Consider the following 144,179-nt stretch of genomic DNA (forward strand, 5'->3'; position numbering starts at 1 on the left):
CTGCCATACAGTGTGGTGGGCACCAGCTCCGTGCATCTACAGAGCATTACAGCAGGTGGAAGACCTTACTAATGGTCTACCTGGGTCATCCAGTAATGCAGAAAATCACTATTCAGGGTCTGAAACAGCTGTGTATGATATAAGCCCCCCCCCACAAAGGACATTGGATAGCAACACAAGAATCCACTTTACCAGCCACGAATTCAGGAATGGGCAGGTAAAAATGACAAACACTGGCACTTCCACCTGTCCACAGCCCCACCGCTGTCTGGCTAATTGGAAGAATGAACAAACTACCTAAACAAAGAGTTGAGATGGGAAACCTGCTCTCTCAACACAAGAAGCAGAGGGCTGACTGGAGCCCTACTGCTGTAACTGACATCCCAGGAGCAGTCATCCTGGTGCCGTGCTGTGTTAACCAACAGAGGCAACTAGTCAACACCATGTGAGTTCAACCGCTAATCACTGAGGGACCCCTGCCAACTATTGGTCAGGACAATGACTCAGGTTTGCCCTTGCCAGAGGACCCACCTGGGGGATCACATTATAAAAAGCCATGGGACAGGAGGATAGGTCCCTGGTAGTTTGGGTTTGCACCCCGTGGGGAACAGGAGTAGAAGAGAACTTAGATTTCATCTGTCTTCTACCTGCTCCACTCAAGACCATTCAGGAGGCTAGGCACCATCATAGTAACCCTGTTCTGTGCTGTTACTCCACCTCTCCAGTACTTGGCAGCAACTGAGGGGACCGGCCAGGACAGAGACCTCAGGCAGGGGCGGTGTGATCTCAGAGTACTGCCATGGCTTGTATTCTGCTTAATGATCACGATCTCCCTTGTACTATGCCTGTTAAACATCTTCCATTTCACCCCTAGTCTCAGTAGAGGGAAATCTGTTTGCAGACTGGGTGACAATGGTGGCCTCACTATGAAATGAGTCTGATGGCTGGGTCTGCAGTGAGATGCCGAGTTTTCCTACAAAGCTTGCAGGCCTGCAGGTGCAGCCCAATAGGTCCTTTGATCTCTTTTTTTTTTTTTAGATCAGATTGTTTAGCTTTTTTCGCTGTTGAGTTGTAAGAGTTCCTTTATATTTTTTGGATATTGACAGTTCATTAGATACATGGTTTGCAAATATTTTCCTCAGTCCATAGGTTGCTTTTTCATTGTGGTGATTGCTTCCTTTTTCACTGTGTTGATTGTAGATGCTTTTTTTAAAATATATTTTTATTTGTTATTTATGTTTGGCTGCGCTGGGTCTTCGTTGCTGCATACAGATTTTCTCCACTTGCAGTGCACAGCCTTCTCATTGTGGTGGCTTCTCTTGTTGCGGAGCAATGGGGCAGTAGTCATGGTGCACGGGCTTAGTTGCCCCGTGGCATGTGGAATCTTCCCAGACCAGGACCTGAACCCATGTCCTTTGCATTGGCAGGTGGATTTCTTAACCAATGGACCACCAGGAAAATCCTGTGTAGATGCTTTTTAGTCTGATATAGTCTCAGTTGTTGATATTTCCTTTTGACATCGTATTCAAAAATCATCACCAGGGCAATATCAAGAAGCTTTTCCCATATATTTCCTTCTAGGAGTTTTTATGGTTTCAGGTCTCATATTCATTTCAGGTCTTTAATCCATTTTTAAGTTGATTCTTGTTTATGATGTAGGATGAATCTGATTTAACTCTCTTGTATGTAAATATCATGTTCCCAGCATCATTTATTGAAGACATTATCCTTTTACCATTGTGTATTCTTGGTGCCCTTGTCAAAAATGTGTTGACTGTATATGCTTGAGTTTATTTCTGGACTCTCAATTCTGTTCCATTGACCTATGTATCTGACTTTATGCAGTACCATACTGGTTTTTGGTACAGTGGGCATGCATTTATTTAGAAATCTGTATTTTCATGAATACAAATGAGACTACATATAAAGATATAAAGTGGGGGGGAGAGGGGGGAAACTAACAATAGCAACAGAAATGGTAAAATACTTAGGAATCAGATTACAAAAACTGCATATACTCCTATAAAATATGTAAAACATTAGAGAAACACAATGACTTGAACAGGAAAGACATGCCATGTTGGACAGGAAGAAACTTTCCTCTACCCTTCTAGATTCTTCTGGCTGACCTAAGAATTAAACTGACATGAGACTGATTAACAGGAGAAAATCAGACTTTTAATAACATCTTCCCAGGTGGCTCAGAGGTAAAGAATCAGAAGACAGAGGAGACACAGGTTTGATCCTTGGATTGGTGAGATCCCCTGGAGAAGCAAACGGCAACCCACTCCAGAATTCTTGCTGGGAAAATCCCATGGACGGAGGAGCCTGGGGGGCTACAGTCCATGGGGTTGGAAAGAGTTAGATACAACTGAACACAACACACAACAGCCAAAGTGGCCGACTGCCCCAGGAACACACAGTGTTAGGTGGCTGAAAAATCACGTCCCCACATGCTCTCTGTCCTCTCTAAACCCTCTGCAGTTGATGAAACTGGCCAGACTCTGGCCAAAACGAATGCTGACTAGCAAGTGCTTCTAGTTTCAGATGACAGTATTGGGAATTGAGCCTGGCTCTTTCCTCAGCAAATTAAATCTTTTACCCTTATTCTTTTAAGAAGAATAAGGAGGTGTGAGGGAGGCAGAGAAGAAAACATTGACATGTTTTCCACACATGTGGATAATGTTTATCTCATTTTGAGAACTTTCTCTAGCATCTAAGTATCTTCACATGGCTTTTTGCCCAATGAGAACTGTGGAAAAGTCCAGCACTAGTCCGTATAGAGTGTGTAAGTTCTAAATCTGTGCCCCTGCGACTCCACAGGGAGCTACTCTAAACTGTGTCCAGACAGAGCCCTAGTTTGGGTTAAGAATAAAGCCGGAAGATGGAGGCTATTTTTGGCTGGTTTTCCCTTTTTCATTTTGAACATGAAAAAAATGGGATGGGAACTCCTAGATGTACATTAACTGGCTGCCCAACTTAGGATGGCTTAGGGAAAAGGAAGTTTTTCTAGAATGCTGCTGCTGCTGCTGCTAAGTTGCTTCAGTTGTGTCCGACTCTGTGCGACCCCATAGATGGCAGCCCACCAGGCTCCCCCGTCCCTGGGATTCTCCAGGCAAGAACACTGGAGTGGGTTGCCATTTCCTTCTCCAATGCATGAAAGTGAAAAGTGAAAGTGAAGTAGCTCAGTCGTGTCCAACTCTTTGTGACTCCATGGACTGCAGCCTACCAGGCTCCTCCGTCCATGGGATTTTCCAGGCAAGAGTACTGGAGTGGGGTGCCATTGCCTTCTCCCTTTTCTAGAATAGTGGTTCTCAAAGTTTGATCCATGGGCAAAGAGCAACAGCACTGTTAGAAACTTAGGAGGAATGCAAAGTCTCAGATCCACCTGGACCTACTGAGTCACACTCTGGAGGTGGAGCCTGGCCATTTGTGTCTTAACAAGCATTTTAGGAGATTATGATACATGTTCAAGCTTTAGAAAAATCCTACCCTCAACTTACAGCATGTAATTGATAATCACTTGGTTAAGTAACTAGATTGGATACATTTCATTTACTCTTGTTTGTGCACAAACAATGGTAGAAACACACAGAGATCAGGATGCGTGGCTTGCAGTCAGATAACTGCTTAGAATTAGCAGCAGAGCCTAGGTTCCTTGATTTCCAGAAAGTAGAAAATGTCTAGTCTTTTTAAGAAGAATAAGGCGGTGTGAGGGAGGCAGAGAAGAAAAGGAAAGGGAGGAGGAAAGAAAAATCATGTATTTCAGACCCGCTTCCCTAAGACATCAATTCTTAAAACAATCAGAGAATTTAAACACCAGTGATCTTCAAGACAGCCTTAAAGTTAAACATTTTCAACAACCCTATGCCCCACGACACTTAGCATTATTGAGGGCGTTGTTCACATCTTTGAAGGAACAAACATCCCACCAGAGATGTGTCTGGTGCTTCAGAACTTTCTCCCAAACAACTCATTTGCTTTTATCTCCTAGACACTGAGAAGGGAATCGTCAATTACGCTTCCTTCTTCTGGAAAACTCAGAATCAAATTAGCAAGTGCACATCAATCGGCCTTCTGTAGAAGAGCCTCGTGTGGCTGTCTTATTCCTGCCTTTATTTCCCCTGCCTGATGTTGCTCCCTGACCGTCTATCTTGCTGCATTGTTCGTAGTTTTGTCAGACATCTCAAATCCTTTTAGGAACAAGACTGGCAATATGAATTAAAAAGGTGGAGGGATTCTTTTCCCAAGCAAACTGAAAACCTGGGAGGAGCAGAAGGGTGATAAGTCACTGGTCCAACGGGAACTTCCCTGACTCCCTCCAGCAGTGGTAGCCGAGGGCATAGCAATCCGGATCAGCCTTTGAAAAAGCAAGAGCAAACAGAGGGAAAGGCAGCTCTTAGTGGCAGAAAAGTTTGTGCAAGTTGATTTCCAGAGTTGAGAAAGGGGGAGGCCAAGAGGAAATTGGGTTCTAGCTTCTCTACCTCATGAAATGGACCTATTTCTGTCTTCCTTCGTCTAAAGACTAAGTCGGCATCCACACAAGACTGGCCTACCTTCTGGATTCAAGCCTTTCTCCCTTTGGGTGTAACAAACCAGCTACAGGGACAGACCACCCTGATTCCACTAGGCTCAGAGTTCCCAGGGAGATGGGCTGGCTTCAGGACAGGGAAGTAGAGACAATTAAGGGCCTCTGGTTCAGGCTTATTGCAAAACTGGAAGAATATTGCTTTGATTTCCTATCTAGTTTGGAACAGGTCAAGGGTATTTTCCCTGGGTAGCTATCTTGGAGGGACTTATTTCAGCTTCAAGGCAGGCTGACTGGAAAGGTCTCAGGAGTCAGCCATGGAACAGGGTGGTGGGGGCTGTGTGGAGGGGCCCACTCCCCCAGCCAGGAAAATTCCCATCCACAGCTCCATCAGAACTGCAGCACCAACCTTGATCAGTCCCTTCGGAGACCAGTTACATCCATAATGACACCTCTGCACCTTCCCCTCCCCCAGGGGCATGACAGATGAGAGGCTTCGTGGAACAGGTCCCTGAGCCGCGAAGGGAATCCGTCTCGCTCCACTGCAGGAAAAATATATATCCCTGAACAGCTGGGAGGAGTTCTTTCATTATTCACCTGCAGTCTTAAGGCTAATCCTCACTTCCTCATTTTACAAGAAAAAAAGAAAACCGATTGAATGGCGTATTCTGACAAGGCTTGTTTTTAAACACCAGGCTGGATGGAATAGGGGAGGTGGTGGAGAGAGCACTAAGAACAGAGGGTTTGTGAAGCCCGGGGCCCTGGAGACAAAGATTAGAGCTGCCCCTGCAGGTGGGAGGCAAGGAAGCTTCCCAAGGTGGCCTGTACGCATGGTGAGCACACAGGGTCAGCTCAAGGATGCAGGCTTATGTCCCCCTCAAAAGCTTTTTGCTGGGAGCTGTTCACAACCATCCGACAATCAGACTAGGGGAGCTGTGTAGAGAGGAGAAGACAAATTATATCAAAGGCAGAGACAGTCACAGTGTGAATAAAGTGCAAGGTAGACACCCAAAACCACACACTCAGTGTCGTCCACAACAGAAGAAAGCACGGGCATATTGAGAAGGTGGAAATCCTTAGAGCTCTCATGAGGGTGCTTGCCCTCCAGAAGCTTATCCTAAGGTCAGGGGACGCAGGCCAAGAGGAGATCGCAGTGGAAGCAGCAGGGAAGGCAAGTTGGGTGGAGTATACCACAGTCATCCTGGCTAGGAGGAGGACCTGGCCAACTCAGCCAGTGCCCGTAGGGGTCAAACTACCACCTCCAAGGCAATATGGTGGTGATGGTGATACTTGACCATCTTGTTAAAGGCTGGAAGACTCATTCTAGAGGCAGAGTATCTGACCAGTTCTTAACTAGTCTTCAGTATTAAACTGAGGCTTAGCCAACACCCACCATACTCATTTTCTATGCCATTTAACTAATTACCACAAACTTAGCATATGGGGGCTCAGATGGTGAAGAGTGCACGCAATGCAGGAGACACGGGTTGGATTCCTGGTTCAGGAAGATCCCCTGGAGAAGGAAATGGCACTCCACTCCAGTGCTCTTGCCTGGGAAATCCCGTGGATGGAGGAGCCTGGTGGGCTACAGTCCACGGGCTCACAGAGAGTTGGCCGTGACTAAGCAGCTCTCACTAGCATCTTTAAAGACACATCCACGCTGTATGGTCTCTGTGGGTCAAAAGTCTGCACACAGTCTGAGTTCTTTGCTGAAGGTCCTCGGGTGTCACAGGGCTATGCTCTCATCAGAGGCTCAACTAAGGGACCTGCTGCCAGGCTCCTTCAGATTATTAGCGGATACCATGTCCTTGTAGTTGCCAGAGTTTGGGTTTCAGTTTCTTGCTGGAATCCACCCTTATCTCCTAGCGACTGAACACTGTCTCTTGTCACCTGACCAGCTTGCTTCCTGCAGCTCGCTTCTCCAAAGCCAGCAACAGAGAGAGGGTAGGGTGGTGAGGAGAGGGAGACCGGGGAAAAGGAAGGTGGCCGGCAAGATGGTGTCTCAGGTAGCGTAATCGTGGGCGCGACAGCCATTGCCTTTACCGTATTGTATTTGTAGAAGGAAGTCAGTCAAAAGGAGGGGGTTACACAAAGGTATAGACATCAGGAGGACAGCCATGAACAAGCCATGTCTTAAAGGGAGGTGAGAACAAAGTTACCTCTAAGAGGGAGGCAGAGAAGCGGGAGGGTGAGAGAGAATCTGGAAATTAAAGAACGTGTGAGATTTAAAACTATACCTGCAAACCTCAGTATCTGGACTGCATTTGGATCCTGATGTTTTTAATGTTTAAAAAACCTGTTGATTATGAAACAATTGGAAACTTGAATATCAACTGGATATTTGAAGACATTAAGAAATTATTAAATTTTGAAATTATATTTGTGGACTTTTAACGAGCCCTTACCTTCTAGAAATTCATACTGAAATATAAAAGATAAAATGATATGCTAAGAGATCTTTCTTTACAAAGCTACGGGAATAAGAGAAGGTAGAGCTATGAATGAGGTAGGAGCCCCAGAGGCTGATGGCTGCGGGGCTGGGATGATGGGCACACGGGAGTTCATTGAGTTATTAAGCTTTCATAGATACTCAAAATCCTGTATAATAAAAGCTTAAAAATAAGCATGAGTATATACCCTTATTAGTAATCATTATTAGTCATTTCCAGGGGATCTTCCTGACCCAGAGCTCGAACCCAGGTCTCCTGCATTGCAGGCAGATCCTTTACCATCTGTGCCACCAGAGAAGCCCCATTAGTAATCACAGACAAGCAAAAACCATGTTAGATCACTTTGCGTCTATCAAATTGCCAGAAATTTTTTTACGTGACAGTACCCATTGCAAAATGAGGATGTGATGAAACAGGGCTCGATGCATTGCTGGGTGGGGATGGAGAGGGGGTGGAGTGTAAGAAATCATCTTGATAATATGTATCAAGAGTCTTAAATGTTCAATATCCTTTGATCCAATAATTCCATTTCTAGGAATTTACCCTAAAGGGATAGCCCTCGAAATGCACAAAACTTATGCACAAAGAGAGTAATTACAGGAAGTATACCAAAGAGCAGTCCAGCCCTGGCCACTGAAAAGTCTAACGCTGTGATTTATGATGAGTGCTTTGGGCCAAGTAGGGGCTTCCCTGGTGGCTCTGCTGGTAAAGAATCCCCCTGCAATGCGGGAGACCTGGGTTCGATCCCAGGGCTGGGAAGATCTCCCAGAGAAGGGAATGGCTACCCACTCCAGTGTTCTGGCCTGGAGAATTCCATGGACTATATAGTCCATGTGGTCGCAAAGAGTCGGACACAACTGAGTGACTTTTACATTTTTCTTTGGGCCAACTGGTGTCCACTCTGTGTCTGGAGGGACTGGAGACTAAAGGGGCATTCTCCCAGGGAACCTTTGGATATGATTCACCTGTAATCTCTAGACATCAAGGCTCAGTTGAGCTTCCTTGGTTGGCAGTACTGATACGTGTTACACACTGGTGCCAGAAAAGTAACACTGTCTGTGACTCCATGGGAAGAGGACTGCTGGAAGCTCTTCCTCTAGCTGATTTTCATCTTTATTTGGAGCTGTGATAAACCATGGCCACAAGTATAACAGCCATCAGAGGGTTCTGTGAGTCCTACAGTGAATTATGGAAACTCAAGGTGGTCTTGAGGACCCCTAAATTTACAAGGGTGTCACAAGTGAGGGTGGTCATGTGAACTGTTCCCTAACTTTGCAGTTAGTGTCAGAAATTAAGGCAGTCTTGTGGACTGTGCCCCCTCTAACCTCACATGGGGTTATCTATAAAAAAACAATTCCCAGGTATGACTTCAGTGTTCCATAATGAAACAGAATTATGCAGATATTAAATGTAGCAATCATAAAGAATTTGTGTTACTAAGAGGGAGGGTATGTTACATGTCCAAACCTAAAAGTTTGATGTATGGTATTTTTACTACACTCATGTAGACTTTGAAATACAGGTAGAATAATACGTACATGAAGTACACCAAAATGCCAATGGGTAGCTGTTCTGGGCTAGTAAGATCGTGATTTTGTTTTTTCTACTTCTCTGAACAATTGATGCTTCTGAACTGTGGTGTTGGAGATTTCTCTACTTCTCTAAACTTAAATGGCCCATAGTACGCCAATAAGTATCACTTACTTTGATAATCAGAAATGTGTGCTTAATCCCTCAGTTCTAGCAATGATTCCATAGCATAAGGTAGTTTGTGATTGGGAAACTCTCAAAAGCTCAAACCTGACTATAAAACTAAAAATGTCACTAAAAGGAAAGAAAGGAAGACAGACTGTAAGGAAATGTAAGCCGCTGCAAGAGGAACTCTGACAAGCACAAATATAAAGGGTAGAAAGAAGAAACACGAAACGAGGGACCTACATAACTCTGCGAACAGTGACAGGCAGTGCTACAGAAGAGAAGTCCGTGATGACAAGGTGATGTGTGTCTATAATGGGGGCTGTGCCCTGCAAACCCTACGGATCACTTCCAGATTAACGCTAACAGCAGAGCCTTCAGTCCTCAGGTGAAGCAATGGGGCCTTGAATTGACACAGCACTCAAAACACTTTCCCAAACACTGCCTCTACTCTCAGGGGCTTCTGTTCTTCAAAATCTTAGCAGACCTGGATGTGAATAAAAACTTTAATAAACAAGATGACTTGTGGTTAAAGGGTCAGGTGGCTGAAGCCAGCAATGAGGGGAGACTTGCAAAAGAGCCAAGGCATTAAAAAATGGTTTCTGCTGTTTTAAGTTTAGGGCAAGTCAAAGAAAAAATGCCATGGGCACTGTTGTGGAATGATAGAGATTTTTATCAGAAATAAGGCAGAACTTCTACATCCCCTAATTTGCTTCCCTCTTTACTGTCCAATAAAATCTTTTACCATGGAATGTGTAACACAAATGTTGATAAGAGGGAATCAAAGCCCTGAGTGAAGAGATTATAAAAAGTGCACCTGTTTTCTAGCTACTCTAATGAATTAAAGTCACTTACCTCAATGAATTATTCTCCTAGATGCTGATAACTCTTGCAAATGGGATTGCTAAATTATTCTCAAGGATCTTGGATGTAACTGGAAGAACAAAAGATTCTAGAAGATGCAGGCTGGGGCTTTTATAACAAGCATAGCCTAGATCTAATGCATTATGTTTCACTAAATATCTTCACACAAATTCTTGCCTGTTCTTTGCAGCAAACAAGTATAGTTGGATCAAGTGAGAATTAACGCTAAATGATAAAGCTGCATACAGAAGCTTGAAATTGTAAGTGGGAGGGATTTAACTGTTCCATTCATCTTACAGATGAGGATGCTGAGGTTCTAACAGACCTGCTAAATGTCCCAGTGCTAGTTTACTTTGCAAATAAAGGAGCTTATTACTGCCACCTAAACAAGAGTATCAAATTGCAAGTAAGCTCCAAGCACGAGAATACAAAATGGTGAACCTCAGGATGCTGCATGGATCCATGTATAAATATACCCACGAAACATCAGATTGACATCATTTCTGTCTTTGTCATGATTGTTAGGCTCTCTGACATGGCATACCTGTAATTCAACAAAGGGATTTCCTGATCCCTTTCCTTCAAGCACAAGGCTGACTGTCCTTATGGAAGTGGATACGTGTCAGAGGCATCACTCAGGAAACCCAGAAAGTTGTGTTACTGGGGGCCAAAAGCTGAATCAGGGAAAGTTAGGTCAGAACCTGGTAACAACCAAAACCCGTACTTTATTTTTCTTAGTTATATTGCAACAAGTAATAGACTCTCTCATACTTTTAAGGGGAATGGTGGAAGAAGAATGGGAAGTATGGGAGAACTTGTGGAATTAGTAGGAAGGTGGAGAGGTCGGGCAAGGATGAGCAAGACTCAACTGGCTAGAGCTGTCTGGTCAGGCACTCCCGCTGGAACGCGTGCATCTGGTATTGTCTCTGGGGGAGGGGACACTATCCTTGTTTCATCACTCAAGATGGCTAGCAGTGGGACTCACTGTCCCAACCTTCCATTTAGTGGGCCCACCCCTTGAGCTTGGAGAAGGGGAGGAGACATTTCATCTAAACTTCATGAAGTGAGAGCAGAAAAGGACAGATCCCCAAAGAACAGAAATGTTGCTGGAAATAAGGTGAATGAACTACGTTTGGACCCCTGGGGTAATCTGCCTTCTGGGCCTGTGCTTACATGTGGAGTATTTTAGTGAGAAAACATTCCTCTACCCGTGAGAGAGTTGAGATAGGACTGAATGAGAGAATGCACAGCAAAGTGATTCATAAATGGAAAGGTGCCATAAAAGGCTTAATATTATTAATTGGACAGAAGGAGCGAAACTTCTCTGGCGCACTTTGAGAAGGAGCAAAGCGTGTCCATCAGCCCCCTCTGGGTTCTCTTGAAGCCTGCCTGCCCAGTGAGAGTCACCGCTCTGTTAGGTAGTAACGGGGTGGGGTGAGCTAAGCCGGCATCTTGGTCTCCATCTGTCTGATAAGTGGGTCTGTCTCCCAATTGGTCCTCAAGTTGGGAAGGAAAATGGATCTCAACCATCCACTTCTACCCCCATCAAACCCAATCTCAGGGAAATCAGGAGAGCCAATGAGCAAGCCACAGAGAAGACAGCAGGTGGAAGGCAAGCTGGAACGGGTCCCCAAGGTGGGGCTCCATGCTCACGATGACTTTAATCTAGTTCTCACACTGGCTTGCAGAAGCCTGCAGCTGCTGAAGGTCCCAGAGTATCCACACATTTCACACTGTAGTGGATGAGATAGCGACAGACGAGTGGGTAACAGTACGGACTCCATCAGAACACTTGGGGTCAAATTTTGGCTCTGCTCGGTGGCCTCAGGCAACTTAATTAACCTCTTTGTGTCTTGTCTGTTTAATGGGAATAGTGACAGTACCAACCCCACTGGGTTATTATGCAGATTAAATGAGACAAGTCTGGCACATAGTAAGGCTCAGTAAGTAACCATCATGAAGAAAACAGCATATGCAACTGGAGGTTATCACACTAAGTGAAGTCAGTCAGAAAGAGAAATACCATATGATATCACTTATGTGGAATCTAAAACATTCCACAAAACATGTGATACAAATGAAACAGAATCAAGGACATAGAGAACAGACCAAGTGTTGCCAGCGGGGAGGGGATTGGGGAAAGGAGGGGTTTCAAGGTACGAAAGTATAACACAAAGAACTATAGTCAATATTCCATGATAAACCATAATGGAAAAAAAATTTTTTTTAAAGAATGTATATATGCATACAACTGAATCACTTTGCTGAACAGCTGTAATTAACACAGCATTGTAAATCAACTATACTTCAATTTAAACAAATAAAAATTAAAAATACAACACAGCTGCTAGTTTAATTAGGGGAGTCAGTAACTACCATACCCACTGGGATTGCCTCAGAGATATTAACTAAAGAAAGTTTCTAAAGGTTATTCAAGGACCCTGTCCTGGATGCCATCCTCTCATTTTCACCAGTGATGGAGAGCAAGACACAAAAATGTATGCTTATCAAAGTCCAGGAAAACCAAAGCTGTGAATGAATGTACATGTTTGCAATGGCAGGATCTGATATTCAGGATCTTAAAAAGGTGGACCCACAAACCAATCTAACAAGACAAAATGTAATAGTAATAGTTGTACTGTTCTTCATGTAGATCCAAATATAACCAAATCATATGAGCATAGGGTAGAAAAACAGCTTTGCAGCATGTATTAGAAATGCAAAGAGATTTTAGATTAAGTTAAGTTGCTCAGTCGTATCTGACTCTGTGACCCCATGGACTGTAGCCCATCAGGCTCCTCCGTCCGTGGGATTCTCCAGGCAAGAGTACTGGAGTGGGTTGCCATTTCTGTTTTAAAACTGATCCAAAGGATGTCTTCCAAAGCCGGCTTACTGACCGCCAGTACAGAAAGTGGAAGGGGATGCCTCCCACTTACCTCTGGACTGATGATGGGGGATTAGGCAGGAGCAGGAAGGCTACTCAAGGAGTTTGAAAGGAGAAGGTCTAGGGCTATGTTTCCAAACCAGAGTCTTTGATGAGTAACCAAATATAAGGGTTAAATCTAAAGGAACTTAACAGGATTATGGAATGGGAAAGAATCAGAAGAGGTTGGGAACAAAGTGCGAACAGGATCTAAGTGAAAGTGGAGGGGCATTTGAAGAGGAAATTATGAGTGATGTCCATGAGCAGCATAGAACAGATTTGGGCTAGTGTGAGAAAATACTTTCTAAGAGTTGAGTTTTCTGACAATGGATGAGCAACACTGGGGGGCAGTAGTATTCAGGAAACCATTGGGTTTACCTGATGGGGTAAATTGCATAAATTTCATAAATCAGATGGGGCAATGGCACCCCACTCCAGTATTCTTACCTGGAAAATCCCCATGGACGGAGGAGCTTGGTAGGCTGCAGTCCATGGGGTCACTAAGAGTTGGACACAACTGAGCGACTTCACTTTCACTTTTCACTTTCATGCATTGGAGAAGGAAATGGCAACCCACTCTAGTTCTGTTGCCTGGAGAATCCCAGGGACGGGGAGCCTGGTGGGCTGCCATCTATGGGGTCACACAGAGTCGGACATGACTGAAACGACTTAGCAGCAGCAGCAGCATAGATTTAAGTCCCTGTCAATTCTGAATTTCTGTGATTCTATCATGAAACCATGAATACACAGCCTTGTTCTAACAGCAAGCATAGCATCTATCATATTAAGGGACATCAATCCATTATGTAACCCAGAAATTAAAGTTCAGTAAAGCCACTCCTAAGCTGCCATGTTTGATAGTTAGCTGAGCTCCTAACCCAAGAGTTCAAAGAAATTGAAGTCATGTTTTTTCTTGATGCCTGTAGAGAGTTTGCAATCACCTGGCTGCAGGCTGCAGCCCTCTGGATGGAAAGCATGTCTGAGTCCGTGCCTCTGTCAGGAGACAGATGGAAGCTGGCCACATGACCTCTGGTCCCACATCCATTCCACCAAATGGAGAGACATGACAAGCCTTTTATTTTCAGGACAGAGCGCCATTGATTATTCCCTGTTAATGCTTCCCTGTCGATGGCGGGCAGGGTACTAGAGGGAAATGGAAGGATGTGATATCCGGGCCCCCAAAGGGAAAATCAATGTGATATGGTTTGTATTTCATCCTAGGATAACCTCTTTCTCTGAGCTCCAGCCCACAGGCCACTGTTTTTCTCCACCAACTCCTCCAGACACTGTCGTGTCCTTTCACACTCATCAAAGGACAGGGAGGAAGGGGAGAGGGGATAAGGAACGGGCGCTGGGAATTATTAAACTCAGCTTTCATTTTCTTTTCAGATTCACAGTCACTAAACAGGCTACAGGATACACGGAAACTTCCTCAGCAGGTTCAGATCAGAGGGGAAGAGCCAACTAAGTCAGCGGAAGAAACCGTTGTCTGACTTATTACTGATGCATCCAGCAGTCAGCTAGTCTCAAAGGATGACCTTGGAAAACTGACAACCTAGAAACTGCATGCCCCCTGGCACAATGCTGAAAGTTACAAGTTCAGAGAAAGAGGCAGAGACTTGTAATGTGGGGAGGTGAGAGGGAAGGAGCAACCTTCCTTTGTGTACACACACATACACACACACACAAATCAAACACCAAAACTGTTTATGTTCCTCCCTCCCCAAAAGAAACTCAACATTTTGAAACAAAATGCTTGAGATTCTGGTATCTTCCCTGTGGGGTCTGGGGGAAGAGAAAGCAACTGTCTTTTAAGTAGAAATGCAAACCAGAAATATCGTGATACCTAGAGCTTATACTTACCCTCTAGTTCCAGACAGGGCTTTTTATTAGCATTTAACCTCCTCAGAGTTGAAGCCACAGAGACCCATAAGGCTGTGTTACTTCTGGAAAGCTACAGGATTATCTACTGCTATTTTCCCCTTTGATGTAGGAATTGACCCAGGAGAACTGAATAGACATTTTAACTCCACTTACTTTATGTCCTAGGTCTGGGAATCATGGACCAAGCCCTCTGGTTGGGGGAGGCTGGACCAGGTGACCTCCAATGAGCTTTCCAACTCTTAGCCTCTATGTAGGGTCTCTGGTGATGGCCAGAGTGGCCAGGATTAGGAGGCTGTTCTCTGCTTGTAGGTAGAATTGAGTAGCCCATGTTTTATAAACCTACACATGTGGATATCAGTTCCACTAGTTACAGGCAGTACTTCCCCCACTGCATTTCTACATGCATAGGATCATATCTGTGTTACAAACATGAGCTACTTTTAAATAACTTAGAGAAAGCATGTGTCCTTAGCAGGAGCATGATTCATTTTATGTTACTCAATTCACAAATGACTTGCAAGCGATGCCACCAGAGAGGCTGTGGATCATGAATATCCTAGAATGGTCCTGAGGCCATGTCTCCACATGTCCCCGGATACAACTTCCCTCAGTGGGTCAACTTCATGCCTTGGGTTCTAACCCTGTCCGCTGGTCACAGTCACTTCTGCCTGCGTCCTTCTCCCCTGGGCTTTGGGGCTCCATCAGTCTCGCTTCCCTATTGCCTGGGTGCTTTCCCCTCTACTCCACAACGGCCAGACAGGTGCTCTGAAGTTAGGGAGAGGGGTAGCTAAAGACCTCCATGGGCAATTGCTTGGGCCCACACCAGAGATAATCCTTTGGCCACCTGCGAAGAGCCAGCTCACTGGAAAGACCCTGATTCTGGGAAAAGATTGAGGGCAGGAGGAGAAGGGAGTGACACAGGATGAGTTAGTGAGATGGCATCACTGACTCAATGGACATGAGTTTCAGTAAACTCCAGGAGATAGTGAAGGACAGGGAAGCCTGGCGTGCAGCAGTCCACGGAGTCGCAAAGAGTTAGACATGACTTAGTGACCAAACGCCGCCACTACCAGGGATAATTCTATAGGGAAAGCAATTATTCTAGAGAAAGATGCTGGCCAGAAGCCTGGGGTGCTGGGTCCCAGCATGGCCTTCCCTGTGGAAGACCTTTTGCAAACAGCATGGAGAATTACATATGGCCTCAAGACCTATTCTGAAAGGAAATGCGGAGCCCCTCAAGGATCCCCAAATGGCGGGGTGGGAGGACCTCTCATGGTGGTCCAGGAGAGCCTCTGGGCAGTACTTCCTGCCCAGTTCCTGAGCGTCAAGGTGAGGTGAGGTCTATAGCCCTGCCCTGGCTCTCAGACATCCCCCTACACCCCTGCTCATATACATTTTTGTTTGTTTTGTGTTGTTTTTATTGACTATAACATATCTCCAGAAAAATGCACATCAGGTTTCTGAGCTGTATTCATGTTGCTTCCTGTCGTTTATCAATCTTTATATGCATTAATAGTATTCCACTGTGTATCACAATATATGAATTCATTCTGTTGGATTTTTGTGTCATTTCCAGTTTGGGCTACTGTGTATAGGGCGGCTATGTCCCTGTGGTTTGGGGCACATATGTACACGTTTCTATTTCATATATAGCTAAGAATGGTATTCCTGTGTGGCTAGGTTTGCATATGTTTAGCTTTAGTGGCTACTGTCAAATAACCATCCAGGTGGCTAGACCAGTATACACCCTTGCCGGCAGTTTAGGGGACTGTCTGTTGTTCCGCGTCCTTACCGGCGCTCATTGTCAGTACTGTCTGTCTTTTTCATTTTAGCCATTCTGTTGAGAGTGTATGGTTTTGTGGTTTTAACTAACATTTCATGAATGACTAATGATGTTTAACCCTCTTTCATACACTTACTGACCGTTTGGCTATCCTCTTTTGTGATGTTTTCTGCAAGTCATTTGCCTGGTGTTGGATTATCTGCTTAGTTAATTGATCTGTAGCCATTTCTAAAATAGACTCTGGATGCAAGCCTTTTGTCAAGTATTTGTATTGCAAGTATAATCTCCTACCCTGTGGCTGACTTTTTTTTTTATCCTTAATTGAGTTCTTCAAATAGCAAAATTTTAATTTAACCTAATACATCAGTCTTTATCTTGCTGGGTAGTACTTGTTATTTTGCATAAGAAATATTTACCTACTTCAAGATAATGAAGACATTTTCCTGGTTTTGGTTTTGTTTTTCTTTTGGAAGCCTTATTGTTTTAAGCTTTCACCTTTATAATACAATTTTTTATGGAACTGGTTTTGTTCAATTGGTAAAGATAGGGTCGAGATTTATATTGCAAGTAAATATTCAGCTGCATGAGCACCTTTATGAAAGATCATCCATTCCTCACTACGCTACTTAGTCATCTTTGTCCTTCACAAGGGATCGTATGTATATGGGTCACTTCTTGTCTCTATTCTATGCCACTGGCCTAGTTGTCTGTGTGTACGTCAATACCGCATAGCACTATAGCTTTAGAAGAAGTCTTGATACCTGGCAGTATAACTCTTCCAGCTTTGTTCTTCAAGACTATCTTCTCTATTCTTGGTCCTTAACATTTTCATATAAATATTGAAATTAGCTTGTTAATTTACCCCTCCAAACCCCCTCCCCAACACACACACAAAAGCTTTGATTTTGACTAGATTGCACTCCTTCTAAGAATTGATATTTGAGCCTTCAATTCATGAACACAGCAACTTTCTCCATAAGGTCTTTTTAATCTTTCAATGTTTTCTCTGTAAAGGTCTTGTATATCTTTCATTAGATATATTCCCAGGTATTTTGTATCTTTGATGCTATTATAAATAGTGTTTTAAATTTTCATTTTCAGTTATTATAGATATGTAGAAATATGTATTTCTTTAATCCAGAGACCTTTCTATATTTATTTTAAATAATTCTTGCTATAGATTCCTTAGAATTTTCTACCTGAAGCAATAATTTTATCTGAGAATAAGGACAGCTTAATTTCTTCCTTTCTAGTTTTTCTAGAATCCACCAGCAATGCAGGAGACCTGGGTTCGATCCCTGGGTCAGGAAGATCTGCTGGAGAAGGGATAGGCTACCCACTCCGGTATTCTTGGGTTTCCCTGGTGGCTCAGCTGGTAAAGAATCCGCCTGCAATGTGGGAAACCTGGGTTTGATCCCTGGGTTGGGAAGATCCCCTGGAGAAGGGAAAGGCCACCCACTCCAGTATTCTGGCCTGGAGAATTACATGGACTGTATACTCAGGGAGTCCCAAAGAGTTGGACATGACTGAGCGACTTGCACTTCTAGTTTTTATAACTTTTTTTCTTGTTACAATGGTTAGACTCACTAATTCTTTTTTCTCTTGTTACAATGGTTAGAATCACTAGAATTCCTAACCTAGTACAATACTGAATAGAAGGAATATTAAGCGGTATTCCTAATTTCAGGGTGAAGGCATTCAATATCTCACTATTAACTATGACAGTCTCTGTAAGATTTTTATAGATGATCTTTACCAGCTTAGTGGAGTTTCCTTCTATTCTTAGTGTGTTAAGAGTATCTGTCATGAAAATTATTTGATTTTATTAAATGCTTTTTCTATATCTATCTATATCATCTGGGGCTTGCCAGGTGGCACTAGTGGTAAAGAACCCGCCTCCCAATGCAGGAGATGCAAGAGACATGGATTCACTCCCTGGATCGGGAAGATCCCCTGGAGTAAGAAATGGCACCCACTCCAGTATTCTTGCCTGGAGAATTCCAAGGACAGAGGAACCTGGTGCGCTACAGTCCATGGCGCCTCAAAGAGTCCAACACAACCAAGCACATACTTATATATTTCATTCTATTGAGATGATCTTATCCTTTTTCTACTTTTTAATGTTAATTTGGTTAAACAGACTCATTTTTAAGCTGAGATATAATTCACATACCACAATAGTCATCCTTTTAAAGTGTACAGTTCTGTGGTCTTCCTGGATATTTGTAAAGTTGTACAAGCATCACCAGTATCTAATTCCAGGACATTTCAACCACCCCCAGAAAGAATCTCCCTACCCATCAGCAATCACTCCTTGTTAACTTCTCCCTCCCAGACTGTCGTAGCCACTAACCTACTTTCTGTCTCTGTAGATTTGCCTTTTCTGGACATTTCATATACGGAGAGTCATAAGATGTGGCCTTTTGTGTCTGACTTCTTTCACTTAGCACAGTGGTATCAAGTTCACTCATGTTGTATTATGAGTCAGTACTTCATCCCCTTTCGTGGCTGAATAATATTCCATCATACGGATGGAGTACCTTTTGTTTGTCCATTCATCAGTCAATGGGCATCTAAACTGCTGGGTCATATGGTAAGCTGTGATTAACTTTTTGAGGAACTGTTCAGCTCTTTTTCAGGGTGGCTTACACCACTTTACATTCCCACAGCAATTTGTGAGAGTTCTGATTTCTTCACATCCTTGCCTTACTCATTATTGCCTCTCTCTCTATATATATATATATTACTGTCTCCTTCATGGGTGTGAAGTAATGCATCATTGTGATTTTGACTTACATTTCCCTAATGACTAATAATGTTGAGCATCTTTTCATGGCTAGTTGGCCATTTGTATATTTTCCTTAGAGAAATGTTTACTCAAGTCCTTTACCATTTTTTTAAAAAGTTGGGTTGTATGTCTTTTTGTTGTTTAGTTGTAAGAAAAACTTAATATTCTGAATTTAGTCCCTTATCTGATATATGAATTGCAAATATTTTCTCCTACTTTGTGGGTTATCTCTTCATTTTCTTTATAGAGTCTTTTGGAGGACAAAAGTTTAAACTTTTGATGAAGTTCAATTTATCTTTTTTCATCTTTTGCTTGCTTGTGCTTTTGGGGTCATATCTAAGGAACCATTGCCTATTAAGGTCATGAAGATTTACACTTGTATTTTCTTCTAAGAGTTTTATGTCTCAGCTCTTACGTTTAGATTTTTGACCCATTTTGAGCTAATTTTTACATAAGGTATATGAAGAGATCCAACTTTTTTTTTAACATGTGGCTATCCAGTTGTGCCAGCACCATTTGTTGAAAACAGTTTGGTTTTGCAATGCTAAGCGAAGCTTGTATTCCTAAAATAAATCATATAATTGGATACTACCTGCTACTATTTTTTTAGTATAGTTGTAAATATGTTCATGAGAAATATTGGTCTATAATTCTGCTTATTATAGCATACTAGTCACCCTTTGGTATTAAAATTATGAGTTGGAAATTATCTCTTATTTTTCTATTATTTGGAAGTTTGTGTAAGATTATGGTCATTTCTTTAAATATTTAGACAAAATTGCTAGTTTCAGTTACAGATTCAACTTCTTAAACAAATATAAAACATTTAGATTTTCTTTTTCCTCTTCCGTTGGTAATTGTGTTTCCCTAGAAGTTTCATGTAGATTTTCAGATTTATAGGCATGAAGTTCTTTGTAGTATCTACTTACAACAGTGACAACTTGTGCCTTCTTTTTTCTTCTTTATTTTCTTGATCTGGCAGGTTCCCCTTGTAGGCAGTTATTGATTATATTGGTCTTCTCAAAGAGCCTACCTCTGGATTTGTCGACTTCCTTTTACCTATTTCTCTGTCTCATTACTTTCTGCTAGTATTTTCATATCTTCAGTTTTTCCTCCACTCTTCTATCTTGGATTTAATGTACTATTATTTTTCTACTTTTTGAAAAGGACACTTAGCTTGATTTTTAACCTTTATTATCTTTTATTATATGAAATTTTAAAGAAACAAATTTCCCTACAAGTACAGCTTTAGTTTTGTTCTTCAAATTTTTATATGCCATATTTTATTGTCATTGAATGATGCTAAAGCTGAAGCTCCAGTACTTTGGCCACCTCATGCGAAGAGTTGACTCATTGGAAAAGACTCTGATGCTGGGAGGGATTGGGGGCAGGAGGAGAAGGGGACGACAGAGGATGAGATGGCTGGATGGCATCACTGACTCGATGGATGTGAGTCTGAGATGGTGATGGACAGGGAGGCCCGGCGTGCTGCGATTCATGGGGTCGCAAAGAGTCAGACATGACTGAGCGACTGAACTGAACTGAGCTCAAAATACTAATGTTCACTGTAATTTCTTTTGAATTATTGTTTATTTAGAAATAAACTGCTTGATTTCCAAATATGTGAGGGTTTTCTAGTTACCTTTATGTTATTGATTACTACCTCAATCCCACTTTGGTCAAAGAATATATTTTGGATGGTTTTACCTTTTGAAACTTGTTGGAACTTACCAGCATATGGTAAATGTTCCATGATTACTTAGAAAGAATACATACTCAGATAAGGTTGACTGTAGTATGGTATGTATGTCAATTAGATTAAATTTATTACTCACGTAGTTGTAATCTCCTGTGTGTGCACTCAGTTGCTCAGTCGTGGCCGATTTTTTGTGACCCCATGGACTGTAGCCAGCCAGGTGCCTCTCTCCTATATTCTTTTTTTTTTTTCACTCTATTCCATCAGTTCCTTATAGTTCTGTGATTGTGCTTTTAAAGCTGAATTAAGTGCATCAAAATACAAAATTATTATATCTCCCTGATAGACTTGTCTTTTTATGAATTGATCTTCTATCTTTAGTAATACTTCTTGACAGACTTGTCTTTTTATCTTTATGAACTGGTCTTCTATCTTTAGTAATACTTCTTGACTGACATTTACCTTGACTGCTATTTGTATGGCTACATCAGCCTCCTTTGGTTAGTCTTTGCTGGGTGTATTTTTTCGTTGCTTTGCTTTCAATCTTTCTTTGTCTTTACACTTAAAAGTATGCCTCTTTAAAGCAGTATACAGTTAGGTTTTTAAAATGTTTTTCCACATAGTAAGTAGTTTCTTTAAGATGATTCCAAATGATTTTACCTCTTGTCATTCAAGCCCTTGTATAATCTCCTCCCCTTTGCACGTGCACTGAGCCTGACACACGTCTAGTGAATTCTAGTGACCAGCACAGTCAGAAGTTATTTCACACATACACAGTTGTATGTTAGGAGTAAAGCATGGCTTTAATTTTTTTTCCAGAATACCATTCAGTGGTCCCTACTTCCTGAATATTTTCCCCACTGAATGAAAAGCTGCCTTAACCACATACTCAACTCCCATACATATTTAGGCCTATTTCTGAACTGTTTTGTTATGCTTATCTATTTATAAAGTATGACCACACTGTTTTAATTGCTGTAAATTTACAAGTTTTAAAATATTTATGGAGTTAATCTCCCTCTATCACCATCCCTTTCTTTCTTGTATATTCTTGCTTGTTTTTCCATATGAATCTCAGAATCAGCCTGTGTAAATCTTTTTCTTTTTAATCCTATTGGTATTGATATTGGGTATCACATAGATTAAGAAGAGGTGACACCTTTATGATACTGATTGTTCCTACTCAAGAACATGGTATTTCTTTCCATTTATTCAGGTCTTGTTTTATGTCCCTCATCAGCATTTTAAAGTTTCCTATAAAATAATGTTTCTTAAGTTTATTCCCAAGTATTTTATATCTTATGTTTTCGGCTATTTTAAAATGACATTTTCTTTCCTTAGAGAATGTAATTGGACATTGTGCATACAAAAGCTATTTCCTGAAAATTAATTTTGTACCAATTTATTAAATTCTGATTTGTTTTTGGTAGGTCTTCCTTTAGTTCCTAAGTAAACAACTCAGTCATATAATCTACAAATTATAAGCCTGTCCTCTCTTCCTTTCTGATTTCTATACCTTTAACTTCTTTGGTCTAATTGTTTTGTCTAAGTCCTAGAGAACAATTTTAAATGATGGTAATGATTAGTAAATGTCTCTGTCTTGTTTCTGACTTTAATGAAATTGCTTCTCTAATTCTCATTTAAGCATGATGCTGGCTTTGGATTGAGATAAATATATTTTATCATATTAAGGAAACACTCAGTTAGCCTTAATATTAAATGTTTTCCTGAAATAAGCCTCATTTTGTCATGGTGAACTACTCCTAGCTAGGGCCAGCTTGATTGGGTTCAAATCGTACTACCATTATTGATTAGTTGAGCATTTATTAGGACATTTGATCTCTTTTTGACTCAGTTTTATTGTCTGTAAAGTAGGGATGTTAAGAATATCCACTTCACTCACTATGTTGCTATGAAAATCAAATAACTATGGAAAGTTGAGCATTTTTTCAAGTGTTTAAGGGGCATTTGCATTTTTTTCTGTGAACTGTTCATATCCTTTCCATATTTTTCCATAGGATCTCCTCTATTTTTAGAAGTTGTTTATAAATTAGAGGGGTTTCCCTGGTGTCTCTGGTAAAGAATCTGCCTGCAATGAGGAAGACCTGGTTCGATCCCTAGGTTGGGAAGATCCCCTGGAGAAGGGAATAGCTACCCAGTGAAATATTCTGGCCTGGAGAATTCCATTGATTGTATTTTCCATGGGGCTGCAGAGTCATACAGGACTGAGTGTCAGTTTAGCTATAAATTAGAGAGACTAGCCCTTAATCTGTGAAATAAATTGATGATGTTTTCCTAGTTACCACTTGTAGTTTACTTTACTTTGGTATATTTGAGATGCAAAAGGGATCTTTGTTTTTTAGCATAGCCAAATACATCTCTTTTGTATCTAGATTTTTAAGTTATCCTCAGTCTGGAGGATACATTAGCCCCAATTCTTCACCCTTTATCTGTATCCCCATGCTTGACCATGTGAATTTACAATCCCTTCTGCCTCCAATGCGGGAGACCCAGGTTCGATCCCTGGGTCAGGAAGATCCCCTGGAGGAGGAAATGGCAATCTACTCCAGTATTCTTGCCTGGGGAATCCCATGGACTGAGGAGCCTGGTGGGCTGCAGTCCACGGGGTCACAAAGAGTCGGACACGACTGAGTGACTTTACTTACTTATTACTTACTTCCACCAAATGGGTGGAGAATATTTTCCTACTGGTCCAAGGAGACTGAAAGACATGTGGTGTTATTATGCAATAACTAATCAATACTGTTAGGAAAGTTTCCTCACTCCTAGGTTATAGAGCAGGGATGACAACTTTTAAAAAATATTTAAGTAAATATTTTAGAATTTACAACCAGATATGTTCATGTATTTTTCCTTCTCCTCCTTATTAAACCTTTCAACAGTGAAAAAAATTATTACTTAGCTTTCAGCAGTCCAAAAATAGTCTCGCCAATTTGGACCAGCCTGTCTACTGAGGAATTCGTTTTATTTTTTCCAGTATGTCTTAATATTGTACAATTAAATATCTGATCAATTTGAAAATTATTCTGGCACATGGTATGAGGAATAGATCAATTTTCATTTCCATATGACTATTGAGTTATCCCAATACCTTTCATTTCTATAGTTCATCTTTCCTCCCCACTGACTTAAGGTATCACCTTTTATTTTTTATTATATAAAAAAATTAGTACAGTTGATTTACAAAATTATAAGTCAGGTGTACAGCACAGTGATTCAGTATTTTTATAGATTATATTCCATTTAAAATTATTACAAAATAAGGGCTATACTTTCCTGTTCTGTACAATATATCCTTGTTGCTTATCTATTCAATATATAGTAATTTGTATCTTTTAATCCCATCTGTTTTGAGCGCCTTCCCTCTTCTCTCTCTCCACTGGTTTAATAGTTTGTTTTCTATATCTGTGAGTCTGTTTGTTTTGCTATATACATTTTTTTTTAGATTCCACATATAAGTGACAACATTTCAATAAGTATAATATTTTCTAGATCCATCCACATTGTTTCAAATGGCAGAATTTCATTCCTTTTTATGGCTGAGTAATTTTGTTGTTTTTCAGTTGGTTGGTCATGTCCGACTCTTTGCAACCCCATGGACTGCAGCATACCAGGCTTCCCTGTTCTTCACTATCTCCCAGAGTTTGCTCAAACTCATGTCCATTGGCTCAGTGATACCATCCAACCATCCCATCCTCTGTCATCCCCTTCTCCTCCTGCCTTCAGTCTTTCGCAGCATCAGGGTCTTTTCCAATGAGTCAGCTCTTCGCATCAGATAGCCAAAGTATTGGAGCTTCAGCATCAGTCCTTCCAATGGATATTCAGGGTTGATTTCCTTTCGGGTTAACTGGTTTGATCTCCTTGCAGTCCAAAGGACTCTCAAGAGTCTTCTCCAGGACCACAATTAGAAAGCATCAATTCTTTGGTGCCCAGCCTTCTTTATGGTCCAACTCTCACATCTACATATGACTACTAGAAAAACCATAGCTTTGACTATACGTGCCTTTGCTGGCAAAGTGATATCTCTGCTCTTTAATACTCTGTCTAGGTTTGTTCATAGCTTTTTTTTCCAAGGCTTTCCTGATACCTCAGTTGGTAAAGAATCCGCCTGCAATGCAGGAGATTGATCCTTGGGTTGGGAAGATCCACTGGAGAAGGGAAAGGCTACCCACTCCAGTATTCTGGCCTGGAGAATTCCATGGACTGTATAGTCGTGGGGTCGCAAAAAGTTGGACACGACTGAATGACTTGCACTTTCACTTTCTTCCAAGGAGCAAGTGTCTTTTAACTTTATGGCTGCAGTCACCATTCACAGTGAGTTTGGAGCCCAAGAAAATAAAGTCTGTCACTGTTTCCATTTTTTTCCCCATCTATTTGCCATGAAGTGATGGGACCAGATGCCATGATCTTTGGTTTCTTAATGTTGAGTTTTAAGTTAGATTTTTCATTCTCCTCTTTTACCTTCATCAACAGGCTCTTTAGTTCCTCTTCGCTTTCTGCCATAAGGGTGGTGTCACCTGCATATCTGAGCTTATTGATTCTCAAGATTCTCCTGGGAATCTTGATTCCAGCTTGTACTTCATCTAGCCCAGCATTTCGCATGATGTACTGTGCATATAAGTTAAATAAGCAGGGTGACAATATACAGCCTTGACATACTCCTTTCCCAATTTTGAACCAGTTCATTGTTCCATGCCGGTTCTAACTGCTGCTTCTTGACCTGTGTACAGGTTTCTCAGGAGGCAGGTAAGGTGATCTGCTAGTCCCATCTCTCTAAGAATTTTCCAGTTTGTTGTGCTCCACACAGTCAAAGGCTTTAGTGTAGGCTGAGCAATATGCCATTATATATAGAGAGCAAGCTATAGATATAGATATGCACCACATCTTTATCCACTCATCTGCTGATGGGTGCTTGGGTTGCTTCCATACCTTGGCTATTGTAAATAATGCAAGTATCATTTCAAATTAGTATTTTGGGGTTTTGTTTTCAATAAATACCCAGGAGTGGAATTGCTGAACAATATGGCAGTTCTTTTTTTAGTTTTTTGAGGAATCTCCATACTGTTTTTTTCAATCGAGGTATTGTAGATGTACAATATTAATTAAATTGCAAGTGTATAGTATATTCACAATTTCTAAAGGTTATAATCCACTATAATCCCACTGGACTACCAGGGAATTCCCAACCACTAGTTTTGTTCTATCTGTGAGTCTGTTTCTTTTTTGTTGTATTTACTTGTTGTCATATTTTTCAGTTCCACAAATATAGAATTTGTCTCTCTATGATTTAGTTCACTTATCATAAGACCCTCCAAGTCCATCCACACTGTTGCAAATAGCAAAATGTCACTCTTTTTTTTTTATGGCTGAGTATTAGTAACAGTTCATTGTGTATATATATGCACATCTTCTTTATCCATTTATCTGTTGATAAATATTTAGGCTGCATCCTTATCTTGGCAATTAGAAATAATTTATACTTTACTGGTATATTTACTACTATATTTGAATCTTTTACCATCTTGTATACTTTTTATTTTTCTTAACTTTCTAGTTTTCTTGTTTTACCTTTTATCTATTATTAGTTTAAATGCTATATTCTTTATATTTATTCTTTTAATAGTTACTCCAAATATTTTAACATATCTACTTACTAAAGTCCCAAATTAATAAGGCTCTTTAGTCCCCTATTGAAAAATTACAGGGCAGTAGAAATGCAAAAAAGCAAAATGGCTGCCTGGGGAGGCCTTACAAATAGCTGTGAAAAGAAGAGAGGCAAAAAGCAAAGGAGGAAAGGAAAGATATAAGCATCTGAATGCAGAGTTCCAAAGAATAGCAAGAAGAGATAAGAAAGCCTGCTTCAGCGATCAATGCAAAGAAATAGAGGAAAACAACAGAATGGGAAAGACTAGAGATCTCTTCAAGAAAATTAGAGATACCAAGGGAACTTTTCATGCAAAGATGGGCTCGATAAAGGACAGAAATGGTATGGACCTAAAAGAAGCAGAAGATGTTAAGAAGAGGTGGCAAGAATACATGGAAGAACTGTACAAAAAAGATCTTCACGACCCAGATAATCATGATGATGTGATCACTAATCTAGCACCAGACATCTTGGAAAGTGAAGTCAAGTTGGCCTTAGAAAGCATCACTACGAACAAAGCTAGTGGAGGTGATGGAATTCCAGTTGAGCTCTTTCAAATCCTGAAAGATAATGCTGTCAAAGTGCTGCACTCAATATGCCAGCAAATTTGGAAAACTCAGCAGTAGCCATAGGACTGGAAAAGGTCCGTTTTCATTCCAATCCCAAAGAAAGGCAATGCCAAAGAATGCTCAGACTACCACACAATTGCACTCATCTCACATGCTAGTAAAGTCATGCTCAAAATTCTCCAAGCCAGGCTTTAGCAATACGTGAACCGTGAACTCCCTGATGTTCAAGCTGGTTTTAGAAAAGGCAGAGGAACCAGAGGTCAAATTGCCAACATCCACTGGATCATGGAAAAAGCAAGAGAGTTCCAGAAAAACATCTCTTTCTGCTTGATTGACTATGCCAAAGCCTTTGACTGTGTGGATCACAATAAACTGTGGAAAATTCTGAGAGATGGGAATACCAGACCACCTGACCTGCCTCTTGAGAAATCTGTATGCAGGTCAGGAAGCAACAGTTAGAACTGGACATGGAACAACAGACTAGTTCCAAATAGGAAAAGGAGTCCGTCAAGGCTGTATATTGTCACCCTGCTTATTTAAGTTATAGGCAGGGTACATCATGAGAAACGCTGGGCTGGAAGAAAAATAAGCTGGAATCAAGATTGCCGGGAGAAATATCAATAACCTCAGATATGCAGATGACACCACCCTTATGGCAGAAAGTGAAGAGGAACTAAAAAGCCTCTTGATGAAAGTGAAAGAGGAGAGTGAAAAAGTTGGCTTAAAGCTCAACAGTCAGAAAACGAAGATCATGGCATCCGGTCCCATCACTTCATGGGAAATAGATGGGGAAAGAGTGGAAACAGTGTCAGACTTCATTTTTGGGGGCTCCAAAACCACTGCAGATGGTGATTGCAGCCATGAAATTAAAAAATGCTTACTCCTTGGAAGAAAAGTTATGACCAACCTAGGTAGCATATTCAAAAGCAGAGACATTACTTTGCCAACTAAGGTCCGTCTAGTCAAGGCTATGGCTTTTTCAGTAGTCATGCACGGATGTGAGAGTTGGACTGTGAAGAAGGCTGAGCACCGAAAAATTGATGCTTTTGAACTGTGGTGTTGGAGAAGACTCTTGAGAGTCCCTTGGACTGCAAGGAGATCCAACCAGTCCATTCTGAAGATCAGCCCTGGGATTTCTTGGAAGGAATGATGCTAAAGCTGAAACTCCAGTACTTTGGCCACCTCATGCCAAGAGTTGACTCATTGGGAAAGACTCTGATGCTGGGAGGGATTGGGGGCAGGAGAAGAAGGGGGCGACAGAGGATGAGACAGCTGGATGGCATCACTGACTCGATGGACGTGAGTCTGAGTGAACTCCGGGAGTTGGTGATGGACAGGGATGCCTGGCGTGCTGCGATTCATGGGGTTGCAAAGAGTCGGACACGACTGAGCGACTGAACTGAACTGAACTGAAGACATGTTAACTCTCATTAACTCCTTTCAAAAGTATATGCTTTTTTTACCTGGTGTTTTGAAGCCTCTCTTTGACTTACTGAAATATATTTAAGACATGTGTAACATGTTTATATTTCATGGTAATAAATATCTATGTTGTTTGTGAGTGTGATTCTCCTGTATACTCTTTCTGATGATTTGATCTCACGGTATCTTATTTTCCTCTTGGGTTTGTGGTTTTTAAGTGTGAGCTAGCTACCCATAATCTTTGTGATTTTATCTGTGGAATTCTTCTGATACCTAGACTGGAGTTTCATTCTTCCAGAAAAGTGTGTGTTTGCTTCTGCCAGTCATCTGGCGTTACCACCTACCTTGGTCCACTGTAAATTAAATTCCTACTTGCAGTATTTTGGACCACCCAAGTAGTATAAATTTGGGCCACAAACCTCTATAAGGGACAACTTGTTAAACATTTTTAGGTTAAATTAGAAGTCCTTCCTCCATCCAGGGCTAAGGTCAAGAAAGGTATGTTCCCTTGCTGTTCTTTCTGCTTGGTGTGTTTATTTAGTATTTACCTTTACACTGCAAGTGTAGCACTTCCGAGGTCCTCACTCTGGGAGATCTCAGATCTTCCTGCCTTGAGCAGACCCTACTTTACCTCCTGCACTCAAGAGTCATCAAGAAAGAGACTCAAGGAGACCAAGTCTCAGCAGATACCTTCAGGGTGAAAGATGGTTTTTGTCTTACTTGACTCCCAAGTTTTGAGCTTTCACATCCCTTTTGATCTCTACAGATTCTTTCGTTTCTTGCCTCTGCTCTGTGCACGTAGAAAGCTATTTTTGACCCTCAATGATAAAACTAACGCCAAAAGTAAAAGTACTAGGTAAGTTAGCAGGATAAAAAATTAGCATATAATAATCAACAGCCTTCATATATAAGAACAATAACCAAGTAAAAGACATAATGGCAGAGAAAACCCCACTTACTAGCAACAAAGATTAAACATGTAGGGAATAACCTTAACAAGGAGCACTGCTGCTGCTGCTAAGTCGCTTCAGTCGTGTCCGACTCTGTGCGACCCCATAGATGGGAGCCCACCAGGCTCCCCCATCCCTGGGATTCTCCAGGCAAGAACACTGGAGTGGGTTGCCATTTCCTTTTCCAATGCATGAAAGTGAAAAGTGAAAGTGAAGTCGCTCAGTCGTGTCCAACTCTTAGCAACCCCATGGACTGCAGCCTGCCAGGCTCCTCCGCCTATGGGATTTTGCAGGCAAGAGTACTGGAGTGGGATGCCATTGCCTTCAACAAGGAGCACAGCCGTCCTTAAAAGGCACACAAATAGACTTGAACAGTAGAAATACACCCCCTTTTCTTGGATAGGATGTTGCAACATTGTAAAGATGTCGGTTTTCCCTGTTAGTTAATAAATGTAACATGATGTCAAAAATATCAACACATTATTTTTATGGAGTTATATGGGTTGATACTGAAGTTTATATAGAGAAACAAACGTGAGGTTAGGAAAACACTGGAAGATTATGACAGGGGACTAACTCTCCCAGACATTAAAACGTTTAAGTTTTCCTTGATTGAAACAGGGTGGTACTGTGCACAAGGAGACGAACAGATCAAAGGAGGAGAAGAGGGAATTCAGAAAGAGACACAAATGCGTGCAGATCCCGGGTTGAACCCTCAACCAGAGAAAGAACGTTATGGGAAAAGTGGTGAAATTCAAACGAAGTATGCAGTTTAGTTAACAGGATTGTGTCAATGTTCGTTTCTTGGTTTTGATACTCATATCTTGGCTATGTAAAGTTGTGAACATTAGAAACTGGGAGAAGGGTATATGTCAATTCTTTGTCCTATTCTTGCAATTCTCCTTCAGTCCCAAATTATTTAAAAATAAAACGTGTGTTTGTTAAGGTTTTGAATCAGGGACCCCAGAGAATATAGACAGAAGACTAAGTCACAGTAACATGGCACACTAGAAGGGCCACTGGTCACCACTGTTAACCAGAAACACTTAATTGGCTTTGCTTTACACAGTTCCAAAGGGTTTAGCGCCCTTTATTTACTTATAGCATGGTACCAGGAAGATGAAAATTACATATCAGCACTTAGCGTGGGCTAGCCACGTTATTTCATCCCATGGGTGTTTTCTACAGCCTTGAAACTGCAAAGGTTGTGAAGGTCCCTGATCTAAAAAGTGGGAAAGGTTGTGAAGGTCCCTGATCTAAAAAGTGGGAAGGTCCCTGATCTAAAAAGTGGGAAAGGCTCTTCACTGTCACTACTGAGAAATAAAGCCTCAAATGCATAACTGGTGGTTGACAGCAACAACTCTGTTACTGAAGAATAGTACTAGGAATTAAGACCATCACATTGTGCTTTAAATTCTACCAAGATAAAATGATTCAAGGGGAATAACTTCAGACTGGTATCACCAATAGAACAAGTAAGGGAACTGGTCAGCCATGGTATAAACAGCTATTTCCAATTAGGTTCAATGTATGTCCTAAGTATGTCAGTAGCTCTTACAAATAGGGGGACTTGATTATATTTCCCAGAAAAGTAATTAAGCAGGTGCAAAGCAGTTTACCTCTCAGTTTCAGTGCTTTGCTCACACAATGGGCCCGTTGCTGTAGGGTTTCCGTGACTGCACAGAGGACTATCACGGCTCTCTAAATCAACAAGCAAGCCCATGTCCACAGAGCCTTCTATCTTCTGTCTCCTGCCTACCATTTCCTGCTCGTCTATATGCTTTATATGTCAGCCATGCCAAAATACTTGCAGTGCCCTGAACAGACCATGCTTTCTACCTTTGGATGGCCTCATCCTAACACTACTTATCCTTCAATGTCTGTTATAGTATTTTTTTAATCCTCCCTCTGTTCGAGTTGAGTCACTTCCTCCTTGCTGCCAAAATACCTTAATACTCTTATCTCAAAGTCTTTCCACATTGTAGTATTTGCTTTCCTTGTCTCTTCTTTAGAAGACCATGAACTTCCTAAGAGCAGAAATGCCTTGCCTCTTTGCTCCCAGCAGAATGGTTGGCATACAATGTGTTCTATACACATCTATGGGGCTTCCCAGGTGGCCCTAGTGGTAAAGAACCCACCTGCCAATGCAGGAGACCTAAGAGACAAGGGTTCTATCCCTGGGTCGGGAAGATCCCCTGGACGAGGGCATGGCAACCCACTCCTGTATTCTTGCTGGAGAATCCCATGGACAAAGGAGCCTGGTGGGCTACAGTCCATAGGGTCGCAAAGAGTCAGACATGACTGAAGCGACTCAGCAGGCAGCAGGCAGGCATACACATATACTGATTGAAAGGACATGTATGAAGACCAAGACTTTAAAGACAACTATTTGACTAGCAGTTCCATAAGGTTAGCAAGATGTTACAGTCCCTCACTACCCTTAACTCAAAAGCCGTGTTCTCTCGGTTTAGGGATCAGTTTCGCTTTGGCACACAAAGGACAGTACCTTTTTAGAGCTGTTGGTTTGTTAGGTTTTATTGACTTGTGCTCTTGTCACTTTCAAAAACAAAAGTAGGTCAGGGTAGGAGGTGCCACAGAAGCTGGCTGTCTTCTTTCAGGGTCATAAGCACAGAGATTAGACCAGCCTGTGCACAGTTGCTCTCATAAACAGCCCACCAGCAGCAACACAGAAATGAAGTAAAGGAATCTCACCAGACACCCAGCCCTGGGCCCAGAGGCACAAAGTTTATTTCAGATGTACATGCCCACAGTTCATTGGTATTGTAAAAAGGGGCAGCATAGGGTATTGGTTGGGAATAGACCCTCTAGCATCAAACAGGCTTAAATTCGAATTCTAGCTAGTACTTATTAGTTATGTGACTTTGAGCAAGTTAATTAAAACTGTAAGTATATTTCACTGCTTTAAAACAGAGATAAAAGTCCCTATCTTAGAGTTGCTGAGGATTAAGGAAGATGCTGTTTACAAATAGCACATAATACTCAGTAAACAGTCACCATTATTAGGAGGGGAATGATGGGCTCTGAATAGTAGTCTACTGGTTTCCAGCAGTGTCTAAGGGAGCCAGGAATGTCCTGCTTTGTGGCAGCCACCCTCTTCTCCAAGAAGTCCCTGACGAAGCAAGCTTAGTGAGTTCTCAGTAATCACCTGTTCTATCAGTGAATAGGGCAATGATTCTAGTGGACCTTTAACATTCCTATCAGCTGTTCAGTATCTAACCTGCCCTCCTGTGTTTGGGGGATTCATCCACACTCAACAAAAGCTAAGCATTCCAGATAATCTCATTCTCCCTTCCCTCAGTCAGGACACAGGCACCTGATGACTAATCAAACCTACCTGTCCCAGACTTTAAATCAGAACCTAGTGATATGAAGAAGCCAGAAACATACGGAGTCCCTTCTGGTGAGGGTGGAACCCCTGCACAGAGATCCAGAGGAGGCACACAGTGATATGGAAAATCAAGTTCATCATTAGTAAGGATAATGCCCGAGTCTCCAACAAGAAGTCCTCTGAGAAAGAAAGCTCCAACAAGGCACCCAAGGTCAAAAAGAGGTGACAAAATGGGTCTATCTCATCCCTGAAACTCAAACTAGAATCTTACCAACAGTAGCAAGTAAAAATAGACACCTTGAGATGGCTTTCCTTACGGATGGTAATTATCAATGAAAAAGTGCTTCCCTCCTATCAGAGCTTTAAGCCAGCACATTCAGGCGGCGTGGCAAAGGAACTCATCAGCGCATGACTATTACTGAAGTAAAGCAGGTGAGGGCAGAGGCAGACTTTCAGTCTGTGTGGGACTGACCTACTGACCAGTCTGCCTGTCTGTGGAGGCTGAGACAGTACAGAAGCAGGAGAAAGATCAGGAGAGCAGGGTCAGAAAAGGCAGAATTCCAGAAACGAAGCAGTTACGTGGCATCAAGACATCAAGAGTGTCTCTTCCCATGTACCCCAGCGTTCATTACAGCACTGCTTCCAATAGCTAGGACATGGAAGCAACCTAGATGTCCATCAGCAGATGAATGGATAAGAAAGCCGTGGTACATATACACAGTAGAATATTACTCAGCTATGAAAAAGAATGCATTTGAGTCAGTTCGAATGAGATGGATGAAACAGAAGCCTACTATACAGAGTGAAGTAAGTCAGAAAGAGAAACACCAATACAGTATAGTAACACACAAATATATATGGAATTTAGAAAGATGGTAACAAGGATTCTATATGCAAGGCAGCAAAAGAGACACAGATGTAAAGAACAGACTATTACTGGACTATGCGGGAGAAGGCAAGGGTGGGCTGATATGAGAGAACAGCAATGAAACATGTATTTTACTGTATGTAAAACAGATGACCAGCGCATGTTCGATGCATGAAGCTGAACACTCAAAGCTGGTGCTCTGGGGCAACCTAGAGGGATGGCGTGGGGAGGGAAGGAGAAGAGGGTGTTCAGGGTTGGGGGGGGTGCAGGTACTCCCGAGGCTGAGTCGTGTTGATGAGTGGCAGGGGCCACCACAGTGATGTGAAGTGACTGTCCTCCAATTAAAACTTTTTTTTAAAGCGTCTCTTATGTCTCCTGCATTGGCAGGCGGGTTCTTTACCACTAGTACAAAGATCAACCTAAAGACTAAATTTTGGCAACTAGAGGTCATTGGTGAACCAGGCAAGACCAATTATAACCATTCAACGGGTGAGGGTGGCAGCCAGGTTTTAGTATGTTTGCTCTTAGCCCCAGGGGCACGTTGGCTGCACAACCTTGTTTTAAGACTGTCCCACCACCACCCATTCCTGTGTAACTGGCCTGTGGTTCAGTTGAGGGAATTAGGGTTTTTTTTTTTTTTTTTAAATCTTCCCAGATGATCCCAGTGTGCAGCCAGGGTTAAAAACTACTGCTTCAGTGGATTGAGAATTAACAGAAAGTGCAGGAAAGGGCAGTACTTTTAGTGCTAGTCAAGAGGTTCAAAGAGTATGAGGAAAGGTATTTTTGTTTGAAGGGGAAGTCTTTGAACGTGTTTAAATGCAAAGCTGTACGTGTCAGGAGTGAGAAGTTGTATTGAGCAAGGCCCCGAGTGTAGAAGGGATTCTTTAGGCGCAGGACAGGCATTTCCAAGACAAAGAGGAGGTGAGGAAGGGTGTATGTGAAGGTGTGTAAGTGGCCTTTCCCCCTCTAATGCTCTATTATCTCTTAGGGGAAGGTGAAATTCCCAGCTGGGAGTGAAAGGTAGGAACTGAAAGGGTTTAAAATGGTCAGTTTGTGAGAGCTAGTGACAACAGGTGGGAGACTGAGTAAGACAAATATTTAGAGCAGTTCAAACTGTCACCATGACTTGGTGGTGGCAGACGTTTCATGGAGAAATACATGGCCTGCTGTGGGCGGGGGTGCAGGGAGCCAGGTGCGGAGTCTATACCCAGTGAAGTGAGCTGACTTACGTCACCAAGGCCATTGGTACGTTCTTGGATAATTTCTTTCCTTTTCCAATTAAACATTTGCATGAGGGATCTGCAAGGGTCAGAACTCACTTTTAGGGGAGAAAACATTGAATTTCATGTCTTGGAAATTTTTTATACTCCCATACCTTGATAAAATCTAGTAAAACTACCATGTTTAGCCAGAGGTGCTTTTTAACTAGTTTTTGAGATGGAAAAGAAAAATCATGTCATGCTTTAATACACTACAAAAATTGAAAGGCGAGCTAAACCGTCTGTTATGCATGTGTATTAATCGTGTTTTTAATTTTCTATGTATTATGATGTCTGACATCTTAAACAAGGTTTCTGGATGGGGAGACTGCCCCTCCCAGGGGTGGCCAGTTCTGAGACCCAGCAAGGGACTCAGCCCCCAGCATGCGTCTGATGTGCAAACCAACCAGGTCCGTGGAGACATACCTCCTCCCTTTGACCTGCACATCTCGGGCTGCAATCATCCCAGGCCAAGCATCCGGCAACTGGAGCCTACAATGCAGCCTTAAGGACCAGGAATAATTGGGAATTATTCACTAGCCATTCCTAAACTGTTCTCCCTGCCCTGCTTTGCCTTTCCCAAGGAAACCCCCATCAAGGCCCTGGCCTAAAACTATCCCTTGCTCCCATCCTCTGCCTTCTAACCCAAACTTGGTGTGGCCCTGCCTGGCAAATCATGCCTCTTGTTTCCAGGGGAACTGTAACATTAGACTTTTCTTTCAATGGCACTGACCTCTTTCCATGTCATCACTCAGTTGCATTTATAAAGATCCAGGCACAAAACATGAGCATCGGAGGAAATGGAGAACTCCTCCGTAGCTACACATGTTCCCAGAAAGAACTTCGGTTCACAGGCTTTAGTAATGAAAGTCAGACACAGGCCAATTCAAAGAAATAAAATCTAAAGGAAAAATGGTCATGACTTCGTTTCAAAGCTTTAAGATTACTGTCTTCTGAAACACTGAATAGGAAGTCAGCCAAAGAAAACATATAACACGCTGTAACTACTGGTCCCCAACCCCTGTGGAATCACTAGGTGAAATGTAAAACAAAGACAATACGGTGTGATTAACTGGGATCACTGAAAATTGATTTTTACATGCTCTGAAGTACTGAGATTAATTCCCAGCAAAAGACAACCAATAACCCAACAGGTATTTATTACACAATAGCTATGTATTGGAGGTGGGTTTCTCCCTCCTTTTTTTTTTTTTCATTTTTGTGAGCCACACTTTAAAGGCTTCATCAGTATGATGCTGGAAAATACATGACATTTTCCCATGAAACTAAGATGTAATAAACAGGTATCATAAAATCATGGATGGCAGTATCTTACACAAATGCTTTACTGTCAACGGTGAAAAACAACTTATTACACACAGACTAAAAAATCCAGTTGTATTTTAACCAATTTTTAAAAAAAGCTGTTTTCCATCCATCTAAAAATGGCCTCGATGGCATTCTTCTCCACATCATCCTTTCTCACTATTTCCAGATCTTTCAGGGACCTTGAGGGGAAAAGTACAGTAAATAAAGACATTTAATAGTTTCTGCAAAGAACCATACACAAAACATTTCTATACTTATGGAGGAAAGTATAAGAGCACCTCAGAGCTTCGTGGGGATACCGGTATATTAAAACACTTCTTTCCAACTATGGCAAAGCCTGCAGTTCTAACACGTCATATGAAATCCCCTGGAGGGCTTGGAAGATTGCTGGGCCTCACCCTCAGCTTCTAATTCAGCCAATCAGGTCAGCAAGAGAATATGTGGGTGCTGCTGGTCTCAGGGGCCTAGTACGCTTGCTCTATGCATCTCCTCCTCTTCTCGCCTTCTCACTCTGGATCTTGCCAATATTCCTTTCCTTGGTGAACATCTTCAGGATCTGCCCTGCTCTTCAAATACTGTGCTGGAAAAATTTATTCCCCACATTTGGCAATTTTACCCAGTGCAGTGGCAGGAAAATGTCTTCTTTGGGCCTTAAGTTTGTTTTGCTGAGCTTCTTACAAACTTTATAACCCACACTCTTCAGCCAAGATTACTCGATATCCTTATTTCAACGTTGCTCTTTGTAGGCATTTGATGTTCATCTGTTTTGCGACCTTAACGTAGATGAAGGCATCACTGGACCACTTGTGTTCAGTGCTAACAGCTGCTGCTGCTGCTAAGTCGCTTCAGTTGTATCTTACCCTGTGTGACCCCTAGACGGCAGCCCACCAGGCCCCCCCGTCCCTGGGATTCTCCAGGCAAGAACACTGGAGTGGGTTGCCATTTCCTTCTCCATTGCATGAAAGTGAAAAGTGAAAGAAGTCGCTTAGTCGTGTCCGACTCTTTGCAACCCCATGGACTGCAGCCTACCAGGCTCCTCCGTCCATGGGGTTTTCCAGGCAACAGTACTGGAGTGGGGTGCCATCGCCTTCTCCAAGTGCTAACAGCAGAACCCACCAATTTCCTCAACTTCTTCCTCTGTGCCAGTTTTCTAATGGGGCAGAAACCCAACCTGAATGCTGTCACTGTCGGTCACTCCACTAACTGTCACGACTAGAGTGGGAGGTCAGGAGATAAGGAAATACTGACAACTAAAATGGGCATTAACCAAGGAAGCAACTGCCAGAAAGAGCAACCTGCTTCCACCACCCCTCCCACCATCATACGAACCACGATACAGTCTATAAGCTATGCCCCAACTAGAATGTAGCCACAGCTGCCAGAGAAAGTCACTCTGCTCTCATCCCAGCTCAAGGTAAAGTTCACCCAATATACAGAATGCTGAATACGGATTCTAACACTGAGATTTTTACCTCACCTGATCCCCAGGAAACAAAAGCTTGTGGCTCAGATTCATGTAGTAAAGCCAAAATAAAGCAAAGACTTGACATGAATCATGCATCACCAGGAGACTTTGCCTTAAGCCAAAGTGGGGAACCCATCACACCAGCCATGACAGTGATCGCCTGGCTTCCTCGCTCAACACTCTGTGATTTGTTCAACTCTGGATGACTTCTGCGATAACTCCGCTCCTGTACTTGGAGCATCAAAACTTGCTGTGCTGTGGTCTAGACTGCACTTCTGGTTCCAAAATGCAGCAATATCTCAGATTCATCCATTTGGGATTCAGAAATAGTTGAATTCCCTGTCCAAGCTGTTGAGCTTCACTTAGCAAAGGATGCCATAAACATCAGAGATTAAGAATCTTTATTTCAGCTTTTGGTCATTTTGTTGCCAAAATGGCCTTTTTTGCAGCCTGTCTGTACAGCCCAGCAAAACAATGTCACCTGAAATTTCCAATTATGCTTGATTTCTATAGAATTCAAGGCCTATTTATCAAGAACACACCACTCAACAAAGATCATACTCTGCTTCTCCAAATTTGGCACCAAAGAACAGATACTAATTTCTTCTGAATAGTTATCAAAATGCAACAAAAGCTCTGATGCAAATGAAGTTGTTCCCTTTAAAACACTGAATCTGAAATATAATCTCAAATTCCCTTGAACCTGGAAGCAGAACTATCCTTTATGAAAGATGCTCATGCCAGTAAACAATGTCTTGATTTTCGTCCATTGTGAAAAATACCCAAGTCTAGGATCTAGACAGACAGACTACATAGCATGCTGGGATAAATCAGAATCCTGAAATAAGGAAGAACTGTGAAACTCTGCTTCAGTTATTACTTTTGAGCAGATCATACGTATGTGGCTCAAAAATTATCTTCAAAGGAAGTCAAGCTATCGGGTTTTCTTCCAACAGATTACAAAACTTGATTTTGAAATTATTTTTTTTTGTTGAAAGGTAACAGATTTTTCTTACTTTGTAACATTACACACTTTGATGTATAAAAAGGAAACGGAAAGCTTAAGATTCAAAATACTCTTGATTCTAAGGGTAGTCCTCTGGAATGGACTCATACAAAAAACAAGCAGAGTAAGCCAGGGAGTCTTCTATAAGCATGCTCATACAGCAGCTTTAAAGGAGGAGCACAATTTACAGCCCTGTGCTGTAAACATATTTGTGTGCTTAATGGCTATTCTCTTAGGCAATTAATTTTCTTTCCTGCTTATTACAGGTAGATATGGCATTTTGGGGCTTCCTGGTAGACCAGCTGGTAAAGAATCTGCCTGCAATGCAGGAGACCCCTGGTTCAATTCCTGAGTTGGGAAGATCCCCTGGAGAAGGGATAGACTACCCACTCCAGTATTCATGGGCTTCCCTGGTGGCTCAGACAGTAAAGAATCCGGCCACAATACAGGAGACCTGGGTTCAATCCCTGGGTTAGGAAGATCCCCTAGAGGAAGGTATGGCAACCCACTCCAGTATTCTTGCCTGGAGTATCCCCACGGACAGAGCCTGGTGGGCTACAATCCATGGAGTTGCAAAGAGTCAGACATGACTGAGCAGCTAAGCACAGCACAGCATGGCATTCTGGGGTGCTCCCTGCTCAAAGTATTCAAAATATTCAGGAAAGATTGATCAAGAAAGATGATATACAGCTTGTCTGGCATACTGTTTCAAAAATATGAGTCTCAGAGTGACTCAGTTCTATCAGTGAAAAACAGAAGATTATAACCCAGGACTAAGAAAGTCTGAAAGTCTGGGAGTCTAGTCTTGGCTTGATTATGTGATTTGGGGCAAGTCACGAAGTTCTGTGACCATCCTTAACCCTATAAAATGGTAGTAATCACCTACCTTTTCATCACAGAGATATTTAAAATGAAAGTAAAACTGTTCATATAGATTACTTTTAATCACAGGTAAAAAGGAGAATTATTAGGTTATGTGTCATGAAGAAAAAGATGCTACCCAAACTACAGAGGTCTCAATAGGCCATTATCGCAAGACCCATCTCTGCATGAGCCATGGAGCTTACTGCAAAGAAAATACAAGTATTATGTTCGTGGATTTCTCCCTGAAATCCAACAAATTCTGTTAGAGATGTGTGCCTCAGGACACTCCTGGGACTAAGGAAGAATGCACATATGCCAACAAAAAGCCACCTTCATCACTGAAACGACAGAGTAGAACCACTTTATAGTCAACGTTGTTCCCTGTTCTGGTACGGGTGCAGCCTACGTAGCAAGGAAGTACACGCGCCACAGCAAGAGCTCCTGGGCGCTCCCAGGCGAGCTGGGCGGGCTTGAGCACTGCTCCGCACTCTAATCTCCACCTGCCCCTGGCGCCACAGGATCCCGTGTTACGGACAATGGCCAGGTTCTCAGCCTTCGATCAAGTGCTAGGTAAACTTAGCTTCCGGTCCCCCTTTCCCACCAGCTTCACACCCACTGCACTGACATGGGGCCATTCTGTAGCTACCACTGGCGAGGATGACAGTTTCCAAAGCACTACGAGAGCACGCCCCACCCTTACGTTCTGTGTGAGAAGAGGCACAAGGGCGCTTCAGGGAGAGGAGAGGAGGCTCTGTCCCGCCAGGTGCCGAGCACGCGCTGCTCCAGAGCGCCACCAGAGCGCTTGAGAACCGCTCCTATGTATTTCAGAGTAAAAGCACTCAGTTTGCACCAAAACAGAGCTCTTCTGCCAACCAGGTCCCGGGATGACAGACACTCTTGATACCTTTTTAGAAAGGGTGGCTTTTCTCCAGTAGCTGTAGGCAGTCACATATTCCTCATTTTGACAACGGATCGTCCAACTTCAGGCATGGCTGTATATATAACTCCACAGGCAGCTAAGCCGTCGTAAACACGCCAAGTATAAAGTCATGTCGAAAAGACATTTTCCCTCCCCAAAGTATGGCCCCAAGAAGCCATTATTACAATAAAGTATAAATTTCTGCTACAGGTTACTGACTATAATACTACCAGTAAAAGTCTCGTTTAGTACATAAAAGCTTACACTGTGACATGAAGTATTTAGACACAATCCACTGACTATTTTAAATTTGCTGTACACCTGAAGGACCCCTCGTATGTATTCTTCATTACACCCATCTGAATGTATATATATAGATCCTCTTTTGGTAGAACACAGACTTGGAGATGAGGCAACACAGAATGCAGCTGCTGGCGACTCCAACAGGCCATCTAGAAAAATGGAGTAAGTTCCCAAGGCCCATGCTGCTGGTGTCTCTTCTGAGGCTTCAAATTAAGAACTTTCTGAATTTATCTTATTGGCACTCTGCTTGAATCAAGACAAGGCTCAAAAGCAAGCCTTATCTCCTACAAATTAATTCCACACACAGGTCTTAATTCTGTGTTTGGAACTGGCTGCAAATTTAGAACTTCCTCAAATGGTATTAAAAGCACTACACAAAAAATAGGCAAAAGCAGTTACTGGTTTTTCAAGAAAAACAAGACATATCTGCAAAAAATCAACAGCTCTGTAAACAGAGCTGTAGGTAACTTGGGACAACAGCAATCTAACATATACAGCACTGGATGACCTTTTTTTTAAAACCTGCAGTCTCAATACTTCATAATAATAAAAAAAAGACCTGCACAACATGATTTTCTAAGAGAAAGAGTTCACTTCTTTGTTTGAAGAGGAGTCAGTCCTGATGGCGAAAGGGCTGGGAATGTCAATTAAGATATGCAAGACAATATAATACAAAGTCTAATATTTGTTTCAACAACATCCAGTCAGCTCCTGGTGGGTGAAATACTGCGGTCTAGCTGTAACCAGGGCTCTTTTCCTGTGGCATTTTAAAAAACGTAGCTGCTGCTGAGTCAGTGGCTTTCTCTGCGGCAGAGGTCCTGACCAGCCACTCAGAGTCTGGAGGTTTGGGGGCCTGTGACGCTGGCGTAGCTGACTCCACTGCATCCATGTGAACTGGTAAGGGTGTTGCGGTTAAATAAGGAGGAAAAAAGTCAAAGAGAGACAAATTAGAATGAGAGGCATGTCAACACAAAATTTTCTTATATTTTATGTCCTATTAAACCAAGCAGCTAAATAGGGTTTCTTTCTTCTTTTTTTTAACCAAAAACTAAAGGCAAGATTCAAGTATGATAAGTATTTCTCCACATCAGAAAACAGGTTTAACTGAACAAATGAATAAATTCAGGAGTACAAATTCTTAATGTACTAATAACCACTTATGAAGCATTTACATGCCAGGAACTATACTATATAAACACTGTATACTTACAATCTTATTTCTTAATGCAAACTCTTAGAAATAGGTATTACCATCTCCATTTTTTGGGTCAGAAAACTGAGGCATAGAGAAAGCAGATAATTTGTTCAGAGACACGGCTGTTTAAGTAGCAAGACTCAAACTCATATACTAGACTCCAAGCCCTCTGCTCTTTCTATAATGTTCCATGCCTCCAATATGACAGCGTCATGAATAAACACTGAACAGTAAGGCAAAAAAATTACACAGCCAGGCCATCTGTTTTCAGCAAGGACATTAAGACATTCTAGACAGGATGACCACTGCTTGTGCAGGGCTGTCCTATTTCTTTCAGGACACCTACCCTTCCGGACCTATCCCTGAATGCTCAAAGCATTCCCAGTCACTGTGACAACCCAACACTGCCCCCACATTTGCAAATGCCCCCTGAGCAGAGTAGTACAAACCACCATCACTCTACTGAAAACAAATATACACTAAAATAAAGCAAAACATTAAGAATTTCATTTTTATCCTGTCACAATAATTCTACTCCCAGGAATATAATCTAGAAAAGTAATTTTCAAATTATGGGTCACAAAACCAATGTAGTAGGTCATGACAAACACATTTTTTTTTTCCATTAATGAAAAAGAACAGAAAATATCAGAGGGAAGCCAAAGGTTTATTTCAGATTTTACAGGTACACCCAATATATATTCAAACATGAATTTCTTACTGTGAGTTACCAGGAAAAAATATCGAAAGCTATTACTCTATGGCACATATACAAGTTTTTTAGAGGGCAGCAGTTATTTCAGAACCTCAACCCCAGCAGCAAGAAATACATATGACATCACCACCCAAATCTCTCTTTCTCATACACAAGTATGCATGCTCATTCACTCTAATTTAAGTGAAAATAAATTTCATAAAAACTGTACCTACCATTACCAAAAGGTCATCAACCATGGGGAAAAAACTATCTGAGAAAAACTTTTTGTGTTGGCTACATATATTTTTTTTTACTATGGCAAAATACACATGAACTACACCATTCTGATAATTTCTAAGCATACTCCTCAGTAGCATTCAGTCCATCCACACTGTTGTACAACCATCACCACCACCCATGTCCAGAACTTTTTCTTCATCCCAAATGGAAATTCTCTACTAATTAAACAATAACTCCCCATTCTCCTCCTCCCCCAGCCCTTGGCAACCACCATTTTACTTTCTGTTTCTAAGAATTTGATTTGTTTCAGGTACCTCTTCTAAGTGGAATCAAATAGTATTCATCCTTTTGTGTCTGGCTTATTTTCCTCAACACATTGCCTTCATTCATACTGTAACGTGTTTCATAACTTCATTCTGATAATGAAAGTTTTCAGGTTGAATAATAACTTGTTGAATGTATAGACCACATCTTCTTTATCCACTCATCCGGTGATGAACATTTGGGTTGTTTCTACTTTTGGACTGCTGTGAATAATGTTGCTATGAACACAGGTGTACAAATACCTATTTCAATCCTTGCTTTCAATTCTTTTGGGTGATGCATACCCAGAAACAGAACTGCTGGATCACAGGGTAGTTTTGTGTCTGAATTTTTGAGGAACTGCCAGATCTTTACACATAGTGGCTGCACTATTTTATATTCCCGCCAGCAATATACAAGCTTTCCAGTTTCTCCACATTCTTCAAACAACACATGCTGTTTTTTGTGTTTGTTTGCTTATTTTGATACAGCCATCGTAAGAACTGAGAAATGGCCGAGAAAAACTTCTGCGTATGTTCTCCCACAGAATGGTGCAATACTTTCCCCAGCAGCACAAACCAGCATAAGAGTAAGAATATGACTGTCATAAGAATATGACTGAAATGCTTATTAAGAATGATTAACTGTAATATATTCATCATGCTCAGAAATGGAATACTATACATATGGCAATAATGAATGGATTCTGGTAGGATAAAATGTGAATGGAATCAAGAACTGGGTGAAACTTGTAACTTATAAAATATGACATTCCATTTACAGAAGCTTCAAAAAGATGTAAAACTAGACAATATACTGCTTAGAGATACATGTGTCTGTCAAAACTATTTGAAAACAACAAAGAATGACAAATAATTAGCAAAAATATATATTAGGATAATATATTCCCACTCTCCTTCAGAGAGTGGGAAGACAATTTTTAAAAAAGACATTTTTTTTTTTCCTAAGGGAATCTTTTTGTTTGTTTGAATATTTATTTATTTGACTGCGCCAGGTCTTAGTTATGGTACTCGGCATCTTGTGTCTTCATTGCAGCATGCGAGATCTTTAGTTACAGCATACGATCTCTTTATTTGCAGCATGCAAACTCTTGCAGTTGTGGCATAAGAGATCTGGTTCCCTGACCAAGGACTGACTCCAGGTCGAGTCTCAGCCACCGGACTGCCAGAGAAGTCCTGATGCTCTTGTTTGTAAAGCAGATGGTGGGCACATGGATACTGGCTGTATTGTTTTTCTTTACACCACGTATATATTCTAAAAACATTCTTCTGAGGACATTCAATATTTATTTTCAAAAACATTTTTAACTTCAAAAAACATTTAAACGTAATTAAAAGGCATAGTAGGCAATAAGAATCTGCCCTATGACTCCCGAGACAAGGGCCAACCTAAAAGGGAACTACTGAATCCAATCACAGGGTTAGAATAATACTGAGAGTAACTCTGTTTTAAAGATTCTATTCACTTACTTCATACATTACATATCTAACGAGACAGTTCTTTGTGTGGAGCAGTGTTTTTAGATGCTGGGGTGCAGCAGTGAGTAAGACAGGTAAACCTCCTGCCCTGGTGAGTGCACTGCTACCGCGGCTGGCCGGTATCTGAAATCTTATACAACTAATGAACAGGCTAACTGCTGGGCATCCTTCCAAGGACACATATCCTCTCCCAAGAAGGTCAAGAGAGGCTCTTGGAAGGGCCAATACAGTCAGGGCTTTGGGGACTCCCTGGCAGTCCAGTGGTTAGGACTCTGCACTTCCACTGCAGGGAGCACAGTTGGGAAATTAAGATCCCACCCCCACCCCCACACACACACAAAAATAAGGAGTCAGGACTCCCAACAGAACACCTTGTCATCCCAATTCTCCTTTACCTAAAGCTATGTGTTTACCTTTTGAAAAAAAAAAAAAAGGGAATTTGTACACCCAAAGCTCTGATTTGCCACTCTAACAAAGAAAATCACCACAAGAAAAAGAAGTCTTGTTTCCATCCAAGTTTCTTATGGTTCTTATAACTACTTAGTCTCTCAAATTTTCAAGAAAATAACCCTTTTTTCTTTTCTAGTTGCATTCTTTAAGAACATACACAATAGCGGGTTCACTTCAGCATGGGGCAGACAGTACTGGGAAGTCCCTGTTCTGGTGTATCACCCTTAAAAGCAGGTTAATACACTTACTCACTAGGATCCAGGGTGGATCCCTGTGCACTAAGCACAACCATGTTTTAAAGCCACAGAGGGAAGGGGAGTGGAGATGGATCTACCCAGCGACCCCATGACAAGGTCCTTCTCCCTGGTCTTTGCTAATATTAATACAAGAAGACGGGAAGGCACGTTTTTCTTTTTTGTTCTTCACCTTTCTAGTCTTATTAATATCTTTAAATGCAGTCAATTTCAACTCAAAACTTTCCACTAATGGGGGAGGGGGAAAGGGAAAAGATTTGTGGCTGCATGTTTAAGAAAGAAGCTGAATTCATCACGGTGACAGGGGAGAGTGTTGGCAGAGATCTGAGCTATTTATTCTTTTAGGAAAATCCTATAAAGAATGACACAAGGAAGCCTCTATCTGCAGTCTTGTTCATCACACTGGTGAAGAGTCCGATAACAGATGTATGCAGGAGCGTGATTTAGTGCCAGGAGCTGGCCCCTGATGTGTATTAATACAGCGGCAAAGCGGAACGCACCTCTCTTCATCACTCATTTCTATAAAAGAGGTGGAATCCGAGATGGCCCGATGTTAGGCAGAGCAAGCCCATTTGTTCTACTGACTGATGGCGCGGGCTTGGGCTATGTCCTTCACCTCCATGGGGCACTCAGGTTGTGGATAGGAGAAAAAAAAAGAAAATGTTCAGTGAAGCAGGCTTTAGTCAACAAGTGAGAGGAGCTGGGCTCAGCAGGGGAAATGTTTAAGGCTCAAGTCTTCTTAATACCTCCCAGTACACTTCCTGATTTGAATGGAGTAAGGACTGTGAACTCTTCTCAACAGTTCTGCTCTTATCATCAATTAAAAGCTAAAAACATAAGCTAGATATTAAGGGGGAAAAAAAAAACAAAAAGATAAAAGAGGGGAGACTACGTTTTACTGCCTCTATTAATTCCACAGACTGGATGAAGACCTGGGTTTTGACGTGGAGTCATGGTTTGGAAGCAATCCTGTCATATACAGGACCAAACACCTGCAGTGTTTAAGAGGGCAGCTTGAGAGTCACAGGGAAACTGGACTGAATCTTGGTCTACAATTTATCAACCATGTAACCTCAGTGACTATTTTAACTTCTCTAGGCCTCAATTTTCCCGTGTGTAAACTGGGAATAAAAAACAGCATCTCCTTTATTAAGTTGTTGCAAAGATTAAGTGAAATAACTCAGACAAAATGTTCAGTTCATGGCATGACCATGTGAAAACTCACTAAAAAAAGAAAGCTTCCTACAACCATCAGAACTGTGATTGGGACTGCTCAGTATGAACCACTATCCAGTAGCCATCCAAACAGAAGCTCACACAGGTCAATTTCAGAGTATGCTGAAACTTACTAGTAAGTTAAGAGAGATAGCAGTTTCTGTCTGTCTGAGATCTATCTACTCTTCTATCTATCTACTCTTTTACTCAGGTATCAAGTGCTCTGATCTATATATTATTGGGCTGGACAAAAAGTTCACTCGGGTTTTGCCTTAAGCGATAATGGACAAATCGGAACGAACTTTTTGGCCATCCCAATATCTATTTTCTGAAGAGAATAAAATAATTTATGATATACTCAATTCCCTCAGAGTGAATTCACTATCAGCAAGAAAATAACCATAAGTACTTCTGAGAGGTCCTACAAACAGATACACTCTTTTTAACCAGAGTAATTTATCCTAAAATGTACTGGAATGTATAAAGTATTTCCAAGGATTACTAATTACATCTAATTATCTTAACTCCAAAGAAAACTATTTACAGACATCCAATATTCTCGATGATATAAATGATGATATAAATAACTATATAATTATCCCGCTTTTTTCATCTAAGGATAACATACATACAGAGCATCTGAATCAATGAATCTTTGTATGTGCATATACTCATGTAATCCCCACCAAGTTCATGATATAAAGCATTTCCAGCATCGCAAAAAAATGTTTTATGTCATCCTCTGGTCTCTACCCTACACTGAGCATAACTACTATTTTGGTTTCTATAACTAGTTTTGCCCAGAAAACTTTTAAGTTTTAACTTGAAAACTTAATTAGAAATTTCATGACTAGAAAAATACTAGCACTCTGCTAGACATTAGGAAAATGATACTGCACTTACTGTCCACCAAACATGAAAGTAAATGAACCCGTGTGGCTCCTTTGCTACTGACTAAACTGCCACCCCACCAGGGTTTCATGACCACACATCTGACTTCTGGTCTGTGCTGCAGCAGAAGTGCAGATGACTCCAGACTGCTGACGGCGAAACACAGGGATTCAAACCAAGAAAGCAGAAGACAGTGAAAAGCACAGACTTTAGGGTCAGGGAGACTTCAAGCAAATTACTTTTCACATTCTCAGTCTTCCCATATAAAATGGGAATAAAATGACCTACTTTCTCATAAAGCTGAGATGAGAAGGTGTATAAAACATAAATTTACTGCCTGACACACAGCAGGTGGTCAATAAAGGATAACTACGTATCTAATTACCGGCATTTGGGCTGGACAGAGACGCTGTGGCCACAGGTTTCCGTTTCCTCTTGATGTCACGTGAACATGGGGGCCCCAGGTGTATGTTTGCCTGTCTGCAGAGATGAGGAAGAAAAAATACTGCTTTAACTGTGTAAGTCTTATTGTAAGACATGTTCAGCCCAGATGAAACGCCTCACCCATTACACACATATACTAACAAAATGGGCACCACCCTTTGCCATCAAGTGTCAGTACAAGATTATTCAGAATTAATCCTGACTTACTCTTTACACACAATATATACCCATTTTAAACTTATTACCTGAATTCAGAACAGACATTCAAGATTAATTTCAATAAATATGTGCTTCATTACATGCTGGTTTTGTACAATTATTTTTCATAAAAACCGCAATTGTTCTAAGCTTGTTAATGAAATACTTACTCCCAAGTGGTAATATATTGAAAAGTTTAATGCTGCATGAACACAGATATTTGCATAGAATTTTAATGGCAGGTTTAACCCTTCTATCACTATAAATCTGGATTTCTAATAGTGACTGTATCACAAAATAAGTTTAGTTTCTGTGATTTTTAAAAATAATAATTTATGTGCTAATAATAGGTTCCCTGAAATATTCAGATTATTTAAAAAAGAAAACAGTAAGAACTTCAAAGCTGGAAAAGCAAAAGATTCTCTGAAAGGCAGTGGACTTGACACTGAAATTTCTGGCAGGCTATTTTATATAATTTTTATTTTATATTGGAGTATAGTTGATTTAATATCTGTCAAGATGGCGTCCACCAGAGCAAGACCCAGTTTTACCCACAGCCAGTCCCTCCCACCAAGAAGCTTCTACAAGCCTCTTATCCTCATCCATCAGAGGGCATACAAAATGAAAATCACAATCACAGAAAACTAATCAAACTGATCATATGGATCACAACCTTGTCTAACTCAATGAAGCTATGAGCCATGCTGTGTAGGGCCACCCAAGAGAGATGGGTCATGGTGGAGAATTCTGACAAAACATGGTCCACTGGAGAAGGGAATGGCAAACTGCTTCAGCATTCTTGCCTTGAGAACCCCACGAATGTTATGAAAAGGCAAAAAGATGACACTGAAAGATGAACTCCCCAGGTCGCTAGATGCTCAATATGCTACTAGAGAAGAGCAGAGAATTAGCTCCAGAAGGAATGAAGGGGCTGAGCCAAGCAAAAACAGTGCCCAACTGTGGATACGCATGGTGGTGAAAGTAAAGTCCAATGCTGTAAAGAGCAATAGTGCATACAAACCTGGAATGTTAGGTCCGTGCATCAAGGTAAATTGGATGTGGTCAAACAGGAGATGGCAAGAATGAACATTGACATTGTAGGAATCAGTGAACTAAAATGGACCAGAATGGGCAAATTTAATTCAAATGACCATTATATCCACTACTGTGGGCAAGAATCCCTTAGAAAAAATAGGGTAGTCCTCATAGTCAACAAAACAGTCTGAACTACAATATTGGATGTAATCTCAAAAACGACAGTATGATCTCTATTCGTTTCCAAGGCAAACCATTCAATATCACAGTAATTCAAGTCTATGCCCCGACCACTAATGCCAAAGAAGCTGAAGTTGAACAGTTCTGTGAAGACCTACAAGACTTTCTAGAACTGACACCAAAGATGTCCTTTTTTATCATGCAAAAGTAGGAAGTCAAGAGATACCTGGAGTATCAGGCAAGTTTGGTCTTGGAGTACAAAATAAAGCAGGGCAAAGGCTAACAGTTTTGCCAAGATTATGCCCTGGTTATAGCAAACACTCTCTTATAACAATACAACAGATGACTCTACACCTGGACATCACCAGATGGTCAATACTGAAATCAGACTGAATATATTCTTTGCAGCCAAAGATGGAGAAGCTCTATACAGTCAGCAAAATCAAGGCTGGGAGCTGACTGTGGCTAAGATCATGAACTCCTTATTGCAAAATTCAGACTTAAATTGAAGAAAGAAGGGAAAACCACTAAGCCATTAAGGTATGACCTAAATCAAATCCCTTACGATTATACAGCAGAAGTGACAGACAGATTCAAAGGAATAGATCTGATAGAGTGCCTGAAGAACTATGAACAGAGGTAAATGACATTGTACAGATGGCGGTGATCAAAACCATCCCCAAGAACAAGAAACACAAACAGGCAAAATGGCTGTCTGAGGAGGCCTTACAAATAGCTGAGAAAAGAAAAGCAAAAGGCAAAGGAGAAAAGGAAAGGTATACCCATCTAAATGCAGAGTTCCAAAGAACAGCAAGGAGAGATAAGAAAGCCTTCCTAAGTGATCAATGCAAAGAAATAGAGGAAAACAACAGAATGAGAAAGACTAGAGATCTTTTCAAGAAAATTAGACATACCAAGGGAACATTTCATGCAAAGATGGGCACAAAAAGAACTGAAATGGACTGGAGCTAACATAAGCAGAAAATATTAAAAAGAGGTGGCAATAATACACAGCACTATTTAAAAAAAGATCTTAATGACCCAGATAACCATGATGGTGTGATCACTCACCTAAAGCCAGACATTCTGGAGTGTGAAGTCAAGTGGGCCTTAGGAAGCATCACGATGAACAAAGCCAGTGGAGGTGATGGAATTCCAGCCTGAGCCATTTCAAATCCTAAAAGATGATGCTGTGAAAGTGTTGCACTTAATATGCCAGCAAATCTGGAAAACTCAGCAGTGGCTACAGGTCTGGAAAAGGTCAGTTTTCATTCCAATTCCAAAGAAGGGCAATGCCAAAGAACGATCAAGCTACTGAACAGCTACACTCTTTTCACATGCTAGCAAAATAATGCTCAAATTCTCCAAGCCAGGCTTTGACAGTATGTGAACTGAGAACTTTCAGATGGTCAACCTGGATTTAGGAAAGGCAGTGGAACCAGAGATCAAACTGCCAACATCTGCTGGATCATAGAAAAAGCAAGAGAATCCAGAAAAACATCTGCTTCAATGACTACGCTAAAGCCTTTGGCTTTGTGGATCATAACAAACTGGAAAATTCTTAGAGATGGGAATACCAGATCACCCTACCCGCCTCTTGAGAAACCTGTATGCAGGTCAAGAAGCAACAGTTAGAACCAGATATGGAACAACGGATTGGTTCCAAATTGGGAAAAGGAGTACGTCAAGGTTGTATATTGTCACCCTGCTTATTTAACTTCTATGCAGAGCACATCATGCAAAATGGTTGGCTGGATGAAGCACAAGCTGGAACCAAGACTGCCAGGAGAAATATCAATAACCTCAGATATGCAGATGACACCACCCTTACAGCAGACAGCAAAGAACTAAGGAGCCCCTTGATGAGGGTGAAAGAGGAGCGTGAAAAAGCTGGCTTAAAACTCAACATTCAAAAAAACGAAGATCACGGCATCCGGTCCCATCACTTCATGGCAAATAGATAGGGGAATAATGGAAACAGTAACAGACTTCATTTTCTGGGGCTGCAAGATCACTGCAGATGGTGACTGCAGCCATGAAATTAAAAGACACTTGCTTCCTGGAAGAAAAGCTATGACAAACCTAGACATTGTATTAAAAAGCAGACATTACTTTGCCAACAAAGGTCCATATAGCCAAAGCTATGGTTTTTCCAGTAGTCATGTATGGATGTGAGAGTTAAATCACAAAGAAGGCTAAGTGCCGAAGAATTGATGCTTTTGAGCTGAGGTGTTGGAGAAGACTCTTGACAGTCCCTTGGACTGCTAGGAGATCAAACCAGTCAATCCTAAAGGAAATCAACCCTGAATATTCATTGGAAGGACTGATGCTGAAGTTCCAATAATTTGGCCACCTGATGCAAAGAGCAGACTCATTTGAAAAGACCCTGATGATGGGAAAGATTGAAGGCAGGAGGAGAAGGGGATGACAGAGGATGAGATGGTTGGATGGCATCACCGACTCAATGGACATGAGTGTGAGCAAGCTCCAGGCGATGGTGAAGGACAGGGTAGCCTGGTGTGCTGCAGTCCATGGGGTTGCGAAAAGTTGGACACGACTGAGTGACTGAACAAGAAATAGTTGATAATATTGTGTTAATTTCAGGTGTACAGAAAAGTGATTCAGTTATACATATACATGTATGCATTCTTTTTCGTATTTTTTCCATATGGCTTGTTATAGAATATCGAGTTCTCTGTGCTATACAGTAGATCCTTGATGATTATTTTATATACAGTAGTGTTTATATGTTAATCCCTAACTCTTAATTTATCCCTCCCCTCAACCTTTCCCCTTTGGTAGCTGTAAGTTTGTTTTCAATGTCCGTGAGTCTGTTCCTGTTTCATGAGTATAGTTCATTTCTATCGTATTTTAGAGTCCACATATAAGTGATATCATGTATTTGTCTTTCTCTGACTTACTTGACTCAGTATGAAAATCTCTAGGCCTATCCATGTTGCTGTAAATGGCACTGTTTCATTTTCTATGGCTCAGTAATACCCCATTTGTGTGTGTGCACGCGTGCACAGTACACATGCATCTTCTTTATCCATTCCTCTGTTGATACACATTTAGGTTGCCTCCATGTCTTGGCTATTGTAAATAGTGCTGCAATGAACACTGGGGTGCATATCTTTGCAAATTATGGCTTTCTGCGGATATACGCCCAGGAATGGGATTGCTGGACCATACGGCAATTCTATTTTTAGTTTTCTGAGAAACCGCCATACTCTTTTCCAGTGGCTGCACCAAGTTACATTCCTACCAACAGTGTTAAGAAATTTCCCTTTTCTGCATACCCCCTCCAGCATTTGTTATCTGTAGACTTTCTAATGATGGGCATTCTGACTGGTGTGAGGTGGTACGTCACTGTACTTTCAATTTGCATTTCCCTAATTATTAGTGATGTTGAGCACCTTTTCATATGCTTTTTGGCCTTCTGTATGTCTTCTTTAGAAAAATATTTATTTAGATCTTCTGCTGATTTTTTGATTGGGTTTTTTTTTTTATATTGAGCTGCATGAGCTGTTTGTATATTTTGGAGATTAACTGCTTGTTGGTCACTTCATTTGCAAATATTTTCTCCCGTTCTATGGGCTATCCTTTCATTTTGTTTATGGTTTCCTATGGTATGCAAAAGGTTTTAAGTTGAATTAGGTTCCACTTGTTTATTTTTGTTTTCATTACTCAAGGAGGTGGACCCAAAAATATATTGCTGTGATTTAAGTCAGTTTTCTATGTTTTCCTCAGAGTTTTAGAGCATCGATATCTTACATTTAGGTTTATAATCCATTTTGAGTTTATTTTTGTGTATGGTGTTAAGAGGATGTTCTAATTGTACACGTAGTTGCCTAGCTTTCCCCGCACAACTTATGGAAGAGACTGTCTTTTCTCCATTGTATATTCCTGCCTGCTTTTATCACAGGTTGATCACAGATGTGTGGATTTGTTCCTGGGCTTTTGATCCTGCTCCATTGATCTGTATTTCTGCTTTTGTGCCAGTACCCATACTGTTTTGATGAGTGTAGTTTTGTAGTATAGTCTGAAGTCAGGGAACCCAATTCCTTCAGCACTCTTTTCCTTTTTCAGGATTGCTTTGGTTACTTGGGGTCTTCTGGATTTCCATACAAATTAAAATTTTTTGTTCCAGTTCTGTGAAAATGCCATTGGTAATTTGATAGGGACTGCACTGAATCTACAGACTGCTTTGGGTAGTACAGTATTTTGACAATATTGATTCTTAAGAACATGGCGTATCTTTCCGTATGTTGTCTGTCATCTTTGATTTCTTTCATCAGTATCTTACAGTTTTCAGAGTACAGGTCTTTTGTCTCCTTAGGTAGGTTTATTCAGAAGTATTTTCTTTTTGATGTGATGGTAAATGGAATTGTTTCCTTAATTTCTCTTTCTAATCTTCTGTTGTTAGTATACAGAAATTCAAGAGATTTCTGTGTATTAACTTTGTATCCTGCAACTTTACTGAATTCCCTGATGAGCTCTAGTAGTTTTCTGGTAGCATCTTTAGAATTTTCTATGTATAACATATGTCATTTCCAATTTGGATTCCTTTTATTACTTTTTCTTCTCTGATTGCCATGGCTAGGATACTGGTATGCTATTTCATTTCCCTGCTTCCTCCTTCCTCTCAACCTAGACAAATCCTACCCCGGATTAAAGGACCAAGCTGAGTGAGTTTCACATTTGCACACAGCTTTCCTTGAACATTCTAGGCCTTATCAGCCATGAACCATTATTTAACTGGTGTATATGTATCTGCTTTCTCTAATTAGGCTAACGTCCTTGGGAACAGGGACCATGTTTACATTTACTTCATAATTTCCCAGTGACCTACCAACTTTAGCACAAGGCACATAGCTGACCCCCACTAAGTATCTCTTGACTAAAATGGCTATGAATGAATGAAAGTTTTAGAAACAAAAATTCTCAATTTTACACTTACAGGAGATTCAAATGGTAAATTTTTTTTAGCAATGCTGCACAGTTTGCAGGATCTTAGTCCCCTGACCAGGGATCAAACTTTGGTCTATGGCAGTGAAAGCACTGAGTCCTAACCACTGGACCACCAGGGTATTCCCTAAAATGGTAAATTTTATGTTATGATATTTTAATAAAACTTTTAAAAACGCAGCCAGAGTACAAAGCATATACAAAAGACTCTAATAAAATTATATCAGATGAGCTCCTAATTGGCAGTCCTAGCTGGGGAATCAAGTCTCATGGCCTTAAAAATGATAGCCTTAAAAATGAAACCTCACTCAAATCTAAGAGAATCTAGTTAGCAAGGCAACAAGACTACTGTTGAATAGGCAAATTTTCCTATTCAGAGGTCCCCAATCTGGCAACTTCCACAGTTTAAAAGCATATGGGCATGTGCACCCACATGCTGCCCTCTCGCCCTCACACACACACATAAATACTCTCTCTCTTTAAACAGCAAAAGCTTAAGAGTCAATTCAATTTATAAACAAGAAAAAATAAGAATTTGACTGAAATCATAAGAAATATTTTAGAATGCAAAGAACACTACAAAAGGCAGATATTTACAATATAAAGCCTATGGTCCAAAAAATTCCACCTAAGTCACCTTTTATTGATCATTCACATTTATATGGCAAAAGACAATAAGTTAGGTACTCCATGAATAGTTAATTCTGAAATCCCAAGTGAAATTAAGTATAAATGCGTAAAATAGTGGAAATGATCCACTTTTTATACCTTACGGAGTTCTGGGAATAAGTCTAAATCGGCATGCTGATTTACTAATCAGACACACATAAGACAGAATGTCAGGGATAGACAGGTCTAAATGTAGAGGTATTAACTGCCTTTGAAGTCAAAGACACAGGCAGAAAAGAAAGTGAAACTACAAATTTTGTTTCTCCTCAAAACAGAGAAATGTACAGAACAGAGCTTCCATCTTTTCCACAAGCAAGGTGCTTGAATAAATACTATCCAAGCCCTTTGTTCTAGTTCAATCAAAAGTGAAAGTGAAAGTCTCTCAGTCTTATCTGACTCTTTGCCCACGGACTTCTCCAGGCCAGAATACTGGAATGGGTAGCCGTTCCCTTCTCCAGGGGATGTTCCCAACCCAGGGACTGAACCCAAGTCTCCCACATTGCAGGCAGATTCTTTACCAGCCGAGCCACTGGGGAAGCCCAGCTCAATCGTGCTTCTCCTAAAGACCTAGAGAAAGAGAAAAGTCAAGCAAAGGGAAACTGTTTACAGCCATGCTCCCTTCTTCTTTACCTTAAGCTCACTAAAGGACTCACTAAAACGTTTCAGATTAAACGTTAACCCCATTTCTTCAAACTAAATAATGTTATTAGACATCAAGACCGTGGCTACCCTTGAGCTGCGGCTAGTGGAAGAAGAGGGACAGCCGCTAGAAAAGGCTTAGGCAACTTGCAGGATTCTTTCTGGGAATGTTCCATTTCTGCATCTAGATGCTGGGTTTACTTGGATGTAGCTTCATGAAAATTCATCAGGTGTGTATTTCTTCATACACTTCTCTGTAAGTATATTATCCTTCAATAAAAATTTAATTAAAAACTACTGCTTCTTCAAGGTCAATGTTTATGAAATGCTAAGTTTTGACAGATACAAAATAACATTTATAAGAAAAACACTCAAAAGGGTTTTAAGGTAGTAATTCTTAAAGTATCAACTTGAGCTAAACAAAACAAATACTGCCTTTTATTTACACACCATCCATCATTTCACAGCTCTGTGCACTTGATGTATGTCAAGAAGATGGCTGAGGGCACATATTATCACTCTTTATGGACCTAGTCCTAGCGTAACATTTATCCCACATTTTCAAGGAATGACACATTTTGGAATAAAAATGTTTGCATTTTAAACCATTTTAAATGGAAAGGCAATGGTTTTTTAAATGCTTATTTTAGTAAAATGAAAATAAGTATTACTTGCCTACTCTTCTACACATAGTTATCCACTGCACTATATAGTGCAGCATCCTGAGGAGGCTGCTGTGTGCTCAAGGTGGTCCTTGCACCACCTGCCCCCTGGGCCTTGCTTCCTGGGTCCCCCCCCAACTGGTCTCTGCTCAGTGATGTTGAGGGCTTCGGGGTTAACTGTCCCTACGTTAAATGACTTCCGACTGCTAAAGCCTTCAGCCTGCCACTTCTCTGTAGCAAACGGTCTACTTCTACCATCCCATTCCCACTCCTAATTGTTACACCTTCAAAATTCATAAATTCCTCTTAGGAAAGAACTGGAGGCTTTCTGAAACCAGACAACACGGCTGAGTAGTCAATAACCTTATTTTGTCATAAAAGTATGCAGTTCTGTGTGGACTATTTCCCTTCTACTCAGGAGGGGAATTTTGCTCCTTTCACTGTTCACTGAGTTTCTACCTGGTGGGGGAGATGATATGGTGGTGAACGAAACAGCCTCTTCCCGAATGGACTTTATAGCCTGGGCCACTTCCAGAAGCACAGCTTTCACGGTTACAGAACCTGTATAGAAAGGAGCCGAGGCAGGCCTAAAGAGACGCCATGCTCACTCCTAAAATTCAGCTTAGTGCTCCTTCCCTCTTAAAACATTTCTCTTAAGACCATTTCCAGGTTGGAGAGTCATTTCATAAGAGGAAGAATAACTTCACAACTTAGGGCTGAGTAACAACAACAAATAGTGTGTTGTTTTCACTCTGACAATGCCGCTGTCTCCCAAGACAGAAACTGAAGCAGGCCAAAACTCAGGTGAGGAGGCATCACAAAGGGCCGGGGAACGGCGTGGGCTTCCCCTTCTCCTGGCGAGCAGACCCCGATCCTTATCCACTGAGTGGCAGAAAATTTAACTACATTTCTTTTTTTAATTGTAACTCTTTTTTTTTTTCTTTTAAAGAGCAGTGCAAGTTGCTCTTGTACGGTGAACCATGTACTGTGCGAGGAGGGAGCGGATCTTTCAGTTGTGCAGAGGCAAAAAAAAAAGGCTAAGTACTAGTTAAGCTAAAGCCACCACCAAGTTTAAACTCCTTCTCAACTGAAGTGACATATGGTTAACAGAATCATGTCAGGAGCTTTTACAAAATACACATCTCCCACCACACTGGGATGGAAAAAGAATCTGTAATATGTTTATTTTGAAATTCTACCTCAGGTAATTCTGATAAGCTTCTACCTACTGTGAAAATTACTGAGCTAAAAAAAAAAAACCAAAAAAACTCCCAAGGCCAAGCTAGTCCATAAAATAGATCTAAATATTTAACTTAAAGAATAACAGAGTGACTAAATGAATATAAATGTACATGAAAAATATATTTATTATTCCCCAGCATGCAAGCAATTAACCCAGAGAAAAGACAGGCTACGTTCATTCTGTTTCGTCTAATCTGGGCCTCAGTATTCTTCGGGCACTATTTCCTTCACAGCATGAGTGCTGGGTCAGTACTTCTCCTAAACCATCACATTCAGCAGCATTTGCTGAAAGGATCTGGGGGCAGTGGGGGTGGAATGAACATTAAAAACATTAAATACACTCTTTAAAAATTCTTACTTCAGGAAAAAAAAAATCACTAAATTCACATTGTAACTGTGAAGGTGAATGCTGAAGATTAAAAATTAATTGAAAGAGTATTCTGTATATTCACACGTAAACACAACACGTCTATTTTATTTTTTACTGCAGGTAACTAAAAAGATCAGGTGAGTTGTTAAAACTGCAGTGTTACTTAGGAAACTGGGCAGGTCACTATGTCCTTGGGGCAGGAATGTACTTTTAGGGGAAGAAAAACTTACTTTGAGAAATACATGCATGTTTAATAGAATCAATGTTGGCAAAAAATAAATAAATAACTGAAGTGACTGCTTTAGATTTAGAACAAAGATGTTTAAAGTCATTCCTAAGGAAAGAAAACAGTCTTCTTCTGTCAACAGCAAGCTAATTTTTAAGGAATGGTTCACCTTCAAAAAGCACTCATTTTTAAAACTCATTGAAAAGTTCATGTTTTGGGATGAAATAAAAATAAAATTTATTTTTAAAAGATATTTATTTTCTGTACTTTTCCTTTAAAACACACAAATAAGTAACATCAGGGAAAAACTATTGATATTTCTAAGGACCAAAGGTCATATACATCATATTTCCAATTATTCTCCTTAATTACTAATCTATTCACCTCAATTATTTTTAACAAAAATTTATGGAGGCCTACACTGCGCTGGGTGCAGAGGTTATACACAAAATGACAGCCAAGGGCCCATCCACCAGGAGCTCACAGCAGAGGGAGGGAGGCTGACACATAAAGAACTAACAGGTGTCACAAGACACTGAGCTGTAATCAAGGAGCAAGGAAAGTGAGAGGGGAGCATGAGGGAAAAGAGGAGTAAACAAACCTAAGGAGTACAGGCCCGCTCCTCATGTGTGACTTCACCTTCAGGGTTAAGCGACATTTATTAAACACCCGGTCGGGGAAATATATCTTCACAGACTTGCACATATGACAGGATCCAGGCCTAAGACACTAGAAACAGGAGTGTCGCAGGGAGGAGAGAAAACCACCTCCTGATCAGAGGACACAAAGGAGGTTTTAGGAAGAGATCCTGGCAATCCCACTCGTGTTTTCACTCAAACCAAACCCTCAGCAGTTTGTGACAAACTGCTCGCCAGCACCTGAACATTCTCTGTAATCTACTTACTTCCCTTTGCTGGGCAAAGGCTGGCATATCATGAAGCTGTCTCATGCCACCCAAAGGAGCACAACAGTTCCATATCCGTTGGAAGGATGGGTTTATTACAGTAGCAAAACGAGAGAGAGAGAAAATGCTTTCATCATTCCATACCTGGCAGTAAGATGCCAGCTGGCTGAGAGCTGCTATAAATGAGACTGTCCAACGGAGGACAAGATTCCAGAACTGTGGACTATAGAATGAGATGTCCCGGTAGGAGTGGGCAGCCTTATGGACAACGTTACAGCACAAACATTTCCTAACACATGACCAAAACCAAGCACTAAAAGAGGTGAGCGAGAGCTGCTGTGCATCACAGCATCCCCAGCAGACAGAGGACTAATAAAAGGTTCTTTCCCCCAAGCCCTGAGGTAAAACCTGAGGCTGTTTACTATGGCTCCAAAGGTCAAAATTAATAGCATGAATTGAGTCTTCTTTTTGCTCTTTGAAACTCCTTGTCAAGTGGCACAGCCAGCTGGGCACACAACTCTGATATGCAGATCACAGCATTTGTGAACAGATAAAATGAATTACAATGAGTGCAGCCTATCATATTTCAACTAACAGGAAGGTCTCTCTCTCTTACACCCAGGCACCCAAATGCCTTCTCTTATAGTCCACTTGGGGTCATTTTAAACACCTCAAGAATCTATACTAAATACTCATTAGCAAATGACTCTGGAAACCAACTCAAGTTTTGTAAAACTGCAGTTATCCTTAGAACAGGGTAGTGTAGTTAACTATATAACAAAAATAAGTATTAGCTACCAGTATGCTAAATATACAAGTATATTATTTCATTTTGATCCCGGACCAGCCCCCAAAATATTGATATTTTCATTTTCAAGGTGAGGAAATTGAAGTATGGGGAGGTTAATTCTTTTGCCCAGTTATCTGAGTCTGCCTCAAACTAATATGAGATTAAAAACTTAAAAGAAAGAATAAAAGAAATGGTGATATACTACAAAGTGATCACTGAAAATAGAGGAAAGATCAGGAAAGTTGAAGAAACTCAAAACTGCCGCAAGATATTCAAAAACTACAACTGGCGGCTTGTGCATCATACAAAGAGATGTAGCAATTTATAAGTTCCAGTTATGGTTCTCTAAGACAATAATGGTTTAAAAAAAAAAACAACTACCTTTCAATCAATAAATCTCTCATTTTGGAAAAAGCTGCCTACAGCACTGGCTCCTTATTGCCATTCTGGGACTGTGTCCTTGACAGCAACACCAGCGCTTCTACCAGAACACCAATCACACCATCTGCTGTCTGAGCAGCAGCAACTCTCAACACCAGCACCCGGTTTCACTACTTTAATAGCAACAGCCCAACACCAGCAACCGAACAACCCAACCCCAAGAGCTGGCTTCCGAAGTTTATCCCTATATCCCCTGCCCACGGTCCAGCTACTCACACACTCACCCATCAGCTCTGCCCATCTGCCCACCACTAAGTATTGGGCCTACTGCTCTCCTCCTCCCCTGCAGCAGTTCTCCAAGGCTCAGAGAAGCCCAGAATGGTCCCTTCCGCACAGACCTGTGCTCACAACACCCAAGCACAGGCCAATTATGAAATGGGCTTTCCTGTTAAGTAAATTACAAAGCACCAGTTCTAAAACCATATGCCTTTAGGGCAATAGTTCCCAATCCTGGCTGCATGTTAGAGACACCTGGGAGCTCCAAAATACTGCCAATGCCTGGGCCTCATCCCAGGCCAATTAAATCAGAATCTTGCAAAGTGGGGGACCAGCCCGGATATACTTTTTTTTCTTTTAAAGCTTCTCAGGTGATTCAAAAGTACAGCCAGGGTTGAAAATCAGAAAACTTCAGTATTTCTAGGGTGGTATTTCTGAAAACCTCTTAGCCCACAAATGAATTAGGCGATATAAAGACCACAAAGGTTCGCTTTCACTGCATCTGCCATCTGGGCGGTATTAAAATGACACATTGATCACATTTCTCTTAAAATCATGCCCCCATTATGTCTTGTTTATGGCAGTGGAATGCTAAACAAGCGAGTAGCTTGAGGTCACTCACTACCCCCCAGCGGTCCCCAAGCCTCACTTGGAGAAGGCTCTAGCAGTGAGGAGGTGCTTGAACCCCTCTCTCGCAGCTGAGGGTTTGGGGGGGAGTTGAACTGGTCTCATCCAGGCAGGAAGCAGCCTCAGCTCAGTAACGACAGGAGGAAACCTTCACAGTTCAGGCATGATCATCAAACTCTTTGTGCTCTTACAGGAGAGTAATTATAGGCATGTGAAAAAAGGGAAGCACTCCCCGAGGAACTCTTCCTCACATGCTTCCCAAGAGGCAGTAGGGCCATTAAAAATTCCATGATGAAGAGGAAAAACAGCCTGGGAACAGCCAGGAGGCAATACAGCAAATTAATACACCAGGCCTCCTCGGGGAAAGCTGCGATAAAACAGGAAACACTTCTCTCTTCGCAAAATAAAATTATACCACTAATGATAACATAGTCACCACACACACACGCACAAATCGTTCTAATGATGGGTGTGAAATTCCCAATGCTGCCCAGATGCTTTGAAAGGAATCTTTACGGCAAATAAAATGGAACAAGAAGACAAAATTTCCATTCGAAACAGTTTTTAATATGGTCATTCACCTGCCTCTTCCCTACCACCGCTGCTCTCTAACAGTCCTTCCCTAGGTACCAGGTTTTGTTAAATGGTCCACCCTTTGCAAAGCCCACCATCCACTTCTGAATCCGATAGCATCCATCAGCCACACTGGAGCTAGGCTGCTCCTTCTCTGCTGACCCCTTGCTGGGCAGGGACCTCACTATTAAGGAAAACAGGGAGCCCCGAGGGAAGTGTCTCATCACCCACATTTCCTAAAACCTGTGGAGGTCACTTGTGCTGACCATTTCCCACAGATCGGGGGTTTCCCAAACTTTATTGCTCGTGCGCCCTCATCAGTAAAAAAAATCTGAACACTCCTTATATATGTAATACGTACACATAAAACAAAAATATGTGCTGCTAGACTAATTAATATATGTATAACTTAAAAAAAAATTTTTTAAGGATAAAATAATAAATAAATGTAAGTTTAAAAATGTTCTTCCCGTGCCCCAAAGATCCTTCATGTTTGCAACCCCGCTTTGTGTCCACGGACCCAGGAATGGACAGGCAGGACAAGGATGAGCTGTAAGTGTCCACACTCTCTCATCCTGCTTCAGCAATAGTCGGAAGCAATAAGCGCTATTTCCACAGAGCTGAGTGCACCAGAAGCTCAGCCTCGGCTTCCTTACGTTTCCAAGTCTGGCCACAAGCACGGCCGGTAAGAGAACAAAGATAATGATGTGAATAATGAGATACACAAAGAAACATGAAGCTCACACCCACTCCAACCAGGATGAGGCCTTAAAGGCAGCAGGAAACCGCACAAAAGCATGGATATGCCAATCTCAGCACAGCTCAAGGCAGCAGAAGTGAGGGGGGAGGACAAATGATCCACCTGCAATATCCGACATGACATGGTGCTACTCACAGTCTTCCTAAAGAGCACACGTGGACATTATTTTATCTGGTATTAAGACACGTAGCTGGAGGACTGCTTTCCCATGGACTGAAATTTCATTTTCCAAGACAGCCTGAGCACTACCACCTCTAAGAGAAGCTCCCTGAGCCTGAGTTAGGAGCTGCTCTTCTGAGTTGCTATCACTCCGGTACACACATTTAGGTACCTGTCATTCCTAACTGTAGTTGTCCATTTCCACACCGGAGCCTCCCATGAGGATATAAGCTCCTTTAGGATAGTATTAAATGTTTAAACAAAGTACCTGGCACATATAAAGTGAAAGGAAGTGAAAGTGTGAGTCACTCAGTTGTGACGGACTCTTTGCAACCCCAGGGACTGTAGCCTACCAGGCTCCTTTGTCCATGGGATTTTCCAGGCAAGGATACTGGAGTGGGTTGCCATTCCCTTCTCCAGGGAATCTGTCCCACCCAGGGATTGAACCCGGATCTCCTGCATTGCAGGCAGATTCTTTACCATCTGAGTCACCAAGGAAGGCTTCCCAGGAAAGCACATAGTAAGGAGTCAGCAAATGATGAATGAATGATGGCTAAATAGCATGTGACTGAGAAAAGGCTTTACAGTAGTTTACTAATATCCCCTGATTTTCCAAGCTCTTACTTAACACCATGCGTGACAGTCTCTCTTTTCAAAAGTTTTTCCTACTGAAATACTACTTTTCCAGTAGAAGGTCAGGAAGGCGGTTATAGTGCAGAGCTCATTATTATAGGCCATAGCAAATATCCTAACTATATCCATGAAAAAAATCATTTCTTAGTGCAGCCTGCCCCCCAAATCTATGAATATATCCATTTAACAATGTGTTAGGAAGAATAAAGAAAAAAAAATCATTGGAACCTTGGAAAGAAATTCTTTGTGCCACAAGAAATAATAAAGGTTCTATGGTTCAGCCTATTAGCTGCTCCTTGTGCGCAATAACCCGCTAGGGCATGCCATCATAGAAACCACATTTACTTTGCATTCACCCAACTTGAGAGAATGTATATTCAGAGGCACTGATTTCATTCTGCTATGCAAGTGCAGGATTTATCCTGACAAATTCATACTGAATGCCCCGTAAGCACCAGACACTGTGTTAGGCGTGGGGGATGGGCAAGGTCCCAGCACTCTGAAGCTTATAGTCTAGTGAGAGACAAGGGGGAAAGTAAGAAGAAAAACAAAACAACAATAAAGCCATTACAGACTGTAATTAAAGCTCTAAAGGAAAGAGAGAGATTACGAGCGGTGAGAGGTGCAGGCAGACGCTGTCACACAGGATAGCCCGAAGGGGTCCTCCCAGAGGAGGCGGCCCCAGCTGGGGTGAGAAAGAGCCAACCGCGGGAAGAGCTCTAAGACAGCGGTCCAGCAGAGGGAACGTGTGCCAAGGCTCAGCGGCAGGAAGAGTTGTGAATCTGAAGAATAAAACAGAGCTCCCAGGCACAGCTGGACCTCTCCTTCGGTGAGGAGGAAGCAGTCTATGAGAGGAGGCTGGACGAAAAGGCAGGAGTCAGATCACAGAGGATGAGTCAGAACTTAGGTCAAAGCTGAGGTTTTAAATCAGACAGTAAGCCATGGGACCACAGGAAAGATACTTCAACACTCTGCCTCAGTTCCTGCCTCTCTAAAACAACTCCTAACCTCAAAAAGTTGTTGAGAGATCAAAGTGGACAGTATACACTAACATACTTTAATCTGAAAAGGCTTATAAAAGGCCAATAATATCATCTAGAAAAGACAGTCACTAGGACACAATTACCTGGCAGAGCAGTGTGCTGGTGAACATCTTCGGTGAGAAGCGTCAGCAAGAACATCCAGGGAGTAAAGGGGAGAGAGAGGATTAAACTGCAGGAATAAATGAGATTATTTCAGTAAGGCTTACATGAAACAGACCTGATCCTAAAGCGCTACCTGCTACTTGCTAACTTTCCCCCTTTGACTTTTCAACTCTCCTGTCATACCACAGACACCGTTCAATCAATTTGTGCACAGTCAACAGTGTACCCACAAATGTAGTGTAACTAACCTAGCCAGCCTCAACAACAGACTCTTCCCTGGTAAGCAGCAATTTTTCAAAAACTTCCGATACATAATAATTACTTAAGTGGCAGAATACAGTACTTTCTAACAGACATAAAGGGAACTTATGCCTACTGATTTTCAGCCCTTGTTCCCAAGAATACCAGCATGAAATTACCTTGTCCTTATCCTGGCAGATGTTTCCAGTGAATAACTGGTTAGCACAAACCAGCAGCAGTGTAGTGGAAACAGAACTAGGTTAAGAATTAGAATATCCAACGTTTAGTTCCAGCCTACCACTGAGCTGTCATATGGTAAAAACTACAAAAGCTCTTCGGGCTTTACCATCCTCATCTGTGAAACAGATGTATCACTATCTGTCTTACCTATTTCGTGGGATTACTGTGAGGGCTACATAAAATACCGCTTTTGGTTTAGAAAGTAATTTCAGTCTCATCTGTAAAACACCTATTCACCTCAAAAGGGGGCTCTAAGGATCCATTGGGACACTATATAAAAGTATCTCACTTCATGTTGGCTAGTCTTTTGGATTTTTTTCTGCACTAGATACTCCTGCCCCCACATTTCAGAAATAAATATATATGAATAGTAGAAGAACAGTGAATGGTGTTAATAATTTCAAAAGAACTTGGAAAGTACAGGAATCAAGCAGCTGTCTGTCATAGAGCTTCCAGTCCCAGTGCTGTGTGACTCTGGGCAAAGGGTTTAAACCTCGTTTGTAGATGATCCATCTCATCTGTAAAGTAACAGATCTGGATGAGATGATCATCACAGGTCTCTCTGCCTTTAGATTCTGATGCAAATACAATTAACACTCCAGCGTAGCACTCCCCAAACTGCACTCTCTCACGTTCCACCTTAATGACTATCTTCCGATCACCTGCTCTACTACTTATATCTTCCTTCATATTAAGTTTTACTCGGCATTGCCATCACTGTATTTCTGTGAAATAACGAGTTTGATAAAATGATTACATTTTTCTAACATAAATTATTGTAACTAAAGTAAAAATTGTGTATCCACATGCCATCTAAAATCATATAAATTCATACCAGTTAGCTCTATCACTGTTCTAGTTCATTTTGAAATAGTAACTTCAAGACGAAAATGCCAAGTCTAAAAAGTATTACCAACTTACTAATAAGATAATAAGCAGAAAAAACAAAAAACCTATCAGTATTCATCTATTTTACAACTAATCATGAAGATGAAGCAAACTCTCTCCCAACAAAACACAAAAGGCTAGGACATTCAAGGAACACAATGAGAGTCACTGTCAGCAATTTTAAAATTAGGACCCTTATAAAGGCCTAGATATGCCAAGGGCCCCCTCAGGGGTAGCTAGAGAAAAGAGTAAGAGGCTCTAAGGCCTCAACCCCATTTCACCCAAAGAGGCTCTACCTTCCTCTGCTTCTTGTGTTTAGGATTCAACATTGCATTTCTCAGCATGGGATGCTAATACTGAACTGAAAAATAGGCAAATAAAGTTTATTCTGATTTTTTACTGCAAAGTTCAAAACCAGAATAAAAGCTGGATTCCTATGAAATATGTTACAAGTAATAAACTGAAGAGCACAATTGAACCTAAAAAGGGGAATTGGCTCTTGTTCTTATTACTGAATACTAAGGTATTTTCGGAAAACAGTTCTCCAAGAAAATCAGAATAACATAAGGAACAGGAACCTTACCTCATGTGCACAAGCAGAAATGTGAGGAAAATCAGAAGCCAGGGCTTTATTCTTTCTAAAGAAAAGGAAATCAAATGATAAAGATGACAAAGAAAAATAATCTTACCTGATTCCGTTCTCTTTTCCCAGCTGATGGTAACCAGAAACTAGAGAGAGGGAGGGAATAAGAGGAGAGAAAACAATAAAAGAAGTGGTGAGTGGAGTCGTCCAGTCGTGTCCGACTCTTTGCGACCCCATGGACAGTAGCCAACCAGGCTCCTCCGACCATGGGGTTTTCCAGGCAAGAGTACTGGAGTGGGCTGCCACTTCCTTCTCCAGGGGATCTTCCTGACCCAGGGATCAAACCCGGGTCTTCCGCATTGTAGGCAGACGCTTTGCCGTCTGAGCCACCGGGGAAGTCAAAGAAGTGGCAGGAACATTATTAGAGATGAGAAGATAGAAAAGATATTGGATTAATGAAGTGAAGAAAAAAGAAATGAGAAAAAATAACGGAATCAGAGGAGAAAAGGAGATGTTAAATGCGTATGAACTTTTTTTTTTTTTTTTTTTTTTTTTAAATGACTCTTCAAAGTAAAAAGTCAGAATACAGAAGACTGGGCACTGAAACAACTCAAGACGATGGTGTGAAACCAACACACTCTCAGCTGTGCGGTGAGAACAGGATCCCAGTTCAACAGGGGCACAGACCACACCTTGTCAATTTCATAACAACCAACCAGGCTGAAAGGATACGGGGTCACGATTGGACACTGACCACAACACAAACTAGCGACACCAAAGAGCCCGTCGTGTCAGGGGCAGAGCCGTCACAAGAAAAGGCAGACGATTCTTCTAGGGCTACACACAGGCTCTCCAGCAGCACTTATCACAGCAGTTACAACAAAAAGATACTTCTTTGTCTAGAGGTCTAAAAATGGGAAGTGCATACAGAAGAGAATACAGAAGCAATCACACATTTTGAGCAAAAAAATTTTAAGAGATGGAAAAACTGATTTAAAATACAACATTCTCATTAGAGGCTACTTTCACAATGTAGCATCTAGAGACATAAAATGCAAAGAAATAAAAACTAGTCTAGAAAGGAAAAAACAATCACTCTGATGAACTTAGCATGTTAGCCATGTTATAAAGTACCAATCTTTAAGATGACCTCATTCAGCTCTACAACAGAATTTCCAGGTTTCTTCTTAAAACGTTCTTCTGCGGTCTCCTCCAAGGAACAGACTAGGGGAGCACCGGTAAATACAGAAGCACTTACTCTTTCTGCCGAGGGTCACTAATGAGGTGGCCTATCCTCTCAGTACCCAGATTACTTATGCTGGACTCCTGAAAAGGCAAAGAAGATAAACAAGCATTAAGTATGATCTGTCACCAAACTCACGCTTTCCCACGATTATACCAGCAACCCCAAAGCACATGTCAGATATCAATCTTAAAATCCAACAGCAACTAGACAGCTTTTTGCGGAACTCTACTGCAAAAGTATTGCATGTTATTCTAGACTTAGTTTTCTTTAGTGCTCAGAAAAAGTCTTTTTTATAAAACTGTGTATAGCATTTTAATATACCTCCTGGACTTATTAAAAAGTGGCAAAATAGAAAGAGTTTTTTTAAAAATCCAACAGCAGCTAATTTTTAACAGGCCAGCACACCAAGATTCCTAGAGTCATTCACGTATAGCCTCAACAGCCTTCATAATGTGACATTTACGGAGTCCTCACTAGGAACACCTAAGCATCTACTGACTAAATGTATACACGTCAAAAGATTTTTGTAACTTACAAAAGTTGTCACCCTGTATTTTGTCTGTTAAACATCATCTCCTAAAGTAAACATACAAGTTTGTATAAACTGGTTCATAAATTAGCGGTCCTCAAGATTGTAATACAAAATCATACCCATAACACAAGCAATTCAGAAACTAATCTCAAAAAAACTGGAAAATGGCAGAAGGCACTCACCCTTCATTTAACTTGAGTACATTTACAGTGAATATCTATCACAGAACTTGGGCAAGCGTATTGACAGTACATGAGCAAGAGTTACACGCATATGAGGACGTGTTAAGATGAAAGAGCATAAGTCACGGGCATGAATGTCAAAAATGTCAAGCCTGTTACTCAAACACATTTGTTTCTGGGCAAACACTGTTATCTGTATTCATCTGTGTGTGGATTAGCCTAAATATGAGGGTACACATTTCAGCAGAACTGGCTACAGAAAAATTAACTTGGAGGTCAGATTTTGGGTGGGTGTGGAGCTAAATGAAAAGGCTTCTCATTCTTCCTATTTTTCACTCCTTACACCTACGCCTCTTGGTCACAGACACAGCCATGGTAATGGGGCCAAGAGAAAAGATAGGTGAAAAATGAGCTATTTGTTACAGCAGAAAAATTATTAACTTAAAGTGCCGTAATGTTTAAATTTACAGTTTATTACTGTGTAAATTACAAGCAGTACTTTGCGTAATTAGCAGCTCACTGGCAGGGAGCTGTGAATGAAACTCATTATTTATGATTACAATTTAGAAAAAGAGGAGAGAGATAGGGGAGGGAGAAGAAGGGGGGCAGAACAGTGACCTCTGCTAGAAATGACAAATATCCCTTTAAGGTGATGAAGATGAATTAACCAAGTAAATATTATCCTATTCATTTGAAATCATTACAGACACATCCAACAGGCTCTACTTTCCTTACAGGCAAGCTAAAGGGGGTCCTCCAGTTTGAAATTATTTACTTCCATGGGCGTGGAAGGCTCTTATTTTATAAGAGCTGAAACAAAATAAGGTAGGTGTTAGGGAGAACACTATGTGTCAAGCCTAACCAATCAAGAAAAAAAGTCAAACCATTGCTCTCTTCCCCACTCCCAACATCCTGGGGCCTCCCTCCACTCCATGTATTCCTACCTGCTAGCTGTCCTGTTAGAATAAGCTCCCACAATAGCAAATGCAGCACTGTGTTGCCTATAAAATGAGTAATCCAAAAGAAAAGGTATTCTTCCAATAATCAAATATTTTTCTAATTAGAGATATGAAATAGAATTTAAAGGCAGATAAAAATATGAATTCATCTGAAAATAAACAGACTCATTTCTTTTGCAGAAAACAGTCCTCTGATTAACCTATATAAACAGCAGCTTCCTTAAGGGAGGAAGACTGTAGCTCTGATCACTACCTACCTGGTTGGGCATAGGGCCTGCCACACTCAGGCACTCTAGACACTTACTGAATGAACAAACATATTAATGCTCTAAAAATGCCTCTCCCACCCTTATTCTTTCTCCACCACAATCTTCTCTGACTGGTATTCAGCCTCAGCCTTATTTTCAATCTCAAAGCCAGAGTGAAAAATAATTAATTAAATTTAAATTTAAAATGATAAAAGAGAAGTAGCCCTGGGTTCAATTCTCTGTGTTTTGCCACTTCTACCTGGATAACATCAGACATTCCGTAACACCTTTGAACCCATTTTCCTCATTCTTTAAAGAAAATATCACCTTTTTAACAAGAGTTTTGGGAGGAATAAATGAACCGAGTGCCTAGCAGAGCTCTGGCAAAGGGAGAACTGAGTAAATGGTAGACAGTCCTCCCTTATGGCCAAGGAGGGACTTTCGGAATCTGGTAACAGGTCTTGCTTCCCTTTTTTTTTTTTTAATGAATTAGAATAAAAGACCAAAGTTAGAACAAAAGCAGCATTCGTGAATTCAAGAGGAGTCATAAAGAAGCCAAGAGCATTTCAACTTCTACAATAATAATATAATCAAAAGAGGAGAAGGGACAGAGAGCGGGCCTCTGGGTTTACAGACCACCACCACTGCCACGACAGTGTTTGCTTTGTCAGAACTTCTGTACGAATCAAGCTTCATTTTTCATGTATGTATCCACTCATGTCCTATATAATGTTCACTCCTGTGAACGTGCAAAATACATCTGGTTTAATTAACCCCAGGGAGTTCTTCGGCACCTTTGATTACCAATAGGATACAAATCTCTTGGGGAATATATTATCCTCCCAGTGAGCCCAGGAAACAGTGAGAGCTATCACCTTCCCCACAAGCCTTCTTCGCCCTTTTCTGAGGCATCGAGCTGCAGCTCCAGGCAGACGATTAAAGCGAGCGTGGTACCCTAAATAAAAAAGAAGACAGACCTCAGTAACTGAATGCACAGGATTCATTAGCAGTGATATGCTTTTAGTACACAAAGGCCTTCCACCTGGGATCTTACTAGACTGACCCTTAAACTAGTATCATTAGGCTATCTGCCAAGGATTCACTATTCCTTTGTCTTTGTCACCAGTGGTATGATCTTAGGCATGTCATTTACCTGCGACCTAGGCATCCTTGTTTATAAAAAGGGAACAATCATTTGCTCAGTCCTCTTTTACAGGACTTCAAGACTCCATGAAACAGCACATGGAAGGTACTTTATAAACTGAAAACACTACACAAACATAAGGTATTATCAACAATTTCTAATTACAAATTAAATGTTAGCTATCATCTCAAAAACATTCTAACTCAGGGGCTTCCCTGGTGGCTCAGTGGTAAAAGAAATCGCTCGCCGGTGCAGGAGACACGGGTTCAATCCCTGGTCCAGGAAGATCCCGTGGGCTGCAAAGCAACTGAGCCTGTGTGTCACAACTATTGAACCTGAGCTCGAGAGCCCACCATCTGCAAATCCTGAGCCCGCATGCCGCAACAACTGAGGCTGACGTGCCCTAAAGCCCATGTTCTGCAACAAGACAACAGAGAAGCCACAGCAAGGAGAAGCCTGTGCGCCACAATGAAGAGCAGCCCTTGCTCACCACAGCTAGAGAAAAACCCGCACAGCAGGGAAGACCCAGGGCAGCCAAAAAAATAAACAAACAAAAGTATTGAAAAAAATTCTTTTAAAGACATTCTAATTCATGAAACAGGTTTTAAAAAATAGCATGTATAATATACTCCCATTTTTCTAATTGCTGTATACGTTCTATACACAGAACAGACTACTGGCAGAATCCACATGAAAATATTATCAGTGACTCTGGGTGTGGGATTACAGGCCATTTAAAGTTTCTTCTTTCTAGTCTAGCTTATTTGTATGTGCTTTAAGTGGTCCATAAAGAACTTTTAGAAATGGTCACTGATGTGTTTATGAAAACTATTAAGGTACCAAATGATGTGCCTCGGCCAGGCATCCTTACCAAGAACCAACTGCTTTGAGAAGGCGTTTCAATCACCCAAATTCATAACGAAACACTGCAGAAGAATTCACAACTCTCAGTGCAATGCTGCACCAACAAATGCTCAACATACACCTGGAAACTGGATGATTTTTGGTTTCTGGGGATCTTTTCATCATAAATTTATAGAGCTAAAAGAAACCTCTGAAACAACACTGTTCAATGTCACGATATTCTAAGTCATCACTCTGATGCCCCAAGGGAATGAAGTGACTGCCAGTCACAGAGCTAGGAAGACAGTACCAGAGAGTATTCCCACATTTCCTTCCCCTGTCCTAGGCTCCACCCACTCCACTTTGTTACATCATCATCAGTGGGAAAGCACAGGGAAAGGATACACATTTGTGTTAAAGCCCATAATAACAGAATTACTAACATAAAAAAAATTTTTTAGTATTTTAAAATCATCCATTTAAAATAATGTCATTACGCCTGTTGTTGTTATGAATGTTGTTACTGAAATCTGTTCTCTTCCAAGATTCACTATCTCAGGCTTCCACTGGGCACTCAGGAGCCCATCGGTTTCACAGGATAAGCAGCAGTGACACACTGCTAGGCTTCCTAGATCTGGCACAGATGGCAACAGCAAGCCGAAGGAATACCCTGCTAATATAAATTCTGAGAGTCTCCGTGGATTGATTCAGCTAAGAATGGAGAGAACCTCAAGCTTTGAGACTGACCGTTGAACCTTCTGGACAACTCCCTGGCCTAGTTCTAAAATTCAGACAGTCAATGCATGCTTACAGGCATGAGTAGGCTGGCCATGGGTGGACTCCCCCCAGAGAGAACATAAAAGTATGAAATGTGTTTTGGTCTCCTCAGAACTCACCTCTTTGAGCTGGTCGAGAAGGTAAAAGGAATGTGGAATCAGAAAGTTTATCCAGTCCAGAATCCATTCTCTCTACCTCGGAGCAGTGGTCAGGAGCCCACTTGGGCAGCAGATTAGGGACAGTGAATCCTGGGACGCATTCTCCTTCATAGAACCAATCACTCTGCTCATCGTCCCCTAAAGGAAAGAGATTCTGTCATAAGCTTGAATTTTTAATGTGCTCTGAGAGAAGCCAAATGGGAAGATGATGTCTCAGTGCTATTGGTTTGATTATATTTTTCAAAACAAAGTCGAAGTACAAAAAAAAAAATTGTTTGCTACTTCTTGATCCATATTATGACAAAAACCAGGACATCAAACTAGTTCCACATAAATGTCACAGTGAAACACACTGGGAAGCTTTTGATAGTAAAAACTAAAAAAGTTACCGCTTACTAAGTCCTGTCCACCTACCAGAACCCATGTTAAAAAAACCTGTAAATTTGTTATCTCTTCCAAACATTACACTAACTTCAACTTATCAATTAGACAACTAAAGCCCAGAAAAATCAAGATAGAGTTAGTAATGGTGAAGCCACGGTACGAATCCAAAGCCTGAATAACTCCAAAGCCTTTAACATAAAAATGAACTGCCTCTCATGTACTATTCTAAGGGGCATAAATGAACTTGGAGGTTAAAAACCCACAAATTATTTCTCAATTCGAAACTGGCTACTTCTGCAGGATTTCTTACTGTTATTTCTTGTAATAGGTGAATAAAGAATGTATATTCTTACCTTGTTTCTTCCTTGATACCTCATTAATTGGACAGAAAATCATCTTGACAGTAGCAACCCAAGCTACCAGAAAAAAAAACACTAACCACAAAGACAATATAACCCCCCCCCCCAAGGCCTATCGAGAAGTTACACCATTTGCCCAAGGCCATACTCAATTACTGACAAAGTCAAGACTAGAACCATACAGCCAGACTCTTGGTTCAAACTTCTTTCTACCAGCTACTCCTATGACAGCATCCCAATTTCCAAAAGGGCTTATTCTTGCCCAGTAGGAGTAAGATGGACTTTCTGTCTGCTACCCCTCACCCTTTTCAAAACAGTAAGGATGAAGGAAATTATTACTAGAACATCTAAAGAGTTCACATTGCATTCATTCTCTGATGGGCACTGGATCTCAGGAAGCTGCTCAGACCTGTTAATCATAAGAAGTATCAGATTCATGGATCACTAAGGATAACTCTTAAATCACTGCAGGGATCTTTAAAAGGGAAAAGAAGCCACTAAAGAAGCTGCTCCAAATATTCCTTTATAAAAACACAACATCAACAGCTGTTTTTCAAACAGTGTTTCTCAACCTTTACTGTGTTCCTGAAGGATGGGGAAGGGCTACCGGAACACAGACTGCTAGGCTGCACTGCCCAAACTTCTGATTCTGGCCTAAACAGGACCAAGAATGCACATTTCTAACAAGTTCCCTGGTGATGCTAAACTGGTCTGGAGACCACATTTGGAGAACCATTACCAGGGGAGTCAGGGACAGAGAACCTCTTCCAGGGAGGCAAGGAGGTACCAGGAGGCAGGATGGCAAGGGAGTTGAAATTTCAAGCCCTCAGCGCATGCTTCATTGTCTCATCACATTTCACTTACAAAACGCAGATTCAATGTCAAAAAAAAAAAAAGAATGAATAAAAGATAGGCATCAGAATTAACAATGATTAGTTTCACTCCAAGTCAATACAGTCCTTCCTATTCATAAGCATTCCTTGGGCCCTTTATTAATTAGTATATTTACCTAGATCATAATTTTCTAATAACAAATGGCAGACTATAAGGGAATTTTTTTGTTTGTTTTGGTTCTCAAGCATTCACTCCAGATTTTTGATAATACAAAAAGGGACTCACTGAACTGGAAGGGCCCTTGTGACATCATTTAGACCAGTAGTCTTCAACCCTGGTTCACTAGGATTGCCTGATGCAGGAGCTCCTCAAAAGAAGGCTGCCAGAGAATACGGGAGAGGCTGAGCGGGTCAGGCTCTGACCTGCTGCTCCTCTAGGAGCTTGCTTTAACCAGAGTGAGTTTAGTTGTTTTATAATTTGAGGTTCTGTGTACAATTTTGTTCCAGGAAGAGAAAGGAGAGGGCCCCCCTTATCTGTGTTCCCCAATAATTATTAAGAGCTTATTATTTGCCAGATAATGTGTTACGACTATGGTAGGGAAAACAAAACAAAACAAAACAAAACTCCTGCCTCTGAAAAGCTTCCATGGAAAAGGCATGCATCTGTTAACAATAAATACAGTTAGTGAAGAAAGCAGTAAGTTCAAGGAAAGAAAAAGAGTTAAGGGTTCTCTAGGAGATGATGTGTACCCTGATTATATGAAAATCCCTTTAGGAGACATGTACATTTAAATGGGGTATTTGAGACTTCAGTGATTATTTACAAAAAAATGTAGACAATATTAAGAGAAGCCAAAGGGATGTTGAAGCATCCCAGAGCCAGGAGAGCAGTGAGTCTTTACCATTCCTAGACCTGAAGAAGCAAGGGGAATGAATGGTTACCAGAACATAGAGAACTGTGGTTACAGGAGAGGGATCCAAAAAGGAGCAGTAGCCTTCAGCAGAAGAACACAAACAGGAGCAACCAGGAGAAAGGGAATCAGGGACGGTTCTAATCCAACGCGGTACCCTGTGTTATTGTTTCCATCTCTTCACTGCCTCCTTGTAACAGAATGATACAATCACACTCTTTGTTTGGCCCTTTGTCCTGGGATTCCACAGAGCCTACCCCTTGAGGAAGAGCACACTTTTTCATCCCACAGACATGGGGCTTAGTCATCCGACTGGCTTCGGGTAGAACATTAGCAGATGTGATTCAAGCAAAAGCTTTAAATATTCATATATGATCTGGCTTGGTCACTTGGCATTCACATCCTCTGCCCTGAGAGGTCCGTATAACGCAGAGCCATTGCTCCTTTAGCCTAGGTCCCAGAATAAGAAAAAAATGAGTAGATACAAACCTAACTTGAAGCTTGGAAACAGGCTGAGCCCAGGCAAGAGCAGCTGAACCACAGCCAAGCCCCAGCCCCATAGCAAGAAATGAATGTACTGGATTAACCACAAAGTTTGTTCGGGTTTTCCTATAGCACCTTACAGGAAAACCTGAACAGACTGTTTGGCCAACCCAACAATAAACCACTGAAACCTAGGGGCTGCTAAACAGTACTATCATAATAAAAACTTGACTGATACAACCAATCTCATTCACCTCCCCCAAACACACACACTTCCACTGTTGCCTCCTAAACAGCCAAACCCAACCAGAAGTTGAGAGCAAAAAAATCCACGGATGTAGTCCATAAATATGCCCCAGAGGAGCAAAATGAGGACAGTCTTGGAGGATGACCAGCCATTCAAGGAAAGGTAAAGACGAGATTTAAGGCAGAGAGACCAACATAAGGAAAGACACAGAAGCAGGAAGAAACATACCTTTGTGCTGAGAACTCTAAGCATCTAAATATCACCAGAATGTGTGAAGTTGACGCAGAGACAAAGGGAAAGGCTGGGGCTATAAAATATTCTATGACCTTCCATAATATACCAAGGATTTCTTGTCATTGGAAGGTTTTCCAAAGGCCCAAAACAATCTATTGTTGTAACTCCACACTTTCTTACACCCCTGTATACACATCATAACCTTTGAAAAATGCATTATGACACTATAGTAGAAGCAAAGAAAAAGAGCAAATACTAATATTAGTAATTCTGAATGTATGCTCCAGTTCATTCATGAAAAGACAACCAAACTTTCCTGGTATGAGATAAGAGAATCAAAGCCCTAGCTACAGACTATGCAGGAGTCTATACGCACAGTTTCTAATGACACCTTGCTCCCTCAGAGCCAGAAAGGGATAGGAATGCACGCATAATGGCCTCCATTCGAGTGGGAAGCTCAACAACTCCACTTGTACCCACAACTCTGAGGCATGGGGTGAGACACCTCCCCATGGTCTCGTTCCAAAATTAGGATTTGGAAACTAAGTCTCACAGTCCTGGGATCGCTTCAGTTACTCTGAGCCAATCTGGATCACCCTAGACATACAGCCACCGTGCTCTGGCCTTCAATCACTCAACCCTCGGAGAAAAATCACTGGATTTCAGAAGGGACTTGAGAGATTTACAAATCGCTCACTTAGATTAAGAAAACCACAGTCTATCCTTTATAAAATTACATTCTCAAACCAGTCAATCCTAAAGGAAATCAACCCGGAATATTCATTGGAAGAATTAATGCTGAAGCTGGGCCACCTGATACGAAGAGTCAATTCATTGGAAAAGACTCTGATGCTGGGAAAGATTGAAGGCAAAAAGGAGAAGGGAGCAGCAAAGGATGAGATGGTTAGATGTCATCACCGACTCAATGGACATGAATTTGGGCAAACTCCGGGAGACTGAAGACAGGGAAGCCTGGCATGCTGCAGTCCATGGGGTCGCAAAGAGTCGGACGCGACTGAACTGAACTAGCAATAAAAGGGAACAAATTACTCATAAATGAAAATATCACAGACAAATTTTACATACTTTAGGTGAGGAGAAGAAACCAAACATAAAGAAATGAATATTCTGTAATTCCATTTATGAAGTTCTCCAACTGGCAAAACTAATCTAAAGTGGAAAATAAAATCAGAACATTAATTACCAGGGCAGGGAATGACAAAGAAGGGACACAAAAGAAACCCCTGGATAGATAGCAATGTTCTATATTATGAGTTGGGAGGTTACAAGACCTCATTTGTTTGTCAAAATCATATAGCTAAGATATGCACATTTCAATTTATATAAATTATAACTCAAAAAAATGATAAAAATAATAAATGGAATGTGGGGTAGAGTGTAGGTGGAAACAAATGAAATAATGGCAGAAAGTTGATAAGTGTTGAAAATGACTGGCTCATGAGGTTCATTATTCTATTTTGACACCCCTGGATCAATGATCCTCAAATTTGAACTACCTGTATAAAAAAAAAAAAAATCACCACAGGTACTTAGGGAAAATGCAGACTCCAGGGGCTAACTCCAGACCAATCTGAGGAGCTCAGGAACTTGCAGTTTTAACAGTTCCCCACATGGTTTTTGTGCCCTAAGGTTTGAGAACCACTTTCACAGACAACCATCACACGCGCAGTAAGGCACTCCTAGAACCATCCGAATCCTCCCAGAAGCGCTGAACCAAGGTCCCAAAGCTAGGATCACGACTACCTTGCCGGCCTTCATCGTTGGTAAAGAGCCCCGTGTCACTGCTGCTACACACACTGCTGGTTTCGCTGAAAAAGAGAGTAAAACACAAGAGAACACATCAGGTCCAGTCAGCACGAAGCTGTCCGTTCACCTGCTGGCTTTCAAGCTGAACGATTCCAAGTTTCCCTCATTTCACTCTAACTCATTGACCAATCAGAAATATAAATTTCACAATTAAGTACAGGGGTAAATTCACTTTCCTCAAACAAAAGAAACGGAAGAAAGGAGAACTGTAAAACTTTTACTTATAAAGTACTTTCAAGAGATCGCAAGTCACTTTGTTAATTTACCAAGAAGAAGTTATTTACTAGACGTTCATGGAAGTAAATTTCAACCTGCTTTGGTATATTAAACAACACAAATTTATCAATCAAATTTATTTTTAAATATCACAACTATCAGTTTCAAATGAAGCCATGCAACTTAAAAGGTATCCAGCATGTTTCAAGTTTTCCCATTAACAAAACAGCAAACAAAAATCCAGAAAAAAAAAATCAGTAGGACAAAAATTTTATTTTCTAAATTTAATGTCTCTTGATATCAAGTGGATACAACAAAATTCACTTTAAAAATAAGGTTAAAATGAAAATGTAAAAACAAATCCCATTTGAATTCACCAAAATAAAAACTTTGGCTCCACAGAATGCTGTCCAAGTCAGCTTCATGCTGAGCTACTTCCAACAACTGAGTCTGCAACTTCAGATGCTGCGTTTCTCCCACCTAATCATCAAATTCGATTTATCTGGCGTAAGAAAAATTTCTCTATTCTTTACAATACTAGCCATTTCCTTGATGGGATGTTTCCTTCCAAGCTAGTCAAGTTCATTCACGTGCTCTAGAAGACAGAAGCAGCATCCTCACCCTGCTGCATAAAGAACACGCTTGGCAAAATCCCAGTCTTCACTTCTGGATCCAAACTCTGAAAATATTTTGTATTTTGCAACATTTTCAAATGTCTTGCCAATATTAAATCCTAAAAATGTCAATTAAATTTTGTAGCAGTGTTTCCTCACTTAAGCTTGTCTCTGGGTAACAGATCCAAGAAATCTGTTGCAGTAAGAGCCGATAAAACATACCTGATTTCTTTAAAGCTTCTTCCATTTTCCTCTGCACTTATAAATGGGAACATTCTCAGGTGTCATTATGAGAAATGTCTCGCAAAACTTAAGCACCACTGGGTTCTGATGGATTTAGAATCTTCAAAGAGCTCTGCAGTTAAATCCAGAAGACATCCTCATGGGGTACTGCATTCTTCCTACTTCTGAGTTTAAGGAACGGTGCCTGCTCACTTTATGGTGCTGTTTTTGTTTTCAGCAAGTTCCTGAGAGTATTAGTGGTATACTCTAACTCCACTGAGTCCTACTACACATTCTCTCGTCAACTACTTTATTACTATCATCTTACCTCAAAGGTAAACCATATTTTATTTATTTTTTAGCTCCTCTAGATGTTAAGGAAGGCTTAAAAAGCACATCAGATCATAAAACAAACATGCTACTCCACCACTGTGTTATATGCATTCTTGGTTAGCATATCACTGAGATGTAAGGGTCATCAAACAATGACCTGTCAAATACTTCTGTATAGGTTGTGAGCTAAGAATGGTTTTTATAGTTTTAAATCACCAGGTAGAAGGGAAGATCAAAAGGAGACTATTTTGTGACATAGAGACATGACACAAAATTCAGATTTCAGTGTCCATAAATAAAGTCTTATTGGAACAAAATGTTCCAGTACAGTTTTGCTCATTTGTTGACTTACAGATTCTGGCTTCTTTCACACTGCAACTGCAGAGTGGAGGAACTGCAACAGAGAACATATATTACCCACGAAGCCCCCAGATACTTGTTAGCTGGCTTTCTACAGAGGAAATTTGCTGTTTCCTGCTCTATGAGTGTTACAGGTTCTACCCTGCAATGTCTATGGGCTCTCTATTTGAATATTTCCAATTAAGAAATTAAAACTATGGCCTTATTACAAAGTCTATGGATTCTGCCCCCATTCATTTCCAGCCACCTGTAAGCACTACAAGATACGTTTCTTTCTTCCTTTTTTGCATGGATTCCATTATGTCCTCAGACTCTAAAAAAGGGAGTGATCTGCTGGATCCAGGAAGGTATGGGTAACCTAAAACCTTCCTGTCTCTGTATATTTACTATTTCTGTCAACAGTATTTAAAGAGACTCACTGCTCTTGAAAGAGCTTGAACTAAACTCGTCTGTAAGTTTTCTATATATAGTTAATTAGAGTAACAGCAATGATGTCATAGAAATATCACCAAGATTTTAAGACTGTGTTCAAGGGAGATATGTATTTTCTTCATTGAGAAAATAATGTGTGCCTTACAGAACACTTATTACATAAAAGTATCATCATTCCACCAATATCTGGAAATGACTATTTCACCTGATAGCATCTGCTAATTCTATATATGTCTCCAGAAGAACCTGCATTGTGAAAATCTAACTACATGTAAAAAAACTGTTGGCATAATTTACTGAGGACAAAAAAGGGAACTTCATGCATTATTTGCACATAAACACTATGATACAGCATACAAAAATGTAGGGCTAGCTATGAAATAGAAGCAAATTTTTCCTTTTCCAATTTATAGGCTAAAGTCCTATGGCCTTCATTCACTTCTGAATCAGAGATTACCATTAAAAAGAATCAGAGTGGTAGGATTTTAATAATGATTCAGTCAACTGTAAAATGTTAATTCAGCTAATTAAACAGAATGTTTAATATTCTGTTAAAAAATAAGCGCCTATCTTCCAATAAAAACAACTGTCTTTTAGCACCTTTATAGATCACAAGGTCAAAAAGTTCAAAGATGGTAGACTACTACACATTTTTCCTATTACAAAATCGCGAAAAGAGTTTGTACCTTTTTTTGCTATGGGCAATTTTACTAGGCAAGGAAAGTAGCTCTGTTCCTCATTTTTATAAGAAAAAAAGAAAATGAGATACTACCTCTGGTATCCACTTCACTATAGTTCTCTGAAGCTTAGTCAGGAAGATAGAAACTCAGCCTTGATTAATCATCAGAAAAACTAACAAGACAAAGCCCACAAAGATGGCAGGTAGTGAAAATCTTGTCTCTTCCTAAAATGACAGCAACTCCTAGAGGCACCACGCCTCCTGCCTTTGCCTGGGGAGCTGTTCTGTACTCCTTGTCTCACATGATTCTAATCTACAGAGAGTTTGCATGTGAATATTTCAAAAATATTTTGGGACAGAAATGTATCAATCCTACAATACATTATTCAAAAATATTCTAAATTGGGGCAATAAAAATTCTCTAACAGGAAAAAGAGGAGGAAGGATTTTCCCCCACTATTTCCCCTAAATTGTCACTCATTCACTTAGTAAGCATTTAAGTTTGACTTTATACCAGGCCCTGCTATAACCGGCACTAAAACTAACAAGGAAGCAGGCCAACCACAATTTAAATGCATGTATTTTATTAAAAAACAAAAAACAAAAAAAAACCTTAGCCTAGTCTATGGAAGAAGAGTGTGAAAACACAGAAAGAAGAGTGCTTTCCAATGAAGAAAATTCTCCAATGAGGGGTAAGTGCAAGCTGAGAATTTAACCTTATAATACTGAGGAAATCACCCCATATTAGAAGCCAGAAAGTATCTCAAAAATATTCATCTGTGAGTAAAAATAGTATCAATACCTCATACTTCTCTGGTTTTCACTGAAAAAAAAAAAAAGTCCCATAATTCGGCAGCATAGACGCTATTTAAAATAAGCCCCCATCCCAAAAAATTAAAGCCTAGATTTTTGGACAACCAATTAATTGTACTAATATTACCTACTTTTTATAATATTGTTAGAAAAACAACTGAACCATATCCAACTGAAATAACATAAATGTAAAGAAAGTCAACCTAACCAGCAGTTCCAAAGGCTTTCCTCTCTCAACATTTTATTATGAAGACGTACAAGCAAACAAAAAAACTGAAAGAAGTTACCACTCACACTCTATCACCTAGGTATTGCAATTAACATTTTGGTTTTTTTGTCTTGTCACACGTCTGTCCTCCTAACCTTACCCAATCATCTTGGTAATTCAAGGCACTCTGGGTAAACCAGATGGCTGGGCATGGCATCCATTTTCAGAGGGGTAGATTATTATAGGAATCAAGCCTAATAAAATACTATTGATCTTTCTCATCCACTTAAATAATTAATTCCAGGGTAGAGTTAGCTAAACATTGCAAATTTTGGTACAAATTTTTAAATGCTTTCATCTGAACTGCTCTTCTTTCCAAGTTCTGAAAATGAATTGCCTGTCCTTTTCAGGAACAATTTTTTAAAGTATGGTTTTCAAATGAGGAAAAACTCTCCATTTTTAAATCACAATATTTTTATTCTATAGAAGAAATCAATGTTTTGGTCTTACTGAGTTTTCTAATTTGAAAGTCGTGCTTGTTGGTAAAAGCAGAGTCAATGAAGTAAAAAAAACTCCATCTCAGTACCAGAAACATCGAGAGCAGTGGTTCTCAACTGGAGGTAATTTTGTCCCCTTTCTCCTATCTTCCTGCCCCACCCCAGCCCTTGGGGTCACTTGGCAATACCTGGGAAAAGCTTTTTTGTCAGGACTTGGAGGCAGGTAGAGGGAGCTGGTATTCTATTGGCATTCAGCAGGCAGAGGCCAGGGATGCCACTAGCATCCTACAGTGCACAACACACCCCTTACAAGAGAGGATCATCTGGGCCAAAACTGCTGGCAGCATCGCAGCTGAGCACCCTCATCTAGAGTGATGAATAAAGTGGAGGGATGGAGGGGGCGGGACATCACAGTTAGGAGGGAAACCACTTCCGAGGAGGGGCAGAGGTCAACATCCTATAGAAGAAACAACATCATTCTGCTGCCAGGACTGGGTCAGGGCCTCAAACAGCCTGAGGTCTAGCAGATCCCACCATGAGCAGGTAGCTGGACCTTCAGGCTAACTGGTCTGAAGAACTGAAACTCCTCACGAGTTGTACAGGGCCCCCTTCCCGGGTTAGCCCAGACAGAAAGAATAGCCTACAGCCATGGAAGAGAGAGATCCAGGCTGGGAAAGGAAATATCTCGCTCACCTCAATGTCCCCAGTGCCTAATACAGCACCTGACACACAACAGGCATTCAGTAAATGCTGCGCAAATGAAATGAACTCATTCAAATCAGCTCTGCTGCCTCCCCTTGAATGGCTTTTGTGTCATGTCACGGCACCTCTCTAATCCTATTTCCATGCATGTTAAAATGTGGATGGACTGTTCTAAGGATGTGATATGAGGATGTATCACGTACGTTATCGTGCATGGAGTCTAGGATGGATCTGTGGAGTCTAGAGCTATTATACAAAGGCAAAGGATGAAAGACTCAAAGGCTTCTAGGGTGATAATTTTTGTATGTTTCCCAATAATATTATTTTAGAGGCTAATAGCAGTAGTAATTTCCTCACTGGTATTCTTATTAAACTAGTCATCTAAATTCAATGGGACTCTCAATTATACCTCAATCTAAAAATTCTGTAGGACTCAAATCTATTTTCACTTTGAATGGAAAATTAATATGTGACCTATGAAACCTAGTATTTTTCCCACACTGGGTTTTACCCGAGATGGAGACACTGCTCTCAGCAGACGTCTTGTCCCAAGACGGGGTTTGGCACTTGAATTATTAGGGAAACTATTAATACAGAAAGCTACTATTCTGTATGACTTAGGGAACTCAGACCAGGGCTCTGTAACAACCTAGAGGGGTGGGCTGGGGAGGGACGCAGTAGAGAGGTTCAAGAGGGAGGGGACATAAACACCTATGGCTGATTCATGTTGATGTTTGGCAGAAATCAATACAATATTGTAAAGTGATTATCCTTCAACTAAAAATTTAAAAAATTTAATTATAAAAAAAGGCTACTATTACTTATTGATACCAACAACATCATTTACTGTGTTCTACTACAGACCCAACAAAGTACTGCTTTATATTCATTATTTCATTTCTTTTACCCTAAAAGTCTATGAGATAACTATGTCAACCTCGTATTACAGATGAAGGAATGTGGCTTAGAAAGATTGAGCAACTTGTCCCACACTGCACAACAAGCATTAGAACCAGGGTAGTCTATCTCCACAGCCCAGCCACTCGCTGAATGGCCACTAAAACACAGGTGATGTAGAGCCATCTCATTCACTGAAAGTCAATTCAGGTCTATTCGGAACATAATCATGAATTTCAGCACTGCTCATTTTCACTTACCTGAAAATGCAAACAGACTGACTGAACCAGGGAGAGAGCTTACTCTTTGCTTTCTGCTACTTAGAACATTCAGATACAGCTGAAATTCTAGCTGTATTTTGATGACTACAGTTTAAAGTTAAAAATGCATCATACGTGCTGAATAGCATGAAAATGAATTACAATCTCACTTCAGAAAAGATCCTCTCTCCCTTCATGCTACATCTTAAAATTTAAAACATAAACAACCATTTTCAGTATACTAAAAATATAACAGTGTATTCTCAGGAATCTACATCTTGCTTGCCTTTATAGTTCCTGAATGTCCTTTCTTTGAAATCAAAGTAAAAACATTCTCTTAGTAAGTTCTGGGGAAATATTACTCTGAGAATATTATTCCTGAATTTAGCTTCACGCTAAGGAACGAAAAATTTTCAGAAGACCAGTAGCCTGTGGCAACCAGACTCCCGTGTGACTCCTGATGATGCCAGCCTTCTGGTATTCACACCCTGGCTGGCCTGTGTAACCAGCAGCACAGGCAGATGTGACGGCATGTCATGTCTGAGATCTGGGTGCTTAAGGGACAGGCTGCTCTCCCCCTCTCTCCTGCTCTCTCTCTCTCCTCCTTCTCTGTCAGACCACCTGCTCTACGGGAGGCCAACGACCATTTCTCAAGGATGCTAACAGCCCTGTAAGAGGGGCCCATGAAAAGGAACTGAGACTCTCAATCCAGCAGGCTATTAGGAAATGAGATCTACCAACAGCCCTGTGAGCGAGCACTGAAGTGGATTCCTCAGCCCCAGCTGGCCCTTGAGACGACGAGAGCCCTTACTGACAGAGAGACTGCAGGAGAGAGACTCTGACAAAGAATCACACAGCTAAGCTGCTCCTAGACTCCTGACTTCAGGAACTGAACTTGAAGCTAATTTTTATAAAGCTACTAAGTTTTAGGGCAACTTTTTCTGTAGCAATAAATACAGCATCTTTATGAATTCTCCTTGCTTTCTAGCCCTATGAGAAGCTTCTAGCTTTGAGAAGTCAAATCTCTGAATTCCCACAACTAAGAGCTTGTTCTCTGACCTGCGCTGTTTAGTCACTCAGTTGTGATCCCATGGACTGGAGCCCTCCAGGTTCCTCTGCCCATGGGGACTCTCCAGGCAAGAACACTGCAATGGATTGACACACCCTCCTCCACGGGCTCTTCCTAACCCAGGGATCAAACCCAGGTCTCCTGCATTGCAGGTGGATTCTTTACCCTCTGACCCATCAGAGAAGCCTCTGACCTGAGAGCTTACTAATTCTATCATATTCCTGACAACAGAAATCTAAATTTAGACCTGAATGGGAGTATTTTATGCCTGTCACCATTACAGCAAGGAGGTAAAGAGTGAGAGCTATCAGTTATACTCAAAAGTTGTATCAGTAACTTTACCATCTCGGTTCCTCACCCATTTAAGATTATTAACCAAGTAGCTTAAGTGTAAGATGCATCTTTTATAACTAACTTTAAAAGAAATAAGCAGGATGGAATTAATGGCTTACAGTATCATGCTAAAAAATAACGGGCTTCATTTTAATTTTTATTAAATAATAATAAATACATTAAAAAAAATTTTAATTGTCTTAGAATTGGCTCAGATGGTAAAGCGTCTGCCTACAATACGGGAGACCCGCGTTCGATCCCTGGGTGGGGAAGATCCTCTGGAGAAGGAAAAGGCAACCCACTCCAGTACTCTTGCCTGGAAAATCCCATGGATGGAGGAGCGTGGTAGGCTACAGCTCATGGGGTTGCAAAGAGTCGGACACGACTGGCAACTTCACTTTCACTTTCACTTAGAATTTACTAAAACAGAAAGGTCACTCCTAGACCTATCACCTGAAACACCCTGGATTTCTTTTCCTTTTTCCTAAACTGAAGTGGTATATTTGTAATCATATGTAATCAGAGTTCTGATTATGGAAGCACTCAGGACTGAGGGACAGGTTTTTCAGAGAATCTCCCACCAACTGCAAAATTATTCCCACAGTAAGTTATGAGAATGTGTAATGAAGGAAGTTATTTTTTCAGTTTCTTCAGATGGCACCAAGAAAGAAGGCAGCAACCTCTCCAGTTCCACAGGTCAGTTAACGACCACTGCAATCACGTATACTTCGTGAAGATCATGATCTCTCTCAGGATTTTGCTACTGAGCTATGGCAGTGACTTAGAACCCCCTCCTTTTAAGGCTTAGTTAACAGATTCATCATCAACAAGACGAGATACCTTTTCAGGGTAAGTTTTTAAAGAGCATGTATTTTGAGACTTGAATACCTGACAATCTCTTTCTGGTGTCTTCCCACTATCTTAGCTATACATAAAATTCAGGGTAGGGAGGGGAGAGGAGGAGGGGAGCAACCTTTCCCCCTCAAAATTCTACAGGCAAGTGTATTAGCCCCTGGCGTATCATACTCTAGGGATGGACACCAACCTTATTTTCATCCCTTTAAAGATTTTCTTTGTAACTGTTCCACTCCCACCACCGATGCAGAATGCAAAAATGTTGCTAGGATATGACTAGGTAGAGGTCTCTCTTCATTAGCTTTCCCTTTTAATCTATACGCTTAATTGTTCAACCCAGGAACATGTCCTCTCTTCAGTTAGATTTTTAAAATCATTCTTCTACCCCAATGGTTTGGTTTCTTCCTTGGGAGTATTCACCTACCTGCAGACTGGGCCTCCATTCCTGTGCTCCAGATCTATCACCTTCTCTCTCATTTTTATCTCCTCTGTGCATTTTGGGAGGGCTCAAAGTTTTCCACATCATCAACTCAATTTTCTGCAGAATGAATTGTCCTTCATTTTAACATTACATTTCAAATCTCCCTACACTCTTTCCTCCCACACTTCTGGGTTGTCAAACAGCTATCTTTCTGTCCTTATGACTTACTGCTCCTGTTTCAAAGCGATTATACTTTCTTGCATCCTTATGAAGATTTTCTAAAATGTTCTTCTGGTTTTCACTGGCTGTCATTTTCAAAGATGTGTTCTTCCTCTGAACACTCAGGAGGGTGTGCCCTTCCCCTTATTCTGCAGAACTTGCTCAAAAGCCTCTTGCTGAGAATTGGTTTACCTACAATTTGGTATCTGCCAATAGAAGGGGTAGCTAAATTACTCCTGGTCCCATTCTCTACTCCCTTGGATACAGGTAACACACTCTTTTCACATCTATGACAAGCCAGGAAGATAGGCAGAGCCCCTGGCCTAATTCACCCATAGATTTTTATCTCATACAGCCATGTGGGAGATTGAGATGAGATCTTCTTCTGATCTTCACTGCCTGATTCTGACCCCATTCCAGGAGTCTGCAACAAATGAAGGTATATAAAATACTACAGTCTCCAGAATGGACTACTACTGCTGCTGCTGCTGCTAAGTCGCCTCAGTCGTGTCTGACTCTGTGCGACCCCATAGACAGCAGCCCACCAGGCTCCCCGATCCCTGGGATTCTCCAGGCAAGAATACTGGAGTGGGCTGCCATTTCCTTCTCCAATGCATGAAAGTGAAAAGTGAAAGTGAAGTTGCTCAGTCATATCTGACTCTTAGAGACCCCATGGACTGCAGCCCACCAGGCTCCTCTGTCCATGGGATTTTCCAGGCAAGAGCACTGGAGTGGGGTGCCTTTGCCTTCTCCTAGGAGTGCTTTTTCCTTCTCTGTCTACGCCAACAGTAAACTACTCTTGGACTCTTACTTCCCAGGACTCAATATGCTATCACTGCCTCCTACTCCCAAACATATATACACACAGAAAACACTATGATTCCCTATCTGAGTACATTCTGGGAGTTACAACCTCCAGACAGAAAATCAAGGATACTGACTGGCAGGTTAAGGGTGCAACAACACCCTGGCTAAAACTACAGCTGGCCAACTTCCTGACTGAACCGGAGCCTGCCTCTTTGAACCACCGGCAGACTACAGGGAGAGAATGCAGGGCCTCACTACCAACAGTCAGGGCGGGCTCAGCACAGTGGCGGGCTTCCTATTGCTCTCTCCAGAGCAGGTCTACCAGCCTTGGAGTTTGACAAAATCTTGGCAATAAGTCAGCTTTAAGTCCTGGTCTCTGGCAATGTGACTTTGCAATGTTTCACAGCTTCGTAAATATTTTAGGGGGTGGCTGAGGTTACTTACCAGATGCTTTTTAAGGTGTGAAGTCACAATGATGTGAAGGGGACTGTGACAAAACAATTACAGAACCTCAGTGTTACAAGGGACCCTACAGATCATTCAGCTCAGCCTCTCCAACTCTACAGTTCAGTAAGTGGTCCTCAGGCCCAGGCTTCAAGTGATCTACCTGGTAAAACAACTCAATTTTTATGGAGATTTAATTTTCAGAATGCTCTATTTCATACTGAGGCAACACTTCACACTCTGCACTTCCTATCTATGGATTCTAGTTTCCTCCTCTAGAGTCACAGAATAATCATAACATTTAAGAGACAGATCTTCAAATCCAATAATGTAACATTAACTCCACCTCCCAAGTTGTTTTTTTTTTTCCAGTTATTCCTTAGCATATAATAGCAGAGCTTTGAATAAATCTATCTAAGCACGCTGTGCCAGCTATACAATACTCTCAAATGTGATGGTACAACCACAACAATGGTAAATATCTTCTTGGTCAGCATCCCTATTTACAGAATAGAAAACAGAACATCCTCAACCTACCACATATAGTTTTTTCCACAGCTCCAGTAAACCCCTGATTAATGACCTCCACTTGCAAAGGAGGCTACTTACCTTAACCATGAAATAATGAATGCTATTGATCCAACAAGCTACTGCTATAGAGTGTTATTGATCACCCAATCTTTGGTTAAAATGGTCCTCATTTAGCAATTTCACTGTTGCAAACACCTGGAGCAAAGCATGCTCATAATTAAAAAGAGTTTGGAAGAGTTAAAGTGAGAGGTGATGGACAGAGATCTCAGCTTTCCACCATTTATTCTTGCTTCTGAGCTATTATTTGTGTCAGAAGGGATATTGATTTTCTATAAAAATAAGAAAACAAGAGGCACCAAGGGGCCGCAGAAGGTCAGCTTGGGCTAGAGAAGGAGGGGGGAGGTTTAGCACTCTATCTCTGTCATTTGGCTTCCAGGAGAAGAGAATATTTTCTTTCCTGTGAGATTGGCTTCTAATACATCACCTTAGGAAGGCTCTGGACTGCGACTTCAGGCCACCACCAAACCAATTCACTTACGAAAGAAAAGAAGCTAAATTATATTCAAGGGGAACAAATGAATGATGTTAGTGAAGAATAAAGCAAAATTGGGCTATGACTCACCTAATTAATAGTCACTGTACAGACAATTTGAATAAAGATCAGTAGAAAGTAATTTTACAAAAGAGTTGATCCATTCTAGAATGGAACACACATGGATAGAAAAAATTAAAATAATAATTGAGCTTTTTACATCATAACCACTTTCAGTCCCTCAGAACTCTTGAGGGATTGGTTGGTACAGAACTGAAAAACAGAAACAGAAAAGCAAAAAGAATTATAGGTTAAATTTAAAAGTACTCTGTTTGTAAGCAGAATAAATTTTAAGGAAAGTAGAAATAAACTTCTCTGATCGAGACATAGATTTTCAAACCTAAAACACCTAATATATGCTTTTTAAAAGAACTATTTACTAAGCAAAGTAAAGCTTAATGATCAACTTCATCCTAATAATTTTACAAACTGGATCATTTATTCTGCCAACCCTCAAAAACACTGATATAAAGTTCTACACTTTGATCTGTATGCAAACTGGCACATCCAAGTAGATTTATGAAAGAGTAATAACCAAGAGGATTCTTAAAAGGATTTCTTTTAACGCAGAAAAAGTTGAAAATTTTTGACAGAATCAACTCACCAAGACAGTATAAGATTTAAATCATGAACTGCTGCCTACTTAAAACATATACTAACGCCAGTCCTGTTTACAGGATGTATTTAATAATCTAAGGCAAAGATTGTGGTTCCAAGTTACTATTGACAGGCAGAACATAACGTGCAGTCAAAGTATAACCAAGAATCACCATGAGACTTTCCTGGTGGTCCAGTAGTTAAGAGTCTGCACTTTCATTGCAAGGGACGCAGGATCCTGTTCAAAGAACTAAGAGCCCACATGTCACACGGCATGGCCAGGAAAAAAAATAAAACAATCACCCTCCTTCCTCATAGAGTATATTTAGGGGGGAAAAATACAAAGCACATTATCTGCTTGTAACTAAGATGAATCAGCATCAGCCGAGGTGAGCTGAAGACTCCTAAATACACTTTGAAGAATTTTTCTCATTCTATGTCTGCTGCTTCTCCACCCAATATTCCTTTAGCTACAAGGATTTTGGTATCCACCAAAAAACTCCTGTTCTTTGAAAGAACTCCGAAGTTACGGGCCAGGAAGATAGCCCCAGTGGGGGAACAGGTCTCCTCAATTTGAAAAGAGAAGAATTTCCTAAGAATTGCTGCCTACTTCAATTTACCCAAGCTCTCAGATAACTAGATATGTATTATCACAATCTGACTATAATGTGTGACAGATGTATTGGGGGTAAGAAGGACCTAGAAAGACTCAAGTGCCTCACTGCAAAGTTACAGGCTCTGTATCTGCAACCATATCTGGGCTGTGATCTTAGAGAAGACAGAGTTAACAGTCACTCATACATACAATTAAGTCACAGTTTAGCAAGAAATTCTCGGGAAGAAATACATACACCCGAAAATATCCCCAAAAGCAGTTGTTGTTATTTAATTGTCATTCTTAATAGTGAGATGATTATTATTTGGTATGTAAGCTTGATATTGAAACAAACTTGAACACCTCAATTGAGGGTTTCACCATTATGAAAGGATACACGTTAACTAAGCATTTCTTGTCTGATTAAATATAGCATGATGAGAAGGAAAAAAAGGGTTTATAATCCAAAATCATACATTTAAATTGGGTAAAAAGGCCCTAGAATATACAGCAGAGGAAAATCAGGAAAGCCAAATTATAAGCCTACCAAGTCTGACTCTCTGCAACCCTATGGACTATACAGCCCACCAGCTTCCTCTGTCCATGGCATTTTCTAGGCAAGAGTACTGGAGCGGGTTGCCATTCCCTTCTTCAGGGGATCCTCCTGACCCAGGGATCAAACCCGTGTCTCTTGCATCTCCTGCAGTGGCAGGGGTGCTCTTTAACACTGAGCCACCTGGGAAGCCCCACCTAGTTGTACAGCCTGGCAAACATAAAGTTAGTAAGAAAAAATTTTAAAGCGAGATTAAAAACCACCCATGAAAGGTACACCTAAACAGCTTTTCCTATTCCTGACAAAGTCCCACCTTGAAGTTCCTAAGATTTACACCTTTGTTTTTCAGACAAATGTCAGAAGAAGCAAAACCCTACGAAAGATCATTTGTTCTGTTAGTTGTAAAAGTTAAGCTGAGACAGAAAAGTGCCATGGGAAAAGCAAGCTTAAAGAGCAATCAAACACAGTGGTTACCTATGAGCTATGGAATTAGGTTTGATTCCCAGTTATGCTACTAAATGACCTTGGGCAAATTATCTCCACATTCATAAGCTCTATTTCCTCATCTATAAAATACAAACAGTGGCCCCTACCAGACTGGGGAGTTGTGAACATTAAAAAGGAATATATGTTCTGCACAATAGTACAGGGCCTGGCACACAGTTAGTGCTTAAGAATGGTAACTAACACTGTTAAGGGCTTTCCTCATAGCTCACTCGGTAGAGAATCTGCCTGCAATGCAGGAGACCCGGGTTTGATTCCTGGGTCGGGAAGATCCTCTGGAGAAGGAAATGGCAACCTACTCCAGTATTCTCGCCTGGAGAATGCCATGGACAGAGCAGCCTGGCGGACTACAGTCCCTGGGACCACAAGGGTAGGACAAACTTGGCGACTAAACCACAATAGTAACAGTAATACACTGGTCCTCAGTTAGAAGTACTCAGCCCTACGAGGGAGCACCCATGAAGGCCTTTGTTTTGATACTATGAATGGTGGTGGGAACTACATAGGATGCCAAACATGGGACATCCCTCTTCACAAAGAGCTGCCTCACCCAAAACACCAACAGCATCAGCATGGAGAAACAGACATCACCCATTAATATTCATAACAATATTAAAGCATCAAGCTGGGGAGTATCGATGTTTCTAGGACTATCTATCTATTTGAGATGCAAAAAATTTTAAAGCCATCCAAAACTACACTGACATTTTAAGCATACACCCATCAGAGACAAATTTTGCTGGCTCAATGACTTTTGGTGTAAGACTAATGGGATTCAGTACTGTTATTTTCAAAGTCTACCATGTGTTCTGACAACTTGAACGTCAGCCATTAAAATAAACTCAATACAGTTAAACTGTAAGTAGTAGAGAACACAAATAGAGCCCAGAAATATTACTATCTAAAACCATGATTCTTAATGGGTAAAGGCAGCTTACCAAGAACATTTACAAATTCCATATGCCTGGCACCAGCATTTTCTCTCCATGCGCACACGCACACACACATGCACACACACAAGTCTCTGCTGAGGCCCTGGTTCTAAAGAATAGTTATGTATGTATGAACTGCATGGCATAAAGAACAGCAAAATGTTTTTAAAATAAAACTCCTGGTTATGCTTTTGAGGTATACGTTTTAAATGACTTTCAGAAACAAATGTGTTGCTGTAAAATATAGCCTCCTTGATATAGGGTAACAGGATCATTGAGCCAGAGACAAACACAACCTGACTGGTTAAAAGAAAGCTACAAAGTCAGTATCAGAGGCTGGTTTGAAAGAAAGTTGAAATCATCAAGACTGTGGATTTGTGCTCTGGGTAAAATTAACCAGGAAAATCTTTTGACTTAGTAAGGGAGATCTCACCATTCTGACATGTTCTCATCAGAGCCCTGTTTCTGTTCATCTGCTTCACACTCCATCCTTTCTTTCCTTCCCGTTTTGCTTAGGAAAGTCCTGTTTTCTGCTGATTCACACAACCCATGACCTGACGAGGTCCAGGGAGTATTCTCCTTCCAGCGGGACAGACGCTGCTTCTTGGCCGACTTGAACCTGCAGCCTCTCTCATAGCTCCAATCTGACACCTTGAGCTTCTGCTGAAGGCTGGCAGCCACCTCTGACGTCACTCGCTTCACCTTTCGCCGGCGCCGGAGCGGTCGACAGGGTGCATTTTCAGTAAAGGAGTCAGATTCATGCCAAGAATGCTGCTTACTCTTAACAACGGCGTTGAGAGCTGGGTGCCGTTTGACTACCATCGTGTCATCAGAGTCACTGAAATTGGTGACCGGGGCCATTTCTCGACAGTCCTTGAGAGCCTCATCCAGACTGGACTCGGAGGCCTCACTGTAGCAGCAGGTATGCTCCGCCAGGTGAGTGAAGTCTGAACGGCGCTTCCGGCCTCTCCGTTTGCGAAGCTGCCGCCTCTGCTGCCGCGGGCTCAGGGCCATCTCCTCCCAGAGCTCACCAAGCTTATTCTGCTCAGATGTCTGCTCCAAGGCTGAGGCTAAGTCATGAACCAGCTCATCCATGAGGCCACATCTACCTAAAGGAGATTCAGAAGAAAAGAAAACAAGAGAAAGACTGAATAGGATCTGTTGCTTTAGGATAATTTTTTAAACAGATCGTGGCACTGCAGAGTCCACTCCATCTATAGAAAATGCACCTGCGTTCACCTGGCTCCAGTTAAGATTCTACTCCTGTCATCCATGCACCGTGGATACATGGATCATCCTTGCATCTGGCCCTTGTTAAATGCCTATCGCCATCATGTTCTTAAGCACGAAAACTCAAAATACTCACAAGATGACAAGTGGGTTATTAGTAAAAAAATTAGCAAACTCAGGGGAATAAATCACTCCTTCTTCCCAATTAAACTTGCTCAACAAGATTACCTGATGATGAGATCTAAAAGGTTTGGAGAATGTCTCTTTAGACAGGAGCAGAAAAACACTCAACTTCAAAAACATAGATGAAAAGACTGTTCTACAGTCTTGGGTCACTAATAAGTGTTCTGGCAGGAACAGAAAAACAACTTAGTGACACAGAGGGCTGCTTGCAGCTCTGGTGATCCAAGAATTTGTAGTGACCCAGGTTTGTACTGTGCACAGAAAAAAAAAAAGACGGTTTGCACCCACTCTGGTTCCAGCTACCATCCAGAGGCTATGAAGTAAAGAGCTTTAAAGAGTATATGTCATAAACTTGTAAATAATTAGCAACTTTTACGTTCTTCTCACTCTCCTTCAGAAAATAAAGTGAGCATCCAAATTCTGTGCTTCAGTGCCAGACAATCACACAGAAACAGGATACAACTGAGGCTGAAATGACAATACGTGGAGTCTCTAAGATTTCTAGGTAACAGCTTTCCAAAATTTCCTATTTTTCAACTCATCATTGTCAAACCATCATACTTCAGGGATCACTTCAGAGGCAAACCTTCCAGAGGCAGAGAGCAGGAAGAACAATTTTCAAAATGCTTTTTTAAAAAGGGAAATGTGTAATATACTTCCTACACCTAATTAAATACATGTTAAACTAGCACTTTTCCCCTAGCTCTTAAGTTCAACCTATTTCAAGACCATAATTAGAGCTTAAAACTCTATGGTGCCACTCTCAGACCATATTTCCGTTCATCCAAAAACCTATTTTCACGCTATCTCCAGGCCAACCAACTTAAAGTCAGGTGGAGCAATGGGGACACCTTGTTCCGAAACTACCAACAAAAAAAACTTCTCAAAGTGTCAAAAGCCACACTCAAGCAATAAGCTATTTAAAATGCCATGACTGGGGTTTAGGGAGACAACTGTCCCTAAAAACCAAATAGGGGAATCTAAGTCTATTTCCCTCATAGAGAACTACTGCTTTAAAAACTAGCGCAAAACTGTAAAAACTTTAACACGGAAACAACTAGAAGCTGAATGCCTTGCCTGTGCAGTCGAATGCAAGCCTTTCAAAGACTGCAAAAATTGGAACAGCAGGTGACAGAAGAACCTTGGAACTCCTACCCTCCCTGGATGCACCGTCCGAGAGGATCCGGGGCCAGGCAAGCAAAGGCTGTCCGAGTTGCGCAAAGGATGGAACCAGAAACCAGTAGAAGTAAAAAGAAAGATGCAGGCAGGCGCAGGGTCGTGTAGGCGGAGACCGGGTTGGGAGGGGAGACGTTGGGGGAAGACATGAGGGAACTTCTCACTTGGGGAGACCTAGGAGCAGGGAGTCAGCTCTTCCAGGGCAGAAACTGCCAAGATGCAAGCCCTGGTGATCTAAACTCCCTCCGTGCCAGGGGTCGCAATATGACCATATCTGTTCGGGGGAAAAAAGTGTGTTTCGAAGGGCTCTACCCACCACGACCCGGGGCCCGCCCCCGAGGACGAGGGCGACCACAGCTCGGGACACCAAGCCCTTACGCTGTCGCCAGCCCCCACAGAGCCAGAAAGTAGGGAAGAGAGAAAGTGACTGTCACCTGGCAGATGGCCCGAAACCCTCATCCCCCGGATTCGGGGGGATATGGGCCCTGAAAACCAAGGCCCGCCACCCTCACCCGCTCCCGCCAGCCTCTGCCGGCCCCTTGACGCCCCCCGGTCGGTCCCTCCCGGCCCAGAGCCCGGATCCCCGCTGGCGCCGACCCCCAGGACCCCGACCCTCTCATTCCCACTCCCCCTCACCCGCTGCCGCAGCCACCTCCAAAGGCCGCCGCTTGCGGGGCCGAGTCTCCCGGCCCGAGCTTCCCTCTCTGACCTCATTTCCGGTCTGGGCCGGAGGGGTGGGGCGGCGGCGAGATGGGAGGAACTTGGCGGCACGGGAGGCCCCGCCCCAGCATGGCGCTTCCGGCCAGCAGCCCCGCCCACTTCCGTCCCGTGGGACGCTGGGGGCCACAAGAACCCGGAAGGAAGGCAAGGAGGCCAGGAGCGGTGGTGTTTCGGAGGCAGACGAAGGACCGGGGCAGACAGGACCGTGGCGCTGAGGTGCCCATCTTGGGGAAGAGCCTACCCCGTGCAGGCCTCGTCTGCCTTGGAGACGTCCGGAAATTGGCCCCTAGAGAGGGGCGTGGGCCTGTCCTTGCTCGATGACCGGCATTATACAAGCGCGTGGAGACTTTATATAACTGACTTTATACAACTATGGGAGTTGTGTAGCCTTTGGCAGGATAGCGTGGTAGTGAGTTAGACTATTAAAGATGCACTTTGCCTTGAGTAACAAAAAAGTAGTACTGGATTATAACTTGAAGTGTAGAGTTGATGCTTTTGAACTGTGTTGGCGGAGAAGACTCTTGAGGGTCCCTTGGACTGCAAGAAGATCCATCCAGTCCATCCTAAAGGAAATCAGTTCTGTATATTCATTGGAAGGACTGATGCTGAAGCTGAAACTCCAGTACTTTGGCCACCTGATGCGAAGAACTGACTCATTGGAAAATTTCCCTGATGCTGGGAAAGATTGAAGGTGGGAGGAGAAGGGGAGGACAGAGGATGACATGGTTGGATGGCATCACCATGAGTTTGAGTAAACTGCGGGAGTTGGTGATGGACAGGGAGGCTTGACATGCTGTGGCCCACGGTGTCGCAGAGTCAGACCCGACTGAGCAACTGAACTGAAAGGTAACAGCCATAGTCAAACTGGGGTAAATCAATCACTTATACAAATAAATGTATAAATGGGGAAGGAGAGATGTCTTTGGTGCAGAATTCTAAACAATTTTTATAGATACTCCACCATGAGGCCTCACTCCTCATTCTAAATGTGGACTGTGCAGTGACTTCCTTCTGAAGAGTACCATGTGAAAAGTGGGGGAAGGAGAGTAACTTTTATAGTGGAGAAACTAAACAAGCACTGCCTCAGTCAGGTGACCAAGGTTAATATCAACAGTGTTAAATCATGTTGATAGTATGTGCACTAGCGAGGATATGACAAAAATGGCCTTTTATCTCTGATACTTTCCTTCTAAAACTCATAATCCCAGTCTCAATAAAAGGGAAAAAGTGGACAGCCCCCGCATGAGGGACATTCTACAAAATGTCTGACCAATATTCCTCAAAACTGTCAAGATTTTCAAAGACAAAGTCTGAGAAACTGCCACAGCCAAGAGGAGTTTACAGAGACATGAGGTGAGGTGAAGTCGCTCAGTCGTGTCTGACTCTTTGAGACCCCGTAGACTGTAGCCTACCAGGCTCCTCTGTCCATGGGATTCTCCAGGCAAGAATACTGGAGTGGGTTGCCATTTACTTCTCCAGAGACATACCAAGTAAATATAATATTGTATCCTGATGTGACACTGGATTAGAAAAAGGATATTTGGTTATAACTAAAGAAATCTGGATAAACTATGGGCTTTAGTTAATAATAATGTCCCAACATTGGTTCATTAATTGTGACAAATGTTGTTTACTAATGTGAGATGTTGGAGAAGGAAATGGCAACCCGCTCGTTTTCTTGCCTGGAGAATCCCAGGGACGGTGGAGCCTGAGGGGCTGCCATCTATGGGGTCGCACAGAGTCGGACACGACTGAAGCGACTTAGCAGCAGCAGCAATGTGAGATGTTAATAATGGAGGAACCTGAGTGTGGGGTGTGTGGAAACAGTAGTACCTCTGAATTTTCCTGGAAACCTAAAGCTATTGTGAAATTGTTTATTTTTAAATAACTTTGACCCTGAAAATTCTGCCTCTATGAATTTCATCTAAAGAAAAAATTAGAAATGGACAATGTAAAGTACAGGTAATTAATCTTTGTAGTGCCGAGTTTAAAAAAAAAAAAAAGCCTAACGTAAGAGTTGTGAGTTAAGTTTTATGGGCAAAATGAGGACTGTAGCCCAGGAGATAGCATCTCAGATAGCTCGGAGAAACTGCTCCAAAGAGGTAGAGGGGAAGGTCAGTGTATATGTGGTTTTGGTAAAGGGGGAGCACACGCAATCAAGCACGTTTTCTTTTGTTTGGCAGAATGTTTCTGCTAGTCACCAGGAGCAGTCATCACCGTGAAGGACTTCGGGACTTCTCTGGATGTAAGGAGATAACAAGAACTGGGCTCATAAAATCGACTCTGAAATTATTTAACCATCTGAAGACTTGTTTTTCCAGTTTTTCCCAGAGCACAGAGTGCCTCTTTTCTGCCCTCCACCCTGAATTCCTTTCAGGGATTGTTGAAAGTCAGCATAATTTAATTCTTGTAGATGGCAAGTGCCAATTTGTAGTTGACAGGAGCACTGTGGGAGGGAGGCATGAGACTACTAGAAAAAAGCCAGAAATCCTACAACAGGGGTTACTTATCTAAACTACAGTATGTCTATAGGATGGAATACCTTGCAGCCTTTTGAGAGTGATTATAGAAGAATATTTAATTTCATGAAAAGTCATCAATTTCTGATTGTGTACATTTCTGTATGATGGTTGTGCTTTAAAGCATTCCTTTAAAGAAGAAAGGGAGGGGACAGGGAAAGTTTCTTTAAAAATGTAGACTATGAGACTATTCATGCATAAAGGAAATTAAATCTATACTTGCACAGGAATATGACCAGAATAATACATCACTTATCATCCAAAATAGTTCCATTATAAGTTATTGTATCTCCTGCATGTTGTTTCTATGGGTTTTCAGAATTTTCTGTAGGTGAAACATTGTGTAAAGACTGAAGGGAGTAGACAAAGATGACTCAAGTTTTGAGCCAGAATGACTCACAGAGTGAAGTGAAGTGAAAATCAGTCATGTCCAACTCTTTGCAACCCCACGGACTGTAGTTTGCCAGACTCTTCTGTCTATGGAATTCTCCGGGCAAGAATACTGGAGTGGGTAGCCATTCCCTTCTCCAGAGGATCTCCCCAACCCAGGGATTGAACCCGGGTCTCCCGCATTGCAGGCGGATTCCTTACCAGCTGAGCACCAGAGAAGCGCAAGAATACTGGGCTAACAGAGGGGTTGGTGCCTTTTGCAGAGCTAGAGAAGTCAAGGAGAGAAAAAAGTTTGGTAGAAAGATGATTAATTCCACTTTGGACATGCTGAATTTGTGACTCCCACAGGACAAAAAGATGGAAATGTTCAAGAGGTGTCCACAGCCATCAGCCTCCTTTCTGCTTAAGTGAAGTTCTCTCCCATAAATCATATCAGCTCCCATAGTGTCACTTCCCTCCGTCAGCAATGAACGCTCCCACATTTCTTGAAATCCAGCTTTTGGTTTCAGATTTATGCTAGATAATTTCCACTTATTTTCTCAAGCAGCACCTCCAGGTTAAGATGTCAAAACAAGTGTTAGTTTCTTCCGGAGCCCCTATTATATTTGTCCTTCTCCCACTGTTCCCAGTTTGGGAAATGTCACCACCATCATGCAGTTACCCAGGTGAATTAGCCATTAGCCCTTGTTTTTTTCCTTAATACTTCTTCATCTAAATAAATGCCAAGCTTCAAGGATTCTACTTCGATAGTATTCTTGCATCCACCCTCCCCCTTTTGCTTTCTGTCTGCCATTGGCCACAGCTGGGTAGGCAGCCTCTCTTGTGGATGGCATAGCAGCCTCCTTACTGGTCTTGCCACTTCCATTCTCTCCCCCAAAAGTCATTCTCTACACCGGCACCAGAGTGGGATTCCTGAAACACCATTTCACTTCAACCATCTTTCACTATCTCCTGTGTCACGCTGGGCACACCAGACCGCTTGCTTTTTCTTGAGCACCCCTGGGGTTCAAGGGGATTTAAAGGCTCAGGGTCAGTGTCACCTCCATGAGTCTTCACCGTGCTTGCCTACTCTTTGGGATCTCTCAGAACTTGCTATCTTTTTTTTTTTTTTTCTTGTATCTTTATTACAACATTTCTTCACTCAGCCTTGAATCTGAGACAATTCTGTGCAAGTTTGCCTCCCCAGCTAAATTACTCTTACAACAAATATTCACTGAGTACTTATCACACATGTGGCCCTACGCTAAACTCTGGAGATATAGCTGGGTGAGCAAAAATGAAGCCTACTCCACTGCCCCAGAGATTCTGCTAGCCATTGTATGGCCACCAATTCCAGGCACAGTGCTTTGTACATGGTAGGTGCTCCCTAACTACTGTCAGTTGACGAAAGTAAATATTTGTTTACTATGCTGGAACAGGAAATTAGAATTGCTTGTCTTAATCTTAAGAGAAAATTTAAGTGAAAGCTAGTGACAGTGGGAGCCATGGGCAGGGCTACGCAGGGAAAGAGGGTACAGGAGCAAAAACCTGTGGAGGGCAAAGCAGTCAACTCAAAGGACAGAGAGCAGTGGGAAAGAGCCGTGTATAGAAGCCAGAGAAGGGTGACATTTACAAAAAGAGACCAAGAGGACAGTTAGGGAGAAACGGGTCTCAGGAAAGGCCATCATACTTGCTAAGTGAAGCAAGCACTGATTATAGGGTTTATGTAGACTTAGAGCAGAGAAGGCAATGGCACCCCACTCCAGTACTCTTGCCTGGAGAATCCCATGGACGGAGGAGCCTGGTAGGCTGCAGTCCATGGGGTCGCTAAAAGTCAGACACGACAGGGCGACTTCAGTTTCACTTTTCACTTTCATACATTGGAGAAGGAAATGGCAACCCACTCCAGTGTTCTTAGCTGCAGAGTCCCAGGGACGGGGGAGCCTGGTGGGCTGCCATCTATGGGGTCACAAAGAGTTGGACACGACTGAAGCGACTTAGCAGCAGCAGCAGACTTGGAGCAGGTAAAGTGGAGGCAGGAGAGAAACCAAAGGTGAAGCTCCGTACCTGATAAGATGCCCTGACGGCTTAACTTCCTCATCTGTCTGTCACAAGAGACAACAACAAAACATACTCATCTCTTGAGTGGTGGTTAAATGAAATAATGCAAAATATTTCATTTAGAGCCCAACACGAATTAAGCACTCTGAAAATGTTAGTAATTACGGAATAGAGGAAGTCAAAAAATTTCCCTTAACTGACCATCAGGATGGAACTTCAAGTAGAATGAGCAAATCACCAGCTGAAAAGGATCTGCACACAGTAAGGAACAACAGGCTTCTCCCTTCTTTGTTTCGCACAGAGGAAAAAATAAGTACCTCCACTGAAATGGCAACCCACTCCAGTGTTCTTGCCTGGAGAATCCCAGAGAAGGTGGAGCCTGGTGGGCTGCCATCTATGGGGTCGCACAGAGTCGGACACGACTGAAGCAACTTAGCAGCAGCACTGGCTGATTCATTGGATTCCATGCAGTTATAATAACTTGAAAGTCCTCTGCATGCCTGCACAACCTAGGATATGGTCCCTGCCCCATACTCCTAGTGAAGTCGCTCAGTCGTGTCCGACTCTCTGCGACCCCATGGACTGTAGTCTACCACACTCCTCCGTCCACGGGATTTTCCAGGCAAGGGTACTGGAGTGGGTTGCCATTTCCTTCTCCAGAGGATCTTCCTGACCCAGGGATTGAACCCAGGTCTCCCGCATTGTAGGAAGACACTTTAACCTCTGAGCCACCGGGGAAGTCGCAGCCCATAAACTCTCCTTCCATGCCTCCCCACTCCCACCCCAGGGCCTTGGCATGTGCTGTCCTGAAACCAAGAATGCCTGTGTTTTAGGGCTTTGCAGGTGAGGGTCATGGAATATTCTCATCTTTGAAGTTTTGGCTAAAATGTCACTTCCACAAAGAGGCCTTTTCTAATACCATCTTACTTAAGAAATCCTACTCCCCTAAAGCCATTTTCTATCTCACCATCTTCTTTATTTCACTTATGGCCTATTTCATAATCCAACATTACCTTATTTTGTGTGTATTTGTTTATGCTCTGTCACCTCCAACTAGACTATAAATATCGTAAGAACAAGGAGATTGTCTTTTCTTATGCTTTTGTGTTCCTTCATAATTCATCTCATCAAAGCTATGGTTTTTCCAGTAGTCATGTATGGGTGTTGGAGAAGGAAATGGCAACCCACTCCAGTATTCTTGCCTAGAGTCCTGTGGATGGAGGAGCCTGGTGGGCTGCTGTCTATGTGGTCGCACAGAGTCGGACATGACTGAAGTGACATAGCCATGCATGCATGCATGCATGCATGGATGTGGGAGTTGACTATAAGGAAAGCTGAGCACTGAAGAATTGATGCTTTTGAACTGTGGAGTTGGAGAAGACTCTTGAGAGTCCTTTGGACAGCAAGGAGATCCAAACAGTCCATCCTAAAGAAAATCAGTCCTGAATATTCATTGGAAGGACTGATGCTGAAGCTGAAACTCCAATCCTTTGGCCGCCTGCTGTGAAGAACTGACTCATTTGAAAAGACCCTGATGCTGGGAAAGATTGAAGGCTGGAGGAGAAGGGGACAACAGAGAATGAGATGGTTGGATGGCATTACCAACTCAATGGACATGAATTTGAGTAAACTCTGGGAGTTAGTGATGGACAGGGAGGCCTGGTGTGCTGCAGTCCATGGGGTCGCAAAGAGTCAGACATAACTGAGCGACTGAACTGAACAATTTGTTTCCTTGTTCAGAGCTTCTCTAAACTGATCCAAGACACTTTGAATCTCCCAAATATTCCAATAGCCACTGAAGGGATGTTGTTCATAATAGAAGCAGTGTCCACCAGGGAGGACAGGAAGTGTTTGCATTTACCTGAAAAATGGGTGACTCCCTGAAACTTGCCCCCCTTCCTGGCCCCAGCCCTTCTGACACCTTCTCTTTGGCAGGAGGCAGATGGCAGAAGTTTGTCAAATTCTACCTATGGCCCAGCTCTCTTACTCTCTCACTTACCCTCCTCAGCAACATCGAATCTGGTGGGTTGTCAAGGAAGCATTTATCAAAGGCTTCCTATGGTCCAGGCATCGTGCTGAAGACTTTAAATTCATTATTTCATCTTCTCGATATCCTTTTTGATGTTGGTGTATGTATTAATTTCCTGTTGCTGCTAAAACAAATCACTACCTGGTGACTCCAAACAACCCAAATTTATTATCTTACAGTTCCGTAAGTAGGTCAGAAGTTCCACATGGATCTCACTAGGCTAAAATCAAGGTGCTAAAATCCTGGCTTGTTCCTTTCTGAAGCCTGTAGGGAGGAGCACATTTCTTGGCTTTTTCTAGCTTTGCCAGGCCTCCCAAATTCCTCAGCTTGTGCCCTCCCACCATCTTCAAAGCCAGCAATGTCGAATCTCTCTGATCCTCCTGCCGCCATATCTGTCTCTGACCACAGCTGGGAGAGGTTCTCTGTTGTTAGGAACCCATGTGCACCCACATGAGTAATTCAGGATAGTCATTCCGTCTCAAGATCCTTAACTTTAATTGTATCTGCAAAGTATATTTGTTTGCCAGAGCTGTCATAACAAAGTACCACAGACTGGGTGCCATAAACAACAGTCATGTATTTTCTCACAGTTCTGGAAGCTTGGAGTCTAAGATGACGATGTCAGGAGGTTTGGTTTCTTCTGAGCGCTCTCTCCTTGGCGTATAGACAGGCTGTCTTCACTCTGTCTCCACAGTGTCCTCCCTCCAAGTGTGTCCAGGTCTCAAGTTCCACTTCTTATAAGGGCACCAGTCGTTGGATTAGGGCTCATACTAACAGTCTTATTTTAACTTAATTATCTCTTTAAAGATCCTATTACCAAATACAGTCAAATTCTGAGGTACCAGGAGTTAATACATCAACATATGACTCTGGGGATACAGTCCATAACAGATTTAAGTCTATCATCATGCTATATATTTTCAATTTGTCCCATCTGTCCTTTGTTCTTTTTCCCTCTTTTTCTTCCTTCTTTTGGATTGCTTTTTATTATTTCATTTTATGTTCTTTGTTAGTTTATTGATTATACCTCTGTTTTATGTTTTTAGTGGTTGCTTTAGGATTAACTTATCTTATTCTGCCTTCAAGTAATATTTTAACCCTTTATACCTTGTACACAACAATACCCCTCCATTTCCTCTTTCCTAGCCTTTGTGCTATTGTTATCACACATTTTCTAAATATAGCAGAAATCCCCAAATACATTCTTTTTTAAAAGTTAACTAATTAATTTTGGTTGCATTGGGTCTTTGTTGCTACAAGTGGGCTTTCTCTAGTTGCAGCAAGTGGGGGCTTCTCTTTGTTGTGGTGCGTGGGCCACTGCAGTGGTTTTTCTTGCTGTGAAGTACAAGCTCTAGGTGCACAGGCTTCCAGTAGATGCCTGGGCTCAGTTCCAGCATGTGGGCTCAGTAGTTGTGGCTGGAGGGCTCTAGAGTGCAGGCTTAGTAGTTGTGGTGCATGGACTTAGCTGCTCCAAGGCATATGCAATCTACCCGTACCAGGGATCAAACCCATGTCCCCAGCACTGGCAAGTGGATTCTTATCCACTGTACCACCAGGGAAGTTCCCCACAATACACTCTTATTTGTTTGCCTTAAACAGTTATCATTTAGAGATTTTTTTTTTAATTAGGTAAAAGAGTTATAATTTCACAAATGCCATTTTTGGTGCTTTTCATTTCTTTGTGTAGATCCAGAATTTTATGTAGTATAAATTTTCCTTCTACCTGAAGTATTTTCCCTTAACATTTCTTGTAGTTCTGGTATGTTGTTGATGATTCCTTCAGGTTTGTCTGGGGGAAAGAAAAAAAAAAAAAGCCTTATATCATCTTCATTTTTGAAAGATAGTTTGCTGAGTATCGAATCTTAGGTTGATGGTGCTTTCAGTACTTTAAAGATACTGCCCCATTGTCTTCTGGCATGTGTTATTCCCGAGATAAAGTCTGCTGTTACTCTTATCTTTGTGCCTTTTACAGAAAACACCTTTATACTGTTGCTGCTATTTTTTCCTCTGTATCTCTAGTTTTAAGCAAGCTGACTATGATGTGTCTTAGTATTCTTTTCATCATGTCTATTGTCCTTGGGATTCACTGACCTTTTTGGATCTATGGGTTTACAATTTTCATTCAATTTGGAAAGTTTTTGGCTATTATTTCTTCAAATATTATTTCTCCTCTCACTTGCTCTCTACTTCTGGGACTCCAATTACACATATTTTAGATTGCTTCAAGTTGTTCTTTTGTTCTTTCTTTTTTATTATGGTTGTGTTCTGTTCTCCACCGCACCCCCCCTCACCCCCGCCGTGTGCTTCATTTTGGATAGTTTATATTGCTATGTCTTCAGAGTCACAATAGTTTCTTCTATATCATCTAATCTATTGTGACTCTCACCCAATATATTTTTCATCTCAGACACTGTATATTTTTAGAACTTAGATTTGGGGCTTTAAAAAATCTTCCATGGTTTTCCTTAGTATGCTTATATTTTTCTACCTCGTTAAACATCAAATATAGTTATAAAAGCTGTTTAATGTCCTCATCTAATAGTTCTGTCATCTGTGTAATTCTAAGTCTGTTTTTATTGATTGTTTTTTCTTTACATTACAATTGTATTTTCCTGCTGCTTTGTGCCTGGTAATTTTTTAAATTGCTTCCCAAACATAACTAATTTTACTTTATTGTATACTGGAAAATTTGGTATTCCTTTAATTATTTAAGGTGGGAGTAAATACAGTCCCTAGCTGGTACAGTGGTAAAGAATTCGCCTGACAATGCAGGAGACGCAAGAGATGCAGGTTTGATCCCTGAGTCGGGACGATCCCATGGAATAGGAAATAGCAACCCACTGAAGTATTCTTGCCTGGAAAACTCCATGGACAGAGAAGCCGGGTGGCTTACAGTCCACGGGGACTCAGAGTCAGACACACTGAGCACACACGCTTGCACAAGCATATACTCCATTGATGCCAGAAAAAGAAGTCCCAGGCCCTGCACTGCGCTGAAAATATCTTACTGGCTTGGGACACTGGAGATTATTTTTCAATTCAGAAAGCTCTAGTCCCTTTATATTCCTTCTAAATTCTGTTGACAAGCTAGTTGTTTCCTTTTGTAATCCACCTCTTTCTTAGAAAGAGCCAGCTGATCATTTCAGTGCTCTACCTGGAAATTTCACTACTCAAATCCATAAGTTGATTAAGTAATTTTTCTACTGTCCAAATTACCTCAGACAGGTTTTACTGATTGTTTAACCATACATAATATGGGCTACCTTTTTTCCAACCTGCTATAGCAGTATCTTTATCATCTTTCCCAGCCTACCTACTTGCCTTCCAATCCCAAAGCCAATGTTTGTATCTTTGCCTTGGGTTTTGATTTATTTTTGTTTTTGGCAGCATCAAACTTCTAAGTACCAATTTATCTATCAGTTATCCACTTCAGAATAATACTGCATAACAAGTCACTCCAAAATTTGGTTGCTTAAAACAACATCCACTTATTATTTCTCACAAGTCTATAGGCTGACTGATTAGGATTGCCCATCTGGGGAGGACTGGCAGATCTCGTCTGGGATTGTTCATGTACCTGCAATCAGCAGGGAGATGGTTGCTCTAGTAAATCTTCTTCTAGAACAACTTGACTGTCTTCCCCATGCCTCCAGCACAGTCATGTTCTCATGACCAGAGTCTAGCCCTGGTATATTCTCATGTGTGTTAGTCGCTAAGTCATGTCTGACTGTTTGCAACCTCATGGACTGTAGCTCACCAGGCTCCTCTGTCCGTGGAATTCTCCCAGCAAGAATACTGGAGTGGATAGCCATTCCCTTCTCCAGAGGATCTTCCTGACCCAGGGATTGAACCCAGGTCTCCTGAATTGCAGAGGCGTTCTTTACAGTCTGAGCCACCAGGGAAGCCCATATCCTCATGACTGTGGACTGTGGTAGTGTTCTACACAGAACTACACGTTATAAGATAGAAACACGCAGTGATGACTCTACTCCAATCAAGCTTGTAATTGACACATTGGCCAAAGCTGTCAATTATAAGCTTGATTGGAGTAGAGTCATCACTGCGTGTTTCTACTGATGTGGCTGTGAGAAGGCAATGGCAACCCACTCCAGTACTCTTGCCTGGAAAACCCCATGGACGGAGGTGCCTGGTGGGCTGCAGTCCATGGGGTCACTGAGAGGCGGGCACAACTGAGCAACTTCACTTTCACTTTTCACTTTCACGCACTGGAGAAGGAAATGGCAACCCACTCCAGTGTTTTTGCCTGGAGAATCCCAGGGATGGGGGAGCCTGGTGGGCGGCCGTCTATGGGGTCACACAGAGTTGGACACGACTGAAGCGACTTAGCAGCAGCAGCAGCAGCAGTGATGTGGCTAAGTCCAGAGTCAGCATGGAAAGGCATTAACAAAGGGAGGCATGAAACACCAGGACAGTAATGCAATGAGCTATCCTATCCCTAAGTTTTATCATTGTCTGCAGTTTACAGATAGGAAACGGAGGCATAGAGAAGTTAAATGACTTGCCCAACTCATGTGTGGCAGAGCTTGGGTTTGAACCCAGGTGATCTGGCTGTGGACTCCATGTACACAGTGCTGAACTACCTTCTGAGAACAGGCATTATGGGGAGTCTCTGCGCACCCCCCCCACCCCCACTTGGATAACGGGTCATCTAGCCTCCTGTTGGGGCCTTCCAGAGACAGATGGAAGCCACTGCCTCCCCAGAGGTCAGCCAGAAGTCACAAGGTCTGGCTAGCAGTGGTCCATGGGGTTGGCCCCTACCAGTCCCTGCTTCCTGCCCTCCCCGCGTGCCTGTGGCAGCACGGTGAGGTCTTTCAGGGGTTAAAGGCAAGGAAGAGGGAAACAAAAGACGGAATAAAGTCAAGAAATGTGCCATGAAGCTTCTTGCGGCGGCGGCGCAAAGCAGAGAAAGTCATTTCCAACTTCTTTCATCTCCTAGATGAAGCCACTAAATAAAGGGGCAAAAGCGGCGAACACAAGGGCTTTTAATCTGTCTCATCTCCTTCATAATAACTGCAAATTCTCCCCGGGCCCCTGGGAGTGAGCCTCTTCCCTCGGCTCGGCCTTATCTCCCCCCTCCACATTTCGCGGGCGCCGCGCCGCTCCCCGCGCGCGCTGCCCGGGCCGTCCCGGCGAGGCCTGGGGGAGCCGGCGCTCCCCGCCTCATTGTTCCGGCGGCCCGGGGCTCGGAGGAGGGATGAAGGCCGGTCAAAGGGAAGCGGGCTCGCCGCGGCTTCATTAACGGCGGCCTTTCAGCGGCGCGCATATCAGAGCCGGGCCTTTTCAGAGGCGCTAATTAGCAATTTGGATCCTTCCCCCCTCTGGAGAGGCGCCTTCAATCTAACAAGTGGGAACAGCGCGGCGCGCTCTCTCTCTCTTTTTCTTGCACTTAATATTGTTTTCCGTTTCTCCCTCTCCTTTTCTTCCCCTTCCCCACCGGCCGCATTGTCCGGCTCCGCCACCAGATAAGGCCTGCAGGGTGGGAGGGGTAGGGGGAGGGATGCATCATTAACCGCTCTTAATTTCTCTGCGATGATAACTTCCTCTCTCGCGCGGAGAGAAGTTAATCTTTCTGGGATGTTGAGAGAAAAAGGAGAGTTGGGACAGGATGGAGCTGGGGTGGGTGACCATAGAAGGACCGAGATGACAGAAGGGACTACTCTCCTCTAATCCCACCACACACCCGATTTCCCAACTTTCCTGTCCGACTTTTTGGCCTTAGAACTGGATACTCGCATTCTTTGGCCCGCCCCGGCTCGACTCCGCAGCAACCTTTTTCAACCTATAGAAATTCAACTTACTCTCCAAAGTCAGGTCGGCTGCCACCGCCTCTATGATGCCCACCTTGATTGCCTCGGCCTGCGAGAATTTCTCTCCCTCCCCCTTCTGAAATCTCATAGCACTCGGGACACCACTTTTATATGGTGAATTCTGCCCACCTGGTTGTTCACGACTCAAGTGTAGGGATCACCAAATCTTTAAAATGTCTATATCCTCCACAGGATCAGCATGCAGTAAATGTTTGCTGAATGAATAGTCAGGAATAGCAAATTCCTGACTGCCGCCAGAGTACAGGTTTGTCTCCTGTGTGTGTGTGTGTGTGTGTGTATTTTTACTTCCTTCAGTTCAGTTCAGTTGCTTAGTCGTGTCCGACTCTGCGATGCCATGAACTGCAGCACACCAGGCCTCCCTGTCCATCACCATCTCCCGGAGTTTACCCAAACTCATGTCCATCGACTCGGCGATGCCATCCAGCCATCTCATCCTCTGTTGTCCCCTTCTCCTCCTGCCCTCAATCCTTCCCAGCATCAGGGTCTTTTCCAATGAGTCAACTCTTCGCATGAGGTGGCCAGAGTATTGGAGCTTCAGGTTCAGCATCAGTCCTTCCAATGAACACCCCAGGACTGATCTCCTTCAGGATGGACTGGTTGGATCTCCTTGCAGTCCAAGGGACTCTCAAGAGTCTTGTCCAACACCACAGTTTAAAAGCATCAATTCTTCGGCGCTCAGCTTTCTTCACAGTCCAACTCTCACATCCATACATGACCACTGGAAAAACCATAGCCTTGACTAGACGGACCTTTGTTGGCAAAGTAATGTCTCTGCTTTTCAATATGCTATCTAGGTTGGTCATAACTTTTCTTCCAAGGAGTAAGTGTCTTTTAATTTCATGGCTGCAATCACCATCTGCAGTGATTTTGGAGCCTAAAAAAATAAAGTCTGACACTGTTTCCACTGTTTCTCCATCTATTTGCCATGAAGTGATGTGACCAGATACCATGATCTTCGTTTTCTGAATGTTGAGCTTTAAGCCAACTTTTTCACTCTCCTCTTTCACTTTCATCAAGAGGCTTTTTAGTTCCTCTTCACTTTCTGCCATAAGGGTGGTGTCATCTGCATATCTGAGGTTATCGATATTTATCCCAGCAATCTTGATTACAGCTTGTGCTTCTTCCAGCCCAGCATTTCTCATGATATACTCTGCATATAAGTTAAACAAGCTGCTGCTGCTGCTAAGTCGCTTCAGTCGTGTCCAACTCTGTGCGACCCCATAGACGGCAGCCCACCAGGCTCCCCCATCCCTGGGATTCTCCAGGCAAGAACACTGGAGTGGGTTGCCATTTCCTTCTCCAATGCATGAAAGTGAAAAGTGAAAGTGAAGTCACTCAGTCGTGTCCGACTCTTTGCGACCCCATGGACTGCAGCTCACCAGGCCCCTCCGTCCATGGGATTTTCCAGGCAAAATTACTGGAGTGGGGTTCCATTGCCTTCTCCAAGTTAAACAAACAGGGTTACAATATACAGCCTTGACGTACTCCTTTTCCTATTTGGAACCAGTCTGTTGTTCCATATCCAGTTCTAACTGTTACTTCCTGACCTGCATACATGTTTCTCAAGAAGCAGGTCAGGTGGTCTGATGTTTCCATCTCTTTCAGAATTTTCCACAGTTTATAGTGATCCACACAGTCAAAGGCTTTGGCAAAGTCAGTAAAGCAGAAATAGATGTTTTTCTGGAACTCTCTTGCTTTTTCCATGATCCAGCAGATGTTGGCAATTTGATCTCTGGTTCCTCTGCCTTTTCTAAAACCAGCTTGAACATTTGGGAGTTCACGGTTCACATTTTGCTGAAGCCTAGCTTGGAGAATTTTGAGCATGACTTTACTAGCGTGTGAGATGAGTGCAATTGTGCAGTAGTTAGAGCATTCTTTGGCATTGCCTTTCTTTGGGATTGGAATGAAAACTGACCTTTTCCAGTCCTGTGGCCACTGCTGAGTTTTCCAAATTTGCTGGCATATTGAGTGCAGCACTTTCACAGCATCATCTTTCAGGATTTGAAACAGCTCAACTGGAATTCCATCACCTCCACTAGCTTTGTTCATAGTGATGCTTTCTAAGGCCCACTTGACTTCACATTCCAGGATGTCTGGCTCTAGGTGAGTGATCACACCATTGTGATTAGCTGGGTCGTGAAGATCTTTTTTGTACAGTTCTTCTGTGCATTCTTGCCACCTCTTCTTAATATCTTCTGCTTCTGTTAGGTTCATACCATTTCTGTCCTTTATCAAGCCCATCTTTGCATGAAATGTTCTCTTGGTATCTCTAATTTTCTTGAAGAGATCTCTAGTCTTTCCCATTCTGTTGTTTTCCTCTATTTCTTTGCATTGATCGCTGAGGAAGGCTTTCTTATCTCTCCTTGCTATTCTTTGGAACTCTGCATTCAAATGGGAATATCTTTCCAAACATGTAAATAGTACCTGCTACCTCTCAGGTACTATTCTAAGTAAACTACATTAAATTAAAATGTCATTAAATGACATTCAGTCATTTAATTCTCATACAACCCTAGGAGGTAGGTGTAATCTGCATTTTACATATGAGAAAACCAAGGCACAGAGAGATTAAGTAACTTGCCTATGATCACAGGGACTTCCCCTGTGGCTCAACAGTAAACTCTGCCTGCAATGCAGGAGACGCAGGAGACATGGGTTTGAGTCCTAAGTTGGGAAGATCCCCTGGCGGAGGAAACCGGCAACCCACTTCAGCATTCATGCCTGAGAAATCCCATGGACAGAGAAGCCTGGCAGGCTACGGTCCATGGGTCGCAAAGAGTGGAACACAACTGAGCAACAGTGTTGTGCTCACAGGGCTATTCAGGAGAGCTGGGATTCAAACCTAGGCTGCCTTGCTCCAGAATCTGTGTTCTTAAAACCACCTAGCTAGAAAATGATCTTGGCTTCCATGGAGACCCCTGCCTCTCTAGCTGGATGGGAGGGAGGCCCAAGCCAAAAGTCCAGGCAGGCACAGAAGGGATGGGTAAAGGTGGTAAATTAGCAAGGCCTTCACCTGGAGAGTCCACACCACGGCCAGATTTGACACCTGGTGTTTGGCGTTTGGCCACTAAGTCAGCGATATTGGTGATGCCTGAAGCCTGGGTCCTATGGATCATGCCGATGCCCACCCCCCGCCAGCTAACCTGATCTCCTTGCTCATCCCAGGCCCACTCCACTCACAGAGGTGGCAGGGCAAAATCCCCAACAAACTCTGGTTTCTGCTGTTCCGAAGTGCACAGAGTGGAGAGGGAGGGAGGGCAGGAGAACCCCTGAAAATCCCCTCCGAATTATAAACATATCCTCTTTAAGTACATTTCTAAGGATAACATTTGTATTACTCTGTCCTGTGCCTGCAGATAGGGCCGTGCCTATCTCCTCCATCTCCCCTCCTTTCTCTACACTCTGCTGGGAGCAGTCCCTATCTGAAGCGACGCTGGCAATCCGGTTTCCCTGCAATTGTTTCGATCGAGGGAAAAAATTAATTTCTGCCTATCGTTAATTGAGAGAATTGTGTGGAGGGCGAGGGAAAGGGAGGGGGAAGGAGAGGAAGGAAGAAGGCGGAGGGGAGCAATCGTGTTATTAACCGTGTCCCTTTCATAAGCAAATATTCTGATTGCCATCAGTGAGATGAGAGGCTCATTAATGCAGGAAGCAGAGAGGTGATTAGAGAACTTTCAAGAGCTATTGAGCTAAGCGGGAGGGAGGGTGGTAGGGATCTGGAGGCCGAGGGAATTTGGGAAGGACTGGGATGTGGTGGGGAAAACCACTGGCCTTTTACAAGGGCTTTCCTGCTCTTCTGCCCCCTCTTCCCCTCTCCCCAGTACTCACTTCCAAATGGTCCCCAAAGCCATCAGCCAGAGTTGGGAAAAATGCAAAACGGTGAGTGAAAACTTTTCAAAAGACACATCTTCTCCAAAGACTCCATACATCCTGATGCTAGACTGGTAGTCCACAGGTCAAACTGTCTAGCCCGTTACAGGTTTGTCTAATGGCCGAGTGTTTTAAAAATTATGTTGTTATCTTTACAAGATTGCCTCTACTCTCTGCGGCCAGTCCCCCCTGGTTCCTGTTTATTGCCGCCTATTCTGCCTCACTTGTTTACGTCCCTCACTTGTTCCCTGCTAGTCTGTGACAGCATTTCTGTCCCACTGGAGGCCCGGGGGAGTGGGGATTGAGAGAGGGGCTGTTGCGAAGAGGTGGGCATGTGAAAGGGTGGCATTGATGTCACCTCCCATTCTCCTGCCCACCCCCTTTGGTTTCAGCCATAGCTGTGCTCACCAGCTACACGTGAACCCACCCCAACCAAACCTACCTGCAGCTGGAGCCTCACATTTCTCTCCAGTTTCCTGTCTTAGGGACTTCTCCAGAGAGAAGGTGCTTAGCAGTACCCATCACCAACACGGAAGCATGGTGGAGAAGCAGGAGGTAGTTTAAGTGTATCCCTGTGAATGACTGAGTCACTGCTGTAGAGCAGAAATTAACACTGTCAATCAACCGTACTTCAATTTACAAAAAGGGTGGAAGAGTTTATAGCCCCAGGGCCAACCCTTAGCCAATGGGGCACAGAGGCTTGTGGACACATACCCTAGTCTTTCCAGAAGCACAGTTCTGGGAGGCATTCTGAACCCAGCACAGAGCACCTAATGGAGCTGAACCCCACTCCTCATAACAGCCCTCTCAATAATCACCCTTTTATTATCCTCTTTACCACTCTCGTTTTCTTCACCCTTCACTCCTGCTTCCTGACGTCATCTCTAACACTATCTATTCCCAAGTCTACCCAAGCTCTGCTTTCAGGGGAACACAGATGAAGACGGTGGCCATGTGTGTCCCCAGTTCGAAGGACAGGAGATGATCAGGGAGAAGTGGCAAGTGCCCCATCAGTGATGGCTCCACGCGGCTCTGGGCAGCAGTGGTGTCAAAGACAAGGGCGTGTGTGTGAGGCCAGAAGACCAGGAGCCAAGGAGGACGAGGAAGCTGTACACTGTCTCAGGCACTGAGACAAAGCCACACGGGGATGCAAAGATGGGAGCACCGGGAAACTGACAGTCTGGTCAGAGAGAGCCACGTATGCAGCCCTGTGGCAGCACAGCCCAGTGGCCAACCTCCCCGGCTGTGGCCAGCCACTGCACCAGGGCTCATGCTTCCAGACCCTGTGTGCCCAGCTCTAGGTGCTTCCCAACCCCTCCCAAACCTCCCTTCCAAATGTGGATATGACAAAGTCCCCATGACAAATAGGAAACCTGCCCATCCTTCTTCACAGTGCAGTACTTTACCTCCCAGAATCAACGCCAATGCCTGTTTTCACAGTAAGATGGTCCCAGCTGAAGGCACAGACAGGCAGAGGCTGCCCCTGGCCAAGGAATCTCAGGAAGAGACAGCTGGAGGGTCAGACAGCTGTGGTGGTTCTGCTCCCAGCCTCCACATCCAAAGAACATTCGGATTCTCTTCCAGGAACCAAATGTTCTCTTCCATCATATTCTGACTCTAAAATCCACCAGCAAAGAGACCAAGACCAAAAAGGAAAGAACTGGAAAGGCCAAGGAAAGAACTGGAAAGAGGAAAAGCAGAAAAGGGTGAAAAGTGGGGGAGAAGCGAGAGGGCCAGGCACTTGGAGATTTTCAGAACAATCTCCATTCTCTACGGTGCTTTCTGTTAAAAAAAAAAAAATGAAAAAAGGAATGATGGAGAAGGGGAGAGAGTCAGACAAGTTTAATGATGTGTGTTCAAAGCTCAGATTGGAAAAATGACAGAGAAAAGCAGCCTGTTTCGGCACTAATAAATTGTTCTCTGCCGTAAGAAGCGCCTGTCGCGGCATTAATACAGGCCCCTAATACACGGGTCAGGGTTAAGTAATTCTCTCCGGCAACTTAAGCGAATAATGAAGCTGGCAGCGGCTGGTGGTGCGGTGGGAGAGATGGTCTATGCCGCTGGCACTTTGTCTTCATTTATTATGCCAGCGGCCGCCCGGACGGGAAGCCTCCACCGAGGAGATATCGCTTCATTTCGGCAAGGTAATGAAAGCCGGGTTGGGGGGAGGATAAACCAATTTGCCGGCTGACACTGGAAGGAGTGATTTGCAGACTCAAGAAGGGGAGAGGAGGGCCCGTGTACAAGGAGGCACAAGGCTAAACCAAAGTGGGCCAAGGCCCTTCCACTCTGCACAGACCAGGTAGGGCTGCTAAGTGGGAAAAGCATGCCAAGCTAGGGGAAGGAGAGAGCAAAGTCAGGGCCCAGGCCAGTGGGAGGGTGGCTGGAAGGATCCACTAGGAATAAGGGGAAGGATCAGAGAACAGGCCAAGGAAAAGAAAGGTCTCAGACATACTGGGTGGAGGCTTGGGCATGAGGCATTGTGAGAAGAAAACAGAAAGTGGAGGACAAGTAAAAGTCAATGGGAAGCCAGATGAGAATGGCAGGAAGGAAAGTGTTTTGGCTGATGACAAACTTGAACTATCTGGAGCTAAACTGTCTTTGAAGGGAGAGTCTGAAGAACACCCTGATGTTGAGTGATTGCTTTCTCTATGGGCAGCGTGGGCCAGCTTGGCCATCAGAATCATCTTTGGCAGTTTCTGTTCTCCAATGATATCCTCAGGCGGCAATCTGAATTTGGGGACAGAGGGTCTGAGGTTGTTATTAAAGAGGAGTAAGTTGGAGGTGCATCTCTTTGGAGCATCTCTTCAGTCTGGATGTGTCCAAATCACAGCAAAAGCCCCTCACGCCCACACACCCCTCTCCATCAGTTCTGTCTTAAAAGTCAGGGGAAATCCTCCCCCGGGTCAGGTGTTCAGCTGAGTCTCCCTTGCAGTTGAGTACCTCCCTTGAGCAGTCTGGCCCAATTATAAGATGCCATTCTTCTCTGCCACACAGGAGGTAGGCAAGAGAGCAGGGGAGAACTGGTGAAGAGACCCAGTCCTGCCAGTCCTCATGGAATGTTTGTAACTGGGTATTACCAACTTGCACACGCTTCATCTGAGCCAGGTGAAATACCTAGAGGAGCAAGCATAATCCCAGGGATCTAGAAAGGGTCTAGTAACATAATCCCAGGGATCTAGTAACATTGCCCTGTAATCTTCCCAAACATTATCAACTTTCTTTCATCCTTTCAGCACCAAGACTTTTGGACAGCTCCAGGCAGCCATTCAGGTTACTAAACAGGCCTTCTGCCCTCTATATTAACTCATTTTCAAGTTATCGAAGATCTGTTCCAGGTTTCCCAGGTGGCTCAGTGGTAAAGAATCTGCCTGCCAATGCAGGAGATGCAGGAGAAGAGGGTTCAATCCCAGGGTCGGGAAGATCCCCTGGAAGAGGAAATGGCAACCCACTCCAGTATTCTTGCCTGGGAAATCCCATAGACAGAGGAACGTGGTGGGCTACAGTCCATGAGGTCGCGAAGAGCTGGACATGACTTAGCAACGGAGCAGGCATGCAAGATCTATTCCTTCTCCCTTTCCCCAAGATTAAGGTGATTGGTTCTTCAGCAATCATAAATGGAGAAGAATCTCAGCTTCTCTGTCCTCCCCTTGCCAACATGCATTTTTCTCCTCTTGCCCTACACCCAGTCCTCTTCCCCATCCTCCCACTCACACACTCCTAAGTAATGCTGCCACTTTTCTCCCCTGATGTGGGTTAAGGATTTCCAATAAGGACCAAGTATTTGAAGCTTAGCACTGCAGTCTCTGGAGGAGCCAGGCCAATTTCACACTAATCTAACCCATGAAGGGAGAGAGCATCGGAAGCAAAAATTACATCAAAGAGAAGTTAATGCTGAGAAGCAGGCGACATAAAAAGGAGCTGCTTTCAGTTTCAAATGACTACACCAATCTGGATTAAGAGATCAGCCTGCCGAATGCTTGTATCACCATTTCTGTGCCCGGGCACCAGGCAGAATAAAGTCTTGTCCTCAGGCACTTCTCTGAATGGGGGTCAGAGAAGAAAATAAAGCCTCCAACTTACCTGCACATTCAGTGAGATAGGACATGCCCTGGGCTAGGCACTTTTGAGGGGAAAAAAGTTAAAGATATATAAGAAAAAAGACTAGAAAGAAGCACACACTACTATATATAAAATAGATAATCAACAAGGACCTATTATATAGTACAAGGAACTCTACTCAGTATTCTGTAACAACCTATAATGAAAAAGAATCTGGAAAAGAATAGCTATAGGTATAACGGGATCACTTGGCTGTACACTTAGAAATAACACAACGTTGTAAACCACCTATCTTCCAATATAAAATAAAACATTTTTTTAAAAAGACTAGAAGGAAGCATATCAAAATGTTTGTTTTGGAGTGATTTCCTTCCCTCTCTCTATTGCTCCACATGTTCTGTAATGAAGTTGCATTATTTTCACAGTGACAGAAATAAAGTAGATGTTTAAACAGCAATGGAAACTCAGTGTTTTTCTCTCCAGCTGGAATTTATATCTCCAGGTATTCTCCTTGGCACAGCACTTGGCATAGTTATGCTTCTATGTGAAAAAAAAAAAGGCACTATAAAGGACTACACTGAGGTGGTCAGTGTGTGGTCAGTGATAGAGGGGAACTATAGGTTCCCTGACTAAGACAGAAGTGGCAACCTGAGAAGTTCTTAACACTTTAATTTTCCCCTTTCTCATAGGATCTAGGGGCTCTGTGTTTTTGAATTCTCAGCACTTCACACAGAGCCTGACTGAATATCACTTATTAAATGAGCAAAAGAACAAATGAAAGGAAAACTAAAGATCTTTTCCATTTCATTTGACCACAGTCAGAACTGCTCCAAAGCAGTCAATTTAAATCTATTCCCCACAAGGCCACGTGGCTCCCTCCACATAACCTGGTGGCCAGGACAGAATTCTCTTTTTGCCCTCAGACGCTCTCAGCCTGACAGAGTCCCTTGGGCAGCCACTACGCCTGCCCCAGTGGGGTCCATCTGCCCTAACCTTCCCACCGTTGGGCTTCTTCCCACTCCTTGAGCCTGAAGTCCGCTGACCCCCAGGGGAATGACCCAGAGGACGAAATGGAAAGTCAGCAAGAGCCAGTGGACCCAGCCTGCCCGGCTCCCCGGGTGAAAAGCCGCCAAAGCCACAAGTCATCCCGTCTTAAGTAAGTGGAGCTGAAGTGAGACCAGCCTGCTGCCCACCCCTCCTCCTGCCCACCCTCAGGCGGCAGCCTGACAAGTGTAAATCCCAGAATGAATGAAGGCGCCCGGCCTCGGGGAGCCGGTGTCTCCGCGCGCATCTCCGCGCTGATTGACTTGTCGCCTCTGTGAGGCTGACTCTATCAGCTCCTCGGCGCCTCCAATTCCAGGTGTGATTTAGTTTGGAGATGAGAGGTGACAGTTAACATTGGTACTCGTCACTGTAGATCAGACGCAGTCACGCTGTCTTTCCCCTCCCCTCCTCCCCTGCCCGCCCGGCCCTCCACCGCGGTGAGCGCACTGGCTCCCGCCGCGCCCACCCACCTCCCGGCCGGCTGGCGCGATCCGGATCCGCCCGCTCCCGCCCAACTCTTCCCAAGGGTTTCCTCCAAGCCCGAGGCCTTCCTGGAGTCTGACTCCGGACGGCCCACGTGCCCTGTTTCCCCCGGGAAGCCTGAGAGGTTTTTTGGTTCTTTAACTTCCTCATCTCCTCTCTTTCCTGGTAACCCCAGCCTCTGGGTGCCCTCCGTACCTGCTGGCATCATACTTACGACATCAAACAGCCGGCCTGGCACTCACAGCTAGACTGTGGCGCTTTTCTGGGGATTGCAAACAATTTCACAGAACACTAACGTCAGACAAAGCCACTCCCTGGCCACGGTGAACCGGGGTGAAAACAAGACCACTTCAAGATCAGGCCTGGACACAAATAAAAACAAGAACCTCATCCAAAGCACAAAATGACCAGCCACCCCTCTAACCTAGCCTATAGGATGACTGATGCTTCTTTATCAATCATAGCTTTAGCCTAGGTCTGGTCTTGTCTTCTGGATAAGATTCATGAAAATACCCCCATCATAGAATTAGCCCATCTTCCTGTCAGCGTCTAACCCAGAGCACAGTCCCAATTCCTTGAAGCCTCTCCTGTATCACCTGGCCTGAGTCCCAATCCTGTAATAGTTTATTTCTAACACCTCCTTATCCACCTACAGTGCACCATGGTGTGCCCTCTGCATCATGGCAACAAGTTAGTCCGTCCAACTTTGCTCAGCTGCAGGTTCATTCCTGAGGGTTTTGGCTGGGGGACGTTGGCACTCACTTTGTATTTCCCCCATTCACAAACCTTAATGCAGAGCCCCAAGGACAGAAAGTGGTGTGTGTGAGTGAGGGAAGTTGGCAGGAGTATGTGCTGGGTCAGCAGGGAGCCGGGTTCAAGTCAGAAGGAAAATGAAAAATGCGTAAGCCTTCCATTTCTCATATGGGTGTTTCAAAGCTCTCCACACTCCAGGGAAGTGAGGGATGCAAGCCCCATTTTTACAGCTGAGGAGACAGAGTATGAGAGAATAATAATTTGCCAAAGCCACATAGTAAATGGCTGGGATTCTAACTCAGGTGTTATAGAATGAATATTTGTGACTCTCCAAAATTCGGATGTTGAAGTCGTAACCCCCAGTGTAATGGTATTTGAAGGTGGGGACTTTGGGTTTAGATTTTGATGAAGTCATGAGGGTTGGGTCCACCCCATGATGGGATTAGTGTCCTTATAAAAAGAGAAAGATAAGCCAGAGAGCTCTCTCCCTCTCTTTCCCTTGTGAAGACATAGCAAGAAAGTGGCTCTCTACAAGCCAGGAACTGGGTTGCCGCTAGGAACTGAATCAGTAGGCACCTTGATCTTGAATTTCCCAGCGTCCAGGGCAATGAGAAAGAAATGTCTGTTGTTTAAGCCACCCAGGTGAAGGTGAAGTTGCTCAGTCGTGTCCAACTCTTTGCGACCCCATGGACTGTCACCTTCTACGTCCATGGGATTCTCCAGGCAAGAATACTGGAGTGGGTTACCATTTCCTTCTCCAGGGGATCTTCCCGACCCAGGGATTGAACCAAGGTCTCCTGCATTGGAGGCAGGCGCTTTAACCTCTGAGCCATCAGGGAAGCCCAGGCCACTGTATTTTGTTACTGCAACCTGAGCAAACCAAGACATGAAGGTCTACATCATAGAAAGCCCAGGACTTCCCTAGTGATCCAGGGGTTAAGAATCTGCCTGCCAAAGATGGGAACATGGATTTGATCCCTGGCCTGGGAACTTAGATCCCACATGCTGTGGGGCAGTTAAGCCCACGCACCAAAGTTCCTGAGCCTGCATGCCCTAGAACCTGTGCTCCAAAACGAAGGAAGCCGCTGCAATGAGAAACCCGCACACCACAGCTAGAGAGTAGCCTCCACTTGCCGCAACTAGAGAAAGCCCACGTGCAGCAACAAAGAAAGAGCCTGTGCACTGCAAGGAAGACCCAGCACAGCCATGAATAAATCACTTAATAATAAATAAACAAGAAAGCCCCACTCCCTGATAGATTCCCCCCATATTAACATTTAATTATAAAAGCAATACAATAATAAATTATCATCATAAAAAATGTATATTACTGCTAATGTTTGCCCAAGCTTAAGTCTTGGTATCTTCTTCCAGAGGTATTGCCTCTTTCAGAGGTATTGCCATTAGCAGTTTGGTGTATAAACTTTCAGTTCTTTTTCTATGTACTTACATCTGTATATAAATACCCATAGAAAATATATATCATTGTTCTGTGGTATGACTTTGTTTTTACAGAAAATCTTTCTACAGAAGCCCTACAAGCTCAGGGATTTCCCCCTTGATCTTGAACTCCATGTTCACAGGATCTAGAAGCGTGCCCGGCACATACTCGGAGCTCAGTAAACATTTGTTGATAAATGAGTGAAAAATCATGGAACCTTAGAAAGCCTTTCATGTGAAGGCCTCTGGAGCTACCGCATTCTATTCACCACCTCCTGGCACTCCATGGTGGGCGGGGCAGGACGTGGTTCTGTCCTCCGTGTAGCAATGCCCTGCTGATGGACACTTTGGTTGTTCCTGGTTTGTCACTACCATGGTGCAGCCGTGGACAGTGTGTGCATCTCACCTGGTGCACACGTGCACAGGTTTCTCTAGAATAGACTTGGCACTGTGGGTCACCAGGAATGCATGGTTTTAATTGTCTCTCCCAGCCCTTTCCAAGAGGCTTTACAATTTATCCTCCCTCCAGCAGTATGTATGCCCAAATTCTTGATAATCCTTGATATTGCATGCGTGCATGCTAAGTCGCTTCAGTTGTGTCTGACTCTTGGCGACTCTGTGGACTGTAGCCCACCAGGCTCCTCTGTTCATGGGATTCTCCAGGCAAGAACACTGGAGTGGGTTGCCATGCCTTACCTTCAGGGGATCTTCCAGATCCAGAAATTGAACCCATGTCTCTTATGTCTCCTGCATTTGTAGGTGAGTTCTTTACCACTAGTGCACCTGGGAAGCCCCAATACTTGATATCACTACACTTTAAAATATTTACCTATTTGAAGGGTAGGACATGGAACCTGCTTTTTTTTCACATGCTTACTTATACCAAAAGGTTCCTACTATAATTTCTGTGCAAGAAAAGTAGAGAGAAAGAGGAACCCCAGAGTATATTCAGGGAAACCTAGTGAAATTGTAATAGCTGACATTATTAAATACAGCTCTGTGTAGATGCGAAATCCATACCTGGGAGGCAGACACATCTGAGTTTGAATCCTGGGAAAGCCCCATGCTAGCTGTGTGATTCGAGGGAGTCACTTAGCCTTTCTGAGTCTTGGGCCTCCCTATCTGTTAAATGGGGGAAATAATGGTACCCACAGTACAGGGTTGTAAGAAGAATTAAATCAGTTAACATTTGTCAAGTTCTTAACATGCCTGCCCATCACACTCTATAAGTGGTCATTGGATAACTAAAAATGGATAGTTATCCATTGGGTTACTAACATGTCCAAGTCTACATTTTTTATATGTATTGATTCATTTCAGTCTCCCATCAGTTTTAATGAGGCAAAGACAATTTTTAATCTTATTTCAAAGGCAAAGAGAGGTTGAGAAATCAGTCCAAGGTTGCATAGTTTTGCTGTTACAGGCAGAGCTAGGATTGGAACCCAGATTTCCAGCACCACTTAACCACTGCACTGTATGTCATTCTTGGGAAAGGAAAGAGGCAGATTTTTCTTTTTGTGGGAGCTGTGAAAAGTGGAGGAAAACTCTGAAGTGTTGAGGAAGAGGCCACTGCAGCCTCCATCGGAGGACACCACAGCCTCGTCCAGGGCACCCCAGCCTTTAGACCGGGGAGCACTCTCTCCTCCACCCGGGCAAGTTCTGGTCCAGGGTCCAAAACCTGTGTCCACACGCAGCCCCAACGCTTCCTCGCTCTCTGAGCTTGGGCAAACCGCCCACCCTGGAGAGCCTTCTGTATTCCTCTGTCAAAGCTCCATCTGAACAGGCTTCCCAGGTGGCACTAGCAGTAAAGAACCCACCTGCCAATCCAGGAGACAAAAGGCCAGCAGAGTTCCCCTGAGGATTAAAAGCAATAATACCCACAAAAGCCCTGAGTCTAACAGAGGCTCAAGAAAACCTCATTGTCCTTCCTTCCTGGGGCTTTACGGCCATTTCCCTGTTCAACCTCTTCCTAATTCTCTCCCACTGAGACTCATATCATCATGAGGGTGGACCAGTGACACTCCAGGGATGGGGCGCTGAGCACAGTCTGCTCCAGGTACCGCAATAAAGGGCTGCATTTTCATAAAGAATTTAAAGACAAATCGCTGAAAGTCAGTCTGCTTTTTATTATTAACATGCTCTAGTGATTTAAAACTATACCAGTGATAAAATCAGAGAAGGCAATGGCAACCCACTCCAGTACTCTTGCCTGGAAAATCCCATGGATGGAGGAGCCTGGTGGGCTGCAGTCCATGGGATCGCTAAGAGTCAGACATGACTGAGCGACTTCACTTTCACTTTTCACCTTCATGCATTGGAGAAGGAAATGACAACCCACTCCAGTGTTCTTGCCTGGAGAATCCCAGGGATTGGGGAGCCTGGTGGGCTGCCGTCTATAGGGTTGCACAGAGTCGGACGCAACTGAAGCAACTTAGCAGCAGCAGCAGCAGCAGTGATAAAATACTCCTCCTTGCAAAAAAAAAAAACAAACCAAACTTTTGTTGATTTAAGTTCTAAATACCTGCACTAAGGGTGGACCAGCTCCCCACCCAGCTCTTGGTACACCACTGGGCAGAAATTCTACTTGGTGCAGGAGCATCTGCTCCAATAATGAGTCTTCACCTCGACCTCTTCAGGGGAGAGTAGCAAGAGGCAAGGTGCCAAGGGAGCATGACTCTATGGACCACAGATGAGAGTCCTCTATTGCTGCATAACAAACCATTCCAAAGTAACATGGCTTAAAACAAGCACCACATTAATGCTTATGATGCTGTGGGCTGGTTGGGCAGGGCTCTGCTGGGATGGCTCATCTCTGCTCCATGTGGTTCACCTGGGCTTGGTCTGTGGCTGCAATTTGGGCTGAAAGATACAAAAATAGCCTTCCTCTCATGCCTGGCCCTTCAGTGGAGATGGCTGGGACACTGCAACTTTTCTTTACTCCTAATTTTTCATCTTCTAGACCCTTCTCTGCATGTGATTGTTCTAACAGTATGACCTAGACAGTTTTTACCCTGTGGCTCAGAACTCCAGGACAGTGAAAGTAGATGCTCTCAAGGGCCTCTTTGGACCTGGGCCTAGACCTTGTACAACCTTCCTTTGGCCACCAGTCATGGACCAGCCCAGGTTCAGCATGACAGGGAACTACACAAGAATGTCAGTCAGAGAGGCTCAGTACCCCAGCCAGCAAGGCACCGTCTGGAAGCTGTGGCTGTCCTGCAGTCAGGAAGTGGTTGAGCCTGGGTGACAGAGCTATGTAGCTGAGGGTTTCCTCTGAAGCCTTCCAAAGCCCCACTCCAGGACACACTTAGCTTACTCTGGGTCAGGCCTGGTCTCCCCAGGACCACCTCCCCCCCTAAATTCACCCGCTGGAATATCCCTTTCCAACTCCCATGAAAACACTCTCAGGATTGACGTGCCCTATTGACCTGTGCTGACGTGTCATGCTGTGTGTGAATAAGCCCCGGGCAGTCCTGAGCCTGGACCTCCCACCTCCCAGGAGGCCACAGCAGTCTTCTGGAGCAGTGAGTGAAAGTCAGTCGCTCAGTCATGTCCGACTCTATGCGACCCCATAGAGTAGCCTGCCAGGCTCCTCTGTCCTTGGGATTCTCCAGGCAAGAATACCAGGGGAATCCTCCCTATCCAGGGATCGAACCCAGGTCTCCTGCGTTGCAGGCGAACTCTTTACCATCTGAGCCACCAAGTCCCTTGGTGAAACTCCAGGCACTTCAGCAAGTGGGTGCAGGAGAGGTTCCCAAACAGGTAGGGGTGTGGTATCTCCTGGTTGCCCGTGTCCCTGACTGACTCTATGCCAGTGGGAATTGCCCATTTGTCCGGAAAATTAGAGCCCCCTCAGTCCAGGCCATTCAGGGGCATTTTCTGTTCAGTACTTTCTCAGCTTGTTCTCTGGGTGCCTTTCGTTAATCATTTCCTTCAGAGCTAACAGCAATCGCTACCACACGGCAAGTACTGCTTCTCCGTCCCAGGCTTTGTGTTGCAGTCTTGGGGAACTGCCTCACTGCGTGGAGGGGGCTGCTGTCTGGGAGGGTGGGGGAGCCCGCTGATGCTCCTCCATCTCTTGTGCTCTAAGCCCACTTGCGAGGCCCATTACCCAAGGCCCCTTCCGGCAGGCCCTGCCAGTGCCTCTTAGCGTCTCGCCCTCCCCCTCTCTCTGAGCTGCACCCAAGTGTGTGTGTCTATTACAAGAAGGGGGAGAACAACCCAGCAGTATGTCACGGGAGTAATAATTACATCCCCAACTCCCATCATGCCGTCTGCTGCTGACCTTTCACCCTTCCTCTCTTTTAATCACCCCCCAGCATCACTCACTCTGGCAGAGCAGCAGCACGGGCCCTGTGACCTGTCAGCCCAGGGACATGACTTATAGGGCCTCGCAGGTGGACAAAGGGAAGGGAGATAGGCCACATAAATCTCCCTGGTGAATAAAGGAGAGTAATGGAGTGCGCTCCCCAGGCCCGTGCTAGCAGACTCCCGTGGTCTCGTTATTTAGCACAGAGTTTCGGTGATGAGGAAGTGGCCCCGGCTGACGTGTGGGTCCCAATCAACCTTGCCAAAGCCAGCAGCCTCTACAGGAGCCCCAATGTCACATCCACCCTGATGTCCCCGGAGAGGGCAGGACAGGGGAGGGCAGCTAGCTCCCAGGCTGGTTTTTTGCATCTGCAAATGGAGGAGTGCTTAGTCGCTCAGTTGTGTCCGACTCTTGAGACCCATAGCCTGTAGTCTGCCAGGCTCCTCTGTCCAGGGGATTCTCCAGGCAAGAATACTGGAGTGGGTTGCCATTTCCTTCTCCAGGGGACCTTCCCGACTCAAGGATCGAACCCAGGTCTCCTGCATTGCAGTCAGACTCTTTACCGACTGAGCTACAAGGGAAGCCCGCGAGTGGAGGGGAGGAAGGGAACCCACCTCAAGCCAAGCAGCCCCTGGCCTGGCCGCTCCTCGGGTGGTGGTCCCTAAGCAGCTTGGTCAGGAGCTTCTTCCAGGAAGGGGAGAGGGCAGGAGCATCCCCCGGCCTGGAGCTCTCTCTAGAAAGAGCCTGGAGTGGTGCCCCTTACCTGGTAAGAGGTCCCCTGGACAGAGAACATTGAGGGAGTGACTTGGCAGATTGTGTACAGGATTCATCGGGATCCTTCCAAGCTTCACTAATTAGCATGAGAGAACCTGTCTTCACTAAGGCATCTGAGAAGGAATGGGTACCCAGTAGCCTGGAACCCTGAGCTGGGCAGGAATATCGCCCTCCCACAGGCAAACCCTCGAGTGAAGATGAGTTGCTCATTCTGAAACTCACTCATTCATTACGACACCAGCTGCCTCTCAAGTCCTCCTTTACCTGTTCTTTTCGCTGCGGGCTGCAAGCTAGGGCCCGTAAGCCAAACGTTGTTTAGTCTGGAGTTGTTTTATCAAATTAGAATTTGCAGTTCTTCAGACAGTACTGGTTCACTCCAGTCCACACTCCACAGACACCTGCCATCAAGTTCCAGTCATCTACATCACCTGCCTCTTCCCTATAGACAGTTTGACCCCAAGGAACCCACTGAAACCCAGGCCTGATTCCTAGGTGGTCCCACTCAGACCCTCCATCCTTCTTGAGGACAGTTTCCGCCTCACCTCCTACACCTGTCTGGAGAGCACATTAACTTCCTTGAAACTTTTGCAGCTTTTACTGCATCTGAGACTCAGAATAACTCCCAGAGATGGCAAATGGCATCATCCGCATTTGGACAGGTGGGAAACATGCATAAGAAGTGTAACTGGTTTGCTTTAGGCCACACAACTGGTCAACGAAAGACAGAGGAGGACCCAGAGATTTTGACTTCAGATGTCTTTTCTTCCACCAGACCATCAGCTCGGTTTAGTTCAGCCACTCAGTTGTGTCCAACTCTTGGTGACCCTATGGACTGAAGTACACCAGGCTTCCCTGTCCATCGTCAACTCCTGGAGTTTGCTCAAACTCATGTCTATCGAGTCAATGATGCCATCCAACCATCTCATCCTCTGTCATCCCCTTCTCCTCCTGACTTCAATCTTTCCCAGCATCAGGATCTTTTCTAAGGAATCAGTTCTTCACATCAGGTGGCCAAAGTATTGAAGCTTTGGCTTTACCATCAGTCCTTGCAATAAATATTAGGATTGATTTCCTTTAGGATTGACTGGTTTGATCTTCTTGCAGTCCAAGGGACTCTCAAGGGTCTTCTCCAACACCACAATTCAAAACATCAATTCTTTAGTGTTCAGCTTTCTTAATGGTCCAACTCTCACACCTAAACATGACTGCTGGAAAAACCATAGCTTTGACTAGATGGACCATTGTTGGCAAAGTATACCAGACCATAATTCTAATGAACTGTTGCCCCCACTACACTCAACTACACACTTATAGTTGGATCATATCTCAGAGTGCAAGGGCTGTTGGGTCCAATTCTCTACCTTTATGCACAAACAGCCTTCATGACAACTCCAACACAGACGGTCCCACAGCCCCTGCTGACACCTTCTGGGGCCAAGGGACTCACCATCTCAGAGGGATGGTTTAATCCATCCTTGTAGAGTATCTGCCTTTAGAAAACTCTTTCTCACTTTCCTGGAGCCCAAATCTGTGAGGTCCTCTTACCACCACCGTGGACTCTTGTACTGCTCCCAGTATCCACATGAAAGTGGCCCTCCTAACTCGAAGGATTTGGAGACCCTTTGTCAGGTTCAACAGCCTCAGTTGCTGTATTGGTCAGGATCACAAGGGACAAAATACTGACCCTAAAGGGAATTCATTGATTTATGAAACTGACAAGATCCAGGATTAGGCGTTGGGGACCCAAGGGTACAAACAGTGTTTTGAGGAGCCTGTCCCCATTTTTCAGCTCTGCCTTCCTCTACACTGACATTGTTCTCAGGTAAGTGCTCCTGATGTGGAGGCATCTGGGTAAACTTAGCCTAAATCCCACCAACTCGGTAAATGCCACGAAAAAGAGTTCCCCTTTCCCAAGAATTCCAGGAAAAGCCATGGGTAGGATTGTCTTTGACCGAGCTTGGGTCACATGTCCACCCATTAACTGGTCCCTGTGTCCAGGAAGATGGAGATCTCTGAATGGTCAGGCCCAGGTCATACACCAACCTCCAGGGATTGGCCCCACCTATACGACATGCTCAGTGAGGTGGGGGGAGTCCCGGAAGGAAAATCGTGGAACACTTTACAGAACATGGGAAGATGGAGACTGGCCCACGGTAGCAGTCATGGTTTCAAGGCCTATGCCGTCCTGGTCATTCTCTCTCTGTGCGTTCGCTGGTATGTTTCTTTCCTTGTGTGGTGTAGTGGGGTGTAGTTCAGAGAGTAGAACTGAGTCTCCCACAGGTGGTATCAACTGTGAAAAGTGGGTTCCAAGTGTATCCTACCGGACTCCTGGACACCCCACTTCTATCAGACATGAAGGGTCCCATCCGGGACCACACTGCTGTTTTGGCCCCCTGCGCCTGCAGGCAACTAACACACCCAGGTCTTGTGCTGCCCTTTGGCCACCAACCTCCACCTCTTGGTTAGTACAATGGGGATTTTAGAAACAAAGGTGTAACGCTACTCAATCAAGCTTAATCATTTCAGCCCCATCATTGCAGCTCACTGGAATCATTTAACAAAAGTTAGTTCTGGCAGTCCGAAACTCTGGTCATATTTTTTTTATTCTAGTCCTTGTCATATAAAGCTTAGTAGGACAGGCAATGGCACCCCACTCCAGTCTCTTGCCTGGAAAATCCCATGGACGGAGTAGCCTGGTAGGCTGCAGCCCATGGGGTCGCTGAGTCAGGCACGACTGAGCGACTTCGCTTTCACTTTTCACTTTCATGCACTGGAGAAGGAAATGGCAACCCACTCCAGTATTCTTGCTTGGAGAATCCCAGGGACGGCGGAGCCTGGTGGGCTGCCGTCTGTGGGGTCGCACAGAGTGGACACGACTGAAGCGACTTAGCAGCAGCAGCAGCAGGACAGGATGAAGAGCATAGCCCTATGGCCTGCCTCTAGAGACTCCATCCAGCCTGATCAGTTCAATGATTAGATCTCTTTAATGAGAATAACAATAGAACCAATCTCAAAAGATTGTCACGATGATTAAATGAGCTAATATTTGTAAAGCCCTTAGAACAGGACCTAGCACATGGTGAGTAATATGAAAGTGTTGGCTAAACAGACAGCTGGGCCTTGATTAATCAAGAGATATGAACTAGAGCTGTGCTATTATTCAACCCCCATTTTCTGTACCAGGCCCCACGTCTCTTGTGATTGGTTTTATCAAATGCCTTGACATACAAGAATGATATCTCTGCCTTTCCCCTCATCAGTATTATAAAACACAGAAAGTGAGGTTTGGCTGGTATAAACAATGATGACCCCTTGTGACCCACATTCCTTTCTATGAGCTCCAAATCCATCTACTTGATAAGTGTACTGTTCTAAAACTGGGGACTATCAATCTTTCTGATCAAGAATGTGTGGTACCACCTATTGAAAATTTCGGACAACATGGTATTAGTGTCTCTGTTCTCGGAGTCAAAGTTATAGTCAGTCAAGAAGAGTAAATTCAGTTTCCTTGAGACCCAAAACAACAGTCCCCAAAGTCAGGACCCTGTCCTTGATCACTCACCAAACCAAGCAATAAAGGAAGGTACTTGGGCCAGTTAAAAATGCTGTGACCTGCAAGTAATAGAACACACAGACACCATAGGTTGATCATAAGGATTAGTATAACCAAGAAGTTCAGAGGTGGCAGGTCTTAGGATTGGTTGAGCATTGGTTAAACGTGTACTGAGAACCCAGATGCTTTCTGTTTCAGTTCTGCCATCCTTAGCTTTTGATTTGTGCCTCATAGTTATAAGATTGCTGCTGAAGCTCCCAGAGAACGCAATGGCACCCCACTCCAGTACTCTTGCCTGGAAAATCCCATGGACGGAGGAGCCTGGTGGGCTGCAGTCCATGGGGTCGCGAAGAGTCGGACATGACTGAGTGACTTCACTTTCCTTTTCACTTTCATGCATTGGAGAAGGAAATGACAACCCACTCCAGTGTTCTTGCCTGGAGAATCCCAGGGACGGGGGAGCCTGGTGGGCTGCCATCTACAGGGTCGCATAGAGTCGGACACAACTGAAGCGACTTAGCAGCAGCAGGCTCTCTCTCAGAGAGAGAGAGAGTGTTAGGCTCGTGTAATTATGAGGGTTGACAAGTCTGAAATCTATAGGGCAGGCCAGCAGCCTGGAAATGCAGCTAAGAGTTGATGTTGCATTTTGAAGTCCAGCTCTTAAGGGCAGCAGGCTGGAAACTCAGGCAGGATCTCCATGTTGCAGTCTTAAGAATTCCTTCAGGAAATTTCAGTCTTAAAATGTTCAACTGATTAGATGTGGCCCAACCACGTTGTAGAGGGTAATCTGCTTCACTCAAAGTCTGCATGCTAATTATATCTTTAAAAATACTGTCACAGCAACATCTAGACTGGTAGTTACCCAAACAATTGGCTACCAGAGCCTCACCAAGTTGGTGCATAAATCAATCATCACACAAGAGCATCTATCCCATAAGGTTGTTACGATGATTTAATGAGTTAATACTTATAAAGCTCTTAGACGTACAGAGCCAGTCTTGAAACTGCAGTAAATAAACAGATATGTAAATGAGCAAACAAGCAACTGGGACTTGAACCCAGGCCTTCTAGTACCATGGTTTTCAAACTGTGTTTCCAAACTGAAGCCACATGCACAGGGGCACCACAGGATGCTATAAACTTTCCCAGCAAACAGTCAACATCTGCCAGTGTTGAGGAAATGCTTGCTATCTGCCAAACATGACGTGAATTAGCAACCTGAGGTAGTTCACAGCTTTAGTGCCGGCTCATACTACATTCTTTGCAGTGGTTGCATATCTTCAAGAAGCTGGATTTTCAGTGGTTGCTACCATAAAAGTCAAAGCAGAACTGGTCAATCTTATTCCAAAGTCTGAGAAGATGTGCGGTGTCCAACAGGGACATATATCCCATCGGTATGTGATTACAGTTAACAATGAAATAACATCTTTTTAAGTTTACATTTATGTTGGGACTTCCCTGGTGATCCAGTGGCTAAGACTCTATGCTTCCAATGCAGGGGGCCCTGGTTCGATCCCTGGTCAGGGAACTAGATCCTACATGCCGCAGCTAAGAGTCAGCACGGTGCAGCTAAAGATCCCACATGCTACAACGAAGATGCAAGACCCCACGTGCCACAGCTAAGACCAGGCTCAGCCAAATAAATTACAATAACTTTTAAAATTTAAGTTTATGTGTACCTTTTCTTTTTTTCCAAATGGCTAATCAGTTGTGAAAACACAAATGTTTCAGCTGCTTAGACCTAACTACTTAAGAAACACAACTTTTAGGTATTTCTTTTGACCCAGGAGTATCTCAAAAAAAATATGATCGAGACCCTAAAAAGTGTCGTGAACCAAGAATGTTTAGGAAACTTTGTTCCTTCTATTTCATTACATTTCTCATGATTGCACCTAATACTTGTCCACCTCAAACATCCTGAAAGATGGCAGGAAGGGTAAGGAGTTTGGCAAGGCTTCATTTACTCAGTGACTGAAAAAAGCCCTGGGTGGGGGTGTTCCAGGTAAAACCAGGAGCCTGGCAGGTGGGCCAATGGGTCACCCTGTCTGGCCCTAGAGACAAACCCAAACCCCCAGCTCCCTTTTCCTCCGGGGCAGCATCTGGATGCTAAGACTTGTTCCCCCATCCCCACCTCCACCAGCCCCACCCCCACTCCAGCAGGGTGAGGCTCAGCTGAATGGCTTCATTCTTGCTAGAAAAAGCTCTGCCATGCAGTCCTGGGGGCAAGAGAGGGGAGAGAAGACCCTCCCTAGCCTCCCCAGCTGGGCGGGTTCCTCGGAAGAGCTGCAGTGCACAGCACCCCTGCCCTCCCCCCATCTGCCGTTTAACGATGATGGAAGCTGCTGTCAGTGTGCTGCGACAGTAATAAACACTCTTCTTAATAACACAGGGTGTACCTCTTATTAAAATGAATGGACTCCCACAGCGCAGCCTGGGGCTGCCCGGCTGGCAGCCAGCCGGGGACAGCGGCCCTCAACTGGAGCAGTTTATCTGCTGTAATTACTGGCAGGACAACACAGTGGGGGCTTCTAGGGGCAGGCTGGGAGTGGGTCCAGGCCTAGACTCAGCTTAGAGTTACAATCACACACAGACCTCACACCCAAGAGCCCACCTTTCCACATCCAGGGGTGTAAACACACACCTATCCAGAGTCACATGCATACACCTGGAGTTGACACAGGAACCCTCTGATGGGATCCGTGTACCTGATGTGGCAAAAGGCAGCAAGAGGGACTGCCGTGTTCTCAGAGGTGGCCCGATACCTCAGGGATGGGTGAGAAATGCACGCTATGCTCAGTTGCTCAGTCGTGCACAACTTTCTGCAACCCCATGGACTGCAGTCCCGGCAGGCTCCTCTGTCCATGGGGAGTCTCCAGGCAAGAATACTGGAGTGGGTTGCCATGCCCTCCTCCAGGGTGAGAAGTAGGGCTCTGCAAATTAATAAAGCTCAGAGAGTACCCACAGAACTTCAAGGGGTACGGGAACCAGGTGGCAAGCTGCTTGGCAGTGCATGGGATCAGAGAGATCTACAGAGAACTCCTGGCCTATGACATCACAGCATCTTGGGCATATGCTCTCATGGCGCCATGGGAGGCACTTAACAGAATTAGAATCGACCACTTTAAGATTCATTACTTAAGAGTGTTAAAGGATTGTGTGACTGGATGAGTGAGTGAATTAGTGAAGTAACCACAAGTTCTACAGGGAATGTGATGAGCGTGAGGACTTTTCTGGGCATACATGCACGGATGCACATGTGAACACACTCAGGCACAGACACCGAGGGGCACACACAGACACATACACATGTAGATGGACACACACACATGGGAACACACAGTCACACATGCACACACCTGCACAGACACATACACGTTCACAACTCATATCTGACACACCCCTTTTTCTGGCTCAACCAGTGCTAGAAACACACAGACTGTCAGCTGAGGCAGGTGACCTCAGACCCACTATGAGAGACTTTGCTTTTTAAGATATTTTCCTTTTGAGAAGTGAGAGAAAGGGGTTTTGTGAAGACCCAAGAGAAGGTGAGACAAAGGGACTTGGGGACCGACAGCATTCCTTCCTTGTGGCCCCCAGTTCAGCCCAGCGTGCCCGTGATGAGGTTGAAGCCCCATCAAGCAGAGCCCTCGCCCTGCCTTCCACTGAGCCATGTTGCCCTGTTTTTACAGGGACCCAGATGCCCCTCCAGGACTCTCTACAAGGAGGAGTCTTCCCACAAGATGAGTGAGAGTGAGTGAAAGTCACTCAGTCGTGTCCAACTATATGGTCCATGGAATCTTCCAGGCTAGAATACTGGAGTGGGTAGCCTTTCCCTTCTCCAGGGGACCTTTCCAACCCAGGGATTGAACCCAGGTCTCCCTCATTGCAGGCGGATTCTTTGCCAGCTGAGCCATAAGGGAAGCTTCCCACCAGGTAGTGGTTTCCAACTCCATTCCTCCCTGGGCTTTGCAGGGCTTCCACTGGAGGAGGCAGTGGGGAAACAGAGAGAGAGAGGGAGGCACAGAGTGAGGGAGGGAAGGCATGTGTCTGTAGGTGGATGTGCGTGCCCACAGCACAAGGAGGGCCAGAATTTCTGCTCCCCAGGAGGAGCAAATCTCCTTTTCCATCCTAGTATGGGGCTATACAAAAGAATTTGCCCAAAGGGCTCCATTCTTTACAAATATACAGAAATTGAAAACCACCAAACTAGCCTGGGAACAACTGTATCTTGCTCATCTCAGTTCAAGCTGGACCTCAGAAGCCATGGAGATGAAGCTTTAACCCATGAGATGCTGATAAAATCAGTCATTTCCAGCTTCTACCAAGCATTTCCTCTGGGCCAGGCCTGGCTGTGCACTTTAGAGAGGCCATCTCATCTAATTCCCACATCAACCCTGTCATCATCTCCACTTTATAAAGGAACAAGTAGATAGGAAGTAACAGTACCAGGATTCACTCCCAGGCTGCCTGATCCCAGAACTCAGTTTCTGCATCAGTGTACAGCACTGCCTTTGGAGGTAGCAAGCACGTGAACTTGACCTCAGGAACTGACACTGCAACCCTCAGCATTTTCCAGCTTCTTGGAAGCTATTCCTTACAAATGAGATGCTAGGTGGGAGGTAGCCTCTCACAGTAGCCTCCTACAGGTGATCGTGGCTGCAGTAGGGGAGCTGGTCCTACACCTTATAGCCATGGGAGTACACTGCTTCTAAATTTGGACAACTAGCCTGTATCTGGCCAACCCAGCTTCCAAGAATAACTACTAAACCTGGACTTAAAAACACAATATATACAATCATGGGTGACCCTTGGGAACATTAGACTAAGTGAAATAACCCAGTCACAAAAAGACAACACTGCAGCATCTTTTCTGATCACAACTGTATGAAACTAGAAATCAGTGATAAGGAGAAAACTAGAAGAGTCACACATATGTGGAGATTAAACAACATGCTGCTGCTGCTGTTAAGTCACTTCAGTCATGTCCGACTCTGTGCGACCCCACAGACAGCAGCCCATTGGGCTCCGCCATCCCTGGAATTCTCCAGGCAAGAACACTGGAGTGGGTTGCCATTTCCTTCTCCAATGCATGAAAGTGAAAAGTGAAAGTGAAGTCGCTCAGTCGTGTCCGACTCTTAGCAACCCCATGGGCTGCAGCCCACCAGGCTCCTCTATCCATAGGAGTTTCCAGGCAAGAGTACTGGAGTGGGATGCCATTGCCTTCTCTGAAACAACATGCTATTGAATGACTAATGGGTTACCATTTCCTTCTCCAGGGGATCTTTCCAACTCAGGAATTGAACCTGGCTCTCCCTCTTTGCAGGAAGACTCTTTACCGACTAAGCTACAAGGAAACCCTTAATAGGTCAATAAAGAAATAAGAAAAGAAATTTAAAAATACCTTGAGGCAAATGAAAATGGAAATACAACCTACCAAAACTTATGGAATGCAGTTATAAGAGGAAAGTTAATAGAAATAAAAATGCTTACTTGAGACAAATCTCAAAGAACCTAACTTTATACAAGGAACCAGAAAAAGGACAAATGAAGCCCAAAGTTAGTAGAGTAAATAAACAAGATCAGAGCAGAAATGAAAAAGACTAAAGAGGAAAAATATAAGATCAATAAAACTAAGACCTGTTTCTTTAAAAAGTTCCATAAAATTGACAAAACTTTAGATTCACTCAGAGAAAAAAAAAGAAAGGACTCAAAACCAGAAATGAAAGAGGAAATATTACAACTGTTACCACAGACATAGATGATCTACAAGCAATTTTATGCCAACAGATTGGATGACCTAGAAGAAATGGATACATTCTTAGAAACATAAAGCCTTCCAATTCTGAATCAAGAAATAGGAAATCTGAATAAACAAACTACTGGCATGAAGATTGACTCGGTAATCAAAGTCCTCCCAATAAACAGAAGTCCAGAACCAGGCAGCTTTGTGGTGAATTCCATCAAAGAGTCTGAAAAGAGTTAATGCCAATCCTTGTCAAACTCTTCCAAAAGATAGAACAAGAAGGAACACTTTCCAATCATTTTATGAGGCCAGCATTATCCAGACGCAGAAACCAGAAAAGGACACCACAAGAAAAGAAAGTCACAGGCCAGTATCCTTGATGAATAGGCTTCCCAGGTGACCCAATGATAAAGAATCCACCTGCCAATGCAAGAGACACAAATTTGATCCCTGGATTGGGAAGATCCACTGGAGAAGGAAATGGCAACCAACTTCAGTATTCTTGCCCAGAGAATCCCATGGACAGAGGAGCCTGGCAGGTTGCAGTCCATGGGGGTCACAGAAGAGTCAGAGATGACTTAGCAACTAAGCAGCAACAGTCCCTGATGAATAAAGATGGAAAAATTCTCAATAAAATATTAGCAAACCTAATTCAACAATGTATTAAAAGGATCATACACCTCAATCAGATGACATTTATTCCAGGAATACAAAGATGGCCCAACATATATACACGTATTATTAATATTATTATGAATATTATTCAGCCATAAGAAGAATGAAATCTTAACATTTGCAACAACAGGATGGACCATGATGGCATTATGATAAGGAAAGTGAGTCAGACAAAGACAATACACTCTCGATTATATGTGGAATCCAAAAGAAAAAACCAAGCTTATAGATGCAGACGACAGATTGGTGGTTGTCAGAGGTGGGGGGAGCATGAAAGGGGTGAATGGAGTCAAAATGTACAAACTTCCAGTTATAAAACAAGTCGTGGGGAGGTAATATACACCCGAGCTACTATAGTTAATAATATTGTATTATACATTTGCAAAGAGAGTATATCTTAAAATATCTCAGCACAAAAAGAAAATCTGTAACTATGTATGATATGGATATTACCTAAACTTGATTGTCATGATCATTTCACAACACATATAAATATTAAATCATTATGCTGTGCATCTGAAACGAATATAAAACTGTATGTCAATTATATCTCAATAAAGAAAAAGAAGAAAAAAAAGAAAGTGGTTAAAATGATTAAGATGTGTATTTTCCCACAAATACAAATGGAATGAAGGGTTTAGAACAGCTAGGCCAGCAGGAAGTGTCCTCGGAGAGGGCTGCAGGGGATCTAGGTGTCAAGCCTTCAGCATCTGTCTCTGGCCCTCCTGCTACCACCACCCATCTTGAGCCTTCCCACACTCCCCAGAGGATAAACAGGCCTGTCTTCAGCTGAGGGTGGTCCTGCAGCAACCTCTCCAAAATTAACCCCTTGCTCCCCTTCTCCTCCTCCTCTTTTCCCTTCTCCCCCTCCCCATGGTTTGCCCTGCTGACCTGAGCCACAGCTACAAACAGCTCCTCTGGTTTCATGTTTCCACTGTGCTTAACTTGGCTCCAACTATGGGAACCACAGTGAAAGAGGAGAGTGAAAAATTTGGCTTAAAACTCAACATCCAGAAAACTAAGATCATGGCATCAGGTCCCATCACTTCATGGCAAATAGGTGGGGAAACAATGGAAACAGTGAGAGGCTTTATTCTGGGGAGGCTCCCAAGTCACTGAAGATGGTGGCTGCAGCCGTGAAATTAAAAGACGCTTGCACCTTGGAAGAAAAGCTATGACCAACCTAGACAGCATATTAAAAAGCAGAGACATTACTTTACCAGCAAAGGTCCATCCAGTCAAAGGTATGGTTTTTCCAGTAGTCATGTATGGATGGGAGAAGGCAATGGCAACCCACCCTAATACTCTTGCCTGCAAATTCCATGGACAGAGGAGCCTGGTAGGTTGTGGTCCATGGAGTCGAGAAGAGTCAGACATGACTGAGCGACTTCACTTTCATTCTCATGCATTGGAGAAGGAAATGGCAACCCACTCCAGTGTTCTTACCTGGAGAGTCCCAGGGAATGGGGAACCTGGTGGGCTTCTGTCTATGGGGTCGCACAGAGTTGGACACGACTGAAGTGACTTAGCAGCGGCAGCATGTATGGAAGTGACAGTTGGACTATAAAGAAAGCTGAGCACCAAAGAATTGACACTTTTGAACTGTGGTATTGGAGAAGACTCTTGATGGTCCCGGAGACTGCAAGGAGATCCAACCGGTTAATCCTAAAGGAAATCAGGATTTCCCTAAATATTCATTGGATGGACTGCTGGTGAAACTGAAATGCCAATACTTTGGCCACCTAATGGGAAGAATTGACTCATTGGAAAATACCCTGATGCTGGGAAAGATTGAAGGCAGGAGGAGAAGGGGGCGACAGAGGATGAGATCGTTCGATGGCATCACCGACTTAAGTTTGGGTAAACTCTGGGAGCTGGTGATGGACAGGGAGGCCTGGTGTGCTGCAGTCCGTGGGGTTGCAAAGAGTTGGACATGACTGAGCGACTAAACTGAACTGAACTGGTGGGAACCACCAAATTAAAGCGGAGCCAGTTCAAAATTACAGTTCAGGTGGTTCTAGGACCAGTTTTTGACGGTGGGTGAGGAGGAGGCAGTGTCTAGAATTTAATGATCATAAAATGACATGCCTTTGGTGCACACCATGTGAAAAGGGTTTCACAATCATTGTTTCCTTTCATGTTCACAACAAAGCTATGGTGGTAGTGTGAGCCCATTTTACAGATGAGGAAACTTAAGCTACAAGTGATTACACAAATTGCCCAAGGTCCCTAGCTTTTAATCACTGAGCTCTGCTGCTTTCTCTGCTCTTAGAGGAATCCAGACACCTCTTCCCCTCCCATGAGGAAAGAGGACGGCAAGTGTCTTCTTCTGGGATGAAAGATAGGGACAGTAATGACTTCCATTATGCCTTTGGGCAGCTGTGATGACAGGAGTGAGAAAGTGGCTGGGCAACACCCACTGTCGAGGCCTCCAGCGACTAAGCTCATCAGACTCTGGGTCTAAGGATGTCTAATGAACAGATTGGCCGCTGGGCCACCATGGTGGGGCCCTGCAGGTGAGGCTTTCAATAAACCCCACTTGGGGCCCCTCCAAAATTTGTGTCCAGGTGCCCTCAAGGGAAAGCTTAAAAGGAACAGGAAGTTGTGAGGAAGGATGTGGCCCAGAAGGGGCAGTCGCATCTGATTTGCATTGGCAGTGAGGACGATAGTAACCAAAGCACCGCTGTTTGAGTACCCACCACGAACGAGGCACTTGCTCTGATTGTCTACATCCTTGTTACTAAAATCACCTGGAAGCTAATTACAAATAAAGTCATTCAGGCCCTACCCCAGCCTTGCTGAGTCAGAATCTCCATTCTTCACAAGGTCCTCAGGTGATTCACAGGCACTGCCTCACACCTTGTCTTATTCAGTCCTTAGCGCCACGTTCTCAGGAAATTGTGTTTTCTCTGTTCAGATTTTATAGATGAGGAAACTGAAGCCCAGGGGTGTGAATTTCATTGTCCAGGGACAAAAGGAGGAAATAGTTGGAATCTGACCCTGTGGGCAGTGAGGCTTCAAACCTAAGCAAGAGGCTTATGAAGCCTGGGAAGTTTATGAGCTGTTCTCTGATTCTGGGTTTTGATTCTTGTCTTTTAACCAGGCTGCCCCCTGGAAGGACACCGAAGTCTCCCTGCAAACAGGAGGAGTTACTCGAAGGCTGCTCTGGACCTCAGTCTTGCGCCTTCTTCCTGCACCCCAAGTGGGGCTTCTCTGAACTTGGGCACAGCAGCCCCTTTGAGGGAGGTGCTCGGGAGGACAGCGATCAGAGGGAAACAAGGATGCTCTCTCACCTGCTGCTCCAGCTTGGTCCTCCTGACACTCACAGGCAGCCAACGGGGGCCAACCTAAGGCCTGCCGGGTTAGCCCACCTCCCAGCGAGCCAAAGACATTCTCTCCCCAGCCCAGGAATGTGGCGCCCACTCCCTCCTTCAGGAAGCCCACGAAGCCACGCGGCCTACGCCAACAGCATCTCGGCCCGTGGGGCTGTGGCCCATGCCACGTCTCATTCCGAACTCCTCAATCTCTCCCATTAGCTGAGATTGCAGGTTCAGAGCACAAACATCGCCGCCTGTCACTGCAGCCGCACCTCCTCCGCCAGCCGAGAATGGTCTCGTCTCCTTCGATCCATCACAGAGGATTTCTGTCGCTCTCCCTCTGTGAGCCCTTCCCCCAGCGCCTGGCCCAGGGGAGTTGCTGAGCTGCCAGGTGGGAGGAGAGAGGCAGCAGGAAGCCCAGGGCAGGGACCTCTCAGGCCCTGAGCCCGGTAGCACTTGGAGAACCCAGCCCCGACCAGCGAGCAGGCCTGCTTCAGACCCAGAGGAAGCAAATGAGGAGGTGGCGGGAACAGAACGGTTAGTTGCTCAGTCATGTCCGACTCTGCAACACCACGGACTGTGGCCAGCCAGGCTCCTCTGTCCATGGGGATTCTCCAGGCCAGAATTCTGGAGTGGGTTGCCATGCCTTCCTTCAGGGGATCTTCCTGATCCAGGGATTGAACCTGAGTCTCCTGCATTGCAGGCAGACTCTTTACCATCTGAGTCCCCAGCGAAGCCCCCAGCAGGAGCAGAGGCCTTCCCTAACACTCCCCAGGCCTGGGAGGTACACTTGCTGCCCCCGGAGATGAAGTTACTGTTTTTAGAATTGCGAATCTGGGGGCCTCATCCCTGGGCATTCTGACTCCAGGTATCTGGGATAGAGTCTGAAAATCTGCACTTTTTAACAGAGCTGCTCCATGTGATTCTGAGGCTGAAGGTCCCCGGACCCCAACATTGAGAAACTTGGCTGATGGAGCCTCTTACCAGTAGATGAGGCTGGATGGCGCTGTCGTAACAAACAATCCCCACACCTTCAGGGGCTTAATACAATAAGCATTCATTTCTTGTGTCTCCATGCCTAAAGCTAGTTGGCTGGAGGTTCCTTTCACTGAGGTTATTCAGATACGCAGCTGAGGAAACTGTCTAGACCAGATTTCTGTGATTGCCAGTGAGGAGCACGGCTCCGGGGTCGAGCTGACAAGTGCTCCAGCCTGAAAGCGACATGGAGCACTCCTGCCCACAACCCACTGGCTAGAACTAATGCTAGCACCCTGCCCAGCTTTGAGAGGATGGGGAGAAGAAACCCCCAACATGTGCCAGGGGAGAGAGAGAGTGGAATACGGGGGAACCATCTGAGCATTCCCCCTGGACGGCACTGAGGCTGAAAGCCCAGCCCCTGCCTGCTGATGCCTGACCCACTGGCTGCAGCCCAGCAAGACAAGAAGGAAAGCACAATGTGAGGGCCTGGGCCCACTATCCATTTCCATGGCACTTAGTCATCGCCAAAGTTTAGTCACATGCGTTATTGCATCAATGATTCTTGCTGCAGCAGAATTATTTATACATGTATATTATTTGTTATGTTGTGTGTATGTGAGTGTGTGTGTGTGTGTGTGTGTGTGTTAGTCACTCTGCCGTGTCTGATTCTGTGCAATCCCATAGACTGTAGCCCGCCAGGCTTCCCTGTCCTTGGATTTCTCCAGGCAAGAACATTGGAGTGGGTTGCCATGCCCTTCTCCAATTTGTTACAGGTTATATAATTTCACTTAGCTTTCAGAGCAGTTGAGCTTATAACCCTTGAGGCCACAGTTAGTTACAGGGGAGGACTGAGGTTAGTGCCCAGGTGTTTGGGCTCCTAGGCCAGGGCCCTTCTGATCAGGCTCAGGCCAAAGCAGAGCTAGGGCAGGTTGGTCCCATGAACTTCAGGCTTGCTGGTTTGGGTTGGGTCTCCCTCAGTGGACGGGTCCTCTGCCTTTGGAAGTCTCACATTAGGTCTGCAAGGGTCCAACTCCACTCTCCCACCCCATGATGCTGCTGTCAGCCCCAGAGCTAACCAACTTTCTTTCTCTGCCATCTGCTAGGAAAAGGGAGATTCCATCAGCCCCTGACCACCGGAAGTCTCCCTACTAATATTTAGGGCCACTTCTCCAAGCCTGGGGCTTCCCTCATAGCTCAGTTGGTAAAGAATCTGCCTGCAATGTAGGAGACCCTGGTTCGATTCCTGAGTTGGAAAATCCCCTGGAGAAGGGATAGGCTACCTACTCCAGTATTCTTGGGCTTCCCTTGTGGCTCAACTGGTAAAGAATCTGCCTGCAATGCATGTAGACCTGAGTTTGATCCCCGGGTTGGGAAGATCCCCTGGAGAAGGGAAAGGCTACCCACTCCAGTATTCTGGCCTGGAGAATTCCATGGATACGGTCCATGGGGTCGCAAAGAGTCAGACACGACTGAGCGACTTACACTTTTCACTTTCACTCCAAGCCTGGCAGACAACACGTGCCAGGATTCAAGTTTAAGGGTAGTGGGGAACTCACAAGTGAGTGGTGTATCTAAGACTAGGTAGGTTTTTCTCTGGGAAGTCAGGGCAGGATTTTGGGGGCAGGGAAGACTTGTCCAATCATTTTTGGGAAATTAAGGAGATGAAAAAATTAGTCTAATCAAACTCTTATTTTACTGCCTAGCTGTGAAACCCCGGCTAGAAAAGGCCAGTGAACAAAGGAAAATCTGGTTACACAGTCCACATTCTCAAATGTTCCCAGGGCCCCAGGAAACTGTGGAGGCCCACAGAGGTCCTGAGGCTGCCTTCATGTAGGGCTGAGTGCTCGCCACAGCCGAGCTGCGAAGCAACTCTTGTGAACACAAGTACTGAGATGTGGCCACTTCTGTCCTTTTCATCTTAAAATAGCTTTGTGTCCCCTCATTACATGCCTTTTATTTTTCTCCTAAGAAAAATACAACATGGGGGCTCATGGGTTCCCAGATTCCCCTGAGAGACTGTGTCCTGTCGCTGAGCCACTCCACGACATTTAACCTATACCTCATTTCCTCTGCCTCATTGTGTTGCACCCACTCTTCCCCCAGATGGTCAAGGGTGGGGTGGAGAAGAATGAGCTTGGGCCTGCTGACCCTCCACTGGGGTATACTCATGGGGTGTATGGCCTCAGATCATGAAATTTCACAGAGACTGGGAGTTGGGGGACAGGGGGACGGGATAATTTTCAAGTTCAAAGACCTGGGGCGGAGTTCCTGGCTCATTGATTTCCTATCTACATGGTCTTGATAAATCTCTTATTCTTACTAACTTCCTTATCCATAAGATAGGACAATAACAACCGTCTGCTTTCTAAGACTTCAGTTCATTTCTCCAACAAATATTTACTGAGCAGGTGCAGCAGCTGGTGGGGGTGGGAGGGAGTGGACAATAACCGAGGGCACTAAGGAGGCGCTTACCGTGGCGGTAAGTGCCATGAAAGGGGCAGTCAGGGTGGTGAGATAAAGGGCAACAGGGTGAAGCTGGGAGATGGCTGTTTAGACTAGGAGATCAGAGAATGTCTCTCTGAGGAGGTGGCATTTGATCTCAGGCTAAAGTGCATGTGAAGACCTGGGGCGATGCATTCAGACCGAGGGACGTGCAAAGGCCCTGAGATAGGAAAGGGCTAGTCATGCTGGCAGGCACTGGGGCAGTGTCTTGGGAGAAGACAAAGTACTCAGTGAGGCCAGCCCTGGGAGAAAAGTGAGCTCCAATGCAGGCCACAATGAACAAGGCCTAGGAACTAGTAGGTGGAAGTCCAGGCTTCCTGTTTTGTGATTTCTCCCTTCAGACCTGTCCCTGCCTTGTAGCTGCCCCAGGGGAACCAGAAGTGGTTAGGCAGCTGGCTAGACTGCCCTGGGATCAGAGAAGCCTTCCCACCTCACCTGGGCAAACTCAGGCACTCAGTTGGCCTGGCTCATAGGAGGAGAACAGCTCATGACCTCTCAGGCCCAGACAATGGGAAGGGCTGGTGTTCTCACTCCTGGCCAGGTAGGCCTGGATGAATCCTCCCAGGAGACGCCTGGGCGCCTACTCAGCAGCCCTATTTCTGCCCTCCAGTCTACACACACAGAGGAAGAGTGACCTCTAGTGATGGATGCCCAGTAGAGAGCTCAGTTGCCCAGTTGGCTGCCACCAGGCCCTGCTTCAGAGCCCAGAGTGGGCAAAGGTGGGGCAAGACTTCGTGGGAACCAAGGAAGCCAGGGCAACTGCGGACCCAGAGCACAGGCTGTTCTCTGAGGGGTGAGAAACTGCCTCGCATGCTGGCCAGGGCATTCAGCTGGACTAAGGAGCCCTAAACAGAACCCAAGGCTGGGTGACCTAGGGGTCTGAAAGTCCCCCAGCCTCGGTTTCCCCTTCTAGGCTGTCCAAGATCCCCATGAGTCTATCAAGACTCTACGGTAGGTATTAGTCTCTTCATTTTAGAGATGAAGACACGGAGGCACATAGGGGGAGAGAAAGTACCAGAGCCAAGATTCAAGTCAAGATCATTGTCATTCAAAGCCCACCCCTATCTATTGTGCCCCACCCTCCCTCAGCCTGGACCTCACCAGGGGACCTGGACTTCTCAGGACACTGGTGAGCTCCGGGGCATGGTCAGCCCTCTGGGTACCCATCTGGGGCTGCATGGTATGGGAGGCAGAGACAAGTCAGTGTGCATGAGCAGGAAGCCTGTGTGGGCAGGGTACTTGTGGGTGCAGGACCCATGTGTATTCAGGGTCCACGCATGTGTGCAGGAGATGGCTTGTCCAGCAAGCCAGGGGCCTTCCCAGGTCTACCACGTATCCTCCTTTTATTCTTACCCAGGAACTAGCAGAACCCCCCATCTCAGGATTGAGGGCAGGGGTGGGGGGTAGATGCTGAGGCTCCCCTCTATTGTGTCTTCCTGTTCATTTGCATTTCCATCCGCACAGCTGAAGAACTTGACAGGAAGACCCTCAAAGGTCCTGATGTCTGAGTCTTCTCTACAACATCCAGCCTCAGGAGGGATGCCTCCGATGGCGGAGACCCACTGCCTCCATCACCACACCCCATTCCAATCTCTAGCATCCATTAGTCACAGAAAATTCCTCTTTATGCTAAGCTGTCATCTGCCTCCAATGAACTTTGAACTATCAAGTCTGGCTTTCTTCCTAGAGTCATATGAGATAACTCCATGGAGCCTTCTTACGATATCTTTGAAAACACCTATTAAAAACTCTTCTAAGAGAGCTCCTGCAACTTGCAGAGGGATTCCCTCTAGTTATTGCCTGAGAACTGGTCAGTACATGTTTGAGATGCTACTAGAGGTTGAGAAAGAACCACTGCAAAGCGACAAGTCCAACAGCTTCTCAACTTCACACCCAGCTGGAACTAGTTTGTATTCCTGCCAGCCCAAATGGAAAGACCTCATAATAAACTGGGCATGGGGTGAAATCCTTGGAAGTGGGGACATATTAGATCTAGACAACAGACTATTCTGGATCAGCATAATAAAGCAGAGAAGTGATGAAACCTCCTGGAGGAATGATTGCAGGGAAGAAAAGGGGAGTTGAGGACCAGGGTCAGGGCTTGAAGTATATGTTCCTATTCACTACACACCTTTTTTTTTACTGTTTGGAATTTTTACTGTGTATATATATTCCTTTTAAAATATATATATATATATTTTTAAAGAGGGCAGGCTCTGGAGTCAGACTGTTTGAGAATCTGGCTCCCTCTCTCGTAAGCTGGTTCAACTCAGGCAAATCACTGAAACACTCCGAGCCTCGGGTTTCTCACAGATGAACTGAATGCTGTTCTTTTG

At 43.4% G+C, this 144,179-nt stretch overlaps 1 protein-coding gene and 1 long non-coding RNA gene across 7 annotated transcripts; one reads left to right on the forward strand and one right to left on the reverse strand.

Moving 5' to 3' along the window:
* Positions 35,770-95,539, reverse strand: GPATCH2L (G-patch domain containing 2 like). Of its 6 annotated transcripts, XR_001918640.1 has the most exons (11): positions 95,433-95,511; positions 92,641-93,316; positions 77,460-77,524; positions 72,206-72,382; positions 70,198-70,277; positions 67,414-67,481; positions 66,156-66,210; positions 64,186-64,271; positions 47,709-47,803; positions 40,262-41,473; positions 35,837-36,201 (listed from the first exon to the last, which is right to left on the reverse strand). XR_001918640.1 is itself a non-coding variant. In XM_018053931.1 (10 exons), the coding sequence occupies exons 2-10, from the start codon at positions 93,300-93,302 to the stop codon at positions 41,313-41,315; spliced, it is 1,449 nt and encodes a 482-aa protein (XP_017909420.1). In that variant the 5' UTR covers positions 93,303-93,312; positions 95,433-95,539; the 3' UTR covers positions 35,770-41,312. The 6 variants fall into 6 exon arrangements, 5 of the variants coding, with proteins under 5 accessions (XP_017909420.1, XP_017909422.1, XP_017909419.1 ...); XM_018053931.1 differs by having other exon boundaries at positions 35,770-41,473; positions 92,641-93,312; positions 95,433-95,539; XM_018053933.1 differs by lacking the exon at positions 66,156-66,210 and adding an exon at positions 66,262-66,301 and having other exon boundaries at positions 35,770-41,473; positions 92,641-93,312; positions 95,433-95,539.
* On the forward strand, positions 96,316-98,009 carry LOC102190882. Its single transcript, XR_310351.3, has 2 exons — positions 96,316-96,362; positions 97,700-98,009. It is a non-coding gene; the product is annotated as an uncharacterized LOC102190882 (long non-coding RNA).

This window comes from Capra hircus, chromosome 10, assembly GCF_001704415.2.
Source record: "Capra hircus breed San Clemente chromosome 10, ASM170441v1, whole genome shotgun sequence".
Lineage (NCBI taxonomy): Eukaryota > Metazoa > Chordata > Mammalia > Artiodactyla > Bovidae > Capra > Capra hircus.

What these genes read in the sequence shown, in the direction of transcription:
- GPATCH2L (XM_018053931.1), bottom strand. Translation starts at nt 93,302, where the DNA reads ATGGATGAGCTGGTTCATGACTTAGCCTCAGCCTTGGAGCAGACATCT. An exon ending in GAAGAAGGCTTGTGGGGAAG is followed by an intron (nt 67,482 to 70,197) that starts GTGATAGCTCTC and finishes TTGCCTTTTCAG; the next exon opens with GAGTCCAGCATAAGTAATCT. An exon ending in TTTCTGCTTGTGCACATGAG is followed by an intron (nt 64,272 to 66,155) that starts GTAAGGTTCCTG and finishes TTATTCCTGCAG; the next exon opens with TTTAATCCTCTCTCTCCCCT.